Source organism: Pelodiscus sinensis, chromosome 20 (assembly GCF_049634645.1).
Source record: "Pelodiscus sinensis isolate JC-2024 chromosome 20, ASM4963464v1, whole genome shotgun sequence".
Classification (NCBI taxonomy): Eukaryota; Metazoa; Chordata; order Testudines; family Trionychidae; genus Pelodiscus; species Pelodiscus sinensis.
In genome coordinates this window covers 24,183,682-24,327,860 of record NC_134730.1, presented here as the reverse complement: position 1 = coordinate 24,327,860, position 144,179 = coordinate 24,183,682, and the positions used below count along the sequence as shown (strand labels likewise).

Below are 144,179 nucleotides of genomic sequence, written 5' to 3'. Positions count from 1 at the left end.
AAGGAAACACTATTCGTCTACGGGTAGAGATGTAGCCGTGTTAGTCTGGTGTAGCTGAAACAAAATACAGGACTATGTAGCACTTTAAAGACTAACAAGATGGTTTATTAGATGATGAGCTTTCGTGGGCCAGACCCACTTCCTCAGATCAAATAATGGAAGAAAATAGTCACAACCATATATACCAAAGGATACAATTTTAAAAAAAGAACACACGAGGCGTACAGATAGTTCGGAATAGCTTGCTAGTCCGAACTGTCTAGCCCGTGCCGCGTGTAGCTGCGCGGCACGGGGTTCGCACTAGCCGGCTTTTAAAAATGGCGGCACCGGCTTTATGCTAATGAAGCCCGGGAAATTCAAATCCCGGGCTTCATTAGCAAGTTCGGTATGCATACATTACCCCCCTAGTTCGAACTAGGGGGGTAGTGTAGACATACCCACAGATGCTGAACAAGCTCAGCTCTGGGAGGTCTCAGCTATAAATGTTCAGCACCCAGGAAAACAACTCCTAAAAGGGACCAAAACCCCAAACAAATTTGTTTTATTCTTGTGAGCTTTTTTCGTGTAAAACTTTTACATGGGATAAAAGAGAAATGCACAGTGGTTGCCTCCCAGCACCCGCAGCCCAGGAACAATTATTTACATTGGGCTTGTTACTAAGCAGAAGTGTTTTACTAAGTATAAAAAGTAAATTAGTAAACCAAAATGAACAAATCATGCCAGCTAATCCTAATCCACTAAGAAACTTTATACGTGTAAATTCTTACCCTACACCATTGTTCTAAATATCTCTTTCACAAGCTCAGTAGCCTTTTAGCTTAGGCCTAATCCTTTCCCCTGTTCAGTCTTAGCTGTTTCAAGAAAGGCATCCTAGGTGGTAAGCGGGAAGATCTCCTGGCATCTGGCAACTGCCCCTATTGTTTGGTTCCCCACACTCACCTCCTTATATCCCTTTTGCCCTAGGCAGGAATTTTTTGCACTCAATTTAAACTTTTCTCACCTCAAGTGGAAAAGTACAAGATCCAAAATGGGTTTCAGTATCAGGTGGCCTGGTCACATGTCTTTGTAGGATTAACCACAGTTTGGCTGTGTCTAGACTGGCCAGTTTTTCCGAAAAATCAGACGCTTTTCCGCAAAAACTTGCCAGCTGTCTACACTGGCCGCTTGAATTTCCGCAAAAGCACTGACTTCAGTGCTTCTTGTGGAAATACTATTCTGTTCCCATTCAGGCAAAAGTCCCTTTTGCGCAAAGCTTTTGTGCAATAGGGCCAGCGTAGACAGCTCAGATTTGTTTTCCGCAAAAAAGCCCCGATCGTGAAAATGGCGATCGGGGCTTTTTTGCGGAAAAGCGCATCTAGATTGGCACAGATGCTTTTCCTTAAAAAGTGCTTTTGTGGAAAAGCGTCCGTGCCAATCTAGATGCTCTGTTCCAAAAATGCTTTTAACGGAAAACTTTTTGGTTAAAAGCATTTCTGGAAAATCATGCCAATCTAGACGCAGCCTGTGAGTTTACAGGCTAAACAATACTATTCCCGAGGTGCTGGTTTGAGTACCGAATCATTAGGATCCTAAAGTGTCCCTAATGGCCCTTATTGGCACATTTATAATGAAAATCAGATTCACACATCAGATTTCTAATTTCACATACAAGAATGATAGATGCACAAAAATAGGATAGACAGATTCAGCAGCTTGTAACTGAAATAGATATGCTACATGATGCATTTTGCATAAAGTGTCTTTGAGTTATGCATATTCATGAGCCAATTTTCATAAAGTGAGGGAGGGGCGCCGTGAGAGGGCCCTGATCACAATTACAAGTTATGGTGAAGAAGAAGAAGAAGAAGAAGAAGAAGATGAAGACGACAGCAGCAGTGTTCAGTTCTACTCATCTACTCTAATCATGCATGACATCTGACAAGGGTGTGATTGTTACATTGTGGGATATGCTCCACTTTCATTGTCCTTAAACTGTGTCTTCTACATGGCCTGCTTTTGCACTGATTTGAATGACTGTATTGTATTGTGTCCAATACTCTATATAAATCCAGGGCCAAATGTTTTATGACCTTTTTACTCAACATGTAAAAAAGCAGAGAGAGGGTGACAGTTTGTCAAATTGCTTTCAAGCTGCCCTTGGTCTTTTACAAAGGGGCTGAAGTGTAATTAAATTATTGTCCCTTGTTCTAAGCAGTCTTCTATGAACAACGTTTGCTTTCATCTTGAAAGGTCTGCATGTCTTTTCTGGTCACATTGTTTCACTGCTTTGTAGCACATAAAGATCAGATTCAAGATTATACCCTAAAGCTACCTTTGTAGCAAGTGACTTGCTAATTAATGTATCTTTATGGCAGTCTGAGTTGGCTTGAACAGGAATAGCTAGCAAACAACAGTTATAATTCAGACAGCCACTACAGTCTGGTTCGGACTAGAGAAAGCCACTCAGTTACTAATGGGTTTTCCCTCATGAGTTCATATTTGTTGAAGGAAATATTCTTCCATGCCTCGGGTGACTTCCATTGCTATGTGGCTAATACAGAGGCAAATTCCAAAGCCTATTGAACGCTATTGTAGCAGGTATGCATTCTGAATGCATAGCCAAGATTTAGCAATGTGGCCTTTACCCTTGCTACAGAGACTAATACAAAAGAATCTTTTTTCCTCAGATGTTTTTATATAAGCATACACACATTATATAAAAGACAGGACTATGCAGCACTTTAAAGACTAAGATGGTTTATTAGGTGATGAGCTTTCGTGGGCCAGACCCACTTCCTCAGATCAAATTGTGGAATCAAATTGGCATGACCATATATACCAACGGGATACAATCAAAAAAAGTGAACACATATCTATTTTATATGTGTTCACTTTTTTTGATTGTATCCCTTTGGTGTATATGGTTGTGCCAATTTTATTCCACAATTTGATCTGAGGAAGTGGGTCTGGCCCACCAAAGCTCATCACCTAATAAACCATCTTGTTAGTCTTTAAAGTGCTGCATAGTCCTGTCTTTTGTTTCAGCAAGACCAGACTAACATGGCTACATCTCTATTACTATTACACATTATATAGGTACACATAGATTTGCTGATCGACTTCATGGAACCCTGGCCAATGCGGGGGGTGAGGGGAGGAATCATAGAATCATAGAATCATAGGACTGGAAGGGACCTCAAGAGGTCATCGAGTCCAGCCCCCCGCCCTCAAGGCAGGACCAAGCTCCACTTACACCATCCCTGACAGATGTCTATCTAACCTGTTCTTAAATATCTCCAGAGAGGGAGATTCCACCACCTCCCTTGGCAATTTATTCCAATATTTGACCACCCTGACAGTTAGGAATTTTTTCCTAATGTCCAATCTAAACCTCGCCTGCTGCACTTTAAGCCCATTACTCCTTGTCCAGTCCTCAGAAACCAAGAGGAACAAATTTTCTCCTTCCTCCTTGTGACACCCTTTTAGATATTTGAAAACCGCTATCATGTCCCCCCTTAATCTTCTTTTTTCCAAACTAAACAAGCCCAGTTCATGAAGCCTGGCTTCATAGGTCATGTTCTCTAAACCTTTAATCATTCTTGTCGCTCTTCTCTGTACCCTTTCCAATTTCTCCACATCTTTCTTGAAATGTGGCGCCCAGAACTGGACACAGTACTCCAGCTGAGGCCTAACTAGCGCAGAGTAGAGCGGCAGAATGACTTCACGAGTTTTGCTTACAACACACCTGTTGATACAACCTAGAATCATATTTGCTTTTTTTGCAACAGCATCACACTGTTGACTCATATTCAACTTGTGGTCCACTATGACCCCTAGATCCCTTTCCGCCATGCTCCTTCCTAGACAGTCGCTTCCCATCTTGTATGTATGGAACTGATTGTTCCTTCCTAAGTGGAGCACTTTGCATTTCTCTTTATTAAACCTCATCCTGGCTTGATTCTTCCTCCTCCTCCCCCCCAGAAGAGGAGTGGTATTCGGGGGAAAGGGCAGAGCAAAGAGGCAACCAGACCTCAGCACCCCCCAGATCACGCCATGTCTCCCCCCAGCCAGGCTTCAACGCGGTCCAGCCTGTACCACGTGGGGATCCAGCAGCAATTTAAAGGACCTATGGCTCCAACTGCTGCTGCCGCCATGGTAACAGCAATGGCAGCCCAGAGCACTGGGCCCCAAAGCGACTGCCCCTTTTGCCCCCCTTGCCGCCACCCCAGCTGCCTTGAGCACACACATAACAGTGTGTATATTGCAAATATAAACATGGTAATAGCCACATGTCATCTTTCCTCCAGAAAGTCAAAGGAAAATGGGTTTGGTTACAAGATAAAAAAGGCTCTTAAAAGAGTTCAGTGAGGCCCAAGTCTTCCCACACTGAGTGCTTGTAATGGAGTTACATAGAACTGGAACACATTTTCAGGCTTTTTCAAATAAGTTCACCCCTCCCTAGTTGTTTAGTTGGTCCCTAATTAACATACCATAAGAGCGTAAGAACGGCCGTACTGGGTCAGACCAAAGGTCCATCTAGCCCAGTATCCTGTCTGCCAACAGTAGCCAATGCAAGGGAATGAACAGAACAGGTAATTATCATGTGATCTCTCTCCTGTCATCCATTTTCAGCCTCTGACAAATAGAGGCTAGGGACACCATGCTCCTGCCTATTCTGGCTAATAAGTATTGATGGAGCTATCCTCCATGAATGTATCTAGGGTTATGTCTACACTACCACCCTAGTTTGAACTAGGGTGGTTAATATAGGCAACCGAAGTTGCAAATGAAGCCTGGGATTTGAATTTCCCGGGCTTCATTTGCATCTTGCCGGGCGCCGCCATTTTTCAATGTCCGCTAGTGCGGACTCCGTGCCCGCGGCTACACGCGGAACGGACTAGGTAGTTCGGATTAGGCTTCCTATTCCGAACTACCGTCAAGGTGTACCGGAGTAAATGCAACAACACGTGCAGCCTCTTTTAGCTACCTCATTCACATTTCAAACAGGAAAAAAATCAACTAAAAATAATGCTATTTCCATGGTCTCATTAGACACACATTTAGTAACAATGGTCTTTATCAAGAATGGTGCCTGGAAAACCTCTATACCAAACCAGTCTGGGAATGGCAAAAGCAAAGAAAGCTGTTGATCCCAACCATGATCTTACCTTTGTTGTAATCAGTGTGTATGACTACTGTGCTGTATTTTGTGTATGCGGTACATTTTTACATGTTATTTTGCAAAGGACCCTCACCCTTTCTCCCCTTCCCCTCTGGAAGCAGCCACTGGCTGGGGCCAAACAGCACAGCCCCCACCTCCAGGCTTCCTCCAGACACCAGCCAGACAGGGCAGGTCTGGTCAGCATGGGGGCTGTGTGGCGCATCCTGTGGCACCGAGGCCTTCCTGGACACCAGCTGAGCACCATAGCTCCAGCCAGTCTCAGGGCTGGCCTGAATCCCTGCCATCTTCCAACCTCTTTCCCTGAGCCCCCCCATATCTCCCAACCCCCTGTCTTGATTCCTACAGCCTCACCCTAGCCCCCCACATATGTCCCTACCCCCCACCCTCACTCCTACACCTGCCACTTCCTGCCCTGACTCCTGCATCCCAACCCTGTGCCCCCATATCTCCCAAACTCCTGCCCGGATTCCTTCACACACACCCCACATCACCTCCTTCTGCCTTGAACCCCACACCACCACTTCCTGCCTAGACTCCTTCACCCCCACCCCCCCCCACACACACACCCCTTCCTTTGCTTTGAGCCTCCCACCACTTCCTCATCCCCTGCCCGGACCCCTTAACCCCCCCACATCGCCTCCTTCTGCCTTGAACCCCACACCACCACTTCCTGCCTAGACTCCTTGACACCCACCCCCCCACACACACACCCCTTCCTTTGCTTTGAGCCTCCCACTATTTCCTCATCCTCTGCCCGCAGGGGCAGATGATGATTTTGCGGGGTCCCCCTTTAACACGACGCATACACGGGGCTTCTTGAAGCGCGGGACACATGGCGGCCGCCCCGCTCACCCTGCCCTATATCCACCCCTGCCTGCCCGGATTCCTTCACCCCTCCCCCCCACACATCACCTCCTTCTGCCTTGAAGCCCTCTCCCCCACCCTTTGCCCTGAGTCCCCACAAGGAACCGAGCAATGCCGGGTAACTCCTCTAATATTTAATAAAATGGATGGCATGTGAGATATGCATCTTTTCTCTCCGACAGGGAGAATTGATGAAGAAATATCAAATGAGAGAGCAGCAATTATTTTCACAAGGGAATTAATGATACACGGTATCCTGAACATCTTTCCATTAGACCTTTATTTGCTAATTCACGAGTCTTCATTTTTGTCCTAAGCTGCCAGTGGGTGTGGACAAGATATGGAAGGGAGAGATAATTGCAACTAATATTAAAATTGAAAAAAAAATATGGAATTATGATTTCTCCTCTGGGATGGACAAAAGCTTGACTATATAACAACAACCATGTTTCTTTTTAAACGCAAGATCAAACAAAATCCCCGCACTGCCTATGAATGCACATATATGCTTATATGCCCATGTGCAAACATAAGTGCTAACACACATTTGTGTGTTATAATATGTGCTCTAATATATACAGCAATAGGACATTGGCAGTGAGACACTTTCAGAAACCACTGCAAACCATGGAATATTGCCAGCCCCAAAGATCGTGACTCAGGAGACCCAAAATCACACCATTGAAACCATAATAAATGTGGGTCTCTTTTTAGCTTTGCTTTTTGTCTTTGTTCCTTCAATATTCATATTTGCAGCTTTTCTTCACAGCCAGCAAAATTGCAAACATCTTTGTTTCAGTGAAATCAATGATTCTAAGTAATTACCTGACTGCTGTAAAAATAATACCACATATCTTGAGACTTGTGATAAAATTATAAATGTTGGCAACTCAGTGATATAAGACCTAAATAGATCAATATCTTGTATCAGATACTCTTCATAGTTTTATTGGCTTCAGTGAAGAAACACCAATTTTTCACCACAGGAGTATATGGTTCTTATAACTTAAAGGAAAAGGGCAGGTCTACATTTACCAAGAGACGCACCAATCAATCCTCCAGGGGTTGATTTAGCAGGTCTAGTAAAGACCTGCTAAATCGACCACTGATCACTTTCTCATTTACTCCAGGACTCTACCTGAACAAGAAGCATAGAAGTTGATGGGAGAGTTTCTCCCATCAATCCCCATAGTGAAGACCTCACACTAAGATACATAGCCTCCAGTTACGTTATTCACAAAGCTGAAGTTGCATACCTTAGGTAGACATTGCCCCATAGAGTAGACCTGAGCTTAGAACCAAGGGGACTGTGTATAAAATTAGCTATTGAAACATATTAAAGTGCAATCACCGCCTAACAATTTATGCTCAGTTGCGTAGGGGCAAGGACTGTTCCTTCCTTTGCATACAACATGCAGACAAGTAATAAATAATAATCATAATAATAATGAATAATAAAATGGCATGTGCTTTGATCCACTTGATTTAAAATCAGCTGGAGGAATAAAGATAAAACTCAAGTAAGGCCACATTAGTGCTTTTTTCCTTTCCTTCCGAGATTACCTTTAACTTCCCAGTGACAGTATGTCCGGCAGGGACAAACCCTTCATTCTCACCTATAAAACTTGCAGCTGGTTTCCTGTTTTTATAGAAAGCAGGCAGCAGATTTACTATATGAGAGTAAATAGTCTAATGCAAAGTACTGGTCACCTTGAGAGATGACGCCAAATACTTAAATAACTTTACTGGAATAAAGGCACGACCTTAAAGACCAGTTGAGATTAATGTGCAACGGAAGTTTTTTTTAAAAAAAGCCAATGTGTTGTGCATAGTATGTTCATGCTGAAACATCAAGTTAATTTTGGTCTGGTCAGATGAGCGGTAACAGATGGAGGCAAATATTAACAAACCAAGTAAGGAACACAATAGTCCTGATAAGGTAGAATAACTTTCAAGGACTAGTGAAATCTGTGGAGGAGCTAACAGTCTACCAATCAAAATTTACAAGGGGTGGAGAGGGAAGCCTTGTGTGATGGAAATAATTGAATTATCATGATCTAGTGGATTGGAACTAAGAATTCCTGGGATCACCCAAAACAGTGATACTCAAACTGAGGCTCATGAGCCACAAATGGCTCTTTTGTGTTTTTCAGGGGACTTATTGCAGCAACTGATACTAAAACATTGTGTGATTTAATTGTTTACCCATATAAATTATTAACCCCCTGGGATGCTTTCACTATGTTACTAGCCAATTGTGGTTGGTTAAATAATAATAGTTGGTCAGTCATTTTGCTGTGAAAATTATACAGCCACACATTTACACTAAATATTGCCCCGTCAAACTGTTCAGATATGAATGCATAATACTACAGTGAAGGAAACACTGAATTCACATGACTGTGGCTTTTGGGGTAATACTGATTGCTAATTTGGCTCCTTGACCACTGAGGCTGACTATCACTAATCTAGATGATTGGAGAGGGAAGGTACCTTTGGGCTGAAACGCTAGGATTCTGACTATGCTATGGACCTACTTTGCAGCTATGGGCAAGTCACTTCATCTTTTTTTGACTCAGTTTCCCCTCCCACTCTTTTGACCAATTTGTTCATTTACACTGTAAAGCCTCAGGGCAGGGCTTGTATTTTATGATGTGTTTGTGCAGTGTCTCGTGTACGTGGGATCAATCATAGTTGGAGCCTCCAATATTTATATTATAAACACGACAATAGTGTGGTTAATATTTTTAAATGACTAACCTACCTAGAATCCTGAGTCCAGTTTTCATGAGTGACTTATGCATCTGTCTCTCATTGGAGGCTTTGCTTTAACCAGGTGTTGAAATTCGTGCGATGGCATTTCTCAGAATTAAGATCCTAGAAGACATACCTAGCATTACTTGGGTCTTTCAGGGCAGGGGGCTGGTGGTATGGGGAGTGCAGGAGTAAGAGTCTTGGGTACTTGAGGGGGCAGGGCAGAAGGCCATTGGTGTGGGGGTGCACGAGTGAGAGTTGAGGGTGAGGAGAGGTTCAGGTAGGAGGTCCCAACCAGTGGGGCTTTCTCGTCCACCCAGATGTCAGGGCCCTTTTCCCACCCTCAGCCCCTGGCCACCAGGAGCCTTCTGTCCCTCCCCCCTCCAACTTCACACCTGACGCCAAGGGTTTTCTGTCTCCCCTCTTCTCCCCCCACCCCTGGCACTGTGGCAAAGGGCCTGGGGGGATAGGGTTTGGAACAGAAGGGCTATTTACTTAGTCTGGTAACAAGCAAGATTGTATAGCCACAGCCCTGCTGGCTACTCTCTTGATAGCATGGTTGCCCGCGTGGCCACTGCATCCCTCCTCTCTGTGCCCCTCCCTTTCCATGTTATGGGAAACAGTCCCATTCTTGGCACTTCTGGTTTCCTTGGCACCATCCAACCCTGGCCTTGCTTTAAGTTAGGAGACGAGGAAGCTGCCTACCAAATGTGATGGTCCTAGCTCTTCTTACAGTTCAGGAGGAGCTCTTGAACAAGCAGACTCACAGACAGAGGGTATGTCTACACTACAACGTTAATTTGAACTAACTTAGTTCGAATTAGTTAATTCGAACTAAGCTAATTCGAACTAACGGATCCAGACTAAAAAACTAGTTTGACTTAGCATTTTGCTAATTCGAACTAGCATGTCCACATTAAGTGGACCCTGAACCGGGGTTAAGGATGGCTGGAAGCAGTGCCGGCAGGGCATCAGAGGAGGACTTAGAGCGTGGAGATGCTGTCTCAGGCTAGCCGAGGGCTGTGCTTAAAGGGTCCCGACCCCCACCCCGGACAGACAGTTCTCAGGGGTGCCCCGCTTGCAAAGCAGTCCTGGCTTGGATTGCCCGGAGTGCCCACACTGGGCACATCACAGCACTCGGCCATCAGCCCGGCTGCACTTGCCGCAGGCTGCCATCTGGGGAGAGGGAGCAATTGGGGGGCTGCAGGAGAGCTTCCACACCCAGAAGCCTGCAGAGCCAGCCCAGTCCTCCCCATCAGGGGCTCGTGCCCCATTCCTCCCTCACCTCCTTCCACTTACCCTTCCCTAGCCCCTTTTCTTGATGTACAAAATAAAGATAACGTGTCTTCCAAAATGGAATCTGTCTTTATTGAACAAAACTGGGGGAGACTAGGAAAAGGAGGTGGGAGAGGGGAAGAGAGAGGCTGGGAGAGGGGAGGGCAACTAACATGATCAGGGGTTGGGAACAGGTCCCATATGAAGAGAGGCTAAAGAGACTGGGACTTTTCAGCTTAGAAAAGAGGAGACGGAGGGGGGACAGGATAGAGGTCTCTAAAAGCAGGAGTTGGATGGAGAGGGTGCATACAGAAAAGTTCTTCATTAGTTCCCATAAAGAAGGACTAGAGGACACCAAAGGAAAGGAATGGGTAGCAGGCTTCAAACTAGTAACAGAAAGTTGTTCTTCACAAAGCAAAGAGTCAACCTGTGGAACTCCTTGCTGCAGGAGGCTGTGAAGGCTAGAACTAGAACAGAGTTTAAAGGGAAGTGAGATCAAGTCATGGAGGCTGGGTCCATGGAGTGGTATTAGCCAGGGGGTAGGAACGGTGTCCCTGCCCAAGGTTTGTGGAAGGCTGGAGAGGGATGGCACGAGACAAATGGCTTGGTCACTGTCTTCGGTCCATCCCCTCCAGGGTCCCTAGGGTTGGCTGCTGTTGGCAGACAGGCTACTGGGCTAGATGGACCTTTGGTCTGACCTAGGACGGCCATTGTAAGCTCAGGGCTCATGGTCGGGGGTTTCACTGGACCCCCTTGATTCTCTTGCACACCTGCTCCTTGGTGGCCAGGTTGGCAGCTCTCAGGCCCTAGACGGCCACTTTCCTGTGCCTAGTGCGGAGATCGTGGACAAGGTCCACGATGTCTGCACTAGCCCAGGCGGGTGCCCGCCTCTTGCGGTCCCGGGCAAGCTCCCGGGAGCCGCCAGCCTGGTCCCGGGAAGAGGGGAGGGCTGGGGGGCATCGGGTGGGTGGCTCGATCCGTGCCAGGTGCAGGGTCTGCTGGCTGGGTGCTGGCAGGCTTGCACCTGGCACGGGCACCGTAGCCAGCCCGTGCCCCTTTAAGGGGTCCGGGGCCGGGAGGGGGCAGAAGAGTTTCCCTGGTGTTGGCCAGAGTGGCCACCAGGGAAAGCTGGGGAGGGCTAGACTCCCACTAGTTCGAATTAAGGGGCTACACTAGCTATTTCGAACTAGGCTTAATCCTTGTAAAATGAGGTTTTCCTAGTTCGAACTAAGCGCGCTGTTAGTTCGAATTAAATTCGCTCCGTTAGTTCGAATTAAATTCGAACTAACGGAGCGCTAGTGTAGCGCCTATGAAAGTTAGTTCGAACTAACGTCCGTTAGTTTGAACTAACTTTGTAGTGTAGACATACCCAGACAGACAGACAGCTATTTCTAAAGTATATAACTCAATATATCTTGTTTTATATTTTAATACCTGTGCCTAGAGATTGTGTGATAGATACATTCTATAAATAGCGAAAGAAAGTGGTAAATAGGTAGTCCAAAACAAAACAAAACCAGCGACTTTCATAAGAAGATCTTCTCTCCCTTAATCAGTTAAGACTAGGGACTCTGCATGCTGAATTTCAAACACTTTAGACGGGGCCTGATTTTCTGGAAATTGGTCCCCTTTGCGCCTCACCCTGGGTACTCAAAATTATGTCACTTTTGGAAATTGTAGGTCATAACATGATCAGTATCGTCAATAACAGTCCTAATGCAGCAAGTATCACCTTTTATTACAGACTCAAGCCCCAGATCCAAACACTCTTGAATGTTGATCCATATTTGGAGCTAGGCCTGAATTTTATGACTGGTTCTTTATTTCTACTATGGGCAGAACCAAGACTATAGCTCCAAATGCCTTCACGCTTTGAAGTTCGCATCTAGTTCTAGATCAAAACTTTAAAGTCCTGGCCCCTTTCAAGGACATAGATAAAAGGTTATCGTTTCTAAGTACTATCAAAGTACTTGCCAATGAATCTTTCATTATTCTCTTGAGATGGATAGAACAGGGCATAGCTGTGTTTGAAGTTAACTGGGAAATGCAAAAGAGAGCTGATTCTCATCTCCTGCATGCATCAGTTTTACACAAGAGCAACTCCATGGATTATATGACTTACTCCTTATTTACATCAGTCTGGGAGCAGATTCATGCCAAGATGCTCCAAGGTTTTTTTGCCTTCCTCTGCAACATCACCTGCTGACCACTTACCAGCCTGATCGCGTATGGTCTAGATTAGGGCTACTCAATTTTGGAAGCTCCAGGGGCCTCAATGATCCTCACAGCACATGCCGAGGGGTATAACTTAAGTGTGGTTGCAAATGCATGCAATTATATATGCAAATATATGCAAATAGCCTCTTTCACACTGACAGACATGAATACAAAAATTAAGGCAAGACTACACAACACGCAGGCCCATTTAAGTCAGTTCTGTTGATATTAATAAAATATAATATTTACCCAATTTCCACCCATATGAGAGCACTTTTATGAGCAATGACAGTCAAGGAATTTAGCTACCAAAACACATATCAACAGAAGACAAGAATATTTGACTGCTTTTTTATTTTGGTTCCCACCCATGGGCCGCCTTTGAGCCCGGTGTTAACCCAAACTGCACAGCGGGCCACGAACACTCGCAGGTCACGTGTGGAGTAGCCCTGGTCTAGATGGTGCCTGATCCTTTCAAGAGTGCAGGAAACTGGATGCGATGACCTCTCAAGGTTCCTTCCAGCTGTGAATCTACACAGTTCTAAGATATCTTACATACTCAATTCCCTGCCTGAGCATGGGCCTCAAATATTGATTCACCTTAGCCTGTCCTGTTCTCTCCCTGTGACACACAATGGTTTAGTCTCCTGAGGACTATACTGCTTTTGGTCCAGTTCTGGTGGTTGGGCTTCATGTGTGGATAAAGGGTGTTTAGAGACTTGTGATAGATGATCAGTCACAATGGTTCCTTCCAGCCTTAAATGCCATGACTCTATGCACTGAGATTACTGCTACGTCTAAAAGATACAGGAAAGGCAAACCACTGTGTGCCTTCAGCAGAATAGCAACAATCTCAGGAAGGCAAAACTGTGTTCTTCAAACACAAACTGAGACTAATAGAGCTTTCTTGACAAGATTTGTTGTTCAATATGAGGCTTCTAAAATAATGCAGGGAAACAATTGAAAGCTCTTTCTCTTGTCCCAGCTGACTTTCACATGTAGCACATACTGTACTGTGACACTGGCAGGAGACCAGTGTTTCTATTCCTGTACCCAGCATTTCCCTCTTCTCCAATCATTGCCATTAAAAACACATTTCATGAAAGATCACAGCGTTATTTACAAACATGTGTCTGAATGCTGCAAGCAGTTGAGTCCCTGCGCTTAATTTTGCACATGTGCATTGTCCAATTCAAATCAGCAGAGGTACCACACGTGTGTCAAGTGAAGCAACTGTCTAAGTCTAGAGTACAGTGAAACGACTTTCGAAAAGGAGTTCAGGTGCTAGTTCAAAGTGAAACCTTCCTGATTAAACCTGCCAGTTAATATCAGAGTCTAAAGCATAAATGTTATCCCATAGGGAAACTTCTCTTTCAGGCAGAGAGAATGCCTACCTATAAAGAACAATGTCAACCTTGATATCATCATTTCTACTATAACTACATTTTCACGGTAAAAGTATATTGCAACATATCTTACACCTAGAACAGCAAAGCACATGCAAAACTAAACAGAACATTTGCCTAGTGTTTATATAGCTCCTTTCAACTATGGAGAACAAGTGCTTCATAAAGAAAAGCAAACTTCATAATTCCTATTTCATAGATGGGGAAACTGAGGTTCTGTGAGGTTAACGCTGACCCAATGAAAGTCGTCACCATGGAGAGTCACTAGTCATGCCTTGAAAAGAACCATGGGAAAAGAGAGCATAAGAACGGCCATACTGGGTCAGACCAAAGGTCCATCCAGCCCAGTATCCTGTCTGCCAACAGTGGCCAGCACCAGGTGCCCCAGAGGGAGTGAACTGAACAGGTAATGATAAAGCGATCTCTCTCCTGCCATCCATCTCCACCTTCTGACAAACAGAGGCTGGGGACACCATTCCTTACCCATCCTAGCTAATAGCCATGTATGGACCTAACCTCCATTAATTTATCTAGTTCTCTTTTAAACCCTGTTATAGTCCTAGCCTTCACAGCCTCCTCAGGCAAGGAGTTCCACAGGTTGACTATGCGCTGTGTGAAGAAGAACTTCCTTTTATTTGTTTTAAACCTGCTGCACATTAGTTTCATTTGGCAGCCCCTAGTTCTTATATTATGGGAACAAGTAAATAACTTTTCCTTATTCACTTTCTCCACACCACTCATGATTTTATAGACCTCTATCCTATCTCCCCTTAGTCTCCTTTTTTCCAACTTGAAAAGTCCCGGTCTCTTTAATCTCTCCTCATATTGGCCCCGTTCCAAACCCCTAATCATTTTAGTTCAAGGCATTGAAATAGGAATCAAGAGACCATGGACTGATGTCTATAAAATCATGATTGGTGTGGAAAAAGTGAATAGGGAAAAGTTATTTACTTAGGCTACGTCTAGACTGCATCCCTCTGCCAACAGAGAGATGCAAATCAAGCACTTTGAAAATGCAAATCATCCCGGGATTTAAATATCCCGGGCTTCATTTGCATACTCATGTTCAGGCGCTGTGCTGATTACGTGCCCTTTTGAAAGTGAAAGTAAAGTCTAGCCACAGCTCTGCCGCCAGCAGGCAGCTTTTTCAGCAGATCCTGTACTCCTCGTTTTTTGGGGAGTACAGGATCTGCCGAAAAAGCTCCCCACTGTTGGCAGAACCATGGCTAGACTTTACTTTCACTTTCGAAAGGGTGCGTGATCTGCACAGCGCCCGAGCATGGGTATGCAAATGAAGCCTGGGATATTTAAATCCCAGACTCATTTGCACTTTCGAAGTGCTTGATTTGCATCTTTTTGTTGGCAGAGGGATGCAGTCTAGACGTAGCCTAAGTCAATAATTTTTCCCTATTCACTTTTTCCACACCAATCATGATTTTATAGACCTCAGTCCATGGTCTCTTGATTCCTATTTCAATGCCCCGTGCAGTGAATCACTCTGTGTAAGACTGCACATGCTTATCTGCAAACAGAATTTGTTCCAGCCTTTGGTATGCCCAACAGGCTCCGTGTTGCTGGCAAAGTCTTAAACAGATGTATCCCGAACATAGTACAGTATTGTGTTTGTTTTATTTGTTAAATCAATGGGACTACTTGTGGAATAAGTTACTACTCAGAGTAAGGGTGGTAGAATTAGCTTTATAATTGGTCTGCTCTGTGCTGAAAAAATACATCCCTGCTCTGAACCAAGAAATAAAAAAGAGAAACATGTTTACTGAAGATATATACTGGAGTGCAGCTTGGATTTTTTCTGATCTAATCAAGAAATAAATTTTAAATCTATACCAGCTATAAGGAAAATGTGCTTAAAATTAGCACTGTGTGAAATATTTGTTTTGGGAAATTCAGCGAGGAAAAAAATGTCATGTTGTTTGGCTTTACACCAGCCAAAGGGTACTTTTTCAAAAATATCAGCAAAATTATTATTTTTGCATGTTGAAAAAGTAATAATGTGTTATCAGTGCAAATGGAGTGCCCAATATGTACTCCTGATTGTGCTCATATTTGCTCAAAATTTGAACCCGCTTTCATACATAAAATATGCATGTTTAGAGTTTGTTCATAAAAAATGAAATACTATTTTGGTACGTCTACACTTGCCCCCTACTTCAAAGAAGGGAGGCAAATGAAGCATACCGAAGTTGCAAATCAAGCGTGGGATTTAACTATCCCACACTTGATTAGCATATTCACGGCCGGTCACCATTTTAAAATGCCGGTTGCCCGATGTAACTTGACACATGTAGACGCGGTAGTTTGATTTAAATCCCTTCCCTCGAATTAACTGGTATTCCTCATTGCATGAGGAGTTACATCTGGCGACTGCCATTTTAAAATGGCGACCGGCCGTGAATATACTAATCAAGTGTGGGATATTGCATGAGGAGTACCAGTTAATTCAACGGAAGGGATTTAAATAGGACTACTGCGTCTACACGCAGCAAGTTACATCGGGTGACCGGCATTTTTAAATGGCAACCGGCTGCGAATATGCTAATCAAGCACGGGATATTTAAATCCCGTGCTTGATTTGCAACTTTGGTATGCTTCATTTGTCTCCCTACTTTGAAGTAGTGGGCAAGTGTTGATGTACCCTTTGTGAGTTAACATGCAAAAGGAGATACACAACTGTTGACATCTTTGAATTGGATTGTAAATATTTTGCACGTCTCTATATAAAAAGAGTCAATGTTCTCTTCAAATGTCTTGATTTCAGAACTTAGGAATTTAGGCTGTAGCAGAAATTGCCTTGAGAAAGTGAGAAAAACCTACTTGCCCCAATGGGCCTGATGTTGTCTCCAGTGGACTTGAAAATATTCCCTGTAGAAATTTCCATGCTGATTTGATTTCTTTGATTTCAAGGTGGAAGGACATCTTGACAGTTCCCATAGACACGTCTCCCTTCCTCAGCCATCCCCTTGCAGTCTTTTAAAACCAGCTGCTATTGTTAGTTTGGAGTGGCAGTATCATTTTTTCCACACAAAGACACACAGCCTCTTATTACATGTTTATCCAATTCCAGGTTAGAACAGCTCTTTGCTGGACTGACGTTCCTTTCTATTTTGTCTGGTTAAAATAATGTTTCTTCCTTAAAATTCAAAAGCTTCTAGCAAAATGTTGTGTGCTTTGCTTAGCCTAACTATACCCATGTATAGTATATGAAAATCGCTCCCAGAGCATCCCTTCTACACTTAAAGATCCTTTGTGCTCTTCCCTTCTCAGTTGACTCTACGTCCCATGTTGGGACTAACGAGCATAGGTTCTTTGTGCAAAGCCTTTTCTAACTTCTGAGAGAAACTGAGAGTTATTAATGCAATCTCCATGTAAACAGCTGCCCGAAGGAATCCATTTGTGGTACCCAACCATTTCCACAAACCCGGGAATAAAGCTGAACAAGAACACAACCGTTCCATTTTGTGACAGATTTGGAAGTTTCAAATTTCATTTTTGGTCTGCATTGGAAAGAAAACAAACCTGTGGATGGTTTTTGCCAATAAGGATTGTGTCAAAAGAGCTGTTTTCAGATCAAAATGTACAAGAACTCTTGCTCTCTGAAATGAAAGACCTCAGGGAGTTACAAAGCTCTTCTCACCAAAAACAAAACTCTGGAAAAAATGTAAAGTAATAATAAGATTTGGCATTCTCAGCCTTCTTTGACAGCGGTTCCATCAAGGTTTAGTGTAAGAGAAAGTAAAAGCAGAGTTACTCCAGGAAAAGAAAGTGCTGCATTAGAAGAACTAACTACAGTCAATTCCACTTTGACAAGAGAGGCGAAGTTTTGCTGATGTCTGCCAACTCTCTCTTGCAAAATCTAATATTTCCGTGAGTGTTTCTGAGAAACTGCTAATTTAATTCAAAGGCAAATGTCATATTTCTACCAACAAACGCAATGTTTCCTTTATTATTTTTTTCCAAGGAAAATTTGAGAAATTTCACGCAATGGGCAAACATTGGCCATTTCCACACATAAAGTTGGCATATTTCCTCATGGAAATGAAAACTTTTCATTTGTTATAATTGCTTTTTCTTTGACCAGAAAACACAAATGTCTGAGGCAGAAATGCAAATTGTCTCACTCTTTGAAAAACTGGAGAATTCCTTTCCTCTCCATCCACACTCCCCCACACCCCCATCTCCCGCCAGTTTAAGAATTTTTGAACGCTGTAAGTGAATTCTGGTCCTCATTAAAATATATTGGGTACCTTGAGTTCATTATCATTGTAATGTGCTACTATCACAGCACCCTGATGTAGGAAGACATTGCTATCAATCCCAGGTTAAAGATGCAGGGACCTGAACCCAGATCTGCTAAGTTCTTAGTGAGTTCCTGATCCCCCTGATCATAGAATCATAGAGCTGGAAGAGACCTCAGGAGGCCATCAAGTCCAGCCCCCTGCTCTAGGCAGGACCAATTCCAACTAAATCAACCCAGCCAGGGCTTTGTCAAGCCGAGACTTAAACACCTCTAGGGATGGAGACTCCACTACTTCCCTAGGTAAACCATTCCAGTGCTTCACCACCCTCCTAGTGAAATAGTTTTTCCTAATATCCAACCTGGACCTCTCCCACCACTTCTCTGGGTTTGTGGAACTCATGAATATGTCCTCTGTGATTTAATAATGTTTATCACTTGTTTAACTTAATATACATTGATACAAAAGCACTCAATCCTGGCCCCACTGAAGACTAGAGGAGTTTTGCTCTCATTAAATTCTATGAGAGCACAATCAGCCTGTGAGATTTAAGCAAAGTATCTTTTTTCCTCTCCAAAATGGAGTTTGTATCTCACATACAATAGAAAAACAAATCTTTCATGATTTGTTAAAGTAATTCAACGGCATCTCTTCTCCACTATTATTTTAAAAAAAGCAAAGCATCTGCCCAATCCTTCCTAAAGCCCTCTGATTGAGTGTTTGTGTTACCTGGAAAAATGTCTTTTCCTCCATCAGACTCACCCACCGGATGACTCGACTTTAAAAATAAAGATGAGAAAAGGTTAGGGATATGTGCTCAGAGCCAAAAAGCAAGCAACAGAAAGTGAGAGGAGAGAGCGCTTGCTCACCTAATACCTCACTTATTTGACATTTTCCAGGAAATATCAAAATATATTTCAGTTTTTAAAAGTCTTAAGTGAGTTTTATCTAAGAATATTTTAGTCCAAATCTAATGCAAAGAGAATAAAAAGTGGTAAAATAATGTAACCTGTAGTAACATTATTAACATAAGCCTACACATCACAGGCCTGGTGTGAGGCCTAAAGCCTACACCACAATGGTCAAGACTTTGCTAATATAAAGCAACATTAAGCTGTGAACAAGAAGCAGGCTGACAGAAGTTGGCAAGGACCGAGCTGATATTACAGAAACACTCACAACTAAGAGGTACTAAGCACAGGCCATAAGCACATTCCAGAGGGGTCGTAACAGAGCGCCTCGTGAAGAAACATCTTGGTACCAACACACTCCCTGCAAATAACAGACATACCGACCCATGTCCAGGATGGGTTCTAAACTGACAGCATGATGTAATGTGATCAAACCTCCATGTACAAGGTCATGGGTGGTAGCTAGGTAACATCAGAGGGAGGCAACCTGATACATCAGGAGTGATGTGTAACTTGTTTGTACCTAAGTATAAAAATGTATCCCAAGGGTACACCACACTGGTGACTTCTGGCAACCGCATAGCCTATGAGTTTGTACCAACTAACTGACCAACACACACACTCACATAATGCAGCACAGTGAAAGGTCGTTCTCAAATACATGACTTCATTTCATTTCATTCTTCCTTCTTCTGCCATTCTGAACTTTTTGTTCTCCTTGAGGTTTAAAAACTCTTGTCTTCTCTCTAAAATCTAGGCATGGACCAACCCTTCAGACACTTTGGGTGTGTCTAGACTACAGGGTTTTGTCAACAAAAGTGGACTTTTGGCGACAAAACTATACCTGCGTCCACACTGCCTTTGAGTTATGTCGACATAACGTTGACAAAACTCAGCAGTTTTGTCGACGTATGTAAACCTCATTCTACGAGGAATAACGCCTTTTATCGACAGAGTTCTGTCGATAGAAGGCATTATTGCATCTACACTGTCCTTTGCGTCCACACTGTGATGTCGACAGAACTGGATGTAGTCTAGACGCTCTTTGTCGACAGAAGCTTTGTCGACAGTATCTGTCAACAAAGCTTCTGTCGACAAAACCCTGTAATCTAGACATACCCAAAATGAATTCCTCTTCTCTCACTCAGTTATGGATCCAAACTTGCTAGAAAAGCTAAAATAACTTTAGTTTTTTATTTTTCCCCACTTAAGATTTCCAGTAGAGTTGAAACTAGTAGGGAACCTATTGTCATGAGGCTCTTCAAACCATTGTGTAGACCCAGGAAGTTTGGCTAAAGTCGTTGAAATAAACTTCTACTAAGAGTCCAATCATCTGGATATGTTTCCAAACTGAAACCAAACTCTCTTTTTTGGATGACATTCTTCTCTGTGCAGTGAGCGAAGGGAAAACCATGGCATCACACAATCCATCAAAAGAGGGTTTAAGTGGAACATAATGGTACATTGGTACTTAGGGGATGGAATTCATCCTGTATGTGCTTATCCCATTATCAGTAAAATCATGTTTTAAAACAGTGATGGGCAATCTGAGACCCACAGGCCCCATGCAGCATATGTGCAGGGGGAGAGAGGGTCTATGTGCGGCCCACAAGATATTTTGTTTGCCGTTGCCCACATGCAGGTATAACTACCACTGGGCAGATTTCAGCCTGGAACCTCTGGAGCTGAGTATAGGAGCCTCTACCCTCTGAGCTAAAAGCCAGCTGGCTCCCAGCCCATGTTGTAGAAGTCTTTTGATCTCAACTGTTGCTGTGGTCTAAGTGCCACTGCATTGGTCAGTGAACCACAGTAGGTGTGTGGGTGTGGCGGGGCAACTCCTCCCCGCCCCTGAGCCACGCCGAACAAGCACTGCTCGGCATTCCGGGGGGGGGGGCAGCACGGGATTGCGCAGCTTGTACGCAAGCCGCGCCGAGGTTTAAAGCACCGGCAGCCGCGCCGGCTCGTGGCCGCGGCGCGGCGGGAGAGGAGGGGCTAGGGCGGGAGGAGTTCCCCCGCCTTGACAGGCCCTGACGACCGCCAATTTGCGGCGAAGGCGGATGGGCACTTTCCCACCCCGACCTGGGACGTCAGGGGGGACGGCTACAGCGGGACGTTTAAAAACGCCGCCGCCATGGCCAAAATGGGGAAAGGAGAGGGCAGAGGGGCTGAGCACGGAGCCGTGGGAGGGGGAGATCGGGGCGACATCCCCGGGGCTGGCGGCAGCCCCAACCGCGGACCACTAGCACGCAGCCCCACTGAGGCGAGGGTCGCGATAGGGCCAGCAGCCTGTCGGCCAGGTCTAAGGTAAACACCCCGAGCGGGGAATGCCGGGGGTGGGGAGAGGAAGCAGCCCAGGGCAGAGCCCCTTAGGGCTGGTGGGCTGACGAGTTACGGCAGGAGCCCCATCAGCCGGACCGGAGCAAGGTAGTTCCGTGTCCTTAGGGCCCTGGGCTGGGGCCCGTGAGTGAGGGCGGGCCTGGGGCCCCTTTTCCCCCACCCCACAGTTGGGGGAGTACAACCGCACCAAAGAAAAGAAGGTGAATCGCCTAAAAGTCCGGCTGAGTTCCGGGAGTACCAGCCAGAGACCGGGGTACACCGGGGTACGCCCGGGTACACGGAGGTACCGGCCAGAGACCGGGGTACACCGGGGTACGCCCGGGTACACGGAGGTACCGGCCAGAGACCGGGGTACACCGGGATACGCCCGGGTGCAGTGGGTCACACAGGGTTGCCAGATTCCTCGTGTTTCCATCGGCATCATGTGCATTTTTCCCTATCAGTATTATAAAGTGACATGCACATAAAGCACGTGAAGTAAGGTGTGTGCGGATGGCACACAATGTTGACTGAGAGACCCATGTGCTCCCTCTGCAGCCTCTCAAAACTCTGCTGCGATTGAATTGGGCACACCCTGCAAATTCTAGGTACACCAGCACAGTTAGCACAACTCCCCAATCCTGGGAGAGTGTCTTGGTTATAACAATCTTGCGGCTCTCTGAGATTATGGAAAGCCACTTATGTGGCCCACTCATTAGGCTAGGTTGTCCATCGCTGTTTTAAACTTTACTGTCCTGCAAGTCAAGGGGTTCTGAGATCACGTCTGATTTCTATCACTAATTAATGGTAGACAACAGGCCCTTAATCCTTTCTAATACTATGCCTGAGCGTCTTTTTTTTTTTCTCATATTTGTACTCATTCATCTATTTAACATCCATCATACTGAGTGATAAGAAAGCAACCTTGATGAATCCTGTTTAGGCTTTTCAAAAATGTCTCACCTTGCGAGGCCAGAGATATGCCTATCATCAATGGACTAAATTGTTACTAACAGGCTGCTTTAATTGATTGAATCACCTATTTATTTTCCACAGGGTCAAGAGGAATAATGATTGGATGTAACTCATACACTAATTTCCCTCTTATCCTTTCTCCCATCTCTTTTTCGGGTATTCAAATCCGTGGGTGAAATGATGAGTAGTTGTTCAAATGAAGTGCTCTCCAAGTAACAAATTCATCTGGCTCAGTCTCAGGCCAGGTCTACACTAAAGGGGAAGGTTGAATTGAGATTCGCAACTCCAGCCACGTTAATTACATAGCTGGAGTCGACATAGCTGGAGCTTCATTCGATTTTCCCTACTGTCCCCACAGCAGAAGGCCAATGGGAGCAGATGCTGCCATCTGCTTCCCTTACTCCTCGCCGTACTGACCTCCAACAGGGGTGTCCTCTGAGTTTGATTTAGTGGGTCTACACTAGACCTGTTAAATCAAACTCTGGAAGATTGATTTCGGCAGCGTTGATTTTCCCTGCAGTGAAGACATACCTCAGAGTATATACTCTACTCTACTTTGCTCTACTCTACTCTACGGGGGGATGACAGGTTTGTTGGGCCCTTGGGCAAGGTGGCAGTAGGTGGCTCTGCACTCCTAGAACAGGCAGGGCGTTGGGTTGAAGGGGCGGGGTTGGGGCAGCCAGCCCTCAACAATACCCGGAGTGCACCACTCCATCCCCACCCCCAGGCAGCCCTCAGAGCCACCCGAACCATGCCTCACAGCACTCTGGCAGTGATTTAAAGGGCCAATGCAGCTCTTACTGCTGCCAATGCCACAGTAGCTGTGAGCCCTGGCCCTTTCAAATTGCTGGGCCTCAGGGCAACTGCTTCCTCTTCTCCCCCTGTCGGTGGGCCTGATTACTATGATATGCTATGCTATACTTAATTGTATAAAACCAAAGACCCAAAGAACACTTATTCCCTTAGAACTTTCTCAAAATAGGGCACCAGATCAGAAGCCTTCTGAAGACAGTGGAAAGATTTCCTATTTAATCAGGCACGGTACTGATTTTACTTCAGTTATTAGATATATTTACATATCTTTCACATAGCTCCTGGTTACAGGGATCTTCACCACTACCTGGTCTTTACTCCTGTATCTCTTTCAGTTGCTCCGTCAGCACCTACTCCTGTTGATCATGGGATTTTTTTTAAATTGTTTTTTAATGGTTTGGTTTAAGTTTTCCTAGGAACATTTTGCCTACTCAATTTTTAATGGGTTGATTTAGTTTCCCTAGGAAAATTAGTGCCTGCTGTCTCTTCCTGACTGATTAACTAGCTTGTGGCTATGTCCTTGATATTTCTTGTCTTCTAAAACCTATCCAATTCCTTGAACTGGCTAAATCTATATATTTCTATTGCTGCCATTTGGCAGCATGCTTTATTTTTGACCACCCTTCCAACAAAAGTTAATGGACATGATTAGCTTTTTCCAGGTAAAATGCCACAGGGTCAGCCAAGTGTCGGAAAGGAAGACCCCCACAACAATCCAGCAAATAGCATAAAGCATGTTCTAAGTGGAATTGTCCACCAAATCTGCATCTGCAAGGAAATTACTTGTTTAGAGGGCAATGGACTTTTATAACGCTCATTAACAGGTTGCGAGTAAAAACCAATCCCTACATTTTTTATAGCAATTTATCATGCTGGAGTTGTTACATGAAGCTCTTCCTTGCAAGTGCAGTAAATGTCAGTAATCCCAGATGCAACCATGCATATGGAGACACAATTCCTTTCCTTTGTTGTTTTACAATGCACTAGCACAAGGGTCCCCAATGCGGTGCCCGCGGGAGCCATGGCACCCGCCGGGGCATTTATGTGTGCCCGCCTAGTGACCAGGGCTGGCCCGAGCCATTCTTGTGCCCCGAACCCTAGGCACCCGGCGCATACACAGTCCCCACTCCGGTCGCCCGGCACGTGCATGGTGCCACCCCTTGGTGTGCGGCGCATGCGCGGTGCTGCCCCCGGGCATGCAGTGCATACCCGGTGCCACCCCTGTGTGCACAGCAGCCCCAAAAGTTTGGGGACCACTGCACTAGCAGTTTTGTTTTCTGAAGGGTGAATTGTATCTCAATTTCAGATACAACAATTTCTGCCTCATTGAATTATAGTGTGATCTCTACATGAATTTTGACAGAGCACATGAGTAGCCTTATGGAACTTTATAATCTAGCATCTTGATATTTATTTAGGGCCCAATTTCGCCACTGTAACTGGGCAGTACCTCACTGTTTCAGTGAGTCAGGTGGATTTATTGGTTCATGTATTAATGTTCTAACCACAACAAGGGTGTGTCTAGACTACAGGGTTTTGTCGACAAAAGTGGACTTTTGTCGACAAAACTATACCTGCGTCCACACTACCGCTGAGTTCTGTCGACATAACGTTTCTGTCGACAGAAGGGGTACGTCTAGACTACAGGGTTTTGTCGACAGAAGTTTTGTCGACAGATACTGTCGACAAAACTTCTGTTGACATAGAGCGTCCAGACACATTGAGTTCTGTCGACAAAGCAAGCTGCTTTGTCGACAGAACCCTGTAGTCTAGACGCAACCCTACAGGCAATAACACCTTCTGTTGACAGAACTCTGTCGACAGAAGGTGTTATGCCTCATAAAATGAGGTATACCAGCGTCGACAAAACTGCTGAGTTCTGTCGACGTTATGTCGACAGAACTCAGCGGTAGCGTAGATGCTGGTATAGTTTTGTCGACAAAAGTCCACTTTTGTCGACAAAACTCAGTAGTCTAGACACACCCAAGGTGTTATTGCATGTAAACTGTCCTTTGCGTCTACACTACCATGTCGACAAAGCAGCTTGCTTTGTTGACAGAACTCAATGTAGTCTAGATGCTCTTTGTCGACAGAAGTTTTGTCGACAGTATCTGTCGACAAAACTTCTGTCGACAGAAGCCTGTAGTCTAGACGTACCCCAAGTGTACAAAAAGAGAGCCCTGTTATAGCATTAGTATTATGCTTAGTTCTCCCAGCTTCTGACTAGATGGAGGAATGTTCCAGGGTGTCAAAGAAGAGATTTTGGAGCAGAAAGAAGCCACACATCCTACTGATTAAAAATAAACTAGAGTAAATCCACTTGGCTGCTGACCTGAAAATTGTTCCTTTCTCTTTGCTAGCTCCTAAGCATTCAGCTTCTACTTTTAGTACCATTTAACAAGTTAGCATGAAATGAGTTCTTTTCTTCTGGCTTTACAATGTGTTTGTAGGAGTAAATGTGGGGGTGAGGACGCTGGAGGGGTGTCATTTTCTAGAGTTTAAACACTCAACAATTTGAAGACACTACCAAAAATGGAATGTAACAGAAACGGGAGAAACACAGACCCAAATATTTCTAACCGGGAAAGAGCAAGATGGACTAAGTTGGTGAAAGGAACAGCGTCTCTTGTTCTGACACCACAGAACCCTCTGGGCTGGGCAAATGGGATTGTTGTGTAATCCCACCCTACCCTTGGTGCAAACTAGCTAAAAGTTGCAAGGCACTCTGCAAAGCTGACAGCTTTTAACCTGTGCATTTGGGCAACAGGAGAGTGCTGGGGAGAGGAATTTTGAGACAGAACAAGGATATTTCTTCATCTTTTGCTCTGTGACAAAACATTTAGCTTTGTCCTTCTTTGCATGCTGTGGCAGCCATTTTACATACAAGTTAGAATTATATTGTATGGTATTGTCCTCTAAGAACGGTGGTCCCTCAATAAAACTTTCACCACGTAAAAATTCTTGTTCCTCTAGCCTTTACTGTTCAAATTAAACCCACTTGATTACATGCCGTTTATATTCCTGTATATGTCATCTTTGTATGGAGTCCAATTTTGGCTAGTGTGGAAACAGCTGACAGGGTTAAGCCCCGGTGGCAAATTGGGTGTAGTTCTAACTAAAGCCAGCAATAGTGATGTCCAATGATATAACATTCCTGTAATGTGTGTGGTGATCTTCTCTAGTGGCCCGTTCACAAATTAGATAACAGTTTACTGTTGCTTCTAGTCAATGAAGTCGCTCCTTGAGCTCCAGGGATGGGACTTTCAGGTACCAATCACAAAACTCTTAGGTTTGTACCTTGGAGGCAACTTGTGGTGAGATTTCGTTCCTACCATGGAATGGTTGCTGGGGAAAAATACACGCAAAAGAAAAGAAAGAATGGGTTGGGTGAGTTGTATTTTAGAACTAAGCATCAAGAAGAAAAGCAAAGGAGTGAGGTTCTGTGACAGCAGATTCCTTACATGCTCTTCATCTCATTCTTGTGGTTTTTAATTGGCGAGAGATGGATGCTACTCTCGTGACAAAGCAGCTGCATGCCATAGCTCCAATTGATTGCAATTAACTACCCTACTGCACCCAGGAGAAGCAGCAAGTCCTGCCTGAACCGAGGCACTTAATGCTTTTATGGCATGTCATTCTTTTCTTTGTCCTCAAGCAACCTGCAACTGTTTCACAAGCAGAGCACAGAAATCCTCTGGTTTCAGGCCAGCTTCATCAGTGGAAGAGTGTGGAGACTAGTATTTACCCAGGCCAAATTCAGCCATTTGTCTTCATGGAATAACAGACTAGAACCACAGAATACTAGAACTGGAAGGAACCTCAAGATCATCAAGTCCAGATCCTGCCCTCACAGCAGCATCAAGCACCGTCTAGATCATCCCTGACAGGTGTCTGTCTAACCTGCTCTTAAATATCTCCAGTGATGGAGATTCCACAACCTCCCTAGGCAATTTATTCCAGTGTTTCACCGCCCTGACAGTTAGGAAGTTTTTCCTAATATCCAACCTAAACCTCCCTTGCTGCCATTTAAGGTCATTGCTTCATGTCCTATCATCAGAGATTAAGGAGAACAATTTTCCTCCCTTCTCCTTGGAACAACCTTTTAGGTATTTGAAAACTGCTATCATGTCCCCTCTCAGTCTTCTCTTTTCCAGACTAAACAAACCCAGTTCTTTCAGTCTTCCCTCATAGGTCATGATTTCTACTCTGCTAATCATTTTTGTTGCTCTTCTCTGGACCTTCTCCAATTAGACCACATCTTTCCTAAAATGTGGCACCCACAACATTTCACAACATGTCTTACTCCAGAGGTAACCTGAGTGAAATCTCAACATGGCCAACTCAGGTCTGAGGGTAGCTTGGGACTAGCAGTGAGGCTCCCAATATGGATTCGTTCACATGTGCCTTTGTATTTTTATTTGATGTGAGCATTTTAACACTGTGGGTGAACTGCTAAGAGATATGAGGCCAAATTCAAGCCCTCCATAATACCAGTGACTTCAGAGCAGCAGTAAATTTGGCTGACCCCTGGTCTTTCAGCTCCTGAATTGTGACAATTATGAGAGGGTATGTCTACACTACCCTGCTAGTTCGAACTAGCGGGGTAATGTAGGCATACCGCACTTGCAAATGAAGCCCAGGATTTGAATTTCCCGGGCTTCATTTGCATAAGCGGGGAGCCGCCATTTTTAAATCCCCGCTGGTTCGAACCCCGTGCAGCGCGGCTACACGGGGCTCGAACTAGGTAGTTCGGACTAGGGTGCCTATTCCGAACTACCGGTACACCTCATTTCACAAGGAGTAACGGTAGTTCGGAATAGGAACCTAGTCCGAACTACCTAGTTCGAGCCCCGTGTAGCCGCGCTGCACGGGGTTCGAACCAGCGGGGATTTAAAAATGGCGGCTCCCCGCTTATGCAAATGAAGCCCGGGAAATTCAAATCCTGGGCTTCATTTGCAAGTGCGGTATGCATACATTACCCCGCTAGTTCGAACTAGGAGGGTAGTGTAGACATACCCTTAGAAGACCAGATCTTGCATTGTTTTGGTCCCACAGTAAGCTGCCTGAGCCGAAGAGTACTGGGAATTAACACAAGTACTGAGGAATTTCCTTTTCTTTGCAGGCCTGCATAACCCAAATGCACACTCCTGACACTTTTTAGGGTTGCATTACTGCAGTTCCATGGAAACCTAGCACCTGACTCTGCTGTTCTTACTCACACTGAGTAGGATCTTACTCACACAAGTAAAAGAATGGACATACTCATGTGGGTTAGCCCTGCTCCGCATGAGCAGAGGGGTCAGAAAGGGGCCCACAGCTATTGAGAGGAACAGAAGCTCTGTAAGTTCAACTTGGCTCACAGTCAGTACTTCCTTATGGTTTTGTTTTGTTTAGTATCTACCAGCTTTTTTTGTTTTTTTAGCTGCCAAGAGTAAATGACAAAAAAAAATGTCCTTTTCCTTTGGAAACAGCACCCAAAATATCTATTGGATAAAAATAGTGTTGTGTTTATTTAAAGGAAAATATTTTTGAAATGTCAAAACAATTTTTAAGGGGGAGAGCAATTAACCACTGGAACAATTTGTCAAGCGCTGCAGCGGATTCTTCATCACCGATCATTTTTCAATTAAGAGCGCATATTTTCCTGAAAGACATGCTGTCCATGAGGTCAGACGAGAGGATCATAGAGGTCCTTTTTGGCCTTAACATGTAAAAGACCTCACAGATGCATAGATTCGAATTAGCGTATGTCCATGTAAAATACACTTCCAGCAAAGTGGAAGATGAATTATTTTTATTACCTTTAAACCAAGCCGATGTCCGGCTACTTTTAGGACACGTCTACACTAGGGCTACCATATTTGAACTTTCAGAAAAGAGGACACCCCCGAGAGGGAGAGTATCAGTATTATTGTATATATTATATAACACATTAATACAACGTGAGTTGGTAGATAATGATACAGATACTCTCCCTCTCAGGGATGTCTACGTCAATCGCATAGCTTACGTCAAAACAGCTTAATTCGGCTTTTGGCACTGTCTACACAGTAGGAAGTCGAAGGAAGAGCACTCTTCCTTTGACTTCCTGTACTCCTTGTAAAACGAATGTTACAGGAATCAAAGTAAGAAGTCCTCCTACTTGCCGTTATTTTGAAATAATGGCTTGCAGTGTAGAGGTGCTCTTTGTTATTTTGGAATAACGTCAGTTATTCTGGAATAATAATGCTGTGTAGACATAGCCTTAGATTCCTGAGCTAATCTCTGTGCTTCTATTTTGTTTCCCGTTCAGTACCTGTCTCATACAGGAACATAGGAATTGCCACACTGGGTCAGACTAGTTTCTCTAGTCCAGTATGCTGCCTCTGAAAATTATCCCTATCAGATTGTTGAGGAAAAGGTGCAAGATAGTTTGTTGAAGACAAATATAGTATCATCTGCCCATATGGGGTTTCTTCCAAATATTGATGTGCTGGTGGCTTGAAAACATAAATTGTTTTAACAGTCTATGAAAAGTATCTGAATTATCTAGATACTTGTCTAATCCTTCTTTAAAAGCAGCTAACCTCTTGGCCACAGTATTTCTCTTCTGTTTTTCTACAAAGATGAGAATAGTAGAGCTGAAACTGTAATTTGGGGCACATAGAGGCAATATTTATATCAATAAATTATAATAATTACATAGTGGCAATGAGTTCCACAGGTTGTATTGTTTAAAAAAAAGTTTGTTTTTATTCATTCTAAATTTGCTGCTTTCATGTTCATTGAATATTCCATTGTTGTAGTATTGTGACTAAAGAGATATAGGAGCTCCTGATTTAACTATTCTATTCAGTATCTTTCGAGCACTCTACTTAGGCCCCAAACAGCCATTGCTTCAATACATATTAATTACAAACCTCTATCAAGAACAATAAATGCGACATACTAAATGAATGCTTTGTAGCACTGGTCAGATACTGCAAAATCTGTGTTTACAAACAATTAACCATTATTAGCCTTTGGTTCCAGAATATTCATAGGACTGTAATTTATTATTTATCATTAGGATCATCATCAAAGTGTTAAGAAACCCAAGATCCCATTGTACTAACAGAACAAAAAGACAGTTGTAAATTGTAAGGCCATAGGAAATATTATCATATAATCTGAACTCCTGCATATCCTAGGCTGGAGAACCTCAACCAGTAATTTCTGCATCAAGTCCATAACTTTTGTTTGTATTCTATCATATTTTTAGAACATCTTATTCCTATCTCTTTTGATTCACTTTTCACAAATATTTGCACAAACTGCTTTTCATTTGCATAAATATTAAGGAAATGGCTATTTGCATGAGCAGCCATACTGACCTACAACCAAAGGTAGCCAATGCATTGATAACTGTATTCACTACCCTCTATCCATCATGTTCTCCTTACTATCAGTCATTACTTACTCCTTGGTTCCAAAAGTTTGCAATTATCTAGTGGCAAGGGAGAAATGCCATAAAGTGATGTGACTGAGCTAATTTCACACCCACAGTTAGAATTGGAGGAAATTTTCAATTAAACTGAATATGGAGATTCATAGAAATCAGAATTTTTCACAAGATAATGTCACAGTTCGGACAAAATTTTCAGATGCCTTCAAAGGGACTGTTCAAAACAAAAATGTGTTATTTGGAATCAACATTTTTAAATGATGATTTTTTTAAATGACTTTTCTGAATAGAAATTCTTCAGAATGCTTTTTCCCCGTCAAAAACTTTTGATGTTTCAAATTTTCAACCTATTTCAGGATTTTAAAAAATGTCAGGCCGTAGAATGGAAATTCTGGTTTTCTGAACAGATTTAGCCACGAATACCAAAGAGTGTAGGTTTAAAATGAACAATTCACAAACAATCCACATACTGAAAACTGCCTGTGTAAACAATTCAGGAAATACCGATTAGTAACAAACACATTTGCAGATGTCAGGATTGTGATTTCTTTAACCTGGCCAATTTTCCAGATTTACTTGATTTATTTCTGTTTTCCCAGTTTATTCTGTGAACTAAGCAGGGCGACATGGTGCTCTGTCTTTTTTTAAAAATGTTGTAGGATTTCTTGTTCACCTTAAGGTTTCTGGTGACTTCTGTTGTTGTGGGTTTCTTTGTGTTGTGTAGTAGCAGTGTGTGAATGAATGCAAAATCAACAATCCCTTGTGTTCAGAAGAGGAGTGGTGGAAGCATCCTAAAAGTGTGTGTGTGTGGGGGGGGGGGGGGGACAGGGGCTTGAAACATGGCTCTGTCCCCCATGCCACACCATCTCTCCTGAGGTCCTGCCCCCACACCACCTTTTCACCAAACCCTGCCCCCACTTTCTCCTATCCACCCCCTAACCTCTGTTGCTCACACTTATGGATAGGGGCCTGGCCCCCTGACCTATGTTCTGGCACTCCTGGTTCAGAAATGATGTGTCAACCCTCCCCCCCCAACACACACACTCCGCAGCAGCCTCTCCCCCTCCCATACAAAATCAGGAGATTGCCTTAACAATCATGAGATTTTAAAAGCCGTAAATGTTAAGCTCTTTGAATCTGTTTTGTGGTTTATAAACTTTCACATTATGATCATGCCACATTTTCAAAGCTTCTCTCCACAACACTGTGGCTGGAATGTCCTTTTTTATCAGTCCTTAGACAGCATCACAATATAAATAGCGATATGAAAACTAGGAGTTCTCAAATGAGACCTTGACTCAAGGAGCTGGAGCTTTAGGAAAAGCCCAAAATATTGAGCTACTGGTGATAAAATCATGAGAGCTGGTAACACTGGTTGGCTGTGTCTAGACTGGCCAGTTTTTCCAGAAAATCAGCCGCTTTTCCGGAAAAACTTGCCAGCTGTCTACACTGACTGCTTGAATTTCCGCAAAAGCACTGACTTGTTACTGTAAGAAATCAGTGCTTCTTGCGGAAATACTATGCTGCTCCCGTTCGGGCAAAAGTCCTTTTCCGCAAAAGTTTTGCGCAAAAGGGCCAGTGTAGACAGCTCTGCTTTGTTTTCCACAAAAAAGCCCCGATTGCGAAAATGGCGATTGGGGCTTTTTTGTGGAAAAACACGTCTAGATTGGCACGGACGCTTTTCCAAGCGTCCGAGCCAATCTAGACGCTCTTTTCCAAAAATGCTTTTAACGGAAAACTTTTCCATTAAAAGCATTTCCGGAAAATCATGCCAGTCTAGACGTAGCCATCGAGATTTGAATGAAGCATAGAAGGGAGTGGAGTCTTCTTGTATTTCTTCTTTCTAGGCATTGCTGATGTGTTTTTCTGTCTATATTCCTAGGATTCTTATGAACCAGCAAAGGATAAAGTGACAGGTACTAGCACTTGAGTTCAAGTTACTATGGATGACTTGTGCAAATGAGGAAAGCAGAGACAGTGGATTAGTAACTAGGAACAGAGACCACAAGAAAGGGCATTAAGAAAAAAGCAGAAATGTCAACCAAAGAGTGATGGTCTAGGGCTGGTTGTAAACCAAAATGGAAGTTGGTAACAATAATAACTTGGGTTGTCAGCTTATTGTCAGAACATAAGCATGGCCGTGCTGGGTCAGACCCAGAGCCAGTCCAAGCTACGGGCTGACCGGGTTACCGCCTGGGGCGCCCGATTGTAGGGGGCTCCACATGGGGCTGCCGGACCGGGTGGGGTCGGGGCTGCACATGCGCCACACTCCTGGGGGCAGCGCCATGCTCTCGGGGCCCAGGGCGCATGAATGGCTCAGGCCGGCCCTGGTCAGACCAAAGAGACATCTAGCCCCAAATCCCGTCTTCTGTCAGTGACCAATGTCAGCTGACCCAGAATCATGTTGACTTTCATCTTTTACCCAATGAGAGAACAGATAAATGCAGTTTCTTTGTTTTTCCAACAAATGGTGTTTCTTCACTATTTTACCAGCTGATCTAGACACTTGGACAACCTGGCAACTGTGAATACTCAAACCGTCGGCTTTGTGGCCTTGTTCAAAGTGATCAGGTAAGACACATGCTGTTGTTTCTGTTCCATGACCAGAGGAGGGTGCAAGTCCGACCAGTGTGAACACGTGACTTTGACACCCACTTTGGGCAAATATTTTTGACAGGCAAGCACCTGGCACTTGAACGTTCCTGGGAGGGGAACACAATGGGACTGATGGGAGTACTTTGAACTTGTTTAAAAATTCTAACGAGTATGTGCAGGTGCATTTAATTTTGTACCACTCACCAAGCTCTGTTTGGGTACGTCTACACAGCACCATTATTTTGGAATAAGGGACGTTATTCTGAAATAACGTTGTGCGGTCTACTCTAGAAGCCTTTATTTCGAAATAATATCGAGTTGGAGGACTTCTTACTCTGACTCATGATGACCTTCATTTCATGAGGAGTAAGGGAAGTCAATGGAAGAGTGTTCTTCCTTCGACTTCCTATTTTGTAGACAACGCCAAAATCTGAGTTAAGCTATTTTGACTTAAGCTACACAATTGACGTAGCTCAAGTTGCGTAGCTTAATTCGACTTTAGCCCTGCTGCGTAGGCGTTCCTCCAATGATGAAAAATGATATATGCTATCATGTAACCTTCAGAGTAATCCAACATCATCTAACACATTGGTAGTGAGTGTGTTTAAAGCTGACATTTCTCTTCCTTCAGAGGGGAAGCCGAGTTAGTCTGTAACTGGAAAAACTTAAAAAACAACTAATAGCCTAGCAGCACCTTAAAGACTAACAAAATGTGCACAATTTGCATCTTCTGTATCAGCGTCATGTAACATGAACACTCTAATTCACTATTTTTTCCCCTTCCTTCCCCCCACCCCATCCTCTTTTTTTTGGAACTGGACTTTTAATACTCCAGTCATCTGAAGAAGTGGGTTGCATCCATGAAAGCTCATGATACCATCTTCATGTTTTGTCAGTCTTTAAGGTGCTGCTAAACCATTCATGATTTCTCTGCCTTGTATACCAACACTGGCATTCCACCTGATGCATTCTACTTTCTGACACCTTCATACAATGCTGCAATCACATCATTAGTACAACCTTCCTTGCCCATCGGCAAACCTGATCAGAGCTTTCTTTCTTCAGACTTTCTTATAGCAAAGTAACTCTATTTGAAGTGTCATTGTAAAGGGCAATGGGGATTATCTTCTGTAAGTAATATGGGGTAATGTCCTATGCCACCTTCCTGCCCTTGATGAAAATACGTGTGCATGTTCTTCACCTTTTGCCTAAATCATGCTTTCTGAGCTTCACTCGCAAATGATGGGTCTCCGTTTATCCAGATTAATTGTAGGCTAAGCAGGATTATAAAATCAGCTTTATCCAGGGCCCATAAGCCTGTGGTTCCCAGGAACACTTTCTAGTGGGTGTGAGGTGCTTAATCGTATAGATTAACTAGAAGGTTCTGTGGCTTTAAACTGCCGGTTTGCGTCATGTCCCAAAAGCAGCTTTAGGAACTGGTTGAAATATTAAAGAGTCAAAGATTAAAACTGGTTTCAGACAGCGGATTCTGCATTGGAAGTACAGGGTGAATGCAGTCATCTCTGGCCGTTTGCTGTGATTACAGATCACCCTTGTCCCAGAAAAATCTGACTGAGCTGCACAGTTGAAAGCACACCATTTGGAGAGTGGCTAGCTATGTCCTGAGGAGACATGGAAGAAAAGGCAAGAAGGGAAGCAGAGAGCAGTTTGAGGATCATTTGCTGATGTGTGGCATTATCATGGGAATGCACCTCTTATTAAACCAAATGCCGTGTTACAAGTATTCTCCAGTAATGAGTCTGAACACCAGCACTTTACCCTACTCAGCTGCATCTTGGCAAGAAGACCCACAAAACCCAGCCTAGAATTTCACAGATAAACAAAAAAAACCCAACTCTCTCCCACATAATACTCAATATTTATACCTTAACATGTGTATGTCATTCACCCTTGTGACTGTATTACCTCATCACCCTCCCTCTCCCATCCTCCACATCTTTCTTTTCCTTTATTGCTATTGTTGGGTCACATTCTTCCTGGCCCTTCCATGAGTGCACGAAAGTGTCCCTGTCACAGCCAGGCTGTGTCTAGACTACAGGGTTATTTCAAAAAAAGTAGCCTTTTTTCGAAAAAACTTCACCTGCGTCTAGACTACAGCTGCGTTCTTTCGAAATTAAATCTAAAGAACGTGGCTTTTCTTTCGACAGCAGTACTCCTCATTTCACGAGGAAGAACACCTTTTTTCGAAAGTGTTCTTTCAAAAAAAGGCATTCTTGAATGCAATCAGGGCTTTTTCGAAAGAGAGCATCCAGACTGCCTGGGTGCTCTCTTTCGAAAAAGCGGCTCACTTTTTCGACAGAAGAGGTTGCAGTCTAGACGCTCTCTTTCAAAAGAGGCTTTTTCAAAAGATTCTTTTGAAAAAGCCTCTTTCGAAAGAGGCTTGTAGTCTAGACGTACCCCCAGAGGGAGGGGGCAGACCCAGCCTTGCTGGTGGCCGGACAGTTACCCCTCAGCTGATTTTATTTGATTGCTTGATGATAATGATGGATTCTAGCTGTGGGGGGGAACATAGGGGGGTGGGCCAGAGAGCAGATTTCTGAAATAGAACTGTGAACTCAGCCTAGGGGAGCAGACCCAGGAGAGACACATGGAAAGTAGGTCCAGAAGAGACCCATAGGGAGCAGGCGTGGGGAAGCCTTGAGATAGGCTGCCAAACATCCTGAGAAGGGAGTGTAGAGCGGGGAAACGTGCTGTGCAAAAGTCTCTTAGGAGAAGCTCTGCAGAGCCCGGGAGTAGAGACAAAATGGCAGAGAGGAGAGGCCAAGAAGGGAAGAATTATTAGATGAAATGTTTATTTTAACTTACATTTGGACCCTTTGTTACCGAGAAGGGGGTTGAACGTTTAGGTGACCTGACTGGAGGGCGAGGCCATGGAAGGCCTAGATGAAGGTCGGCCATTCCAGGGCCAGGGCATTGATCAACAGCAGACATTAGTGGCAATGGCTGCTCGGACACTGAGATCTGATAAGAGGGAAGCGGTAAGGCTTCACTTGCCTATGGGCCTCCTCTTGTGTAGTCCACAGAAAAGCCAAACAGAATTGCAGTATCGGAGCATAGGGGGGCTCTGCTGTTACTATGGTGCCCCGAACAGGGCTGAAAGGAGATGGAACCATGACTCACACTAAGGAGATGGCTGGCCACACGGAGTACCCCACAAGTACCAGTGAACATGTAGCCTCAATGTACCAAAGAGTTCCCAAAATTGGTCTACCCATGTCCTGTCAGCAGATGTAAACAACCACCTCAGTCTCCAAAAACAGCGGTTCCCTTGTCCACAAGGGGATAACAGGTTGGCATCACCAAAGGCAGACACACGCACAAGGGAAACCCGGGGGATATCTACACATACCCGTGCTTGTAGAATGTGTACATGGGGTTGCTTTTCTATATCTACAGTCAATACTAAATCCACAACCCCTCTTTCTGCCTTAAGTAAATCATTACTTACTAAGAATGATTTATCTTTGACTATAAACTGATGCCTTAGCTAGGGGTGAATTGCTTTTATTTTATTGCCTCTGTAGAAAAGTAGGTGATCTAGATCCCTTATCCTAACCCCATCCAGGTAGGACCACTCACTGCGTGTTTTTATCGTAATGGCTTTTTAATAGGAATTCACACAGAGAAAAACACTTCCATAAAGTTATTCATAGACCATGAAATGACCATGAATCATGACATAATTAATGCTGGCTATGAAATCTCAGTTTTCTTGATGGATTAGCACAGCAGAGAAGAATCTCTGGCAGTAGTCGCTTTGGGCTTGAATATTGATATATTCCCTTACCCTCCCATCCCATTCTTTGCAGTTACAAAGTTATCCATGTTTAGGACGCATGTTAGGATCATTCTAAATGGGATTCTAGCTGCAATGCATTGTCATGCAGGTTATCTGATTTAGCCTAGGCTAATGCTGAGTGAACACTATACTAAAAAGATAGAGCTAGTCAGAAAAAAATGGTGGGCGAGGTTTCCATAGAAACGTCTGTGATAGAAAAAACAGTTTATGAAAAAAAAACCCAGAATTTTCACTTTTTGGCTGAAACTCAGAAGTTTTCCATTGTTGCATTTAAAAAATAAATTAGGTTGGGGCTGGAAATATGTACATACCAGGTACCCAGTGCGGCGTGGGGCTTTATTCTAGGAAGTAGAGGTTTTGAAAAAGATTTGGCAATCCACTCAGATAATCAGCTGAACATGTGCTCCCAGTCGTCCCCTTCAAGGACTAGACTATGTGATCTCTTGAGGTCCCTTCCAGTCCCACCATTCCGTGATTCTATGATTATGAACAAAAGGGCGAATGTGATCCTGGGATGCATAAACAAGAGATGCTCAGGCCAGGTCTACACTGGACCTGGAAGGTTGGCTTAAGGTACATAATTCCAGCTACACGAACTGTATAGCTGAGCCATAGTAGCATCCACACTGTGGGAGGCTGACAGGGCAAAACACTCCCATTGGCTTCCCTAACTCCTCACAAAAGGAGGAGTACTGGATGCCGAGGGAAGCTGTTTTCAGCATTCGACTAATGGGGCTCACTAGACCCACTAAATCAAACACCAGAAGATGGATCACTAGAGTGTCAATCTTCCAGTAAGTATAGACATGCCCTCCATTAGGGCTAGAGAGGTTATTATATCTCTATATTTGGTATGGGTGCAACTGTTGCTGAATTATTGTGCCCAATTCTGGACACCACAGTTCAAGCAGGACGTTGTTATATGAGTGATTACAGGATTAAAATGCATGCCTTGTAGTGATAGACACAAGGAGCTTGATCTATTTAGTTCAACAAAGAGAAGGTTAAGAAATGACAGTCATTAAATATTTTCATGGGTAACTAATATTTAATAATAGGTTCTTTAATCTAGCAGAGAAAGGTCTATCATGGCCCAATGGCTGGAAGTGGGAACTTGACAAACTCAGGGTGAAAATAAGGAGTAAAATTTTAACAGCAGGCACAACTGACCATTGGAACACCACTCAAGAGTCATGGTGGATTTTCCATCACAGACAAATTTTTATATCAAGATGGCTATTTCTCTAAAGGGTGTGGCTACACTACAGGAGAAAGTCTAATTAAGATACACAACCTCGGCTATGTTAATTGTGTAGCTGAAGTCAAAGTAGCTTAACTCGACTTTTGGTGCGGTCCACATTGCAGGAAGTCGACGGAAGAACACTTTTCCTTCAACATCCCTTACTCTTCATGAAAGCAGGGTGACCACCGTCGACTGGAGTGCCCCTCTCACTTCAGATTAGCTGTCTTAACTAAACTGCTAATTCGAACCCTGGAAGATCTACAGTGGCAGCTTCCATCTTCCTCTGTAGTGTAGATGTATCCTCAAAGAACTGCTCTAGGAATTACGTTGTGGAAGTCTTGTGGCCTGTGGAATCCGGATTGTCAGACTAGCTTAGGGGTGGGCAAATACCGGCTTGCAGACTAGATCTAGTCCAGAAGAGTTAGACACTGGCGGGCCCCATACTACATAATTACCTGTGCCTCCACAGGGACAGAGAACACAGCTCCCATTGGCTACAGATTGCTGTTCCTATCCAATGAGAGCTGAAATTGCCCGTACCTGCGGAGGTGCAGGTAAATATAATGGCAGAAGCCCACTAGGGGCTTACCCTGGTGAACTTCTGCTGTTTTATTGCCCACCCTGGATTAGCTCATCAAAAAGGTAATTTCTGGTCTTGGAATTGATGAAAAACCATGCTGTAATCTGACTAGAATGATTGCACAAGGGAAAAAAGCATGTTAGGCCATTTGCTTGGAGACTCTCCGAAAGTGAAGTTTAAATTTGCTTCTTCCGCTGTTCACACAAGAAATCTGATTATAAACATTATTCTTGTATGATCACGGGAGCAGCAATACCACCTCACTTGTGTGGCCAATCACAACTCAGAAAACGCAACCTGAATTCTGGTTTCCGAATGGCAAGCCATGGAGTAAATTACATTCTTCAGAATACAAAAGGAATCACACTTGAGAGCAGTAACTGGCTAGTTTTAATTGCAGCTTCGCCACCGTTGCTACAGCATTATCGTGTTATTGTGATTTCCATAAATTGTGCTAAGAGCTGATGTGAAGGGCGACCCAGAGTAAGTCATTTGCAGCCTGCAGAAGCTAGCTCCTTTTTGCAGGCATTCCCATGCCTTTGCATCACGTCAGGGAGTGGAATGTTGTTCACAGCCATTGTGGAAGTGACTCAACGCACCCACTTAGCCACAACAAAGGATTAAAGCCATTACAATTGTTTTACTTCTGATGCCCAGTTAAGAGCTGATGTCACTTGCGGTCTGAGGAAGTCATTTGCCATTCACAACAACACATTTTATTGTCCCACAAAACCCAGAATATACGCTACGTATTTGTGAGCGCCATCTCCTGGCCTCTTACCTATTAACTCAGAGGCAGATGAAAGCACTCCTGGACTGTGTCTACATTGCACCCCTTTTCCGGAAAAGGGATGCAGATGAGACAAGTCGGAATTGCAAATACCCCGGGGATTTAAATTTTCCCTGCTGCATTTGCATGAACATGGCTGCCGCTTTTTTCCGGCTCGGGGGTTTGCCGGAAAAAAGCACCAGTCTAGACAGGGATCTTTCAGAAAATAAAGCCTTTTCCAAAAGGTCCCTTATTCCTGATTTTAAGAGGAAGGCTTTATTTTCTGAAAGATCCCTGTCTAGACTGGCACTTTTTTCCGGCAAAGCCCCGAGCCGGAAAAAAGTGGCAGACATGTTCATGCAAATGCAGCGGGGAAAATTTAAATCCCCGTTGCATTTGCAATTCCGACTTGTCTCATCTGCATCCCTTTTCTGGAAGAGGGGTTCAGTGTAGACACTGCCCTGTAGCACATGGGACTCTCTCCTTCCTTTGGCCAAGGAGCTGCCATTTGGTGAGGGAGAGCTGAGGCAACAACTTCTAGGGGACAGGCCATCTTCTTTACAAGGGATAGAGATGACTTGGCCATAACCAATGTCACATCTTGTTAAGGGAAGCTGTGTAGCCAATTATACCAGGCCGAACCAGGGTCAGAAATGCTAGTTGTGAGTAATATTTGCCTAAAAAAAGGTCAGTAGGGTGAGTAGCCTGAAAATAATGGAAATGTTTGGGCTGGGGACATCAAAAAACTTCTTCAGTGAATGATGCTCAATTTCCTGTTACTCGCCCCAAATACTTTGTTGAGCGTTCTCACCAAAAAAAGGAGTTTTTTAACATGAAGAAAAATACACCTAAATAGAAGGAATCTTTTAAAAACATATCTCCTCTCACCAAGCTGTTTGTGAAGGCCTGTTATAATTTTTTTCCCCCATCTGGATGATGCTTCTGAGTTAAGCTTTCATTAATGACAGGCAGTTGTGTTGGCTTCTGCAGAGCTACCTTGCGATATAGTTTTTAGCAAACGGATTATTTTTTTAAAATAAATATAATAATGAACAAGTTCACTAGGTCACTGGGACAGGATGGGATGTGACACACCAAATGCACTTACTAGTGAGCTGAATATCCCATAACCTATACCTTTTCTATACATGTAGCATACAGTGCAGGGAACTCAGCAGTGATTAATCAATAGCAATATCATTCAGGCCTGAATTAACATAATTAATGTTTGCCCAATGTCAGTCTGCTCTAGAACACTCTTTATTTCCAATCAAGATCCCTAGATAATGTTCTTATATCCAAGCTAAGTGCTTCAGAACACCCCACACTTGTATGTCTCCTACCTCCATTAAGTTATTACATATTCTTGCTTTGCAGTTCTTTTTTCCTCCTGTTGTTAAAGGGGAAGAGATTCTCTTTAGTCTTAAGAATTCTGTATTGACTGCCGAGTGAGAAGACTGGGATGGATGGACGGATGGATGGATGGATGGATGGATGGATACTGAATGTTCACACAATAATCTAGGCCTCATATTCACTCTTCTCCTTCCATGTACCAACCCAGTGTTGATTCCTCTTGTAGGTATCATTCTTTTTAAGATCTTCATGGCATGTCTTTGCTCTGTAAAGATACTGCAGGTAAATGCCTTGCTAAATAAAGACTTTAAAGGATTAAATTTAAAAGCAATGAGTAGTCCTGTCACACCTTAGAGACTAACAAAAATATATATAGTATCATGAGCTTTCAAGGGCAAAATCCACTTCATCAGGTGAGCTTGAGTGGAGGAAAAAGAGGGGCCCAGGATATATAACAGAAAAAGAAGGGAGAGAAAAAAAGTACCTGTCAATTGTAGTGTTGGTGCTAATGAGGCTCATTGAGTAGGCTGATGTGTCCTATACTTAGCTTTTGATGTCAAAGTGGTGTTAAATGTAAGGAAGGCTGGTTTTATAATGGGCTATCCAGTTAACGTCTTTGTTCAAACCCAGGGAAACAGTGACATCTTTATATATGAAGAGCAATTCTTCATTCTCTGTAATTGCCTGGTGAAATTCCTTTGTAAAAGAATGATTGAGTTCCCCGGCAGGTTAATGTCAGCAAACATCAATTTCCCTAAGCACACACAAACTGATAAAACTATTTCCATTGATAGTCATCAAAATTTGTGGATAGGCAAAGTAAGAAAAACGTTGCTTGAGAAGTTATTGTAGCTTGATTTAGGCATGTTTAGCATGTTTATTTTGAATGCATTTTCCCCCTCCCCTCCCCCCAGCAAGTTACATAGAATGGGGAAGGGGGAATCTCTTCTTTGATCAAGCTATTCTTTTTCAGGCTAGGCCTTTTTTGTCCTTGGAAAGAAAGAAAGAAAGAAAGAAAGAAAGAAAGAAAGAAAGAAAGAAAGAAAGAAAGAAAGAAAGAAAGAAAGAAAGAAAGAAAGAAAGAAAGAAAGAAAGAAAGAAAGAAAGAAAGAAAGAAAGAAAGAAAGAAAGAAAGAAAGAAAGATTAAATCTGTAGGTTTGCAACAAATTGTATTTTTCTACATGGGTTTTTCCATGGAATTTCTTTAGGGAAAACATGAAATGCCCCCAAATGAGATAATCATCGGGTTTTGTATTTATCAAAACCCTTCTTTTTCCTGTGATCAAACTGCTACCTTCCCCCGTCTACTGGAGGAGGACCTGCACATGCCAAAACAACATAGACAGAATCACATATATGCTCATTTTGCACATTGCCAAGTCTCCACAACTGTGACTGAAGCCAATGGGTTAGTCTTTCAGATGTTGTAAATCAGCAGACCTCTGCTGATGTAAATGATAGTTCTCTGATTTTCCCCAGTTGAGGAGAGGGGCCAATGGAAGTCAAAAGCAATCACAACCTTGCAGGATTGGGTCTAGATGAAGTCAGGACCAAGATAAAAACTACTTGGTAAAATAAGAAACATTGTCCCTACTGCACTGTTATTGCTCTTTGAAGTGGTTTGATGAACTGTTTTATCTTTCATTGTATTCCCAAGTTCTGCACAAGAGAGGAAAGAGATCTATCAAACAATACAATATCAGAGAACGGCAACAAAAATGATTAGAGGTTTGGAACGGGTCCCATATGAAGAGAGATTAAAAAGACTGGGACTTTTCAGCTTAGAAAAGAGGAGACTAAGGGGGAGACATGAGAGAAGCCTATAAAATCATGACTGGTATGGAAAAAGTGAATAAGGAAAATATATTTACTTATTCCTACAATACAAGAACTCGGGGTCACCAAATCAAATGAATAGGCAGCAGCTTTAAAACAAACAAAAGGAAATTTTTCTTCACTCAGCGCACAATCTGTGGAACTCCTTGCCAGAGGATGTTGTAAAGACTAGAACTTTAACAGGGTTCAAAAAAGAACTAGATAGATTCATGGAGGTTAGGTCCAATAATGGCTATTAGCCAGGATAGGTAGGAATATTGTCGCTAGTCTCTGTTTGTCTGGAGGTGGGCAACAGGGCAGGATCATGTGAGGATTACCTTTGTGGGGTTCCCTCCCTCTGGGGCATCTGGCATTGGCCACTGTCGGCAGACAGGATACTGAGCTAGATGGACCTTTGGTCTGACCCAGTATGGCCGTTCTTATGTTCTTATTTTCAGCTGGGACCAGAACTTGGAATAGTCAAAACTCTCCCCAGGAAAGCTGTTCCTTATGAGATTTCCAGCTCATCTTTGAAGAACCAGGTGGGTCAAACAACTCCGAAAAAAACATTCCCCAAATACACGCAACTTTTTAAATTAAAATGAAAAATTAATTCAAAAAATTTAAACATAAGAACGTAAGTGCACTCCCAGCTGGGATAGCGAGAGGGGCTGGTGGCAGCGGGTGCCTCCATCTGGCTGCAGCTGCCCAACCCCAGTCCCCAGCTGACTGCTGCAGTCTGTCCTCAACTGCTGTGCTCCTGGGGCAGACCCCACGGCCCAGCCCCAGTGGCCCTGCAACTGCTGAAACAGCCCCAGCCATGGCAGCCCAGCTTCGGCTCCAGCCATGCCAACCAGGCCAACAAGGCCTCAGGCGGGGCCCAACCCCCATCTGGCCGTAGCATCCTGTCCCTGGCCCCGATCCTGGTCCAGGCCCCCATCTGGCCACAAGCAGGGCTGGTGGCAGCTCCTCCCCCCTCCCCCGCTGTGGCGATCTAGCTGTGGCCACTTCTGCCCTGATGCAGCAGCCTAGCCCTGGCTAGGTGAAGTAATCTGGCCCCAAGCCCCTCCCCTCAATATGCACCACTTCCCATTGTCAGCACCTTGCCCTGCCTCCTGCACCTCCCACACACCAGTCCCCTGCCCTGAGCCTCTCCCGCACCCCAACCCTGACTCCTGTACCCCCACATCCACAAACTGATCCCAGCAGCAGCAGACGTCCCATTAAATAAAGTCTGTGAGTACAAGGTTTCATTTATAGTATTAGTAATCATCATGTCACTTACCAATAGTATTAAGTTGTATATTTTCAGTCATGCAAACAGGCCCACTTCTCCGGCTCTTTGTTGACCCCTTGTTCTGAATTTTGATGGAATTTGCCTCTTTGGTTTGAAAAGGTCGCCAACCCCTGCCCTATCATGTTATATCCATATCCTGCCTTGGGGAAGCTGAAGAGTTAGAGGTAGAAGGGATCTTGTTAGCTTGCGTCTGCCACCATTAGTACCTTTTTCAGGGTGGGTACATCTAGACTACAGGCTTTTTGTCGACAGAGGCTTTGTCGACATACACTGTTGACAAAGCTTCTGTCGACAAAGAGCATCTAAACTACATCCAGTTCTGTCGACAAAGCAAGCTGCTTTGTCGACATGAGAGTGTAGATGCAAAGGACAGTGTAGATGCAATAACGCCTTCTGTCGCCAGAACTCTGTCGACAAAAGGCGTTATGCCTCGTAGAAGAGGTTTACTGCCGTCAACAAAACTGCCGAGTTCTGTTGACGTTATGTCGACAGAACACAGCAGTAGTGTAGACGCAGGTATAGTTTTCTCAACAAAAATCCACTAATGTCGACAAAACCCTGTAGTCTAGATACATCCGGTCTAGATACACCCGGTATGTCTACACTACAGAACTTGAGTAACACCCACATTGCAGTCACGTTCTTTAGATTGTAAATTGAAAGAACAGAGGGGGTTTTCCAGCATTGGTAAACCTCTTTCTACGAGGAAGAAGCCTTTTACCAAAAGAGCATGTGTGGACGGGGAAGAGGGAGTTGTTTCACAAGAACAGGAAAGAGGAAAAAGCACGGGTTGCCTGATGGCCACTCCATGCATAGTAATCACAGCTTACACACAAGATAGCGTCCATTCAGTGCAGATCGCTTTTTCGATGTGCTTTCACAGTGTGGACACTCTCTTTCGGAAGACGTTTTTTCGGAAGATCTCTTCCGGAAAAGCTTCTCCCAAAAGAAGCCTGCAGTCTAGACATAGCCTCAGTTTAGCTAATAGTACAATCCTTACACACTATTTGGCATCTGTCAAGGTGGCATAATTAGGTGGTCTCTCCTTTTACCAGGGCTGGATTTTTTCCTGGTCGGGTGTTTTGCCCAGTCAGCTTTGAAATGACCATCTGTCTAGGCTTTTGAAAGATCATCCATCACCATTGTGCCTGGGCACTTACGCAGCTTTCCTCTTCACAGCCTGTTATATATCATAGTCAGGAAAGGTTTTTTTCTGATTCTGAGCCTTAGAAAATCTTCCAAATGTTCTATCATCCTCGCTCTATATTATGAGCCAAATTCCCTGGGGGCATAAATTGGCCTACCTCCACTGACCTCTAAAGGACTATGCTGGTTTACACCAGCTGAGGGTCTGGCCTATTGATCACTTTCACTCATTATGCAGACATTTGCCTACTTAAATATCCCTGATGCTCTCTTCTCTCATGGGCAAGGCAGGAACTCACATGCATACCTCTCAGGGTGATAATAGGGGAGCTTCTATGCTGCACACATGTAATTCCTGCTTGCCAAGGAAAGATGCTCCAGCATTTCATCTGCTTCTCAGCAGAAATTAAAAGGGGGAAAAAACTAAGTGACTGATGGGGATAAACAGCTGGTAGAGTAAGAGAAGCTGAAGTTTGCAAATTACAACACCTACAGGACACATAAATCACTATAGCAAGTTTGTTCCCTGTTTTAAATGCTCTGGAACATGTCAGGATTAAAAAATGGAGTCCATGATCTTATTTTCACTTGTCTCCTCTTGCCTCTCCCCGTGGCCACATGGGACAAAAATCAAGGAACAAAAAAGAGAGAAATAAATGTTTAATCTCCATACTACTGCTGCCTTTCAAAGCATAGTTTAATCTAGTTGGCTCAGGGTACAGCGATTAGATACAGCGATTAGATTCTGATTCACAAAAGCATCCTTATTCAGGAAAGGGAGCACGTAAGAGCATAAGAACAGCCAGACTGGGTCAGACCAAAGGTCCATCTAGCCCAGTATCCTGTCTGCCACCAATGGCCAATGTCAGGTGCCCCAGAGGGAATGAACAGAAGAGGGAATCATCAAGTGATTCCCAGTTTCTGACAAACAGAGGCTAGGGACTCCATTCCTGCTCATCCTGGCTAACCTATCCTCCATGAATATATCTAGGCTTCCTATTCCGAACTACCTGTACTCCTCGTGGAAAATCTTCATGGAACAAGGCGTACAGGTAGTTCATAATAGGAAGCCTAATCCGAACTACCTAGTCTGTGTCGCGTGTAGCCGCGGGCACGGAGTCCGAACTAGCCGGCATTTAAAAATGGCAGCGCCTGGCAAGATGCAAATGAAGCCCGGGAAATTCAAATCCCGGGCTTCATTTGCAACTTCGGTTGCCTACATTAACCACCCTAGTTCGAACTAGGGTGATAGTGTAGACATACCCTCATAGTGCAGAGAATGGGACTTAAACATATACTTAAAGTGAATCATGTGCTACAGTAGTTTCCTGAATGGGAATGGCTTTACATATGCCTGCATGGCCTTCTTGAATTAGACCATAGTGTATCAGTAGTGTGTGTGAGTGTGTGTGTGAGTGAGAGAGAAAGAGAGAGAGAGGGAGAGAGAGAGAGAGAGACAGAAGAGGCTACATCTAGACTGCAGTGTTAAGTGCCTTCCGTCCCAAGTGCAGGATTCTACACCTTGTTGAACCTCACTCTCCCTTCTCACACAGAATGCATTACCCCATCATATAGGCAAACCCTGACAATCCCAGCCAATAGATGCTTTCAAGGAAGATGCATTCTGCAGTAGGCAAGTGGAAAAAAAGACAGACCTACTGAGTAACAAGGCACCAAAGTTGGAGAAGGTGCCAATTTTCAGAAAAAAAAGTGCTCTTTCGACACCTCTCTTATCCCTCATAGAATGCGGTTTCCAGGGATGGTGAAAGAGCACATCCGCTTTTTCGAGAAAAAAAAATAAAAAGGCGGATGCATTCCTTGGACACAGCGTTGCTTTCCCAAGATACCTCCAGTATCCTGAAAAAGCAATGCAGTCTAGAAATAGCCAGAGAGACAGAGACAGAGACTTAAACTTCCATGTCTGACTAACTGAAACTTGTCTGCTGTTTTCTCGCTATTCAATGACAATTACATTTGTTGCCTTTCAAAGGATAAAAAGAAACGGTGTCCATGTTACAGTGTGTCATTAACCTTTGCAACCGATTGGCGCAAGGTATAATTGATGCCATGAGCTCAACTGAATTCCAGTGGAGATGTAGAAATATCAATTCAGGCTGTCTGAAAGTTTTCCATTGAAACAGTTCTCATGTGGCAAATCGGGTTGGTCAGTGGAAGGCAAAGCCAGTTCTCCATGGGAAGTGCCCGCTTTCCATGGGAAAATGTCATGTGGGCATTGTTGTTCGGTCACCTCAGATCCCCGTTTTCCTCTATGGGATGGGCTCTCTAGGCAAACAACATCTCCTGTGACACACTATGGCTATGTCTAGACTGCAGGCTTCTTTCGAAAGAAGCTCTTTCGAAAGCATCTTTCGAAAGAGCCTCTTTCGAAAGATCGCGTCTAGACTGCAGGCGGATCTTTCGAAAGAGAAATCCGCTTTTTCGAAAGAGAGCACCCAGCGAGTCTGGATGCTCTCTTTCGAAGACGGCCTCTTTACATTGAAGAACGCCTTCTTTCGAAAGAGGAACTTTCGAAAGAAGGCGTTCTTCCTCGTAAATTGAGGTTTACCGCCATCGAAAGAAAAGCCGCGTTCTTTCGAAATAATTTAGAAAGAACGCGGCTTGAGTCTGGACGCAGGGGAAGTTTTTTCGGGAAAAGGCTACTTTTCCCGAAAAAAACCCTGAGTCTGGACACGGCCTATGACCAGAGATTCCCAAAAATGCAGGGCTTCCTCCCTCCGAGGCAACCTGTGCTCTGTGGGGGAAGGGAGCAGGGAGCAGGGAAGGGAGGGGGAAGAGTGCAGGCACCAAGCTTCAGCAATTAAAACCCCTCACCAAATGCATCACCTATGCGAGACTGCCATGCATCATGAGAGAGATAGCACATGCGTTGAGCCCAGAACCCATGAAGAATAGTGGACCCTGGCCTACAGCTCCGGTGAGGTAGTGTGGCAGCATTTCAGAACTTAAATTTCAGATGCTTGGTGAATTTTTTTTTATTGTTGTTCAATTTTTCAGCCTTTTAATTTCTGACAAACCTTTCAGTTTTCTATGAAAACCCCTCCCCCTTCCTCCAGGTTTCAATTATAAATGAATAAGAAGAACTTCTACCTTAGAACAATTAAAACCAGATTATATAGAACGGACAGAAAACTTTTCTCCCCCCTGGGGCATACAAAAACCACCTGGGGTGTTTGTGTGTGTTAGGAATAAAGTTACTCGGTAGGTCTGTCTTTTTTTCCACATTCTATTGCAGAATGCATTTTCTTTTAAAAGATCTATTTGCTGGGATTATCAGGGTTTGCCTATATGATGGGGTAATTCATTCTGTGAGAGGAGGAAGAGTGAGGTTCAACAAGGACAAGTGTGGAGTCCTGCACTTGGGGTGGAAGAACCCCACGCATTGTTACAGGCTGGGGACCGACTGACTAAGTAGCAGTTCTGCAAAAAAGGACCTGGGGATTACAGTAGATGAGAAGCTGGATAGGAATCAACAGTGTGCCCTTGTAGCCAAGAAGACTAATAGCATATTAGGGTGTCTAAGGAGGAGCATTGCCAGCAAATTGAGAGAAGTGATTATTCCCCTTTATTTGGCTCTGATGAGGCCACATCTGGAGTATTGTGTCCCGTTCTAGAGCCAGCAGAGGGCAACCAAAATGATTAGGGGGCTGGAGCACATGACCTATGAGGAGAGGCTGAGGGATTTGGGTTTGTTTAGTCTGCAGAAGAGAAGAGTGAGGGGAGATTTGATAGCAACCTTCAACTTCCTGAAGGGAGGTTCCAAAGAGGATGGAGAGAGGCTGTTCTCAGTAGTGACGGATGGCAGAACAAGGAGCAATGGTCTCAAGTTACAGTGGGGGAGGTCTAGGTTGGATATTAGGAAAAACTATTTCCCTAGGAGGGTGGTGAAGCACTGGGATGGGTTCCCTAGGGAAATGGTGGAATCTCCATCCCTAGAGGTTTTTAAGTCTCAGCTTGACCAAGCCCTGGCTGGGTTGATTTAGTTGGGATTGGTCCTGCTTTGGGCAGGGGTCTGGACTCGATGACTCCTGAAGTCTCTTCCAGCTCTATGATTCTATGATTCTAAAGATCACTAACATGTTGCACGCTGATTGGTCTGTGTATTAATCCAATTGCAGACTCACCCACAACAGAATACTGAACTAGATAGCCCATTGACCCAATAGAACGTACCATTTCTTCCATCTCTGTGCTTCTGCTTCTGCTTCAGCATCAGCTTCAGTCATGCGCTGATCTTGGCACAAGCAAGTGGAAAAAAGAAAGCAATTATTCAAAAGCAATCCCATTCCAAAACAAGCTCTTTCAGTATTGACGATGATTACTATTGGACCTCAGCTATGTACATGCAGATAAGACACACTCATTGCCCTTAGGGGCTTTCCACATGAATGAGATATTAGCAGTAGAAATGAGAGAAATACAACTGTTTGAGGACTGCTGGAAATGTGAAACCGTGGGGTTATTCAGGAGACAGCGCTGCTGGGAAGTCTTAAGGAGGAAGTGTTTCAAAGAGGGACTTGAAGGAAGTCAGAGAAACCATTTGGCACATCAGAAGAGGGAAATAGTTACAAGTCTCGGGCACATTGGTTACCAACTTCCAAATGTATCCATCCCATCCAAGGTATTTTGTTTCTCTAATGTCAAAATCAATAATAGTCCCCAAAGCAGACAGTCTGCAGAACTCTGGCAGCTGTTTGCTCCCCTTTAGAGATTATTATAACTCACATTTGTGTTACGGAAAAAAAATGTTTAATATTTTTTCGGCAACATCTCCCAGCTCATAAACCATCAGATTCAAGCAAACATCAGCATCAGAATGTCATTCTTGGTACATCATCTCAAAAATCAGAGCAGTCGATAAACCCTTACGGTATCCCAGAAACACACCTGGGAAAAGCCTTATAATTAAACTAAGCATTTGAGTCTAATCCTGCAGCTCATATACATGCAGCTCTCCCAATGGCATCAACAGACGTGTGTACGCAGGAATTCTGCAGTATTATAAAGGGTCTGATCTATCAAGGAGCTAGACAAATTCCTTTGGACAAATTGGAGAAGGTCCAGAGAAGAGCAACAAAAATGATTAAAAGTCTGGAAACCATGAGCTATGAGGGAAGATTGTAAGACTTGGGTTTGTTTAGTCTTGGAAAGAGAAGACTCACTTGCATCTACACTGCACAGCTATTTTGGAATACCGAAGGTACACCAAAATTGCTATCCCGTGTCTACACAAGCTGCCTGTTATTTCAAAATATGTTTCAAAATAATGGGCATGCTATTTCGCCATCCTGGTAAATTTCGTTGCACGAGGGGTAGGGGATGGCTCCAAATAGTGGGTTATTTCAAAATTTGGCACTGTGTAGATGCGCCAAATTTCAAATTAGATGCAAAATAAAGTACGCAGTTTTCATAGTGCAAATTGCATATCTTATTTTGAGTTTGAGGTGCTGTGTAGACCCACCCTAAGAGAGCAGATGCTAGCAGCTTTCAAATACCTACAAGGAGGAGGGAGAAAAATTATTTTCCTTAACCTACGAGGATAGGACGAATAGCAATGGACTTAGATTACAGCAGGGGATGTTTAGGTTGGACATTAAGAAAAACTTCTCAGCTTTCAGGGTGGTTAAGCACTGGAGTAAATTGTCTAGGGGGGTTATGAAATCTCCATCAGTGGAGATTTTTAAGAGCAGGTTAGACAAACACCTCTCAGGGATGATTTAGATTGGTTGGGCAAATTCTGGCTCATGGGCCACATCCAATCTGCAGAGTTAGTCCCTGGTGGAACACTGCCTCTGTATTTATGATAGTGATAGAAATGTAGCCATGTTAGTCTGGTGTAGCTGAAACAAAATACAGGACTATGTAGCACTTTAAAGACTAACAAGATGGTTTATTAGATGAAAGCTCATCATCTAATAAACCATCTTGTTAGTCTTTAAAGTGCTACATAGTCCTGTATTTTGTTTCTGTATTTACCTGCACCTCCCTAGATATTGGGAGATCACAGCTGTCATTGGCCACAGATCACCATCCGTGGCCAATGGGAGTGGAGGGCAGAACATGGCCAACGAGAGCTGTGATCGCCCAGCACCCAACAGGTGCAGGTAAATATAGCAGCAGCATCCCACCAGTGACTAACCCTAGAAGACTACCCTTTTTTATATACAGCCCCGATCTAGATGGTGCTTGGTCCTGCCATGAGGGCAGGGGACTGGACTTGATGACCTCTCAAGGTTTCTTCCAGTTCTAGTGTTCTATGATTCCGTGATCTAAAATTCCTATTTAAGCCAATAAGAACATAAGAACGGCTGTACTGGGTCAGACCAAAGGTCCATCTAGCCCAGTAGCCTGTTTGCCGACAGTGGCCAGCGCCAGGTGCCCCGGAGGAGAATTAGAGTTATGTTTCTAGAGATGTATGGACCCACTGAGGTTTGACTTTCAGACCTAGTCAAAAATGTATTATTATTAATTATTTCATTGCATTATAGTAATGCTGAAAGATCATGTATGACTCTGGAGCCTCATTGTGCTAAGTGATGTATAAGCCCATAGTAAAAAGCAGTTTCTGCCTTGAGAAGCTTTTTGTCAAAATAAACTAATGTCAGGAGACAGCAGGTATCAGTTACAGATGGAGAACTGAGCCACAGGGAGCTCATGTGATTCATCCAAGAGGATGATTAAATCAAGGTCTCCTTACTCCCAGTTCAGTCCTGTACCCATAAGTCCACCCCACGGATGTATTGAGAATACAGACCTTATACAACAGCCTTTTCACCACCATCCTTGTAGCTTTCACCCATCACTCTAAACCTGTGCAGTGTAAATGGCATAAAGTCAGGTAAAAGAGAAAATGCAGGTGAAGTAAAAATCTGAGGTAATATCTTGTATTGGATCAACTTCTGTTGGAGAGAGAGATGCACTCTTGAGCTTAAACTGGGGTCTTCTAGTCAGGAACTCTCTGGAAGCTTGGAAGCTTGTCTCTCTCACCAACAAGACTGGGTCCAAAAAAAGATATTACTTCACCCACCTTGTCTCAATAATATCCAGGGACCAACATGACTACAAACATTTTATCACGTAAGCAGGGAAGTACGGGTCTCGGTAGGGAAACTCAAAGAGCATACGGCTGCCTACTTCCCCGATGCTTAAAACATTTTCACTCCTTCTGCCCCATCAATGACTTTCACTCATGTATGCACCTCCCCAACACTCACCCTGTTCAAGACCGCAGAGCTGGAACCTCCATCTATGGGTACGTCTACACAGCAAAGTTATTTCAGGATACCAGAGGTATCCCCACATCTTTTGACCGTGTCCGCTTTTTCAAAATATAGCAGATGCACTATTTTGCCATCCTCATTCTACGAGGAGGAAGGGATGGCTGGAAATAGCACTTTATTTCAAAATTCGGAAAAATAAGCTATTTCAAAATAGACCTGAAATTAGCTACGCAATTTGCGTAGTGCCAATTGCATAGCTTATTTCAAGTTTCAGGTGCTGTGTAGACACACTATGAGACTGAATAGATGGATCGCAACAAGTTAGGTCAGATGGTCTTATTTTATTGTGTTCTGAACTCTCTGTGCAGCCATAAGCATTAGACAGTGTCATGACAAGTAAGCTGTCCATGTTACTGTGGGATTTGAAGGCAAGAAATAAATCCCGGGGAAGGGTAGAAAGACTGAAAGAGCAAATTCCCTACAATTCAGATTTTAAAAGTCAATCGCATGTTTTTCGAGACTTGAGAGCCACGCACACAGTTTTCACATATTGTAAAGTGTATGGGCAATAGTCAGAACATCTGAACACAATTACCCTTCTTACCAGTTCCCTTGGATTTGGTTCCCCCACCCCTAAACCCTCACAGCCAAGGCCGTTATTAAATTGCATTATGGAAAATTGCAATTAGTTCCAGGTAGAGCATCATTGAGCTTCAGTCTTTAATTGAAGGAGGGAAAGTGGATGATAAATTGGGTATGAGAGCTCACATTTGAGTGATATATGATCAAAAAGGAGGATAAAGACAGAGCTAAACAGCAACATGCACATGTGGGTGAGTCGTCCACCCATCCAGCTGATGGGTCTGCTTTTCCACAGGATCCACTCTTGAGTTTGTGGCATATGTGAAGCAAGCTGAGGCCAGGCTGATTACTGTGTAAGTCAGACTGAGCAAAAACAACTGTAGAGGAGAAGGAACATAATGCACTTGTCTCCTCCCTCTCTTCCCCTTCCCAGCTTGAAAGCAATGGCAGTCTCTTTGCACCCTTTCTTCTCCAGGTTATCTGCACAGATGCCACAGCAGCATAAGCATAGAACCCATGGTGGTTTCCACTGAGCATCAAAGCATTATGACAATCATATTAACCATGGTGAGCCTTCTGCTGGAGAATAGCCGGAGCATGTTCAGGGTCTGCAGGAATGAGGAAGGATCTAGAGAGGCCATGAATATACTCTTCTGCAAAGCACTTGAATTGAGCGACTGGCAAACGCTGCCAGCATTCAATCCCCTGAACACAGCAGAATTCTGATTCTGGTGCCATCAGACAAGCACAGTCTGGTGGGACTGCATAGTTACGCAGGTAGGACACAATCAACAGCGGCTGCAAAACATTCCCATATATAAGGCCGCTTTCATGGGAGTTGGTGATTTACTTTCCCCACATTGAACTGCAAGAAGACCAGAACAAGACCAGCTGAGAGGGCGGGGAGCAAGTGGCAATTGTCCTGTGGAAACTTGCAATGCCAGACAGCTACCAGTCAATTGGGAATCAATTTGGAGTGGGGAAATCTACAGCGTGGGCTATTATGAACATAGAAGCAGAGTGGAGGGCTTTGCCACGATGGGGTTGCCTAACTGTGCTGGGGCGATAGATGGAACATTCATCTCTATCTGGGCTCCCAACCACCTTGGAAAGGAGGATGTAAACCACAAGGGGTAATTCTTGGTGGTGCTGCAGGTGTTGGTGGCCATTCAACAAGGGCCATTCAACAAGGACAAGTGTAGAGTCCTGCACTTGGGACGGAAGAACCCCAAGCTTTGTTACAGGCTGGGGACCGACTGGCTAAGTAGCAGTTCTGCAGAAAAAGACCTGGGGATTACAGTAGATGAGAAGCTGGATAGGAATCAACAGTGTGCCCTTGTAGCCAAGAAGGCTAATGGCGTATTCGCTTGTATTTGGTGGAGCATTGCCAGCTGATCTAGAGAAGTGATTATTCCCCTTTATTTGACTCCGGTGAGGCCACATCTGGAGTATTGTGTCCAGTTCTGGAGCCCCCACTATAGAAAGGATGTGGACGCATTGGAGAGGGTCCAGTGGAGGGTGACCAAAATGATTAGGGAGCTGGAGCACATGACTTGTGAGGAGAGGCTGAGGCATTTGGGTGTGTTTATTCTGCAGAATTGAAGAGTGAGGGGGGATTTGATAGCATCCTCCTGCTTCCTGAAGGGAGATTCCAAAGAAGATGGAGAAAGGCTGTTCTCAGTATTGACAGATGGCAGAACAAGGAGAAATGGTCTCAAGTTATAGTGTGGGAGGTGTAGGTTAGATATTACGGAAAAGTATTTCCCTAGGAGAGTGGGGAAGCACTGGAATGGGTTACCTAGGGAGGAGGTGGAATCTCCATCCCTAGAGGTTTTTAAGTCTTGGCTTGACAAATTCCTAGCTGGATTGATTTAGTTGGGATTGGTCCTACCTTGGGCAGGGGTCTGGATTTGACCTTGTGAGGTATTTTCCAGCTTTATGATTCTATGAACATCACCATGGGATGTTTGAGAAAGGTGTATGTCGTGGGCCTCTTTAGGAACTCCTGCCTCTTCAGAAAGCTGCAAGCGGAAACTTGTTTCCCAGACTGGAAAATTACCATGGGAGGCCTTGAAATGCCAGTAGTGATACTTGGTGAGCCATCCTACTTGCTATCATGGCTCATACATGAGCAGCCTGGACTGCCATAAAGAGCAGTTCGACCAGAGGCTGAGAAAATGCAGATGAGTGGTAGAATGTGCTTTTGGGTGTTTAAAGGGAAGGTTCTGCAATATACTGATTAGCTGGACCTCAGCAAATGCAACTTTCCCACTGTGATGGGAGCCTGCTGTGTGTTCCATAATATTTTTAGAGTAAGGGGAAAAGTTACATGGCGGGGGGAAGGCCTAGGCAAAGCTCCTGGCCAGTGATCATGAGCATCCAGACACCAGAGCAATAAGCAGAGCACAGCGAGGGGCACTGCAAATCAAAGAAGCTTTGAAGACAAGGGGCAGATGGAACCAATTTAAAATATATTTATGGTGTAGGTGAATGAATTCAATCCTATTGAAAAGAAATGACTAGTTAAGACACACACACACACACACACACACACACACACACACACACACACATTGAAAATCCAAATTTATTACAACAATTTAAAAAACGTACAGTAAAACCCTCAAACTTTGGAGACCAAGACATAGATTTCAAAATGCATTTATCAGTTAAAAGCCTGAAATGTACCCATTTCAATGCCCTCTCCCCCCCTCCTCCTTATGGACACACCTGTTGATTACAACCCGAGATGTACCTGGTATTTCCCTTCAAGGAACAGTGGTCATACAATAATCACAGGCTCTCAGTCCTTACTGCCCTATTCAGCCAAAATGTGCAGGCTGTGGAAATTTACTGACTTATTGTGAAGATAGTGGAGTCATTGGTTATAATTAATGGTATTAGTGAATTACCATGAGACAAAGAATTACCTCCGGCAATGTATCTTTTCTTTGGTGCTCAGTATGAGTCCACTGACGAGAACAGCTCCTCCTTATGTATGTCTGCAAAAGGGGAAAATACTGTACATATATGTAGTCAATCATTTTTAAAAGGTTTTTATAACTTTCTCTCTGTTCCAGATAGAAGTAAATTGGATGCTTTACATAAGCCTTCTTCCTAAAAGGCTAAGCTATTTTAACAGTGCATTCCACCAAAATGAATAATGTTTGGCTTTTGGTGGCAGATTTTTCTGTGGTTACAACCTCTGTTGCACATCATAAAATTCCAACCCCATCCTCTTGCTTTTCCTTCATTAAAAAAAAAAAAGAAAGAAAACAACCACCTTTAAAATACCACATTTGTCAGATTTGTGCCTGGGTTTTAAATTGTGTGATTTATGTGTTGATTTTCTTCTGATAGAGGAAAAGACCCATAAAAATTAAAGAGACCAAGAGTTGTCTGAGTATGGGTCATAGCACACTACTGTTTATGAACTAGTGACTTAAGAGACAGCCATTCCCAGGTTAGGCTGTATAGAGGTAGCATGTGAAACCAAATCCTGAATTGAAAAACTTCCACATCTTGAGAAATGTGAAATATGGACTTGTATTTGGACTGGAATATCAGAGTTAGAATCTGTTTGTGGGGCAGCTTGTCCATGCAACAATTCAACCCCTTCTCTGCAGCCTAGCATGGGGCATTTGACAGTTTGCTGTGAAGCCAGCAGCCTTTAAGGAACACAGTACTGCCACCACTTTCTGTATGGGGGCCTCCCCAGTCCCAGCTGAAGACCACCATGTGGTCTAGATAAGTAGCCCCATCATCATGATGTGGCTGCAGAATCTTGTCCATTAGATGCTAGAAAGTGGCTGCTCTCCTATGCAAGCCAAAAAGACACAGTTCTGAACTGAAGGAGTCTCCCCCGCGTGAAGGAAACATTCTTTTCCCAGGATGTTCTTGTCAGGGGGTATCAGCCAATACCCCTGGGTGAGATCTAAGGTTGTTATATACTGTACTTATCCTAGTCACTTCAGGAGGTTGTGTACTTGAGACATTGTGTAGGCATCAAATTTTGAGATCTTGTAAATATCTATACAAACCCTGATCAAGCCATGTGGTTTAGAAACCAGTACTATTGGATTGTGCCATACGCTTGAGATTTCATAATGATCCCCAGCTTCCTCGTTCTCTCTGATCATTACTTGCTTCTCTTTTGGTATGGGCTCTATGGGCTCTCTCATTACGTCCCCTGGTTGAGTTTCAGTATGGTCGACCATCATGGCCATTTGGCTTGGAACTACCAAAAAACACGTCTGAGCTAGTGAACAAGGAAGGACTTCTGCCTGTCTCCTCTGTCCAGAATCCAGGTGCTCCACCAATTGCACCCTCATCAGCTTGTCCAGATGCTTCTGGGTATGTCTACACTACAAAGTTAATTCGAACTAACGGACGTTAGTTCGAATTAACTTTGATAGGCGCTACACTAGCGCTCCGCTAGTTCAAACTTAATTCAAACTAGCAGAGCGCTTAGTTCGAACTAGGTAAACCTCATTCTACGACGACTAAGGCTAGTTCGAACTTACTAGTTCAAATTAAGGGGTGTGTAGCCCCTTAATTCGAACTAGTGGGAGGCTAGCCCTCCCCAGTTTTCCCTGGTGGCCACTCTGGCCAACACCAGGGAAACTCTACTGCCCCCCTCCCGGCCCCAGACCCCTTAAAGGGGCACGGGCTGGCTACGATGCCCGTGCCAGGTGCAAGCCTGCCAGCACCCAGCCAGCAGACCCTGCACCTGGCACGCCATAAGCCAGCCACCCGATGCTCCCCAGCCCTCCCCCTCTTCCCGGGACCAGGCTGGCGGCTCCTGGGAGCTTGCCTGGGACCACAAGAGGCGGGCGCCCGCCTGGTCTAGTGCGGACATTGTGGACCTCGTCCACGACCTCCACACTAGGCACAGGAAAGTGGCCGTCTAGGGCAGGAGAGCTGCTAGCCTGGCCACCAAGGAGCAGGAGTGCATGAAAATCAAGGTGGTCCACTGAGACCCCCGACCCTGAGCCCTGAGCTTACAATGGCCGTCCTGGGTCAGACCAAAGGTCCATCTAGTCCAGTAGCCTGTCTGCCGACAGCGGCCAACCCTAGGGACCCTGGAGGGGATGGACCAAAGACAGTGACCAAGCCATTTGTCTCGTGCCATCCCTCTCCAGCCTTCCACAAACTTTGGGCAGGGACACCACTCCTACCCCCTGGCTAATACCACTCCATGGACCCAACCTCCATCACTTTATCTCACTTCTCTTTAAACTCTGTTCTAGTTCTAGCCTTCACAGCCTCCTGCAGCAAGGAGTTCCACGGGTTGACTCTTTGCTTTGTGAAGAACAACTTTCTGTTAATAGTGTGAAGCCTGCTACCCATTCCTTTCCTTTGGTGTCCTCTAGTCCTTCTATTATGGGAACTAATGAAGAACTTTTCTTGATGCACCCTCTCCACCCCACTCATGCTTTTATAGACCTCTATCCTATCCCCCCTCAGTCTCCTCTTTTCTAAACTGAAAAGTCCCAGTCTCTTTAGCCTCTCTTCATATGGGACCTGTTCCAAACCTCTGATCATTGTAGTTGCCCTCCCCTCTCCCACCCTCTCTCTTCCCCTCTCCCACCTCCTTTTCCCAGTCTCCCCGAGTTTTGTTCAATAAAGACAGATTCTATTTTTGACCACACGTTTTCTTTATTTTTTACATCAGGAAGGGGGGCTAGGGAAGGGTAAGTGGAAGGAGGTGAGGGAGGAATGGAATACGAGCCCCTGATGGGGAGGATTGGGCTGGTTCTGCGGACTTCTGGGTGTGGAAGCTCTCCTGCAGCCCCCCAATTACCCACTCTCCTCAGATGGCAGCCTGCAGCAAGTGCAGCCGGTCTGATGGCCGAGTGCTGTGATGTGCCCAGTGTGGGCACTCAGGGCACTCCAAGCCAGGGCTACTTTGCAAGCGGGGCACCCCTGAGAACTGTCTGTCCGGAGTGGGGGTCGGGTCCCTTTAAGCACAGCCCTCGGCTAGCCTGAGACAGCATCTCCACGCTCTAAGTCCTCATCTGATGCCCTGCCGGCACTGCTTCCGGCCATCCTTAACCTCTGTTCAGGGTCCACTCAATGTGGACATGCTAGTTCGAATTAGCAAAACGCTAATTCGAACTAGTTTTTAAGTCTAGCTGCGCTAATTCGAATTAGCTTAGTTTGAATTAACTAATTCGAACTAAGTTAGTTCGAATTAGCGCTGTAGTGTAGACGTACCCTCTGATAGATGGCATCATGTCTAGCATCTGCTGGCTTCATTGTTAAGTTTGCAGCCAGGCCTCCTCCTGTTGTTCCTTGGTGGCCGCTTGCAGCTTCTTCTGTCACCACTGAGCCTGCCTCAGCAGTAGTTGTCCGGGCCTGCATGGGCTGCGGCCACTTTTGTGACATGGTTTCCTGGTCTAAGGCAGTGGCCTGCTGCTGGACTAGTAGTCGTAGTGTGTCCTCCATGCTGGGCCTTCTGAGGCTTCTCTATCTGCATTGTGGGTCTGTGGAGGAGAGGCTCCGACAGCCTCCTTCTGGTACTAAGGGTGAAGTGTTGCTATGGCAATGCCCCCCCCACCACCATCTGGCCATACGTGGCATGGCCCCTGAGCTCACACAGCCCCATAGGTCTGTCAGGAGTTTCCTGGTCCCATGAGTTTGACAACCCTTCCTCCACACCCAAATCTGTCAAAGGCTGGGTAGGGGGACCCAGGTCCACCCATTCCACCAGGTCCCAACTCTGGACCCTCAAGCTAGGTAAGGAGGGTCAGGGTTCTCCAACTCTGACAGTGCCCTAAGCTCCCTCCTACCTTCCCCTAGATCTCTGCAGGCTCTCCAACCTATTGGCTAGTTTATCCCACTTGGGGCTGTTACCTCTGGGCTGCTCTTTAGAGTAGCTTGTTGGCAGGAGTTCCTCTCTCCAGCCTTCTTGCTTCCCTGGTAGCTACCCTACCTCTCTGCTTCCTAGTCCTTGTATTCTCCCAGATGCTGTGAGGCTTCCAATAGGCAGTGCCTGTATTCGTCCTTTTTTTGCTGGGTCAATGTGGTGTACCTACACCCCATGAGATGGTCTCTGTAACACTCTGTGTTGGAATGATGGACACAGCTCTCCAAAAGCAGTGTGTGACTCTCATGGATAGGGTCTATTTCTATGATGGGTAAAACTGGGCTCCCAGATCTCAGCACTACCACCCTTTAAAATCTAGTCAGCATTTTGTAGCTTGGGCCTAGCCAGTTATGGACTGGCTGGTCATTATCACTTTCAATCACTTGAGCAGATTGCGTTCTTAGGTGTTGGTTCAGAGTCACTCCTCTGAAGTCAAAAGAGCAGCTCCATGCCAATGCAGATCAACGTAATTGGTCCAGTGTGAACATATGTTCCCGCTCCAGATTCTCAGCTGGTGTAAATCAGTGTCGCTTTCTTGAAGTCAGTAGAGATACAACTATGTACACCAGCTAAAGTTCTGGCCTAGATGTCCAAGGTTCCTGCTGGGAAATGGAAACCGGTTGAGATGGGAATGAACGGCCAGGTGACCATGCCAAGTCTTAAATCTTAGGTGCCAAAGCCACAGGAGAAAGCTGCTAATAAAAAGATTTTATGTGTAAGCCATTTCAAACTTCTCTGCAAGAAAATAAGGAAGCAGCTAACACAATGGCAAAAAGGAGGAAAAAAAACCATGAAAAGATCCCACATAGGAGAGAAGGCTCCAATAAAAATATGATTTTCATCTAAAATACCAAGCCCTGGAAATGTTATTTGTGCTCATTTAAATGTTTGTTGGTCATGGAAGTCAGCAAAGTTGCTATGGGTTTGTTTTGAGAGAGGAAGAGAGAAACACCAGAAGATGAAGCAAAGATGCTGACTCTTTCTACCTCATTTCCGAAAAAGCTCCAACAATGCTTGCAAACTCTACCATTCTTCCACTACAAAAGATCCATTTGCATAGATCATTTGTGAGGTAAATGAAAAGACTAAAGTGGCAAATTACGTAGTGACAATTTCCAGAAGACTTTGGAGCTGTGACGTTATTTCACTCATCTGAAGAAATCAGCAAACATTTGCAGGGAAAAAAAATAGTTCCTCCTTTGGCAAAAAATAATGACTCCAAATGAATTAGCTTTAAAAAAATGAAATGTAAGGATATTTTATTGGTCTGTTGGATGTCTCTCCAAGCCTTTCTGGAGTCATTGTGTTGAAAAGCTGTAGACTCAGTTATAATAATAAAAAAAGACAGTATTTTAATTGTTTCCTCTCGGCATTATCATGTATAGGTACAGACAAATGGAAAAGTAGTTTTCAATGCTCCAATCCATTTTCCTCATATCGTTTAGTTCTTATTCTGAAGTGGTCATGACAAGCTGAAAAGGGAGGAATTTGAGTAATGTTAAGAGCACATGTGAAATGGAAATCTAACAACACTTGTTCCTCAAACCCTGTGCCCCTTGAATTATAGAGGAGAGTAGCACTGTGTCCACTTATAGTTAAAGATAATTCTTCAGCAATATATAATCATGGCACCCTGCAGTGACAGAACACAAATCCTTACTCTCCAATGTTGCCACTGAGGCTACATCTACACTACAGCCAGGATCAATGCTCCAAGATTGAGGCTCTGGTGATCAATTTAGCGGGTCTAGTAAAGACCAGCCAAATTGAGTGCAGATCACTCTCCAGTCAACCCCAGTGTTTATCCCCAGTGAGAACAGTAAGGTAAGTCAATGGGAGATTTTCTCCTGTTGACCCTTGTGGTGTAGATCCCACGGTAACTCGACCTAAGCTACATCGACTCTAGATACATTATTCATGAAGCTGGAATTGCATTTCTTAGGTCAATTTACAGTGATCATGTAGACCTATCCTAATTATTTTAATTTTAAAGGTGGGGAAAATGTCATCTATGAGGGTGTATCTACACTTGCAACCTAATTCGAACTAGGGCTGCAAATGTAGGCATTCGGAATTGCAAATCGAGACTGGGATTTAAATATCCCGCGCTTGATTTGCATCTTCCTGTCCGGGCGCCATTTTTTGAAATTTACAAGCCCGGATTAACTGCCCACGTCTACATGTGGCAGGGAAACGGGTGTTTGAAATAAAGCCCTATTTCAAACTACCTGTTAAACCTCATTGCAGGAGGAATAACAGGTAGTTTGAAATAGGTCAGTTTACATGGAAGAAGGAAAACAAAGATGAACTAGCTGTAATGAGCTAATATATCAGTAAAGCTAGCTAGAAAATGGTAGACAATTTCTGTGCAAATTATTTAATTTAAAAACAATGGGCATAACTTCCCAGTTTTGCAACCAAAAAAATTACAACATTTTGGAAAAAAATCATTGGTTTGTTTAAAAAAAATTGCAAATGATATAGAAATTTCCCACCAAAATTTCAGTTTTTTAAAGAAGCCCATTTGTTTCTTGGACAAAAGATCAGATAATTTGTTCTGAGAATTTCAGGTGTCAGTTCAATACTGATCTTCCAATCTGGGAATTTCTTCATAACCATGTGTACTAATTCTGCTCTCATTTACACCATTGCAAATCAAGAATAATTCCCATGATTTCAGAGAAATGATTCTGTATTTACACCAGCATAATCATCCTCAGAATGTAACAATATAGATACACAGTAGCTACAAGTTTTATGGTAATGCATTCTCGTCTATCCACTGCACATGGATTAGAGATTCGGTGAATGATGTAGTATGCACACTGCTTCTCCTCTGTGAGGTAAAGCAATGCCATTTCTGACAGTATGTGGCAAGCTTTTTCAATGCTTGGGTTAGTTTCATTCAGGCTACAAACCAGAGAACCAAAACAAAAGAAAACAAAAACAAAAAGTAACCCCAAAACACCAAAAAATGTTCAGAATTTCAACATCAAGTTTGGATTACCATGTAAGAACAATAAAAATTCTCTCTTTACCAATAACAGGAAGAGAGAAAAAAGCAACTTCACATTATAATTTTTCCATAACAAAAAAGGTCTTTGCTGATCATGTTTGGATTTTATTTTTCATAGAATCATGTCTGTTTAGGAAAAAAAAAATCTTGGTTGGAATAAAAACAAAAACCATACATGAAAAAGAGCATACCACTCATTAAAGGGTTTGACATCATATCCAATCTATTAAATAGCAGTGTTCTCAAAGGAAAGACATTTACAAATAAAAGAAAGGAAATGGAGGTTTGTGTGTGTTTCCAAGCCCATTGTTGAACTAGTAAAAGCATAGAAAGCTTCCACTATCCATGGTAACTGAAGTCATGTCTATGCAAGAACCAGAGCTCAAGTTTCCCAGAACAGTAACGAGAAAGATACCAGTTCAAAAACATCTGTGACTTAGCATGTGTCTACACAGCACCCTAAACTCAGAATAAGATATGTAATCTGCTCTATGTAAATTGCATATCTTATTTCAATTCTATTTCAAAATAGCTTATTTTGAAATTTGGCGTATCTACACAGCACCAAATTTTGACATAATGCACTATTTCTAGACATCCCTTAACCCTCATGGAATGAGGATTATAGGGATGCAAAAATAGCAAGTCCGTTATTTTGAAAAATATTTCAAAATAACGGGCAGCTTGTTAAGACATAGGGTAGCTATTTCGGGATGCCGTTGGTATCCCGAAATAGCCGTGGTGCGTAGATGTATCCTTACTTTTTATTTGTGTACCTCCATCCTATAACTTTTCTGTAAATAAAATTTGGTGCTGGTGAGAAAATGCCAAATAAAGTAACAGTGTGGGGCTGGGGAGAAGATGAAATTGTTTATCCACCAAATATTTGTGGAATAAGGTGCCACACAGTACAAGTGTCAGAATATAACGAGATAATATGGACTTTGATGTGAGTAGGTACAGGCTCATAACTTCAGTTGAGGACTAAACTGTATGCCCTTGTCTACACTAGGACTTTATTTCAAAATAAACCCCCTGAAGTCGAATTAATAAGCAGAGCATCCACACGACCAAACCTGTTATTTTGAAATAATGGGTCGCTAGTTCAAAATCTGCACTCCTACTTTCCTTGAGGAATAACACTAAGTTCAAAATAGTTATTTCAAAATAGCAGTAGCGTGGATGCTCCGGTGCTGCTATTTTGAAATAACGACTCCCCAGAGTAATTCTAACTAATTACTCCCCAGTGCTTCCTGGGGCTCTGACGAGGTAGCACGTCCACATTAACAGAGCCTGCCTAGTGAGGACAGGCTATTTCGATTTTTATATTTTGCGAGTTATTAAATCAATCTTAGTTATTTTGAAATAGTTTCCTAGTGTAGACATGCCCTATGGGAATAAGTGTCTATGAATTTTTAGGAAATACAGACTCTAAAGTCAAGTTAAGAGCTTCTGTTTAAAATGCTTGCTTGTAGATTTGTTTTCTTCCCGTAAAGGAGGGAGAAAGCACTCTCTACTCCTATATAACTTAGCAGGTTTTTCCCCTCATATCCTATCTGCTGCTTGTGGCGGTCCACAGCAACACTCCTTCAGAGTGACTGATTACAACTGATAATGTGTGGCATTGAGTTATTACCATGTCCAACAGTAAAGGAAAAATGGGCAGATGTGATGTAAAACAGAGTTACCGAAATGACCACTTTTTGGTTCTTATCTAGACTCTGCTTTTGATAAAGAGGGCAGCTTTGTAGCAAAAGTTTCTGTTCCCCATTAAACCCTATCATAGAAGAAGCCAAGGCCATTTGCCATGCAAGTAGAGAACCTGCCCCGCTTTGATCCTTTGCCATGAAAAGACCAGAAAAACTCTAATAAAAAAGAGAGCGGAAAGGCCCGTCCTCGAATGTCATAGAGTGTGGTCCCACCCTGGAATATTGGATAGCACATGTCTTGTCCCATAGAGATAACCAGAATGCGAAGAAAATAGAAACTTAATTCTCATCATTTTCAATGGAATTGAACAAGGGCCAAACAGGGGTTTCTTCGCACAAATGATTGATGTCAAGGGCCAAGTGTCCAGCTGATCCTGCAACAGATGTATCCCTCTAATCATACAATGATAATTATTAAAGGATCTCCGTTTATTGTCACGTAGCTGCTCTTATCACTGATCCCCTTGTCCTCCAGCAGTCCTCCCCATGATTGTTACACTCCCTCGTTGCAGAATGTCTTAACTGAGGCATCAGCCTGCAAAGACTTAGGAATATGCTTAACTTAATGTACCATGAGTAGGCCAACGGGATGTAGAGCCGGCAGGGTTCCTTCTTTGAAAATTGAATAGGGGCTGCATGCAGTGCAAAAAGTTAAACCATACCCTTGGTCATTTACCCAGGGCCCGGCAATTCGAAAATGCCTGGGGCTTCCGGCCACCACAGCTGTGGCAGCAGCAGCACCACTGTGGATGTAAGGGCTGAGGAAGATGCAGTGTGGTGCACTCCCAGCAGTGCTGAGGGCTGACTGTCCCCAGCCCCGACCTTTCCACTTGAGGCTCCACCCCTTTTGGGAACAGGGAGCTGCCTTCCCCACTCCTGCCCAGGGACCTGGTTCAGCTGCCGGCTCCCCTGAGTTAAGCCCAATCTAAGTCTTTGTGGGTCAGGACTTCGGATTCTCATCTCTTCAGAGCATGAAGAGTCTTAGAAAGTATGCGCTTCATAGAATCATAGAACTGGAAGAGACCTCAGAAGGTCATCAAGTCCAGCCACCTGCTCTAGACAGGACCAATTCCAAACTAAATCAACCCGGCTAGGGCTTTGTCAAGCCGAGACTTAAACACCTCTAGGGATGGAAACTCCACTACTTCCCTAGGTAACCCATTCCAGTGCTTCACCAACCTCATAGTGAAATAGTTTTTCCTAATATCCAACCTCGACCCTCCCACCACAACTTGAGACCATTGCTCCTTTGTTCTGCCATCTGTCACTACTGAGAACAGCCTCTCTCCATCCTCTTTGGAACCTCCCTTCAGGAAGTTGAAGGCTGCTATCAAATCCCCCCTCACTCTTCGCTTCTGCAGACTAAACAGACCCAAGTCCCTCAGCCTCTCCTCATAAGTCATATGCTCCAGCCCCCTAATCATTTTGGTTGCCCTCCGCTGGACCCTCTCCAATGTGTCCACATCCTTTTTGTAGTGGGGGGCCCAGAACTGGACACAATACTCCAGATGCGGCCTCACCAAAGCCGAATAAAGGGGAATGATGACATCTCTGGATCTGCTGGCAATGCTCCTCTTAATGCAACCTAATATGCCATTAGCCTTCTTGGCTACAAGGGCACACTGTTGACTCATATCTAGCTTCTCATCCACTGTAACCCCCAGGTCCTTTTCTGCAGAACTACTACTTAACCGGTTGGTCCCCAGCTTGTACCAATGCTTGGGATTCTTCCGTCCCAAGTGCAGGACTCTACACTTGTCCTTGTTGAACCTCATCAGATTTCTTGTGGCCCAATCCTCCAATTTGTCTAAGTCATTCTGTACCCTATCTCTGCCCTTAAGCATATCTACCTCTCCCCCCAGCTTAGAAGGGGGCTGTGAGTCTCACTAAAGTGTCTGGAGGGCCCTGCAAGACAATAACGACCACGAGAAAAACTCTCTTCATTTGAGTGGTGCCCTCAACAATCGAGGATTCTCATTCAGTTCTGTGTCAAGGCCTACCAGATTTGCCGTGCCTCGAGCCCCGCTACTGAATCAGTGCATAGAAACCGATTACTCAGTTTTCCTCGGTCATGTTTCCAGATGTAAATGATTCCAATGCAAATTGCTGCACTGTACATTGTGACAGAAGAGGGGTTTTTAATTAACTGATTCATTGGTTTGGTGCCCATGCTAATAAAGGAATAATAACAATGACGAGAGCCAGCTTTCAAATGCTGAAGATATTTCCCCTGGTAGTGAGGCAGAATGGCTGCCCACTGACCCAGAGCCCCTCACTGAACCCTAGTGGGCAGAGCTTTGCCCCATTCCACCATCTTGCTGGAAGTCTAGAGGAGGGGCCAGGCATATAAAAGGCAGGACTAGGAACCCAATGAGGCTCCTGCTGCCGGAGGAGCCAGATGCCTGCCCTGTTTTCCCAAGCTGGGAGGCTGCTGTGGACCTAAAGGAAACTGAGGATTGCCAGGACCACAGACAGACTTTGACCCTGAGGAATTATCTATCCTGACAGAAGTTCCATCCCCCACCAGCCCAGAGGACCTGTTATTGAGTCAGATACACCTGCAGAGGGAGGTTGGAAGGAGTCCAGGGAAAGATGACCTTAGTCTGACTGACTCAGATCTTGTTGCAGCCAGGATCCCCACTGACCCAGTGGGCAGGTCCATCTGCCACTGTTAGGGCGCTGGGCTGGGATGCAGTGGAGCAGGTGGGTCTCCGTGGCAAACTGCCTATGATTGTCTGCTCTCCGCCTGAGCTAGAGGATCTGACCATTGGGTGTCCTGTCCTGGTTCAGGACAGGAGCCCCAACCGACCATTGCTCGGCCTGAGCACTGGAACTGGTTGTTACCATTTGTTGCCCCACCCGGAGCTAGGGCCTGGGCTTTGTGATTGTTTATTTAAAAGGCTCAGCCTGATGGACTCTGGACTATTGTTGCCTGCCCTGAGTGAGGGCCAGGACGGACGGACAATGTGTGCAACCTGACCACAGGTCTGAGCCACGGTGCCAGTGCTGAAGTGATTCCCTGTGCGTGACTGAACAACTGTGTAATGAGATGACCCTCACTAAGCCCTGACCCCAACAAAGCTCTGTCTTTTTAGCTAACACCTGCCTTTCAAACCCCATCTTTGAATATTCCCATCCAAGATTTTCCTGCATTTGTTGGGCTATTTAATACTCCTTGGAGTAAATTCTGCCCTGGGTTCTACCCATGCCAACATCTTAAAGTTGATGGTTGGAAAAGAGCATTGCTGAAGTATTGGCAGATGGTCTCTACCCCCTTAGCATCAGGAGAGTGTGTGGGGTTACTCCCCAAGACCTATCAAGAAAAGCAAGCCCAGAAGAAGAATCGGGTATTAAAAAAAAATCAGTACCCACTTTTTCTCTACCATAGGTGGTGAGAGCATGGGAGCTTCTCCACCATTCTCAACAGCATCTCCTAAGGGTGTTGAGCCCATTTGACGAGTAGGCAGGAGCTGATTTTGGTGCTTAAAGAGGAGCTGCTGTGTGCTGAGCTCTTGTCAAAAGCTGGCCCCAAGAACCCACGCAGGACAAGCTAACATGCAAGAGGGCTCCTTCACACCCTTTGCAGCCTAGAAAGACAAGAGGAGGGGGAGGTCTTAAATTCTCTGAACCCCGTAAAAATCATCCCCACGCTCCAGCTAACACAGCGGTGTATTGCCATAGGTCATATGTTCAATTAGTTTGGAGCTTGAAGTCCATTTTTAACAGTGCCTGGAAAACTCCCCCACAGAATGTCATGGTTTTCATGAGAGGCCATCTGGCCCAGTGGTGGGGTACTAGATATGGGTCCTAATCCTGATTCTTATACTGACCTGCTGTATGACCTTTGGTGAATCATTAGGCCCTCTCTTTACCTCAGTTTCCCCATCTAAAAAATGAGCATAATGGCATTTTGCTACCTTTATATACAGCTCTGAAACCTACAATCCTAAGTATTATATAAAAATGTGATAATATTATTAACTCCCTTTCCTCATTTTCAAATACGTTTTATTTATTTCCAGGCAAGCACTTGCACAAGACAAAGGATATTTACCTTCACCCCAGGCCTTCCCCACCACAGAATGCATGTTGTCCATCCTCGGGTACAGGAAGTACAATATAAAGTCATTGTGAAAGAAAGACATCAGCTCTGAATCATTCTTTCCCAAAGACCCTTTTCTTATGACAACAATGGAAAGTGCCTTTCTCTTTCCATTGCCATAATTGAATTCCCTGTTTCAACCAACTTGCAACGCTCTTTCTCCTTGATAACTCACGAGTTCAAATGTAAAAAATGTATTATGACAAGAGACAATTATGGGGTTCAAAGCATTCTGACAGCATTCCGTGCTTCCAGCTTCTGGTACTGATATAAGGAGAGGAATACTTGTGGTTTCCTACTTGCATGAAGTCAAAAGGTTCCAAGAGTCGGTGGTAAATGGCCTAATGAATGTCTGCCTTCATCAGACACAACAATCCTAGGAGGTTAACTGTTTATATGGTTGTGGGGCCCCAGTGCCATAGGAGAGCTCTCTTTAACAAACAACCTCATGACTATGTAAGCTTACCCATTCCTTGGATCAGTTAAAAATAACAACAGCCACAACCAGAAAAGGACTGGGTTTTGGTTGGCTTTGTTTGAAAAAAAATAATAACACTATGGAGTTCAAGGTATTAAGCTTTCTGTTCTTAAAACTTTGTTTCGACTACAGCATTTACAGCACTATCTCGCACCTTTTCTGTTTCGATTAGCGAATATATTTTGATATGTACAGGCTATATCAATGACATATAATATAGAGGTACATACAGTTGTTGCACAAACATTGCCGTGCTATTGTACAGAGATTCTTTTCTACTGAACCTTCTGTTTGTCATTTATTTTTCCATGTTATAAATACTGATTGGAAACTTCTTGGAAGGAAGAAGGAAATCTTGTGGATTGTAAACACCAAAGAGGGAGAGGAATTGTTTAGGGCAGTGAAAAGAGTAAAAGGAGCGAAGGGATAAAGTTAAGTAGAGGAAAGTTTAGACTGGATATCAGAATTGACTTCCAAATGCTGAAATCTTTTTAGATGGTGGAAAATGCTTCCAAGAGAAGTGGCAGAAGCCCTATCAACTGAGCAATTTATGATTAGCCTGGGAAAAGAACTAAAACTATGTTTTAAATCCTGCACTGAAGGCTGTGGTGGTGAATGAACTAGATGACCGAGTATGTTTTCATTTCTAACACTTGTGATTTCATTAATCAATGTATTCCCATAGATCACCGAAAAATAAAGATAGGGCATATCTTTTTAAGTAGCTTTTCATGTTTGTTTGGCTTGGCTAGATTTTTAGACTGAAGTCCTTGGATTTCAAAGAACAAATCTAGTAATGGGATAATAATAGTAATTACTGTTAATAATAATACCCATATCGTATATGGTGATTTTGATCAGTAGATCTTAAAGTGCAAAGAGAGGAAATGATTTGCCCAAGGCAGCTACCAGGCTAGTAGGAAAACCAGTATAAAAATGTGGGATTTTTTTATATTTCAATACAGGGGTCTACCCACTAACAACATTCTCTTAATAATTATAATAATTATCATTATTATTTTCTTGTTTAAATTAGAGTAACACTTAGAGGCCATGTCAGAAATCAGGGCCCCATAAGATAAGGAACTATACACATACAAATTAACCCGGCACCTAAATTATTTTCCAGAAATTTAATGTAATGGCTTTGCAGTTTTTTATAGGGTGTTCTTTCTGTGTGTAAGAAGTAGCATGGAAGAAGACTTGAAGAAATTTGATGCCAAACTGGATGGATGGATAGATGGATGGATGGATGCTAAAGTCTGTCATCATTAGTGAAGAAGAGTAAATGGATGATGGCTGATGTGTAGTAGAGCCAGACTAAACTATGAAGTGCCTTAAAAGCGAAGACCATGAGTTTGTGTTTGATATGGTAGAAAAGTAGAAGCTGGCAGAGGGAAACAAAATGGCAGTGAGGTGTTGAAAAAGACAAACTAGGGAAGGGATTTTTTCAGCAACATTTTCCATGGATATATATGGTTGAAGATGTCATTTGTCAAGGCCATACAATAGTCAGGATCTCAGATGATGAGGGCCTGGCTGAGGATTTTAGCTGTGTGGACAGAGAGAGAAGGCCATATCTTAGAGAAGTTTACAGGAAGAAGCAACAAGGTTGAGATGTGAGAGTCGAGGAAGACAGCCAGGTCTTGGCATAAGATCATCATCAGGCCACGTCAAAGATGATGTCCTAGTTATGGGCCTGAGAGACAAGAAAGATGGTGTAGTTATCAACAGTATAGGATTTATTATTCTGTCAAAGGACTGGAAATAAAGAGCTCAGTTCAGGTCTTTTTTATTTAAGAAACAGTTTGAGATTTCTGTGTGAAAGGAAGGAGACAGTTTTGAAAAGGAGAAGTAGCTTTCTGAGTCATTGATTTACAGATAATCAAATGAGATGACCAGTGAGACAGCATTTTTGTCTACCCTTAGGAAACAGAACTGAATGGAATGAGATTAAGGGACATAACAGCACCACCACCACAGGAAATGTAAGGGTGTTCAGATAAATTGTGCAATGGGGGGAAACTGAATAGGTAGCAGTGCCTTTGCACTGTAGAATGCTTATTTTAAAGATCTAGCAAGGTGGATGTTTGTATAATACTATAGTTTGATTTACTAATAGGCTACGGTGGCAAGATAGAAATGTTTTCGTCCAGACTTCTATTTATATTGAAAAAAGTAACATTTTTTTTCTTCAGGGTTTGTGGGGGCGGTGGGCGGGGTTTATGACTGAACCTGCTCCTATTAGAGACATAGAAGCTAATGAGAACCAAATTGACATGAGAATAATTAAAGCAATATATGTTCAAAGGACATTGCCAGTTCAGCCCACTGGATACTATCTAGATTTTGTACAAAATTCCCTACAATTTGAAATTCTCCCTGCAATTAAGCCTTGTAACTCAGTTGGCGAACCATGTTCATTGGCAGACCTTTCAGAGAGCCCAACTGCATGGTACATAATCAGACTCAACTACCCATTCATCCAGGGGTGGGCAATAATTTTCTTGGGGGGGGGGGGCACTTCATGAAGTTTGGTATGTGGTCACAGACTGACACTTCTCATCCATGCTTCAGACTAGAACCGCTCCATTGTGTGTCTCCCTCTTTCTGAACCCTGCTCTGCAGAGATGGGACTCAGGGGACACCCAGACTTCAGCAATCTCCTCTCCCTTCCACCTCTAAGCCACCCTCACACTCCCCACACAGCTAGCAGGACAAAGTAAGGTGGGAGAGGAGCAAATGAACCCATGCTGCCAGCTCTAAGTAGGCAGGCTCTGCTAATCATCTGGGAAGGCCAGAGATAAATGCGTGGCAGGCTGAATCCAGCCCCTAGGCCTGATTTTGCCCATCCCTGCAATATTCCTTAGAAATCATCTCTAAAATTCAAGGTCAAGGCACATTAGTTAGTCAGCATAGGGAAGCATACACTGCATAGAATCGATACTGTTCTTTTTTTCCCCCCTTCAGACTAGTATTAAATCAGGGGTCTAATTCTGATTTTTCACATACCAGTTTAACAACTGTGTAAGTTTGGTGGTTTAAACACAAAGGCTACGTCTACACTGGCATGATTTTCCGGACATGCTTTTAACGGAAAACTTCTCCGTTAAAAGCATTTTTGGAAAATCGCGGCGAGATTGGCAGGACGCTTTTCCGCAAAAGCACTTTTTGCAGAAAAGCATCCGTGGCCAGTCTAGACGCGGTTTTGCGCAAAAAAGCCCCTATCGCCATTTTAGCCATCGGGGCTTTTTTGCGCAAAACAGTACTGTGCTGTTTACACTGGCCCTCTTGCGCAAATGATTTGCGCAAGAGGGCTTTTGCCCAAACGGGAGCAGCACAGTATTTCCGCAAGAACACTGATGATCTTACATGTGGAAATTCAAGCTGGCAAGTTTTTCCGCAAAATCAGATGATTTTGTGGAAAAACTTGCCAGTCTAGACACAGCCAAAGACTATATATCAGCTGGCATTTCTGGTTCTTCACTTGCATTGTGTGCAGCTGGGTTTGCAGGAAAGTATGTAAGCTAGAAATCAGGTGATAAGATTTTCTTTCATTTCCCATCCTGGAGTATAAAGCCTTCAGCTGCATATTTTCAAAATTTTCAAAAGTGCATAAGTGATTTAGGAGCTTAGAGTCCAATTGACTTTCCATCCCACTGGTTTTGTAGTTGTTATGAGGAAAAACCATGTACAAGGAGATCATTTTGTTGTAGCTGAGACCAAATAAGAAAATTAAGGGCCAGATCTTACAACTTATAATCACTGGACAAGCTCGAAGTCAATTCTACCAGTTGACATTGGTAAGTGTTTTTTAGCAGCTGGCACTAATAAAGTATACAGTATGCTTACAGTTGTTAGCTAGGTCTTAGGCCAGGTCTACACTAAAGGAGATGGTTGAATCAAAATATGCATACTCCGCTACTTTAATAACATATCTGGAGTGAATGTACCTTCTTTCAAGTTTCCTCACCGTCCCCACAGTGGGAGGCTGAGCAAACACTCCCATCAACTTCCCTTTCTGCTCGCAGAAGCAGGAGTACCAGCCACCAATGGGGACATCTTCTGAGTTCAATTTAGCAGGTCTTAACTAGACTCACTATATCAAATTCCGGAAGATTGATCACAGCAGCATCCATCTTCAGTTTAGTGAAGACATGACCTTATGAACTATTCAATGTGAACCCATTTAAAAAATAATGGTAAAAAAGCAAGTTTAGTGGCATGATGGACTGGAATAATATGTCAATAATGACAAAAATATTAAAAAGTTGAGAATGTCTATACTCTGAGGAAAATGTTGATTTTCCAAACAAGAGAATAAATCTAACTAGTAATAATTTTTTAAAAATGGAAATTATCCAGAAAAACCAGCCCTTTGTCAGCAGATGTATTGATTTAGATGAAGTATTATCTGTTGCAGTATAATTTTGAATTTGAAAATAATTACTGCAAAAGAATCCAAGTTGCCTAGTAGCAGATGCTTCTATGTAGAAGTAAGGATTCAGAGCTTATGTTACAGACTTCTAAAGCAGCAAATAAACCTGAGTAACTTCTTATGTATATTTCTATCTAAATTGATAATTCTGTGAGGGAGTTTTGGGGATAACATGATGCGGAAACAAAACTGCTGCATGTATAACTATCATAAGTCACTGCCATTAAGGTTAGAAATATTTAGAAGTGGTTATCTAATCTATTCAGCCTCTTGTTCTTCTTGTGAATGATCTACATGAGGATTTGAAATTCCTGAGATAATCCTTCATGGGCCTTATCCAGAACTCACTGAAGTGAATAAAAATCTGTTCTCTGACTTTGATGGACTTTGGATCAGGCCCCCTTTCAATTTGTTAGACAAACGTCTTTATGAAATATTTAGTCTGGTGATTTATAGTAACTATTTAAAATGTGTGTCATCTGATTGGCTGAACAAGTCACATTGTATTGTTTCTATTCCTGAATGGATGTGTGTAAGCGCCCAGCTGGTGCATATATTTGTCTGTGAAAACTGAAATGTTGGTTTCTCTAAATACTCGTGTGTGTGTGTAACGTTACCATTTTTCCATTATCGTTTTGGCCGATAAAAATTGATCACTCAAATGTTCTTAGAAAGCAAAGACAACTCAGGTGTGTATGTCCTCAAAGTGGATTTGTTACGCAATTTGAGTGAATATTTACACATTTAGTAGCAGTGAGACGATGAGATAGTTTTAAAGTACACACTAAAATTAAAAGTAATTATTTTTAAAAATCCTATGAAGATACACGATAATTAGTACTATGGCAACCTTAAGAGTAGGTGGTTGCTAAGCAGATGAGCTAATTTTTAACAAGTGGTTGCTAAGAAGTTAACATTTTGTGCTGTGAAATAATTACAAGTTTTCTGAACTCTGGCCCTCCACAAAAACCCTTTGATGGAGAAGCCAGTACGACCCAGTACTTTTAAAATTGTACATTTTCAAAACATATAAAACTACAAAGAAGCATTTAAATCTAAAGCAAACCCTGCCCTGCCAAAATGACCACTCTTTGTTAATCTGCTAAGAGTCATTCTTCTTTCCTTATTCAGATAAATGTCAATACGACACTGCTGAACAACTCCTGGGAATGCAATCATTTCCCACTGAACAATATCAAATATTCTTCATGTTGCAACACCAGGACAGTTAGCTCAAATTCACCCTTAGTAACAGAGGGACTGCTTGCTTCAAAATTACTAAAGCCCTGTTGTGCTGTGTAGAGCTACAGTATATGCCATTAGTGTACATTCATAGATCTTCTCATAGAATAGTAGGACTGGAAGGGACCTTGAGAGACCAAGTCCATTCCCCTGCCCTTTGGGATGAACTTCACCTAAAGACATATTATAGAAAACTCACTGCAGATTTGTTGTCTTGTAAGCCTTTGGCTAGAATATTCCATGCATTCTTGCCTTTACTATATGTTTTAGAAATCTGTGTCTGTCTGCCTATCTGTGAATCTATTTGTTCAAGAACTCTTTCTAAATGATAAGTGCTAGGACCATCAACTTTGGCAGGCAGCTTCCTTTTATCGTAACTTAAAGCAAGGCCAGAACTTGGTTGTGCCAGGATAATGGGCTGCGTGTGGCAGGCAGTTGTTCCGTATCAAACAGGCAGGGAGGGGTGTGATAGCAGGGACAGTTATACTCATACGTGACCACAGGGGGCAGCAAGCAAGCCCAGGGGAGAGTTATATTCATGAATGACCATAGGGGGCCTCAGTGAGCAGCTGCTGGCTGCTACAGAGCCCTCCCTGCTGCCACGCTGGCTCTGGGATGCTCCGACGGATGGCCTACACAGCCCTCCCCACCCTCAGGCCAGGAGGGAAGTGTGAAGGACCCAAGAAACACCACATAAGTCTTCTAGCAACTAAGTATCGAATTTTTCAAGTAAGCCAAGCCTCAGCAATAGGTAAAGGCAGATCATTTTGTTGTTGATGATGGATACATTTGATATTTTGCTCTGGGAAGGAAGGATGGCCCAGTGGGTAGGGCACAAACCTAGAGCGTGGCAAACCCAGATTCAGTTCCCTGCCCCATACTCCCTGTGTGACCTCAGGCAAGTCATTTAGCCTCACTGTGCCTAAGTTCTTCTTCTGTAAAATGAGAATTTGCCTCCTAAGTGAATTGCAAAGATAGATGCAAGACTGTGTGGCTCTCGTGTAGTGCGGGGGGCCATAAATGTACTTCAGATCAATACTGAAAAAGGGGGGGGAACCATTGATGTTCAGTGCCCTCTTGTGACAGCACCCCTGTATTTACATCCTGAGCACTACGTTAATGATTAAGTTATGAACATAAGCTGGAGGTCTGACTGAGGTGTGGTTACTGGCTAAGTCTGGGGAGGAACCAGATTCTCAAAGACAAAAGACAAGCTGATGCCCCTAGACAGGGGTCATCAAAGTTGATTGGCGATCCCTGGCCAAGCGGCCATTCTTTGGCAGAGGAGAAGGGCAGGAACCGATCAATTTTAATTTTAACAAGCAACAATATATGTGGTGGGTGATCCCATGAGGCAGATTCCCCCAATCCCACCCCTTCCACTCCCACTGGAGCCCAGCCCCCAGCACTGTGGCCATTGCTGGCTGTAGCCCAGCCCCCTCCCCCCCCATATGACTACTGACCCTTGCCCCTTCCTTGCCGTAGGGTAGCATCTTCAACCTCCCCCAACCCTGAAGCTCCAGAGAGCTGGCAGGTGATGAAGCCCCAGACTCCCCCAGCCCCAGAGCTCCAAAGTGACAGCAGGTGGTGCAACCCAGCTTCCTCCAGCCCTGGAGCGATGGAGACTTGCAGGCAGCACAGCCTTAGCCTCCCCTGGGCCGGGAGCTCCAGAGAGCCAGCGAATGCCACAGCTGCAGCCTGCCCTGACCCTGAAGCTCTGGAGAGCTGGCCAGCAGGCATGGTATAGAGAGTCTGGGGCTACGCCGCCTGCATTCTGACCAGCAAGGGGTCCCTCCCCTGCAGCTGAGCCACCAGCCCTAGCGCTGAAAACCAGAGTGGTTCCACCACCGGGAGGACAGGCAGAGATGTCTCCAGCCTGCCTGCCTGCCCCAGCCTCTGGCATTACAACAGCAGGCTGGGGGAGGAGTCGGGGGGGGGGGAGCCTCTGGTCAAGAATGGGCAGAGCTAGGTAAGGTAGTTTGGGAAGGCAATGCCTTTCCCAGCCTGTGATATCTGTCACCCACGAACATAGAACTTATTCGCTGTGAGACTCTACATCTCCATCCTAGCAGTTGGAAGGAGTATTAGCTAGGGGTGACCCTCAGGACAATGAACATAAGCTGAAGGTCTGACTGAGGTGTGGTTACTGGCTAAGTCTGGGGAGGAACCAGATTCTCAAAGACGAAAGACAAGCTGATGCCCCTAGACAAGCTGATTGCCCCCCCCCCCCGACTCCTCCCCCAGCCTGCTGTTGTAATGCCAGAGGCTGGGGCAGGCAGGCAGGCTGGAGGGCAGACCCTCAGGACAATGAAATGGGAGCATAAATGGGAAGGGTAAAACGTACCATGTATTCATTCTATCTATCTCTATCTCTCCCTCTTTCACCTGAGGAGACAAAGAAACCAGCCTTTGGACTTTGGGAGGGGTTCTAACTTGAGAATTTGGCCATCCCTACTGCTGGGAACATTTGATAAGAATTTAACCTTGAACCAAGTTTAGGTTGATTAAGTTTAGGTTCTAGAAAGTGTTTTAACTTTATTTTTCTTGTAATATTTTCAGATTTGAATACCTTGTACTTGTATTTGCTTCAAAGCTATCTCTTTGCAGTTAAAAAAACCTTCTTTAATCAAAATGAAGCCAGTGTTGTGTTTAAATTGAATTGTTCGTTAACTCCAATTAAGGTAGGAAAGTGTTACACACTGACCGCTAACTGGGACAACAAATCTAAAATATCTGAACTGTCCAGAAGAAGACTAGACAATACAGAATGCGTGTTTTTATGTCGGGATTAGGAGGGTGGGATTCAGGACTGGGAGTGTAACGGGGTATGTCTACACTATGGGACAAAGTCGAATTAAGATATGCAACTTCAGCTACGTTAATTGCGTAACTGAAGTCAACGTAGCTTATCTTGGCTTTGGCGCTGTCTACACAGCAGGAAGTCAAAGGAAAAACACTCTCCATTCGACTTCCTTTACTTCTCGTGAAAGCAGAACTACTTGCCTTGACGGGAGGTCCCCCTCAGTTCGGATTAGCTGTCTTAACCAGACCTGCTCATTCGAGCCCTGGAAGATCGACAGTGGCAGCTTTGATCTTCCTCTGTAGTGCAGAAGTACCCCCTGGGAGTAGTAATCAAGATTGGTGGAAACTAGAGTTTGACTGGAGGATGGCTGGCAGGTCTCAGCTCTATACAGACACTCGGTATAAGATGCATGCTGAAGGGGTGTTGACGAGTGGCCACAGTTGCAGGGCAGGTGGTGACAACACTTCACTGGTCTGGATTGCAATCCAGAATGTAGCACCTATTTAAAAATGTGTTAATGAACAAAATCGTTTCCAGTGGACAGCTGTAAATGTCATAAACACAGTCGCTTGGGGTTGTTCTAATTGGTAGTCACAATGGTTCTCTCAACTGAGATTCCATGGATACAGTAGACTATGGAAACTAAGTTGTTCTCACAGAGCTGAAGCATACTGATGGGATATTGCTAGGGAACCTTGCCTGACATACCAGTTATATATGTGACCCAGAAGCACTGAGATCACCAAGAAGGGAGAATGAAGTCTCCTCTATAGCCTTAGCTAAGCCAATTGGCTTTCCGCTCATAAAGGGGAGGCTCATGGATTTAGCCCGTTATCCAAAGCTCACCTGCTGACGACTTAGGTTCGTCAGCTTTACATATCGAACAAAGGACTTCAGCACTGTCAATATGATGCCTTTTGCCAGCGCTAAACTCCCACCAACACATTACAAAAAATAACGAATATGCTGATAAGACCTCTTATTTTAGCCCTACAACTGTCTCAGGTGTCACTGCTTTTACAGAGGTACAACTACACAGCAGCGTTATTTTGGATAAACTGATGTTATTTCAAAATAACAAAGTGCATGTCTACACAGCAAGCCATTATTTCGAAATAATGTCGAGATGGAGGATTTCTTACTTTGACTCCTGTAACCCTCATTTCACGAAAAGGACGGGAAGTCGAAGGCAGAGTGTTCTTCCTTTGACTTCCTGCTGTCTACACAGCTCCAAAAGCTGAATGAAGCTATTTCGACTTCAGCTACGCAACTGACATAGCGAAAGTTGTGTAGCTTAATTCGACTTTTGCCCTATTGAATAGATGTACCCTGTAGCCAGGTCTCCCAGGCAGTGGGATACCCAGGTGGTTAGGTCCCGGTGTAAGCTGGGGGCCCAGAGTGTAGGACTTCCGGCCACTTAGCAAAGTCTGCTCCTTCAGTTTGAGGCATGGCCCCAAGAATCCAAATTCCCCTTCCTTGGGGAGGAGGGTTTCCCTCTGGTTCTCCCCCGGGCTGTTGGAGACTTCTGGCCTCCTGTGGCCGACTCAGCCAACAGTTCTGGCTCAGGTCCTGCGGACGGCAGAACCAGCTCCTACCTCTTTGCTGGTCAGCCCTGAACTGAGCCAGGTTCCCTTCTTTTGTTCTCCCTCCAGGCCTGGCATTGGCTGCAGGTAAAACGGGGCAGGGCTAATTGGGCAAAAAGGCCTTGTTAAGTTCCTGCACTGCCAGGCCCTCCTCTCACTCCCTCACATACCCCTCGTATTTTAGAATCAAGCAGCTATTTGAGGGAAAATAGCATCTCAGAATTCCCTGATGCCAAAGATGATGTAGGAACCTTCTGGAAGGTTATCAGCCCGATCTCGGGAGTAGTTTCGGTGGGATGGTGAACACTCTCCACTGACCTAAGTGACAAAGATCCTGTTGATTTCAGCGGTGTGGGTCCAGAACACTTTTGCATATGCTTCGCTTTTGTAAACTGAATAGGACTACGTTACGTACGTGCTTTGCTCTCCCTTTTCTTCCTGCTCCCCAATTGTGTTTTCACCAACTTTGTTTCAGTCCATTCTTGAGTTCCGTCCTGGCTCTAGCCTCTCCTTTTCTTCCATTTTATCCCAGATACCTTCCCTTCTACCACTAGCATGAACCCTCAAGGGCCACAAGAATTTTCCATTATCCTGCCCTAAAAAGTCTTAGTACATTTTCCCCCACCTCACTACCATAATGCAATTCTTCCATTTCACCGCCACTTTGGTTAGCTCTGACCACCCCCCTCCATATTTCCCCCTGGTTTAAGACTGACCAGCATTGCCTGCATTAAAAAAGCCACAGGAATATCTTTTTTCCATTGAAAATACCACAAGTACCATATTTCCAATGGAAATATTTTTTTCCACTAAACACACCACAAGGACAGTACTGCTGGGGTATCAAAATGCTAAGATGAACTCACAATGTTCATGTTGGATTCATTAAAGCTAAAGCCCCTTCTTTTTCAAAAGCAGACTTGGGGATGGAATTTGTATTTACAGTTTTAAAAAAAGAAAAAGGAAAAAAAAAACAAGACTTGGATAGCGCCAAGACAATTTTGCACTTGCTTTGTGAGTAAAATATAAATAGGTTTAGCAAGTTAAAAAAAATTCCATTGAAGAAATGTTCAGAGTGGCTCAACAGCTGGAAAAGCAACTTTTTTCCCCCCTTTTCTTTCTTTTTTTATAACATTTAAAGCTGCTGAGCAGCTGGGAAATAAATGACTGTAAAAACACTTAACATTTACAGCCACTCAGTGGCTGGAAACACAACTTGTTATAAACTTGATTTAACATTTCAGTGGCTGGAAAAGACATATATACATAAACCTTTAATGTTCTAGATCTCTATTTCTAGATATATAAATACAGATAATATTCTAGAGAAACACAACTCTCCAAGGCATATCCAGAGATGTCACTACAAAAGGGAGTCAGTTATATTCCTATGAAGAACATTCAAAACCTTGTTTAAATTTCTAGAGATTTAAAACTAAGCCATTTAAATGCCCATCAGTCTGATTTCGTGGGCAAAGACCCACTTCGTCAGATGCATCTGACGAAGTGGGTCTTTGCCCACGAAAGCTTATGCTCCTACACTTCAGTTAGTCTATAAGGTGCCACAGGACTCCTCGTCGCTTTTGCAGATTCAGACTAACACGGCTAACCCTCTGATACTTGATCAGTCTGATGTTTAGCACACTAGGCTGTCCACTTCCATGCTCCCCCCATCACCACTGTTATGTACCATAATGGTTAAAGTAATTAACCGCTGGAACAATTTACCAAAGGTAAATTTTTAAATCAAGATTAGATTTTTTTCTAAAAGATCTGGTCTAGGGATTATTCTGGGGAAGTTCCATAGCCTGGATTATACTGGAGGTCAAACCAGATTAACACAATATTCTTTTGTGACCTGAAATTCTATTGATCTATGTGTATCTTAAACCTTTTTAGATATTAGGCATTAGAAAACATTTTGGGAATGATTTTGTGATCTGTTCAAATAAACGCTTTACTTAAACTGATGTGCATTGCTTTCTGACATGAAAATATTATTAAGAATAAACATTACCCAAAAATTACCTCCAAACTTCTCATGAGACACATGGCAGGCCAAATTTTTCTCCTGAAACTGATAGAATTGCACTATTGTAAGTGGCAGTGGACTTTCACCCAACACAGTAACAAATATATATAAAATTTTCTGATAAAAGGTGCTATTTAAGTGCACTGCACTTTACAGATATTAATTAAGCTTAACAGCACCCTTCAGAGGTAAATAAATTACTGTTTTTAAAGAAGGGACAATTGATTTATTGATTCTGAGGCAAGAAGGTAAAATAAACTAATATGACCTCCTGCATAATCCGGGCCAAAGAACCTCATCCAATAATTTCTGCATCACTCTGTTTGAGCGATGGCATATTTTTTGGAAAGATAAAATCCAACATACTGTGCAGAGAGTTTACAGACCCTGCCAAAAATCAAACTAGCAGAACTGAGAGCTATACTAACACTAAAGCTAATTATTTTTAGCTCTTGTAGTTCTTGAACCATTAAATATTTCTATACAAAAGACACTTTCTGCATATGAGAGCAGTAGGAATATCCTATGCATATAATTCTGTGCACAAGTGTTTGCAAGATTGGGACTTAATAGTGATTTTAATGAACAGAATCAAGCAATGCTCTAACAACTAGACAATATTCCATCCCTATAATGGGCTCTCATGCTCTTTATTCATGTTATCTTTCTACGTCATCATACCAAGCTCAGCAATAACATACAACCATCTGTAAGCCAAGCATGATGTAATTAATCATACACAATGGTCTAAGTGGTCATATCTGAGATATATTGTGTAATTATGAGGGCAGGTCTTGCACTTATAACAATTATTCTACAAATGAGTTAAATATAGTTGTTAGCTACAGGAATACAATCCTGGCTCACACCCAGCTGAAAAAAAGTCATGTGATGAGTCATTATGTTCTAATATATTCCCTTTAGGAAGTTAATAGTACTTGGTCTGGAACAGTGCGGGCCAGTCAGATCACATGTGCAAATAAATGCAACTTGAGTGGCTGCCGCTGAACTATTATTCACCAGCCAAGAGAGGAATAGTCATTTTCCACCTCTCATTTCATTTTCCTATTTGAATGTTAGTTTATAAAAATGGTTACAATGCAGACGTGTGTTGCAATAGTGGATAGATCTCTGGCTATTTTTGATTATAGCATTCAGAACGTGCATGTTATAATGTGAAAATGAATATGTTAACTTTGCTAGGAACATTGCAAATACTCCAATAATCTTCTCTAGCTATGGAAGGGATAATCAAAGATCTTGTAAACTCAGTTACTGTTGGCTAAATGTTCACAAAAGTGGGAATATTACCAATATGGATTTGGAAGCATATATTGCAAGGATGGAGAGAAATTGTTTAGGGTAACTGAAGGGGATGGTGAGGACAGCTGAAGAAAAGAGGGAGAATTTAAGACAAAATTTCCAAACAGTAAGATGCATTGGACAGTGTAAGAGTTTCCTCTGTGAAAGCAGTGGCCGTTTATTCCATCAGTCATTAAATAATAGATTGTTCAAAGAAATAGCAAACAGAAAGAAGAATGGACTCTTGGATCTAATAGGTCTTTAATGTCTATTCTCTTATGACAATTTAAAGTCAGAGGCAATAGCAATTTCATGTATGGACAATTCCTTGTCTATCACACTGCACCTAAAGATGCAGTCACGTAGCACAGCTTGATTACAAGAATTAAGCAAAACTATTGAGAGCACTAGGGCTACAGGGAGCAAGAGAGAGAAGATTCTATGGGCATGCATAAGATACACAATCAAGTTAGCGGCCGGCTACAAAAGCCAATGGGAGGGGGAAGGGATATAGGAGCCAAATTTAGATGTGGAAAATAAGAAACTAAAAGCAAAGACGAAGAACCAAGGGAGGAGAGGGGATCAGAGGAGAGGGTCCTGGAAAGGATTCTTGCTTGGCAAGATCCATGGAAAATAAAAGTACGACATAAAAAACTGTTTTAAGAACAATCCATGTTCTACTGCCAGCATGAGCTGATTTGTACATCAGGGACTACAAGAAATTATGTTAACTGTAGTAAGCTACCTTGCAACACATTTTGTGTTTCTGGATGCACAACCAGTTTTAAATCATGAGCAAACAGCTTACATTTTACTTGCGCTATCAAAACTAAGATCAGAGCGAGTTGCTAAGTCTGCAAAAAGGCAGACACCTCTGAATACTGTGATGTTGGGAAGATGACGAGTACAGATGAGTCGGCCTTTTGTTGTCATTGTGTTTGTTTGCTGATTTCTTTTGGAGGGGTCTTTTCTTTTTTCCTTTTGATCTTTTCTGAATAATTTATTTTTTTTATAAAATGTAACATCGCATAACTGCAGAATTCACTAAATGTTTAAGCAAGTTTTATATGTTAGTAGGTATGGTATCATGCCATCTGGAGTGCTGGGGGAGTGGGAAGAAAACAATCTGTAGAATTATATCAGATATTATATTCTTATATTAAGATCATTTAAGTAACGGCCACACTGGGTCAGACCAAAGGTCCATCTAGCCCAGTGTCCTCTCTGCTGCAGTGGCCAATGCCAGATGCCCCAGAGGGAGTGAATAGAACAGGGAATCATCAAGTGATCTCTCTCTTATCATCCTTTTCCAGCCCCTGACAAACAGAGGCTAGTGACACCGTTCCTGTCCATTCAGGCTAATAAATATTGATGGACCTAACCTCCATGAATGTATCTAGTTATTTTTTGAACCCTGTTAAAGTCCTGATCTTCATAACATCTTCTAGCAAGGAGTTCCACAGATTGATTGTGAACTGCATGAAGCAAAACTTGCTTTTGTTTGTTTTAAATCTGCTACCTATTAATTTTATTTGGTGACTAAATAACTTCTCCTTATTCACTGTCTCCGTACTTGACACTTTCTCCAGACCTCTATCATATTGCTCCTTAGTCTCTTCTTTTCTAAAGCTGAAAAGTCCCAGTCTTTTTAATGTCTCTTCATATGGTACCCGTTCCAAACCCCAGTTATCTTTGTTGCTCTTTTCTGAACCTTTTCCGATGCCAAGGTATCTTTTTTGAGATAAGGCGACCACATCTGTATGCAGTATTCAAGCTGTGGACGTACCATGGATTTAGAGAGGCGATAAAATATTCTCTGTCTTATTCTCAATCCCTTTTTTAATTATTTCTAACATTGTTTGCTTTTGTGACTGCCACTACACACTGGGTGGATGTTTTCAGAGAGCTATCCACAATGACTCCATCATCTTGTATGTGTAGTTGGCATTATTCTTTCCAGTGTGCATTACTTTGCATTTATCAGCATTAAAATTCATTTGCTTTTTGCTGCCCAATCACCTACTCTTCAAAGTTCACAGAATGTTATCTGGAATGCTTATGAACAGAACCAGCTCTCTGGGTCCGATTCTGTACTAATGAAAGAGCTCTTTAACCAATGTGTGACGTGATCTATCCTCTGTTTGAGGTAGGACATTAATGGTATGTCTAGACTACATGCTTCTGGCAACAGAGGCATGTAGATTAGGCTACCCGGCATAGGGAAATGAAGCCGCGATTTAAATAATCGCGGCTTCATTTAAATTTAAATGGCTGCCGCGCTCTGCAAACCAGCTGATGATCAGCTGTTTATCGGCAGATCGGAGCAGTCTAAACGCACTGCAGTCAACAAGGAAGCCTTTGTCGACTGGCGCAGGTGTAGTCTAGACATACCCTAATATTCCAGAGACAAAATAAGAATTTTAAAAGAAGAAATAGAAAATCCCTGACTAAGTTCCCAACTACAGCATGAATTTTATCAGCAGCTCATTGTTAGATACATTTTCAGTCAGTCTTTGCTTTTTTTTTTTTTAATCAACACTGTGGCATCTCTAGGCCTGATTCAGAAATCCTTATACATTACAAATCATAGATGATTGGGGTTGGAAGAGACCTCAGGAGGTCGTCTAGTCCAACTATCTTCTCAAAGCAGGATCAATCCCAACTAAATCATTACATTGAGGACTTTGTCAAGCCTGGCCTTAAAAATGTCTAAGTTTGGAGATTCCACCATCTTCTTAGGGAACCCATTCCAGTGCTTCACCGCCCTCCTTGTGAAGTGTTTTTTTCTAAGATCCAACCAAGACATCCCTCACTGCTACTTGAAACCATTGTTCCTTGTTCTGTGACCTGCCACCATTGAGAATAGCTTGGCTCCATCTTCTTTGAATGGCATTTACTTATGTTTATTATCACATTGTGGACTTAATGCTACACAGTGTGAATAAAGTATTAGCAATAAAGTGCCAAGATTTTGACATTCTTACCCTGAGTAGTGCTTTACTACTAGAATAGCCCTATTTGTATCAATGGGCTAATCATAGAAGACTACATACTAGTACTCTTACTCTGGTTTAATAGCTGTGGATTCCACCAATAGTCCTATTGACTTATATTGGTATTATTCAGTGCAAGTTAATGGTATCAAAATCTAGCCTTGTAACTCCATAATTATTTCATATTCTACATAGAGCAAAGACACAACAAAGGAAATAAAACTAATGATTAGATCTCCTGTAAATCTCTACATTTTTACGGTGATGCCTAGGACTTTGAAGACTTTTTCGAAGTCTCCAGGTTTGAATTGTGCTGTAATAAACAATGCTGCTGAAGGACAACACCAATCAGAAATGTTAATGCTTTGGTTTACACTTCATCATTTTCCTATAATCTAATCTGTAGGCCGTCGATTGTTGATGTCGCCATCATATTTGAAATGTAGCTAAAGGAACATCCATCAGCAATTTGAACTAAAAACATATTTGATCAAGATTAAAAGTGGCCTGAGAAACAGACCGATTTTAGATGCCAAAAAAAACAAAAAGCAAGACCAAGTACAATGCTTTTTGGACCTCCACAAAAGTTGGGAACCCTTACTGGCAGCCATAAAGTTAGACTATTTGTTCTTCACTGTTTGACGTCAAGAATGGCTTTTAAACATCTTAGTATTTGGCTGGTTCCCTGTTTAACATTTAAGGCACTTATAGATATCATAGTTAACAATGCTGATCAAACATACAAGTCAATAATTGTAGGAAAAACACGCATCTTACTGTAGAAGTCATATACCAGTTGTTCATGGGTTTTTCTCTCCCCTTGATCCTTGAAATCAGGTGGGGTTTACATTATGAAGTAGCCAAAAATATAAATTTTCAGATAAATGATGCTGCTGTATTCATCTTTGTGTAAAGGCACTAGGGTTTTACTGACCTTGTTGAAAATGGATTGGGAAGCAATTTTGGGGAAAGAAAAACTAAAATAAAGATTAGGGGATTTTTTTTCAGGAAAAAAATAAAAAAATATTTCAGTTTACTGAAAAATGACAAATGTTGTTTTTTCAGCTTCTGAGGTTATTTTATGTTTCTAGCTCAGATATTTTCCTCCTGTTCTTGCCCCTTTCTCTCCTTTTTTAAATGGAAAAATAGAAAAAGAAGACTGGAAAAGGGGAAAGGAAACAAATATGAATACAATACAGTTTTGTGCAAAAATCTGAAACATTTAGAAAAAAAACAAAAAATTTCTCTGTACATTTTTATTTAAAAAGCCATTTTCTTTACATAAAAAAAGATTGAAAAAAAATTGTGACTAGATATCGTGTTTTCTATGTATAGATCAGAGCTCTCTGTTCCAGCACTCTCAGGACCTGACTAGTCCTGAACAAGGGAGTTTGCTAGACATGGGGAAGTCAATGTATTTGAAGATCTTATTTTTAAAAAATGAAGGAGGCATTGTGTTTGCACTTGAAACATTTGTGGCTTTTTTGGTAGATCAAAGAGTTTTCTATTAAATTTCCCTGAGTAGCTATTTGCAGGTTATAATCCAGTCACCTCTAACTTCTCTTTGATTAACTAAATAGATTGAGCATGTTAAGTCTTTCACTATAAGGCATGCTTTCCCAGTCTTCAGATATTTTCCTCGCTCTTCTCTGCACCCTCTACAATTTTTCACCATTTGAACAGCCCTAAGCTTCGTCCCATATTAAGATGGTATTTTTTGCACAGTTCTGTGTTACCTGAGAGCTTTCATATCCAGTGTAGATTCTCCCTTCCTCAGGTCTTGTGTACGCTTATGGGAGATCAACGCTATGGGGATCGATCTCCTGGGGGTCAATTTAGCAGGTCTAGTAAAGAGCCATTAAATCAACTGATAATTGCACTCCCATTGATTCTGGTACTCCATCAGAGTGAGAAGAATAAGGGGAGTCGATGGGTGAAACTCTCCTGTCGACTCCCCCCAGTGGCAACACCAGAGTAACTTGAACTAAGGAACAGCTACACTGTTCACGTAAGTGGAGATGTGCCCCTTAGTTCAACAGTGCCCTCTACTGTAGCCCTAGCCTCAGTGGGTCTATAAGCATTGCCCAAACTGCTCTCTCTCTGCGCTTTGCCTACTACCTCCCCTTGATCTGATTTTACATCTGTGAGCTTGCTGGCAAATGCTACCATGCCATTTATAAGCAGCGTGCTATGTGCGGATATTTAGAGCACTGACACTGGGTTGGATGACAAAAAAAAAAAAAAAGGGGACAACTTTTATTCCTCAAGCTCACAGCCAACCATATGGTCCCAAGATGGAAGCCTCCAGTTTAGACAGACAACTGGAACAATGTAACATTCTGAGTCCTGCAAAACTATTTATTATTATTATTGTTGTTGTTGAGACTATTGTATAAAATACGTAATGATCATTTCCTTTGTGAGACCTTACTGTCACTCTTTCACTTACCTTTGAGAGTATCAACACAAGGCTTTTCGTTCCATTGGCAGATATGCGTCAGTTCAAATGCATTGTAGTCTGATTCATTCATTAGATTCTGACAACAGAATGGGGTTTATTAAAAGAGCCGCTTCATTTTATGCAATACATTTGAGAGATTATTTCATACCATCTTTGCTCTGTCGTTCTGGTGTAAGACATTTTGGCAGGCCACATGAAAACACAATGAGGTTTATTTTTATTTAGTTAGCCTTAAAATAATAAAGATGCCTATCCAAGGCTGAAGGTGCCCTTACATAATTAGTTGTGTCATAAATGCTATTAAATTAATCCTCAGCAGCTTTAAAATCATCAGTTCCACAGGCACGCAGCCAGCCCTGCATGTAGCATAGTAACAGTTAAGTTTATGGCTAGCGTATAACGAGAGTAAATGCAATGCATCTAGGACTGAGAGCCAAACAATGCTGGGTTATGTGGCCTACAGGAGGTTGTTGATTACAGGTAGTCCCCGAGTTACGCGGATCCGACTTACGTCGGATCCGCAGTTACGAACGGTAATTTTCTCATCCCGGAGGACTCGAGCAGCGGGACGCCTGGTCCCGCCGCCCGCCTCCTCCGGGGCGAGAAAAGCTGCTCCCCGTCTCCCTGGTCTGCTGCGGGAGCCAGCAGACCAGGGAGACGGGGAGCAAAGCGGCGGAGGACCCGGAGCCCGACCCGCGGCGCTTCCAGCTGATCTGGAAGCGGCCGCGAGTCCGGCCCCAGGTCCTGCGCCGCTTTGCTCCGCATCTCCCTGGTCTGCTGGGGGGGGACGCAGCTAGTGCCCCCCCCCCCCCAGCAGACCAGGGAGATGTGGAGCAAAGCCCGGGGCCTGTGGTAGAGCAGGTGGGGCGCTGCCGGTTGGTCCCGCAGCACCACACCTTGGCGCTACTGGACCAACCCAGCAGCACCCCAGCTGCTCAGCCCCAGGAGTCCTGATTCAGCCGCTGCTGATCAGTTTCAGCAGTGGCTGAATCAGGACGCCTGGGGCAGAGCAGCTGGGGTGCTGCTGGGTTGGTCCAGTAGCGCCGAGGAGCGGCTGCGCTACTGGACCAGCCCGGCAGCACCCGAGCTGCTCTACCCCAGGCGTCCCCAAGTTAGCCGCTGCTGAAACTGACCAGCGCTGACTACAGGAAGCCCGAGGCAGAGTTGCTCTGCCCCAGGCTTCCTGGAATCAGCTGCTGATCAGTTTCAGCAACAGCTGACTTGGGGACGCCTGGGGTTCTTAAGTTGAATCTGTATGTAAGTCAGAACTGGTGTCCAGATTCAGCAGCTGAATCTGGATGCCAGTTCCGACTTACATACAGATTCAACTTAACAACAAACCTACAGTCCCTATCTTGTACGTAACCCGGGGACTGCCTGTATTTTTGCTTCAGTTTCCCTGTAGGTAAAATGGGGATTTGTAATATCTGATCAGAGGAGGGGTGTAAGTAGTAGCAGCAGTAGTTTATGTGGGTGTAACAAACAATCGGAAGGAACGGGGCAGAGAGAGCGAGAGGAACAGTTAGAGGAAGTACATGGTTACATAGCCTAGCAGTGAGAATAAATTCCCATGAGAGAACAAGGCAACACTGGCCTGGGGGTGGAGTAGATGACCTAAGTTTTTTGCCTCTCTGATTCTATTCCATACTCTCTGCAGGGTATTTACGGGGGTAACGACAGATCCTTGTTAAATGAAGCCAGAAATCCACTTTAGTTTTTTTTTCCTCTGACTTCATTCTGGTGAATTGATGCAGCCAAGCATTTCCCACAGGGCAGAACACAGCAGGGCTACCGCTATCAACAAGCAAAGCACGCAGCTGCACAGGGCATCGTGAAACTTGGGCACCAAGTTGCCACAAATTTCATAGACTCATAGAATAGAATCAATTGCAGCAAGGGAGGTTTAAGTTGGACCTTAGGGGAAACTTCCTGTCCAGGTGGTTAAACACTGGAATAAATTGCCTAGGGAGGTTGTGGAATCTCCATCACTGGAGATATTTAAGAACAGGTTGGACAGACATCAGGGATGGTCTAGAAGGTACTTGGGCCTGCTGTGAGTGCAAGGGACTGGCCTCGATGACCTCTCGAGGTCCCTGCCAGTTCTAAGATTCTATTCTCTGATTCTGTGAAATTTGGGGACACTTGGTGCCCAAATTTCATGGTGCTCCATGCAGCTGCATGTAGGGTTGCCAGGTGTCCGGTTTTGAGCTTTCTGTTCGGGAAACAAATTGAGAAAATAGAAATGTCTGGTATTTTCTAACTAAGATGTAATGTAGATTGTGAGGTAATGTCAAGTGTGTCCGGTATTTTTGTTGAAACAATCCGGCAATCCTAGCCACATGTTACCTATAGGCTCTGGTCATTTCCAGTGCCATCTGCTGGCCAATGGCCCCCAGCTCAGCACCAGTCCAGCCCCCCCTTCCTACTCCTCCCCGGCTGCCCCCCCACCTTGGGACTCAGCGCCCAGCCTCCACTCACAAGGCGAAGGCAAGCAGCCCTCAAGGGCTGGAGGACTGAGCAGGGGGTGGCTGTACAGCAGGCGGCTAAGGAGAAGTTCCTCTTTCAGGTTGGGGAAGCTTTTCTGGGTGAGGGGCCCCTGACCCACAATCAGTCAGGGGCTGCAAGTGAGAAGCAAAAAAGCCCCTCCACGCCTCTCTGACATGGCACCAACAGAGAAGCAGAAAGACCCTCCCCCATATTCCCCTCACACACCGGAGCCTAGTGGGGCCCGGCCTAGTAGATTTTGTGAGGGAAAAGCCCCCAGGCAGCACTTCACTGCACCAGCAAGGGAGAAGGGGAGCAGCATGTGGAGCCCGTGGGTCAGATCCAATTCTGGCTTGCCTGACTCTGGCCTCCAAGACACAGGGTTCCTCCCCTTACAGCGGGGAGCCTGTGCTGGTGCTCCAGCCCCACAGGGAGAGCTGCAGGGGGAGTATGGGGCGGGAGTGCCACTGTGGGCTTGCCAATGCTGGGGGGCAGGAGCCCCAAGCTTCAGTAGCCAGATCCAGGCAAGCGGCCCCCAGGCCTTAGGTTCCCCACCCCAGCTTTTAAAGCACCGCTTCTCTCCGGCCGGTGGCATGTGCTTCCCTCCTGGCCCTCCTCCAGATTACCAGCTCTCCTGCACTGAATGGAGTAAATAGCATCCGATCCAGGAGAACTGGCAACCCCTTTCCCCCTCAGCTTCAGCCCTCCACCAGGGAGGGTACCGTGCCGGGCTGCGTAGGCACCCGCACCGGTCGGGCCAGCCCTGGAACATGGATTACATCAAGATGAGAGTTCTCTTTTATAGGGGCTCATTCCTAGTCACTTTCTCTCAAAGTGCTTTGTAGTAATGAGTCAGGCAGCAGGAACACAGGGACTGCAGTAGGCTGAAGCAATGGCCATGATGTGATCCAATAGCTTTGGACATGTGAGTCAATTGCACTGAGCGGCGACCAAGGCACATGGTTTTCCCTTAGCCTTCTAATTCTGCCGTGGGACAGTTAACCAGAGACAAGCCAGGGGACATGCTGTTCCTAAAAGTAAAGGATGCCGTGGAAATCATAGCAAGGGATAGGAACTGACTATAAGACTATCAGGTGCATCTTCAGTTGGTGCAGATTGTCACGGTTGCATTGCATAAGAACATAAGAATGGCCGAACTGGGTCAGACCAAAGGTCCAGCTAGCCCAGTAGCCTGTCTGCCGACAGGAGCCAGCACCGGGTGCCCTGGAGAGGGTGGACTGATCAAGCGATTTTTGTCTTGTGCCATCCATCTCCAGCCTCTGACAAACAGAGGCCAGGGACACCATTCCTACCCCCTGGCCAATAGCCTTTTATGGACCTAACCTCCATGAATTTATCTAGCTTCTCTTTAAACTCTGTTATAGTTCTAGCCTTCACAGCCTCCTCTGGCAAGGAGTTCCACAGGTTGACTATGTGCCGTGTGAAGAACTTTCGCTTTTTAGTTTTAAACCTGGTACCCGTTAATTTCATTTGGTGTCCTCTAGTCCTTCTATTATGGGAACTAATGAATGACTTTTCTTTATTCACCCTCTCCACACCACTCATGATTTTATAAACCTCTATCATATCCCCCCTCAGTCTCCTCTTTTCCAAACTGAAAAGTCCCAGTCGCTTTAGCCTCTCCTCATATGGGACCCATTCCAAACCCCTAATCATTTTAGTTGCCCTTTTCTGAACCCTTTCCAAGGCCAAAGTATCTTTTTTGAGGTGAGGAGACCCCATCTGTACACAGTATTCAAGATGTGGGCGTACCATAGTTTTATACAGGGGCACTAGCTGAGGTTTGCTGTTCTCACCCCTCCCCCCCTCCTCCACATACACGTTTGTGGTTTGTCCACTAGATCTGTCAGTGCCTACATTTTCATTCTGTGATCTAGGACTGGGCACATGGCCAGGTCCCTTCTGGGAAAATGTTGCTCTCCTTTGAATAATCCTGCAGCAAAGATGCCGAGAGCAGCGGAGACAAAAGCATACCGCGTATATAACCTTCCTCAGTTGCCGGACAGGCACCCGTGTAGCTGTAGTGCATCTCAGTTTTCAGTGTGCACCCTCTTCTTTCTCTGCTATGTCCATGTTTCCTAGAGCAGCACTTTTCAAACTTGTTTTCTCATGACCCAGCTGAAGAAAACCAGTGATGCCTGCAACCCACCGTAATTTGACTAGAGTGTGGGCTCCAGGGTGGGTCTGACGAGGAGAGCTTTGGGATGTAAGAGGGGGCTCCAGCTTTGGGGCTGGGGCAAGAGGGGATTACCTTGAGCAGCTCCTGGTCAGTGGTGCAGCAGGGGGGCTAAGGCAGCTTCCTGCCTTCCCTGGCACCGCAGATCTTGCTGCCCACAGAAGGAGCCAGCAGCAGATTCCCAGCCAATGGGCAGGGGCAGTGTATGGAGCCCTGTGCGCGCTCCACCCTAGACCCACCTAGGAGCTGGGCCTGCAACTGGCAGCTTCTGAGGTGCAGTGCAGACTGCAGTGCCAGGACGGGCAGGGAGCTGCCTTAGCCCCCCACTGGTCACCTGATCCCCCTGCAGCAACAAGACCCAGGGCCTGACATTCCACCAGTCAGTCCTGGGTTGTGACCTGTACTTTGAAAACCACTGTCTTAGGGTTATACCTAAATTGCCTAGGAGTTAGAATGAATTTGGGGGGAGAGGTAGTGAGTAATGGCAGGGTGGGGGCACTGAAAGGGTATGTCTACACTGGGGGGGTTACCGGGATATCAGAGGTATCTCAGAAAAACTCTGCTGTGTCCAGGGAATGCATCTGCCGCTTTTTTTGTGGAGGTGCAAATGCGCTCTTTTGGAAGCCCTGTCTTCCTCATTCCAAGAGGAAGAAGGGATCTTCTGAAAGAGGGGGATTTTCCAAAATTTGGCCCAGTGTAGAGGGGCCAAATTTCAGGAAAGTCTCATCCAAAAAAAAAAAAAAAAATCGGAAAAAGCTGTAGTGTCGATCTAGCCAAAAGGTATGATGTGATCAGGGGAAAAGATTGCAACCAGAGGCTGGAGGGAGAGAGAGAGGAGATTAAGCTCTAAAGCATAAATGAAAAGTGAGTCATAAAGGGAGAGTTAAAAGAGGAGAACATCTGAGCCCATGGAAGCAAAGTGGAATGAAGGAGATGGCAGTTTGGAACACAATGCCAGAGAACGTATTATAAGCAAAGATTCTGCCAGTCAACGCAGCTGTAAGTCAGAAATTGGGTTGAATTTGTTTATTTACTCCTACCATAGCAATCTAGTTAATTTTCCTTGGGGAGGGAGGGGGTGGAGGGCAACTAACAACTTTTTTTAAAAGTTTTTAAAAATGTTTAAAAAGTCTAATGTTCTTTTCCCCTCTCCCCCTTCCCTTTCTAAAACTTTAAAAGCTCTCAGAGGGCAGATTTATGTCTTCTACCTGAAGGGCTAAACTCATCTGTGTTCAGCATTATGTTGTCAAGTCTGTTCTAGAGTCAAGTCTGTTCTAGAAAGAGGTCAAGAGTTTCCAAAGAGGCTAGTGATTTGAAATGCCTTGTCTCACATAAAGCAACTTAAAAGGGGGCTTGGGTTTCAGAAATTGCTGATTGCCTGCCTTTTAAAATTCAGGCCCCTTAATGAAGGCTTAGGTTGGATACACAACAGTGAAAGCGCCCAGACCCACGAGCCGTTTTTGAAAATCAGACCCAGGGCATCTAGAAATTCACAAGCTAGTAGACCTGAGTGATGCTGGGAATAAGTTCACCCTGGCTATGTCTACTGTGGCAAAGTCTGAGCTAAGCCCTGTGGGTCCTGTGCTTCCTGGCGGGTTTTTGTAGGCCTCAGAGGCTCACAGTGTTTCTAGTATTACCCCACTACCAGAGCCTTTCATCATTAACCAGTCCAGTTTCCTTCTTTTTCCACTCCTCATTGGCCCTTCCAGCCAGAGTAGAGGGTTGGGAGGAACCCGCTCCCACCCACTTGCTCCGGGTTCTGGCCAGGGTGCTATGGGTGGGGTCAGCCCCAAGCAGGCCGTGTAGCTTGGCCCTTGCTCCCTGAGCAGCAGCCCCTCCCTGAGCCACTTCCCCAACACTTCCTGCGGTCAGTACCTCCTCTCTGATGCTGTGGAGCAAACCTTGATATCAGCTGTCTCAGGTGTGTTCCCCTGTGCTGGGCTGCTCTCTTCTCCTTCACTTCTCCTCTAGTCCGTCCCTTTTCTCCTTCCCCTTTAGCCTGCCCTGGCGGAGTGTTTTTATAGTGCGCCTATCCACCTTAAGTGGCTGCAGGTGTTCCAATTAGCCTTCCCTTCAGGCTGATGCTAGAGAAGCTTTAGGTGTGGCTGACTGGGCCAGTCTTTAACAGCCTACTCAGGGAACATAAAACCACATACCCAGCTCCCCGCGTATCTGCCTTCCATGAGGCCTTGGTAGCTCCCTGCTCTCAGGCGGCCACGCTACATTAAAGAGGTTTTTTTTTTCAGAAAAACGGTCATTTTTCTGAAAAAAACTTCACTTACGTCCACACTGCAGTCGCGTCCTTTTGAAAAAAATTGAAAAAACAGAGGGGTTTTTCCGACATTGGTAAACCTCTTTTTACGAGGGAGAAGCCTTTTTCCGAAAGAACTCTTTCGGGAAAAGGCGTGTGTGGATGGGGAAGAGGGAGTTCCTTCGAAAAAAGAGGAAAGAGGAAAAAGCACAGATGCCCTGGGGGACACTCTGTCCGTAGTAGTCACAGCTTATGTGCAAGATAGCGTCCATTCAGTGTGGATGCTATCTTTCGAAAAAGCAGGTCACCCTTTTGATGCACTTTGGCAGTGTGGACGCTCTCTTTCGGGACAAGTTTTTTTGGAAGATCTCTTCGGGAACAGCTTCTTCCAAAAGAAGCCTGCAGTCCCCTAGGTAAAGAATAGGCTTACATGCGACTTTAGGTCTACTTTGAGGACCTACCTAGATTTTTGAATGAGGTCTGTGCTGGACCTCAACACGTGTAAATTTCACCCATTATCTCAACGTTGCAAATCAGATCAGGTCTTTTTCTTTAACCATGTTTTGATGTCCCACCCCCACTGTCAGCCTGTCAGGGATGCAGGTTTTACATGGCCAAGAGAAAGGCAAAATTAAAATAGAACCATGAATCAATCAGCCGATGAATCCCAGCTTCCAGCAACTGCTCACTCTGGGTGTTTTTTCCTTCAGCATTTGCATATGTAATAAACCACAATTCAAGTTGTTCAAACATCCTGTTGCTGAAAAACAAAGGTTCATATGATTGTAAGAGATAACCACAGAGTCACCCTGAGCATTCCTTTGACTTAGCATGCCCAAGCATAAAATCAAATCAAATCCGTTGATCAACCTGAATCCTGATTGCATTTTCAGACAACCCTCTTGCTGTGGCTGGAGACTGGAAAGCAACCTCCCATTTCATAGCTTAGATATTTCCTCCACTGCTTTTCTGCTTTCAGGCCTAAATCATTTCCACCAGGAAAGAGTTGCCAAGTGGATGAAATTGGAACCAGAGTGGATGTTATAAAATCCAGGGAGCTCAGTCCACTGTGCATGAGGTCACCTCATCGTTTTTCATTTTCGTGTCCCGGTATGCCAGCAGTCTCTTTGAAATCTGCAGCGTGACACAACCCACTCTTTTCATTACTATTTTCATGGCTCAAATAAGTTTTGTTTTTCTTAATTGATATCATTGCTTTGGGATGGGGCTGGAGGGGAGGGAGTGGTTCAGGATGCAGACTGCCCTGGGGAGAAAGGACAACCCTAGCCCTCTCTCACCACAGCAGCTGGGGGCCAGGAGAGAAGCCACTCTCCATGGCCACTGCAGAGGTAGTGGGCACAGCTGGGGGAAGGGTGCATGGCTCCCAGTGGGGGGACAGACAGACAGACACAAACAGAAAAACTCTGAAATGTATAGTAGAGAGCAGTCTCTTTCGCCACTCCTGCCCTCTGCTGGCCCAATGGGGTATAGCTGTCCTAGTCCCGATTTCTGGCCCCTTGCTGCCCCCTGTGGCCATTCTGCAGTATAACTATCTCTCCCATCAAACCGCTTCCTTTCCATTTTATGGGAAACAACCGGTTTCCATGAACATCCCGTTATCCCCGCACAACCCAACCCCGACCTTGCTTTAACTTATAATAAGAGGAAGCTGCATACCAAATTTGGTGGTCCTAGCTTTGTGAGCAAATGGACTCACAGATGGATGGACAGGCACACATTTCTAGAATATATTCTAAGAAGATTACCTGCCCGATGAAAAATTGAGTAATCTGTAATAAACTCAAGCATGTCCATTTTTAATTTAGACATGATCCTAAAATAAAGGTGCTTCATTTAAATACAGTGAGCTATGATTAGATGATTAACTGGAGCTGTGTCTCTCCCAGACAAGACATTTTACTGTGTGAGACTTAGCATTTTAACGATCCTGAGAATGATCATTCACTGCCAGCGCTCAAAGCTTGGAGCAGGTTTCTCTAGGAAGTAACTCAGCTAAAACATCCTCTGTAGCATGTAAACATTTTTTCCCTCTTCAGTATAGTCAAAAATAAAAAAGAGAACTGTATAAACATCTCGAAGCTGCTTTGCTTGTCCTTCACTCCTGAACCGCAAAGTAGAATGCTCAGTTCAGGAGCCAGTACATACTGTAACTTCCTTCTGATCTGTGATCCAGGAAAAATACAGAAATCAAGTCATATTTCCAGCAAGTCAATCCAGGTTCTCAAAGAGGAAAAGAGTCCTTAGGAGCTGACCCAGAGCTGGCCTTGAATTATAATAGGCCTCACGAAACAGGTGTGCCAAGGAACTCACAAAACAATGTGTGAGAAGTAGGGAAATACCAACACCACAAAAGCATTTGCATTGTCACCGATCCTTGGAGGAAGTATTCGTTATTCCAGAATCTAAAATGCATCCATTAAAAGAATCTGTGCTCACTTTAACATTGTGTATCTATGTCTACATGAGTACACGTACATAAAGAATTAATGCATGCATGTCCTTTTAATCTTTAAAAGATACTTCCATGCCATCAAACTGAATATTGCTATCTCTTGGGACTAACTAAGCTATCAAATTCTCTGCAACTCTGAGTTACTTGCTGCAGACATGCAATAATGATTTAACAGAAATGTAGGTCCTTCCGAAAGGATGTGAAATTCTTATGCTAAATCACTATAGGTTGAACATCTCTAGTCCAGCACTCTCTGGTCCAGCAACATCCAGGGTCCGACATGATGTTAGTTGGCTGATGCCCACTTATCAAGGGTGTGGCCAAGTTTCTAGTAGTCCCCTAAAGTTTGTTCACAGCCATGAGACCTGGCTCTCAGTGTTCGGTGTGTTTTTTAGCTCTAATTTACCCCTAAATGTCTTCTAAGAGCCCAGTAAGTGTTGGACGTGTTGATAATGATGCTGGACAATATTAACCTCTTGTAGTTTGGCAAATTTTCTGGTTTGGCGCCGGTCAGGTCATGAGGGGGAATTGGATAGCAGCCTTCAACTACCTGAAGGGAGCTTTCAAAAAGGATGGAGAGAGGCTGTTCTCAGTGGTGACAGATGACAGAATGAGGCGCAATGGTCTCAAGTTGCAGTAGGAGATATTTAGTTTTGATATTAGGAAAAACTATATCACTCGGCGGGTGGGGGAGCACTGGAATGGGTTACCTAGGGAGGTGGTGGAATCTCCATCCATAGCAGTTTTTAAATCCTGGCTTGACAAAGCCCTGGCTGGGATGATTTAGTTGGGATTGGTTCTGCTTTTTGCAGGGGGCTGGACTCAGTGACTCTGAGATCTCTTCCAATGCTAGGATTCTATGATGTCCACCATTTAAAAAGTGTGATAGCAAATGACTCAGATTCAGATACACAGATGACTGGTGGGCCTAAGGAATATAAGATAAAGGAAAAATCTGGTTTTGGGGACAGCAAATGGAAAATCACTGTACACAGTGTAATGATGGGAATTCTGGATCCTGTAGTCATGTTTCTATCCTGCCAATGGACATTATTTGAGGAGGAGGATAGGACAGATGGACAAATTTAAGAATGAACATCATTGAAGGAAGTTTCTGTTTATATTCCTTAGTTCATCCTAGTGTACGTTTTTCCTTCAAAATATTTATTTTCTGGCACAAAGTAGCTATTCATTATGAACATTAATATTTTTTAGGAAAATTTTGCTATTCCAAAAATTCTCATTTTTACCAGTGTCAATAAACTTTCATTTTTTTAATATAAAAATACTTAATTTTGAAATTTTCACCAACAAAAAATAACGAAAACAATAATATTGCTTGTGATACAGTTTTCCACCAGCTCTAGTCGAGTCAAGTTATATAGTAGAAGAGTGATTTGTAAGTACTCCACAGAAGCCGTAGCAATGAAATTCTACTCTTGAATTATGCCCATATACCTGTAACATTTTGATATTCAAAAACACATATGTTTCAATTTTTCATGTGCCTTATTAAATATACAGCAACCATACTAATACTTTCAGTGGCGGGAATTCAGAGGAGGGATTTGAACATACACGCCAGGCTTTCTTACATGAGCTTTCCTGTTGTTACGAAGCAGTCCTGATCCAAATCAAGAACTTTGTTCTTCTGTATAGGTGGCCACACATCTACCACTAAGTATTCACTAAGCTAAGGGCATGTCTAGACTACACAGAAGATCGATGCTGTGCAGTTAATCTTCCAGGGTTCGATTTAGAGGGTGTAGTACAGGCTTGCTAGATCAAAGTCAAAGGGCATCCTTGTTGGTGCCAATACTCCTACTCACAAGTAGGAAGCATTTGCTCCTGTCAACCTCTCTCTGTGTGGATGCGGATTTAAGATAAGTCAACTCCAGCTATGTAATTTACGTAGCTGGAGTTGTGTATCTTACCTTAACCTTCCCATGTAGTGTAGACCAGGCCCAAGTGTGGGCTTTTCGAAAGTAAGTTTACTTAGGAGCGCAAGCCCCATTAAAAGATAATAGGACTTGTGCTCCCGTGTTATGTAGGCAATTTTGAAATTCTGAGTACACTGGTATGTGGGGAAGAACATACAGTAATTCCTCATTTAACACTATAGATGAGTTTCTGAAAATGTTTGTGCTGAGCAAAAACGTGCTATGTGGGGTCTATTTTCCGATTAAAAATAATGGAAAAGGTGGGGGTTGCATTTATGGTGGTGGCAAAGTCAATTTTTTGTTGGTGCTGGGTGGTCAACGTCAACATTCGATATCAAGCAACACAAGATAACTAGCAACACAAGTCGCCACGGTTTGTTAAAACACAAAGATAAACACGTGAGTGAGCGGAGAAGCACTGTGTCTACGTTTATTCATTTGCTCGTGCATATTACCACTGTTTTCACCAAATTATACCGCCATGCAAAGTAGTCTGCCACTTGATTATTTTTGTGTTATTTCAGGGACGGTCATGTTATTTGAAAAACGTTCCCAAAAAAATGGTGCTAGTGCAAAAACGTGTTAAGCAGGCATGCGTTGAACGAGTAATTACTGTATTATATGTGAAATTATCAGAAGCACTCAGGTCTGGCCTAACACTGTGCCAGCTTCAGTCATCAGCCTTAGTAACTGGGACTTTTACCATAGACTTCTGTGAGAGCAGTTACACTCTTTCCATGTCTAAAACCTGTATTCCTATGAGCCTTGTAAGTCAGCCTGGCTAATTTAAGAAAGCAGAGAGAGCTTTGTGCTGTATACCATCTACAATTTCTAGCAGAGCTTCTAATAAAACAAAATAATGTGGTCCTTATTGAAAGCCTAAAAATAAATGTGTAAAGAAACATCACCCATGATTGAAGACAGAAGTTACATTATTTATCTTTGCTTAGCCATTAAAATGCCAGTGTCTGAAAAAAATAATGGAAAGTTAAACAAAATAGACACACCCACGGCATTTAATCAAAGGCAGGTCAAGAAAGCCACACCCGGTACATTTTATCAAGAGTATGATAGGCATGTTGGACTAGTAAAATGCTAATTACCTACAGACATTTGTTTTAAACTTGCATAACTCAAGAAGAGACTTTTAAGGGAAAGTCTGGAGAATTTAGGGGAATGATTACCTTTCTGTGGGTTTCTTTAACTATTTTATGAAATGAAATTTAGTGGATTAATGCTACAAAATTCTATAGGACTATTCAAAAACACATATAAAAGACTTAGTACAGGGCTACTCAAACTTTGGAAGCCCCGGGGGCCACAATGATACTCACAGCACATGGCGAGGGCCGCAACTTAAGTTGCAAATACATGCAAATATATATGGAAATATATGCAAATAGCTTTGTTGACACTGATGGGCATGAATACAAAGATTAAAGCAAGACTACACAGATACACAGGCCCCTTTTAAGTCAATTCTGCTAATATTAATGCAATGCAATATTTGCCCACTTTCCACCCATATGACAGCACTTTTAATAAGAACAGAAGAACGGCCATGCTGGGTCAGACCAAAGGCCCATCTAGCCTAGTATCCTGTCTGCTGACAGTGGCCAACACCAGATACCCCAGAGGGAGGGATCACAACAGGTAATCCTCATGTGATCCCTCCCCTGTCACCCACCACCAGAGAAACAGAGGCTAGGGATACCATTCCTATCCATGCTAATGAGCAATGGCAGTTGAGGAATTTTACTACAAAAACGCATATCAACAGACCATTATATTGAATTGCTGTTGTGGTGCGTGTTCCCGGTGGAGGCCTTGTTCAAAGGAACCCACCCATGGCCTGTGTGTAGAGTAGCCCTGCCTTAGTATATTCCAGAGGTGGTTAGAATATTAATCCATTTCTATAAATACCTCATAGACTCATAGACTTTAAGGTCAGAAGGGACCATTATGATCATCTAGTCTGACCCCCTGCACAATGCAAGCCACAGAATCTCACCCACTCCCTCCTAGAATAATCCTCTCACCTATATCTCAGATATTGAATCCTTCAATTAGTTTGAAGACCCCAAGATGCAGAGAATCCTCCAGCTGTGATCTGTACCCCATGCTACAGAGGAAGGTGAAAAATCTCCAGGGCCTCTGCCAATCTACCCTGGAGGAAAATTCCTTCCCGACCCCAAACATGGCGATCAGCTAAACCCTGAGCATGTGGGCAAGACTCACCAGCCAGACACCCAGAAAGTTCTCTATAGTATCTCCTATCATCCCTCCATTGACCTATTTACCACTGATAACGAATGGTCAATTAGTTACCAAGATTATGTTATCTCATCAAACCATCCCCTTCATAAACCCATCTAGTTTAATCTTGAAGCCAGATAGATCTTTTGCCCCCACTACTTCCCTTGGAAGGCTGTTCCAGAACCTCACTCCTCTAATGGTTAGAAACCTAACCAATCCCATCATATCCCATATGATTTTTTTATAAGAGCAGCAAGAGAGCACCTCAAAGAAAGGGTGAAAGCTGAAGCCATGGAATGGAAGCCATATAATGACTTTATCCTGCAAGATGAGAGATACTGCTCACCCCTTAACAGACCGGTTAGCTATTTCCAACAGTTATCCCACAATGATGAGAAGGAGTTTTGCCTGCAATGGCGTTCATTGAAGTGTCAGGGCCTTAGAGCCAGAAATCTACTCTTGCTGACGTTAAAAGTCCCATCCGAAAATTGTATGAAATAAAAATCACAAATTGTGAGTGGGCTCGCAGGCTGGTAGCTGTTATTATAGGATCTAAAGGTTGCTTGCCTTTGGCAGCTTTAAATTACCTTCATTTTTACATTAGAAATGAGGGGAAATGTCCTTTCAGTGCCCGAACCATTATTACAGTGGAACGATAGCTCTGTTTTAAAGGTCTGTTCAAAAGTCATCCTTCCTAAATCCTGCTAAATTGTCACTCTGTTTCCATGGGTGTCCATAATGGATGTGGTGCTTCCCAACATGAAGGAAGACCTGTCCCCTACTCCCAAGATTTTGTACACTAGTTGACACCATCACGCCCAGTCCCCTTTCCTGCAATCTCAGGCAGTGAATTACCATGATGAGCTAGAGGCCTTAAGATCTGTGACTATGACCATCCAGTCTTTCCGGGTTAGCTCCAAGGCAATGGTAAGTGATAGGCTTTCCCATCCTTCCCCACCCGTGTCACGTGGAAATGGAAGAGGTATTTAATGACTACTTTGTTCCGGTTTTCACCAAGAAGGTTGATAGTGATTGGACATCCACCATAGTGAGCACTAGTGAAAATATATCAAAAGCTAAAATAGGAAAAAAACAAGTTAAAAGTTACTTAGACAAATTAGATTTCTTCAAGTTGCCAAGGCTGGATGAAATGCATCCTTGAGTACTCAATGAGCTGCTTGAGGTGATATCTGAGCTATTAGCAATTATCTTTGAAACGCCATCTAAGATGGGAGCACAAGTGACTGCAGGGGAGGAGGTGCAGGGAGGCCCTGCGAGGGAACATGTGGGGTTGCCCCATTTAAATTGTTGGCAGGGACAAAGGGAAGGTGCATCTCCCAAGTGCTACCATGAGTTACCCATGGATGGGAGAGATGCCAGAAGATCGGAAAAGGGCAGACGTAGTGCTAATCTATAAAAAGGGAAATAAGGACAACCCAAGGAACTACAGACCAGCCAGCTCACCCAGAAAAATAATAGAGCAAATAATTAAGCAATCGGTTTGCAAACATCTAGAAGATAAAAGGTGATAAGTAGCCGTGAACAGATCATGTCAAACCAACCTGATAACGTTCTTTGAAAGGGTAACCGTGAGGATAGGGGGCAGTAGACATGGCTTATCTTGACTTTAGTAAAGCTTTTGATATTGTCTCACATAAACTTCTCATAAATACACTAGGGAAATGCAACCTAGATGAAACTACTATTAGATGGATGTAAAACTAATTGGAAAACCATTCCCAGACTGTAGTTACCAATGGTTCACAGTCATGCTAGAAAGGCATAAAGAGTCAAATCCTGTGGGGATCAATTCTGGGTCTAGTTCTATTCAATATCTTCATCAGTTATTTAGATAATGGCATAGAGAGTAGATTTATTAAGTTTGTGGATGATGCCGAAGGGGAAGGAGTTGCAAGTGCTTTGGAGGATAGGATTAAAATTCAAAATGATCTGGATAAACTGCAGAAATGGTCTGAGGTAAATAGGTTGAGGTTCAATACGGACAAATGCAAAGTACCCCTGTTAGGAAGGAACAATCAGTTGCACACATACAAAAAGGGAAGTGACTGTCTAGGAAGGAGCACTGCAGAAAGAGGCCATAGTGGACCACAAGCTAAATTTGAGGCAACAATGTGACACTGTTGCAAAACAACCAGTTCTGGGTGTCACATTTCAGGAAAGATGTGGAGAAATTAGAGAAGGTCCAGAAAAGAGCAACAAAAATGATGAAAGGTTTAGAAAACATGAGCTATGAGGGAAGTTTGAAAGAACTGAGTTTATTTTGTCTGGAGGCGAGAAGACTGGGACAGGACATGGCAACAGCTTTCAAGTATGCAAAAAGTTGTTACAGAGAGGAGGGACAAGAATTGTTCTTCTTAAGCTCTGAGGGTATTACAAGATGCAATGGGCTTAAATTGCAGCAAGGGAGGTTTAGGTTGGACATTAGGGGAAAAAATCCTGTCAGGGTAGTTACGCACTGGAATAAATTGCACAAGGAGGCTGTGGAATCCCCATCATAAGAGGAGGTTAGACAAACACCTCTCAGGAAAGGTCTAGATCATACTTAGTCCCGCTATGAGTCCAGGGGACTGGACTAGATGACCTCTCGAGGTCTCTTCCACTCCTATGAGTCTATGATTATATGAAATGTCACATCTTTTTGCTGGATAACCAGGGCCTTCAGTCTGCATGGATAAATATGGAGCCTTCCACTCACTCTACGTTCCTCTTCTTTTGTGGAAGGATGTTTCTCATGGGATATTAATGTCACTTTCAGCTATTCAGGAATATTGCTCATAATCAAAAGTTCCCAGGATCAGGGGAAAGAATTTTCCTCTTCCCTCCCCATCGACACCCAACATCTTATGGTCCACCCAAAGTTGTCCCTATGCTCAACAAAGAACAGAGACGTACTTCCCCTTTTCCCTTGAAGATACCTCCATGGAAAATTTCAAAGTCTCTAAGTCACTTAGGCAATGACGGCTCCGTATGATAAACCGAGGTAAGTCGAACTTGGTCTTTAGGAGTTCAAATTTCCAAGCCTACACTAGAAAATCCACACCACATTGTAGTCCTAGGTGTACAGCCATGCTAATGCATCCGCACTGCACTGTGAAGACCGTCTGACTCAAGTCTGTAACTTGACCTGTGTCCACACTGCAAAACGACAGGACATGGCGAGAAGTCTCAGCGGGACTCAGGCTCGGGTCTACCCCCATAGCAGGATCCTGAGACACAGCCCCTGAGAGCTTGCTGACCAAAGTCAGACTTATTTGTGTGTGGACGGAAGTGGGGCTTGGGCCCAAACCTGCAGCAGGACCCGAGCTTAATTTGCAGCGTAGACATACCCTGTAGGAGCCTAGGTCTCATGAGAAAAGTGACTTAAGGAAGCTAAGTGTTACTGAAAGTCATGGGCTCCAAAGGTCAGATTTCAAAGGTGCTTAATGATGTACATAGGCACCTACTGGGATTTTCAGAGAAAAGTTAGCTTTCTAACTCTTATTAATTTCAATGGGACTTTGGCAACAAAACTGCACGGGCAATTTTGACAATACCTTTCTGTGTAGGCACCTATCTGCATCTTTAAAGGACTAAATTCCTCTTGAAAATTGGTCCGTAAGATCTTTATCCCTAAGCTGCTGATTCACATCTGGCTCCAGCCATGGTCAAGGAAAGTAATTACAATATGATTCCTGTTGGATGGCCTAGATGAACTGAGCTTCTAATGGGAGTGGATCACATAGATAGCACACACCTCTTCTGGTTTAGCCCCTCCAGAGATCAGCATGAAGGGCTTTGGAAAGGTTCACTTGCATTAAATGCCATTAAAGCAAATGCAGGAGCAAATGCTGCTCTAGATTACACACACACACACACAGCAGTTCCACTGAAGACAATGGGCTGCATCAGTACAGTATATAGAAAGGCCAATTTTTCCCTGTGTTCTGTATAGGTTGAACCTCTCTTCATTTTGCTGCATACAACAAATACTCACTTGATTTCTGTAGAAAAGCAACAGCAAGAATCACTGGGCATGTCTACACAGCGCTGTTATTTCGAGATAACTAGCGTTATTTTGAAATAACAATGCAAGCGTCTACACAGCCATTCTGTTATTTCAAAATAATTTCGAAATAGCAGACAGCTTATTCCGAAATCTGCAAACCTCATTCTATGCAGAATAATGCCTATTCCAAAATAGCTATTTTGAAATAAGGCGTGTGTAGATGCTCCACTTCTGATATTTTGAAATAGCCTCTCAGCAGGGCAATACTAAGTTATTCCTCCCCAGTGCCTTCTGGGGCTCTAAATCGAGATAGTATGTCCACATTACGGAAGCCTGCCTTGGACTAATTTTGAGGCTTCCCTGCAGTGTAGATATGCTATTTCGAAATAAGCTATTTCGGAATAACTATTCCGGAATAGCTTGTTTTGAAATAAGCATGCAGTGTAGACATACCCACTGTGATGATAATCTTGCTGGATACAGTGACTCTTGTATCCAGAAGGATCCCAAAGTGTTTAAAGGAAATCAACTGATAAGCCACTTGAAGAGCACAGCTGAAAGGCAACCGATGCTTGAGCGAAATGTGGCAACTGGTTAGCAGCACACAGCAACGTTGCACAACACACTAGGGAAGGGAGTTAGGGGTTTTTTTTCCATTTAAAATTGCAGGTGAAATCTTAGGCGCTTGTCCAGAACACTGTTACAGATTGAACCTCTCTAGTCTGGCACCCTTGTAACCTGACCAGTTCTGAACCAGAGAATTTTCCAGACCATGGGAGGTCAATATTGTCTATCAGCATTGCCAACACTTCCACTGCTGACTGGGCTCTTAGAAGGCATTTAGGGGTAAATTAGAGCTAAAGAACAGCACAGAGCACTGAGAGCCAGGACTTATGGCTGTGAACAAACTTTATGGGATTGAGGGAAACTTGGCCACACCCATGAAAAGTGGACACCCAGCTAACTAAAATCATTCCGAACCACGGATGTTGCCAGACCAGAGAGTTCTGAACTAGAGAGGTTCAACCTGTAGTAGATTTAGTATCACCTGTAGTTTTTGTTGGTTTATTTGAAAGGACACTGTCACTGCTCTGTACTGAACATATATTTTATCTGTTTAAAAAAAACAGCCGTGTTTTAGAATACTTGTTCCCCCCCCCCCCCCCCCACACACACACACTTTCTCTCCCTCATGCTAGGAAAGGCGAAATAAATCATATTTCCATTAGCTAAAGTCAGCAGCCCGAGAACTGAAGCTTATCAGCTCTGTCTCATGAGTCCCACAGATATCGCGTCAATCAGTGGGTGTGTACAAAACTGGCTTCCCTGGAACACAGGCCTTGCAGTAGCTTCCAAAAAAAGCAACAGCCCTTTTTGGTCAGCACAGCCTTGCGCTCACTCACGTGAATGAAACATAAATATTGCACAATGAGGTATTTAAAATAAAGCTGATTTATTTTTTTTTCTTTTTGCATGATGAGTGGCTAAGTGGAAGCAGCAACTTTTTTGGTTGTGTTTGTTTTCAAACCACCAAAAGTTAATGTTTACAGCAGCCAGGGAGTTGGAAAAGCAACTTAAGAAACTCTTAAAATTTAGATCTACTTAGTGGTTGGAAAAAACAACTTCTTTAATACGCCAGCAAGTGGAAACAGCAACTCTTTGTAAACAAACCTTTAGCATTAAGATATTTCTCAGCAGTGGAAAACCGTAACTGCATGGAGACATATTTCTCAGACATTTCAGAGACTGCATATCAGAGGCTGCAGGAACAAGCACATTCCATCAGCAGATACAGAAATGATCAACACACAAGAAAGAAGAAATAGTTTCCATACGAAATGCTCGTTTGCCAATAATTTACTGGAGTCACATTGCTGTCAACTAAATGCTTAATATAAAGGACAAACAATCTGATTCAGCCATGCATTGCTCCAGTTTTACTCTTTGATGTCAGAGGGGCTATACCAATATAACACATTGATGAATAAGGTACCAAAATAAAGCACACTGATTGGTTGTATAATTCCCTGATCTTAGTGACATTCTTCCAGTAATAAAACCTGTGCTTGTACAGGTCTCTTTCCTACAAAACCCAGTTCTCAACACCAAATAAACTCCGTGCTTTGTATTCCTTTACTCTGCTAATCATGAAAAGCTTCCAGGAGGAGAAATATATTTAATACAAAGAATAGTTTTCCAAGAATGTGGTGGAAATCCCATCGTTTGAGATATTTGGATAAAGTAATGTGTCAAATAATCCTACTCTGGTAGGGGAATGGTAGAGAGGAACACATATTTCTTTCTGTTTTTCACTTCTTTACTTATTGAAGCCTTGCATTTGGGCCAACACCCTTTCTTACGTTCCTTCAGAACACACAAACACATGATAACAGATACTGAGACAGCTGTTGAATTGCATCACATTTCCTTTCGTGCCTATGCACCTCTCTTCTCCATAGTTCCGTCACTCAACAATCCATTTGTGCGAGCTGCTTATGGGAGGCAGATGTCTGTCCATGGAAAAGTGGACGGCAACTCACCAGCTCCTTGCATTCAGGACCTTGCACAGCTTTGTGGGTCGTGACCTATAGGGAGTGGAGGGCTCCACATTCCCTGAGTCACACGTCCACCCTCACAGTCAGCAACGTCTGACCCAGGAGGGTTATTTTGTTAACATCTTAGATAGCACCATGAGCCAAATGACATCATGAGTCTGTTCCCGCCTGCTGATGTAGTAATAGATCAGCTGAGAATTAAGAAAATGTCAGTAAGATTTGGAACTCTTTTTAGTGCCAAACCCAACAGGAAGCTGGGCAGGGAGGAATACTAACAACAGGGCTTAGGAAGTGCCCCACGCACAATGAAGGGTGAGTTCTGTTTAATACTCTCAGAACAGGTGCTATGCATTCTAAGTCAGACCGGTCAACGGAACGTGAGTAAGAACTTGTGAATGGCCCTTTTCTTCTCATTCTGATATTTTGGAGACCCTCCTTTTCTTCCCACTTTCTCCTATTCTTTCAGAGGAGGTTTGCCTTTCCTTCTTCTCTGCTAGAAACAAGAGCTAATGCGCTAGGCACTGCACTGTGTCATTTCCTTTTCTTGAAACAATTGAGGGTTTGATCCAGTTATGTGAGAGAAAATCTGCAGCTGTTCTCACTGTTATTTAGGAAAGCTTTCAGTATAACTAACTATCTATATCGATATCTATATCTGTCTACATATCTATATCTATATTTATTTTCCTATCTATATCAATATCTATATCTGTCTACATATTTATATCTAGCTCTCCTGTTCTCTCTCTCTCTCTCTCTCTCTCTCTCTCTCTCTCTCTCTCTCTCATTGGCTGCATTTCATCCATAAATGCCTAAACTTCCAGAATGGCTAAACCATCACTATACTCTTTCCCTGTTTTTAAGCTTCCATTTGGCCAGTTTTCAAATTAAACAATACTTCCCCAGAGATAGAGAGAGAGAATGCAAATAACAACGGTTGCTGCTGCAGAGTCGCATCATTAATTCCTGTCTCTGACTAAGGGTGCGTCTACACAGCACCCTAAACTCGAAATAATATACACAATTTGGACTATGCATACTGCGTATCTTATTTCAAATCTATTTTGAAAAAGCGTATTTTGAAATTTGGCGCATCTACACAGTGCCAAATTTTGAAATAACACGCTATTTCGAACCATCCCTTATCCCTCGTGCAATGAGTTTTACCAGATGGCGAAATAGAGCGCTCATTATCCCAAAAAATATTTCAAAATAATGAGCGGCTTGTGTAGGCGGGGAGGGGATGCTATTTTGGGATACATCCAGAATCCCAAAATAGCCTTGCAGTGTAGACGTACCCTAAGTTTCTCTCCTAAGGTTAGGCAATTTCCTACCATAAATATCTACTTTCAAAAGTGATTTTAAACAGATCTTACTGGTGCCAGACTCCACTTGGATGGATATGATTCTAAGGAAATACCTGATAATAACTGAATGCCTGAATTGGTATCCTCAACCTTGTCAGAGCTGACAGTTGACCAGAAATATATTTTTCTCCCTTTTCTCACTTTCTCCTATTTTGGCTAAAAAAATCCCACCCCTTCCAAGTAAAGAGTGGAACCTGCAGGGCTAGAAATGCATTTCATTTCCATCACAATATCGCAAGCATAGCAGACATAGGTGGGTCGCATTTGATCCGCAAGTGCCTAAACTTGCAGAACCCCTAAACCATCGCTACTCTGTTTGCTTTTTTTTAAGCTTCCATTTGGCCCAGTTTTCAAATTGCAGGGGAACCAGAATACCAACACCCATTGATGCATCAGCAATGCAGTTTATGCATAAGCAGGAAAGACCAACTGCCTGGAATCCAAAAAACCAAAGGATGGGGGCTAGTTGGGTGTCATTTTTCCCTAAAGATTAGCATTTTGCCTCAATTGATTTCCAAAGAAACTAGTGGGAAAACTTCAGCGGAAGCAAAGTTTGACTCGTGTTTTTCTGAAAATCCAATGGTGAGTGTTTGGAATCCAAATCACCTTTTTTTGGAAATGGCTGTATGGGGACATACCCAAAGACTTTTGCTGCCATTGGAAACATTCCTGATGGAGGCAGAGTCTAGAAATGAGAGGAGACTTGAAAAAAATTACATTTCAATCGTTCAAAGGGTGCATTCCCAGCGCTCTCTGAATGAAGTGGTAGGTGACTTCCTCAGACAGAAAGCTCAGCCATGGGAAGCACAAAGCCAAGCAACTCTGTCCAAGTTATTCAACCGACAAGATGCCCTTTAGTCAGATTTCAAGGACTGCAGAAACATGGTGAGCCAGCTGCCACTGATTTTGAAAGGAATCACTCACTTACTTACCCGAGACAGAAACAAGCTGTTTCCTCTGCCTAATCCTCTGAGGCCAAGTCCATATATAAGGGGAGGTCGAATCAAGATACGCAACTCCAGCTACATTAATTCCGAAGCTATAGTCGGCATACCTTGATTCTAGTTTCCCTGTAATCCCCATAGCGGGACGTTGATGGGAGCAAATGCTCATCAGCTTCCCTTACACCTCACAGGAGCAGGAATTCCGGCCACTGATGGGGGCACACTCTAAGTTTGATTTAGTGAGTCTTAACTAGACCCCCTAAATCGAACTCCAGAAGATTGATTGCAGCAGTGTCAATTTTCCCTGGAGTGAATGAATACATGGCCATAGGTGTGCTGAAACAGCAAGTGGGAGTTTCAAAAGCACTTAGTGTTGGCTCATTTAGGCTAGTGGTAAAACTCCCACTAACTGCAGTGGCATCAGAGACAGGCCAAATCTGAGTGCTTTTGAAAAATCTCATCTTTCATGTAGACGTTTTTCAGAATTTTCCCAGAATGGATCTGCAGAAAAGAACGATGCAGCTCACTATGGGGAAATCTATTGTCCAGTACTCTCAGGACTTGACTGGTCCTGAACCTGGTAATCTGCTGAACCCTGGGAGGTCAATGCCAGTTGTTGCCAGCCTGTGGAGTTCCACTCCACTGGTAGCAGAGGCCTGGCATTGACTTAGAAGATACTGTGTTTTTGAATGTGCTGTCTTTCAGATCTATATGCAACTGAGATTCTACCAGCTTGAGGTCATGAACGTTCCTACCAAACTTCGATAAACAGTAAGGCTACCTCTAGACTGGCATGATTTTCCGCAAATGCTTTTAATGGAAAAGTTTTTCCGTTAAAAGCATTTGAGGAAAAGAGCATCTAGATTGGCACGGACGCTTTTCCACAAAAGCACTTTTTGCAGAAAAGTGTCCGTGCCAATCTAGACGCGCTTTTGCACAAAATAACCCTGATTGCCATTTTCGTGATTGGTGCTTTTTTGCGCAAAACAAATCTGAACTGTCTACACTGGCCCTTTTACGCAAAAGCTTTTGTGCAAAGGGATTTTTGCCCGAACGGGAGCAGCATAGTATTTCTGCAAGAAGCACTGATTTCTTACATGAGATCGTCAGTGTTCTTGCAGAAATTCAAGTGGTCAGTGTAGACAGCTGGCAAGTTTTTCTGCAAAAGCAGCTGCTTTTGAGGAAAAACTTGCCAGTCTAGATGCAGCCTAACAGTATTACAGGTTCAACCTCTCTAGTCCAGAACTCCCTGGTTCAGAAACATCCATCATCTCTGGAATGATTTTACTTAGCCAAACATCCACTTTTCATGGGTGTGGCCAAGTGTCCCGCGATCACATAAAGTTTGTTCACAGCCACCAGTCCTAGCTTTCAGTGTTCTCTAATCTACCCCTAAATGCCCTCTAATAGCTCAGTAATCAGTCGTAGTGTTGGTAATGTTGTTAGACAATATTGACCTCCCATGATCCGGAAAATTCTCTCGTTCGGAACTGGTCAGGCCCCAAGGGTGCCAGACTAGAGAGGTTCAATCTGTAACAGTGTTCTGGAGAAGCTTCTAAATGAGTAATTATAAGATTCCCCCTGCAATTTTAAATGGAAAGAAACCTTAACTCCCTTCCCTAGTGTGTTGTGCAACAATGCTGTGTGCTGCTAATAAGTTGCCACATTTTGCTTAAGCATTGGCTGTGTTTCGGCTACGCTTTGCAAGGAGGTTGTAAATTGGTTTCCTTTAAACACTTTGGGATCCTTCTGGATACAAGAGTCACTGTAAAAATGCAAGATTATCGTCACAATGACTCTTGCTAGTGCTTTTCTACAGAACTCAAGGGAATATTCGATGCGCTCAGCAAAATAAAACCAGCACCCATGGGAGGAGGCGACGACACTGAATACAATTACAAAGAGTTTGATTTTCATTTCCTCTGAGGTCCCTTTGAACCATTTTGGTGGTTTAACATGGAATAAAAGGATCAAAATAACATGAATAAAACCAAGTCCAAATTTTCTCTCATTTTCTCTTTCTCTCAAAGCTGTTTTCATTTTCTCTTTTTAATTGTCTCATCTCCCTCTTTGTTGCTTTCTCTCCCATCAGTGCACAGACTCAAAATTTCAGTGAATACCATATTTGGTATAAGAAACAGAATCTCATATTATTCCTGAGTAGGGGTAATGAATTCACCTGGCTTTCCCTGTAACTTTAGGCGAAACTGTTAGAATTCATCAGCTTAGCTGAGCCTACAGCTGTTATATACAGGGAGCTTAAAGTCTCAAGGTTACCACTGTCTTTTGGAGCATACTCGCATCCCATGATTTTGGGGATGTAATGGGCAGAGGTTTTCACATTTCCCAGAATCCAGACATTTTCTCGGTGGTGAATTTTTCAATGCTTTTTCGGTATTAATGAAAACCGCACTCAGAATAGTGGCATTCTCCCTCTCTTCGTCTGGAAAAGCAGGAAGCGCACACTAAAGCCTCGGCCAGCAATAAGCAGATTCTGTTTTAATTGGAAGCATCAATCCATTCCAGGACTTACCTGAAACGTTTTAGCTAATAGCAACTTCAGTAGTGTCAGTTAGTTAGATGATCTTTGCCCACTTAAAATTAAATCAAGCTATATTTTTAAATCAACAGAGGAAAATGTCCAGTTAGGTTACTGTCCAGAGAGAGCCTTTGGACCTGAGTTTGAATTCAGATTCCTATCCCAGGGAGGATGACAGAAGTGCCGTGCCCCTGAGCAAGATGGAGGCTGGTTCACCACTCCTGGAAGGGGTGTGGCCTCCAAAAGAAGGGGCGGGGATAGCCTCCCCACTGCTGCCAGCCCTCAGTGCCACCTGGAGCGTGCTGCCTGGAACTCCGGCGGCAGTTTAAAGGGCCAGGGGCTGTAGCCACCACTGCTGCTGCAGTAGTGGCTGGGAGCCCCAGGTCCTCTTAAATCACCGGGCCCTCAGTCAGTTGCCTACTTTGTGTCCCCCTCCCCTCCCCCACCGTGTCAGTGGGCCTATTCTGTCCCCAGATCTGTGGTTTTGTCTCAGGGCCATCTGTACTTCGAGCGGCAGGTTATAGTTCTGTGAAGCAAGCCGCAGATAGATTCTTATTTTCTTGTAGCTGTTGACAAAGGGTTTCAGAGCATGAGGATCATATTTACTGAAGGGCATCTGGGAACAATTTGAGGGGATTTTAGAACAGCGTTATCACTGATTTAGCTGGGCCCGGGTATAAATTTAATTAAGATAATTTTAAAAAGCTGAAAACCAACAGAACCATGTCTACACCGTGGGTTACATCATTTAATCCAGCTGAACTGTTGCTTGCACTGATAAGAAATGTTCCCTAAAGTTCCCCACTATGGATGAAGTGTTTGGGCATTATTCCAATACTACAGGTATGGGTTAAGTTTAAAGGAGCAAACAACAGCATTGATGTTGTGGTTGGTGTTTGCTACAGGCCATCGAATCAGGTGGATGAGGTAGATGAGGCTTTCTTCAGACAACTGAGTGAAGCTTCCAGATCGCAGGCCCTGGTTCTCGTGGGGGACTTTAATCACCCTGACATCTGCTGGGAAACCTATACGGCAGTACACAGGCAATCCAGGAAGTTTTTGGAGAATGTTGGGGATAACTTCTTGACACAGGTGCTGAAGGATCCGACCAGGGGCCGTGCGCAGCTTGACCTTTTGCTCACAAACAGGGAGGAACTAATAGGGGAAGTGGAGGTGGGTGACAACCTGGGAAGCAGAGATCATGAGATGGTAGATTTCAGGATCCTGACCAAAGGAAGGAAAGAGAATAGTAAAATACACACCTTGGACTTCAAAAAAGCAGATTTTGACTCCCTCCGAGATCTGATGGGCAGAATCCCCTGGGATGTTAACATGAAGGGGAAAGGAGTCCAGAACAGCTGGCAGTATTTTAAAGAAGCCTTATTGAAGGCACAGAAAGAAACCATCCCGACGCGTAGCAAGAGAGGCAAACATGGTAGGAGACCGGACTGGCTTACAGGGGAAATCCTTGGTGAACTTAAGCACAAAAAGGAAGCTTACAAAGAGTGGAAACTTGGACAAATGACCAAGGAGGAGTTTAAAGGTATAGCTCAAGAATGCCGGGGGGTTATCAGGAAGGCGAAAGCACAAATGGAATTGCGACTGGCTAAGGATGTGAAGGATAACAAGAAAGGTTTCTACAGGCATGTTAACAAGAAGAAGGTGATCAGAGAGGGTGTGCGGCCCCTAATGGATGAAGGAGGTAACCTAGTGACAGATGATGTGGAGAAAGCTGAAATACTCAATGCTTTCTTTGCCTCTGTGTTCACAGACAAGGTCAGCTCCTGGACTTCTGCGCCAAGTGACGCAAGATGGGATGAAGATGGTCAGCCCGTGGTGGGTAAAGAACAGGTTAGGAACTATTTAGAAAAGCTAAACGTACATAAATCCATGGGTCCGGACTTAGTGCATCCGAGGGTACTGAGGGAGTTGGCAAATGTCATTGTGGAGCCTTTGGCTATTATCTTTGAAAAGTCGTGGAGATCGGGAGAAATCTCGGATGACTGGAAAAAGGCAAATGTAGTGCCCATCTTCAAAAAAGGGAAGAAGGATGATCCAGGGAACTATAGGCCAGTCAGTCATACCTCGGTTCCTGGAAAAATCATGGAAAGGATCCTTAAGGAATCCATATTGAGGCACTTGGATGAGAGGAAAGTGATTAGGAATAGTCAGCATGGATTCACAAAGGGCAAGTCGTGCCTGACCAATCTGATTAGCTTCTATGATGAGGTTACTGGCTCGGTGGACATGGGGAAGTCAGTGGATGTTATATACCTTGACTTTAGCAAGGCTTTTGATATGGTCTCCCACAATATTCTTGCCAGCAAGTTAAGGGATTATGGATTGGATAAATGGATGGTAAGATGGATAGAAAGATGGCTAGAAGGCCGGGCCCAGCGGGTAGTGATCAATGGCTCGATGTCAGGATGGCGGTCGGTTTCTAGCGGAGTGCCCCAAGGTTCGGTTCTAGGACCGGTTTTGTTCAATATCTTTATTAATGATCTGGATGAGGGGATGGATTGCACCCTCAGCAAGTTTGCGGATGACACTAAGCTGGGGGGAGAGGTAGATACGCTTAAGGGCAGAGATAGGGTACAGAATGACTTAGACAAATTGGAGGATTGGGTTGGAGGATTGGGCCACAAGAAATCTGATGAGGTTCAACAAGGACAAGTGTAGAGTCCTGCACTTGGGACGGAAGAATCCCAAACATAGTTACAAGCTGGGGACCAACTGGTTAAGTAGTAGTTCTGCAGAAAAGGACCTGGGGTTACAGTGGATGAGAAGCTAGATATGAGTCAACAGTGTGCCCTTGTAGCCAAGAAGGCTAATTGCATATTAGGTTGCATTAAGAGGAGCATTGCCAGCAGATCCAGAGATGTCATCATTCACCTTTATTCGGCTTTGGTGAGGCCGCATCTGGAGTATTGTGTCCAGTTCTGGGCCCCCCACTACAAAAAGGATGTGGACGCATTGGAGAGGGTCCAGCGGAGGGCAACCAAAATGATTAGGGGGCTGGAGCATATGACTTATGAAGAGAGGCTGAGGAACTTGGGTCTGTTTAGTCTGCAGAAGCGAAGAGTGAGGGGGGATTTGATAGCAGCCTTCAACTTCCTGAGGGGAGGTTCCAAAGAGGATGGAGAGGGGCTGTTCTTAGTAGTGACAGATGGCAGAACAAGGAGCAATGGTCTCAAGTGGTGGTGGGAGAGGTCCAGGTTAGATATTAGGAAAAACTATTTCACTAGGAGGGTGGTGAAGCACTGGAATGGGTTACCTAGGGAAGTAGTGGAGTCTCCATCCCCAGAGGTGTTTAAGTCTCAACTTGACAAAGCCCTGGCCGGGTTGATTTAGTTGGAATTGGTCCTGCCTAGAGCAGGGGGCTGGACTTGATGACCTTCTGAGGTCTCTTCCAGTTCTATGATACAGCTCCTTTATACCACTGTGCCAGTGTAACAGGGTCTTAATCTGCCTTAAATTCAATTTATACTCACTTCGAGGCCCTTTTGGAAATGAGAGAGGAATGAAGCACCCTTGGTATAAATGAGAATCAGTTAGTTGCTTATTAACTTTTTTTTTTCTTTGCCACATGAAACTATCATCATTTGACTCGTCTTGGTACAAAAAAAATGTACAAATTCTCTCTTAAAAGCATTATTTAGGACGGTTTCACTACATTATGTATAATAAAACAATGAAGGATCGTTTAGAAAAAGCAATGGTCATGCAACCCATCATTTGGGATTACATCTCAAATTACATCTATTTGATTTTGACTTTGTGCCCAGGTTTCAGTGGAAACTTTTTCCCTTTTTTTTTCCCCCATTTAACAAGCAAATCTCATTCATTGAAAATAACTCAGACTAAAAAGGGCACTTTCTTTGTTTCACTCACATTCTTTCTTTTCATCCAGCCATGGTTTTTTATCATTTAATTATTTTCCCTTTTGGAAAGCAGTGACTACAACTAATGGTTTAAAAAAAAACTAGCAGTGAATCTTTTGGTGAAAGCACAATCATTCATACATAACAAAACTTGGGCAGTATTTTTCACTTCGTCCTTGTTGTTAGTCGTCAATGGAAGCATATTACCTGTCAGCTATTTTTTTGGGAAGCTGGAAATTTTAAGGAAATCCAAAGCAGCTGTAAGAAGTTCAGCACACACTGTATTTACATTACAGTCTATCCAATACTATAAATGCCATCATCATAAAATAGGGCATTTCCATTGGAAGCAGGCCTGGTATATGTGCCTCACTGAAGAAATAAAGCCATTCTATTTCAGTTTAAGAACACGCTACATATTTTAATTGGCCATGGCAGGTTTCAGCTGTGCGCTTTTGTCTGTCTTTTACACAGACCCAAACATGGGATTTTAGGCATTCAAAGGGGCCTCAGGTGCCCCAAATCCCACCGAAACTCAGCAAGAGTCACATGCATAACTTTAGACTGCTTTTATAACCCCAGCCGGTGAGTACAATTTTTAAAAGCACTGAAGTGATCTAGGAGCCTAAATCCCGCTTTCCAAAGTGACTCAGGGGTTTAGGAGCCACAGTCTCATTGAGAGTCAGTGAGATTAGCCTCCTTAGTACCTCATGGACCAATTTTTAAAGGTATTGAGGTGTCTGATAATGCAGGTAGGTACCTAGTAAGATTTTCAAAAGTGCCTAAATATCTTTTAAAAACTGGCCCTAACTCACTTTTGAAAAAGGAACTTAGTCCAGGTTGAACTTCTCTAGTTCAGCACTCTTTGGTCCGGAAACCTCTGTGGTCAGGCATGATTTTAATTAGCTGAATTTCCGCTTTTCATGGGTGTGGCCAAGTTTTCCACAGTCTCATAAAGTTTATTTACAGCCCCCAGTCCTGGCTCTCAGTGTTCTGTGCTGTTCTTTAGCTCTAATTTACCCCTAAAAGTCTTCTAGGAGCCCAGTAAGCAGTAGAGGTGTATCTACACAGCAGGGCTTAACTCAAAATAAGCTATGCAAATTGAGCTCCATCAATTGAGTACCTGATTTTGAAATAGCTCATTTCAGAATTGGGAGCATCTGCAAAGCGCTTATGTCAAAATAGAGCACTCTTCCTCCAACTTCTCTTACTCCTTGTACAATGAAGGTTACAGGACTTGGAATAAGAAGTCCTCCAGCTTGACAGTATTTCGACATTATTTTGAAATAACTGCCTGCTGTGTAAACGCGGACTGAGTTATTTCGAAATAATGCTAATTATTTTGAAATAATGTTGCTGTGTAAATGTACCTTGGAAGTGTTGGTAATGCTGCTAGACAATATTGACCTCCCATGGTTCAGCAGATTCTCTGGTTCAGGTACAGAGGGTGCTGGACCAGAGAGGTTCAACCTGTATTACAGGTAATTAACTTTTTAAAAGGTTATCTTACATCTTCTACGTGACACAATACATGTGTTTAGGCATGAACTGCGGTCAAAGGGTACGTCTACACAACAGCATTATTTCGAAATATCTTATTTCTATAAATAGTTAATTTGAAGTAAGATATTTTGAAATAACACATGTACACACAAAATGCATGTCAAAATAGCATTTTTCTATTTCAAAATAGCACGTCCACACTGATTGGATGCTGAATAGCATTTAAGGCCAGCTGAAACCGGTTCCAGGAGGGCATCAGGTCAGTAGTTACTTTGTGTGGCTGCTGCCTGAGGCTATCTGAGGCTTGTGCTTAAAGGGACCCCCTGGACAGCCGGTTCTCAGCTTTCCCTGCTTGCTTGCCTATCTTGATGAAGGACAGCAAAGCATTTTTTTTCTCTGTCTACTTTGGTTGCCCTGACTCGGGACACCATAGCACGTGGCACCATGGAGCCAGAGCTGTCCCTGGGCACTCTGTTGCTCATTTTGGATGTCTTGCTGCAAGCCTGGCAGCAATTTCTGGAGGCTGCCTCACAGCATGTCCTGCAGCCCGACCTCCAGGCCCTCTTCTGGACTCTCCTGGGGGAAAAGGAGGAGCAGCAGCGCTTGGACGCCAGCATACCCCGCCGCATCTGGCATCTGGATACCAACAGCGACTGGTGGAACCACATCATTCTGGAGTGCTGGGGAGACCAACTATTGACCCAGAACTTCAGAATGAAGAAGGACACCTTTCTTGAGCTCTGTGAGTGGCTCGCCCCTGCTCTGCGGCGACAGGACATGCACATGAGACCCGCCATTCCCCTCCAGAAGCGTGCTGCCATCGCCCTCTGGAAGCTCTCCATGCCGGATAGCTACCGATCTATGGGGAACCAGTTCAGTGAGGGGAGATCCACTCTCAGAGCAGTGCTCATGCAGGTATGGCAGTCTCCACCCACTGTGCCTGGGGGCGGGGGCAAGGAGGGGGTGGGCTGCCCCAGGAGAAAGGGGGGGAGGTGGTGCAAATCCCCTCCCTGGGAGAGTTTGTTCAGTCCCAGCCACACTATGGACTGCCTGTGGTGGCCAGGATTGTAGAAGGAATACCAGCTAATTCGAGTTAGGGCTTTAAATCGGACTCCCGTTTCACTGACGCATGTAGACGCGGGCTAGTTACTCCGGGCTAGTTAATATCTAAATGGAGACCAGCCAGGAACATGCAAATCAAGCGCGAGATATTTAAATCCCGGGCTTGATTTGCAACATCGGTATGCTTCATTTGCCTCCCTACTTCGAAGTAGGGGGCAAGTGTAGACAAACCCTACGTGTTTAAAATTAAACGTGCTAACATGCCTGCTAAGTAAGGCCTACATATGTAAATAGGGCATACAATTTAAAAACAAATATATATTTTTCCTCTCTTAACTGCTTAAAAAATAAAAGATATTGCTAGAAAGAAGCTCAGTTCCACCCTGCCATACATATCCAACAAAAATAATGAAGGCAATATATTTCTTTCCTCTTGCTTTTCTTTCTGTGCTTTGAAAATGCATTATGCTGCGACTTCCTGCAATTACATGGCTACCCATGCAATAGCCAAAGGAGAGGAAAATGGGAATGCAAACATCATAGCATGATGAATACATTTAAATCCATTATTGAGGCTTTTAAAAGGCCAAGGTGTAAATTGATCCTCAGATAAACAAACTCTGTTTGCCTAACTCAAATGAAAACTCCCTAAGAATAGAGACCCGGCAGTACTTTTTTTTTTCTTCCTGCTTGCACATGAAGTTCTATTCAAGACATCTATAGCTTGAAAATCTGACAGTGTGGCATTGCACCAATTTCAAGTGTACAAAACAAGCCCCCCAGGCTGTGGGAGTGCCTAAAATAGCACCAGCGCTATTACATTTCCAGGTGGGGGAGGAGGGAATTTTCTTTTTGTTCTCTCACCTGTAGTGGGATTGGATTTTTTTAGCACCCTGGGGACCAATCCAAAAAATAATAGTTGCTGCCCTGGTAAAACGAATCCACAGCACTGTTTCCTTTCCTTCACTGGACAAATAATAAACCACCTTTACCCTGAAATTAGTCTACTGGGATTAATGGATTAAATTGTTCTGCAACCAGTGGACTTTGTGCTTTGAAATGACCATCGGCCAATGGAAAGAGAATCTGAGGTGGAGGGAAGCGAAATAGCTGAATGGCATTCATCCAAAAGTCACCATAGGCTCGGAAACCAAGGTTAATAGTAGGTAGCATCAGAGCTGTAGCATCATTGAGGGTGGTTCAGAGTCTTCAGTGAGACTATAAGATCCAGAGTCGCCCCGTCACATCCTCCAGTACCATCTACTTCTCTGTGAGCATGACACAAGAAGTCATTCTTCCGCCCTACTCTGTGCTGGTTAGGCCTCAGTTGGAATATTGTGTCCAGTTCTGGGCACCACATTTCAAGAAAGATGTGGAGAAATTGGAGAGGGTCCAGAGAAGAGCAACAGGAACGATTAAAGGTCTAGAGAACATGACCTATGAAGGAAGGCTGAAAGAATTGGGTTTGTTTAGTTTAGAAAATAGAAGACTGAGGGGGGACATGAGAGCCGTTTTCAGGTATCTAAAAAGGTGTCATAAGGAGGAGGGAGAAAACTTGTTCATCTTGGCCTCTGAGGATAGAACAAGAAGCAATGGGCTTAAAATGCAGCAAGAGAAGTTTAGGTTGGACATTAGGAAAAAGTTCCTAACTGTCAGGGTAGCCAAACACCGGAATAAATTGCCCAGGGAGGTTGTGGAATCCCCATCTCTGGAGATATTTAAGAGTAGGTTAGATAAATGTCTATCAGGGATGGTCTAGACAGTATTTGGTCCTGCCATGGGGACAGGGGACTGGACTCGATGACCTCTCGAGGTCCCTTCCAGTCCTAGTATTCTATGATTCTACTACAGTGGAAGAGTAGGCAACACAGTATGGGAAGGAGGTGGGCAGCCGTTAGTGGAGAAAGAACAGGTTAAGAACTATTTAGAAACGTTAGACATGCACAAGTCCATAGAACCAGATTTAGTGCACCCAAGGGTGCTGAGGGAGCTGGCAGATGTCATTGCAGGGCCTTTGGCCATTATCCATGAAAACATGCGGAGATCAGGGGAAGTCCCGGATGATTGGAAAAAGGCAAATGTAGTACCCATCTTTAAAAAAGGGAAGAAGGACAATCCATGGAGATACAGAATGGTCAGCCTCACTTCAGTCCCTGGAAAAATCATGGAGGAGATCCTCAAGGAATCCATTTTGAAGCACTTGGAAGAAGGGAAAGTGATCAGGAATAGTCAACATGGATTCACCAAGGACAAGTCATGCCTGACCAACTTCATTAGCTTCTATGATGAGGTAACTGGCTCTGTGGACATGGGGAAGTTGGTGGTTGTGATTTACCTTGACTTTAGAAAAGCTTTTGATAGGATCTCCCACAGTATTCTTGCCAGCAGGTTAAGGAAGTATGGATTGGATAAATGGATTGCAAGGTAGGTAGAAAGCTGGCTAGATTGCTGTGCTCAACAGGTAGTGATCAATGGCTCCATGTCTGGTTGTCAGTCAGTTTCAAGTGGAGTGTATCTGGGGTCGGCTCTATGGCCTGTTTTGTTCAACATCTTTATTAAGATGAAGGGATGGATTGCACCCTCAGCTATTTTGCAGATGACACTAAGCTAGTGGAAGAGGTAAATACTTTGGAGAGTAGTGATAGGGTCTAGAGTGACCTAGACAAATTGAAGGTTTGGAGGTTAGACAAAAGAAATCTGATGAGATTCAACAATGACAAGTGCAGAGTCCTGCATTTGGGGTGGAAGAATCGCAAGCATTGTTACAGGCTGGAGACCAACTTGCTAAGCATCAGTTCGGCAGAAAAGGATCTGGGGATTACAGCGGATGAGAAGCTGAATATGAGTCAACTGTGTGTCCTTGGCATATTAGGGTGCATTAGGAGGAGCATTGCCTGCAGATCTAGAGAAGTGATTATTCCCCTGTATTCAGCACTGGTGAGGCCACATCTGGAATATTGCATCCAATTCTGGACTCCCCCTTACAGAAATGTGGACACATTGGAGAAAGTCCAGTAGAGGGCAACGAAAATGATGAGGGGGCTGGAGCACATGACCTATGAGAAGAGGCTGAGGGATTTGGGCTTGTTTAGTCTGCAGAGGAGGGGGGAATTGATAAGAGACTTCAACTACCTGACGGGGGGTTCCAAAGAGGATGGAGAGAGGCTGTTCACAGTAGTGACGGATGGCAGAACAAGGAACAAAGGTCTCAAGCTACAGTGGGGGAAGTCTAGATTGGAGATCAGGAAAAACTATTTCCCTAGGAGGGTTCCCTAGGGAGGTGGTGGAATCTCCATCCCTAGAGGTTTTTAAGTCTCAGCTTGGGGTTGGTCCTGCTTTGGGCAGGGGGCTGGACTCGATGGCTCCTGAGGGCTCTTCCAGCCCTATGAGTCTATGATTCTAAGAGAAGGAAGTGGAGCAACACTGTCCCAGGTGTTTCCAGTGTGCATGTGTGGGAGGAGCAAGTATTGATGTCCCTCATGTTAGACATCAGGCCACTATCCAAGGGCCCCCTGAAGACAATGGTAGTCTTTCTATTCATTTCCTTGGGCTTTAGAGGAGTCCCTAAAGCAGGAGACAGCAAGAATTTTTGCAGGGTGGGCCACTCCATAAACGTTGGTTTGTGGTCACGGGCCAGCTCTGGCCTGCCCCCCTTGAAGACATTGGTCCTCGGGTGGAAGGAGCAGTTCCCTCTAGGTGCTGCATGCCCCTGGCAGGGAGAGGGAACACGAAACACTTTGAATGACTTCATGCACTCCCCAGCCCCCAGGTCTTGATTGGCCTGTGGGTGTGGGAGCAGTAGGGCAGGGCGCGGGTTGGATAAAATAGCATGGCAGGCCAGATCTGGCATGCAGGCCGGATCTTGCCCACTCCTGCCCTAAAGCTTCTGCTCAGGAAAGCACTCATGCACAGACTCTCTTTCGGGAGAAGTGTTTTCGGAAGAGCTCTTCCGGAAAAGCTTCTTCCAAAAGAAAGCCTGAAATCTAGACATAGCCTAAAAAAGGTTAACACAGAAAAAGAGGGTTTGGATCAAGATGAAGTGATCTACCACATGTAGAAGCATAAAATGGAATTTTCACTGCATTGGAAGGAGAGTGCCTTTTCGCTCGCTAACTGTGCTGTTTCCTGTCAAGATCTCAAAAATCATTATCAGCTGTGTAGGTATTGGAGGTGCAAGAGATGACGTTGCCTTTGTTGTTCTTAGCCCATGGAAAATATTGCTAATGTCCTGTGTCATGAGAGACGCAACTGACCGTCCTGGCCCAGCTTGTCTGGCGGTGTTTTAGCAAGCTCGAGCCATTAAATCCTCCCTTTATTTCACAACAAATCCGTTTTAAAAAATGAGACATCTGACTCAGTTCAGGCAAAGGAGAAATTCCATGACATCATCTGCAGGTGGGATGGGGAGAGGTATCTTCACTGTCAAGTTTTCACGTGACTAGCAAAAATAAGTTCAAAAATAGACCACTGGCCCCCTGCCCAACAGCAGTAGCAGTTCAGATTTCTCCTCAAGCAGAGGAGAGGCCTTGAGAGAAGGAAGCTAAAGAAACTTTTTTTTCTTTAAAGAGAACATGTGTTAAAAAAATCTTTAAATCTCAGATTATTTTCAATCCCAGAACAACATTGAAAGCACAAGGTGGCTTTTCTTTTCTTTTTTTAACCTCATCAAACAGAGATTAGTTCTGGGCAAAGCTCAAAGCCAGCCGTTGGTTCAGATTAGCAGAGACAGGTTGGCATCTCTTCCTGCTAAATTAAGCTCGTGAGATCCGTTTGACCATTAAGAACCCACTGGCTTTGGTGGAGTTGCACAGATGTAGATGGGAGAATCTGGCCCCTCACTTGAATAGACTTTCCGTTCGGACTTCTGACGCTTCCATGTCCCGCTACAATGGCCAGTCTTGCAATATTTTGGCATATGCATTGCCAGCCAGACCTTGCAGAGTGGTTGCACTTCTACAAAAGGGGTAAATAGAGCAGTATTTACTTTTCCCAAACAAGTTTGCTCAACCTATGACAAGTAGGACTCTCTGGCACCCCCGTTCTCGACCTTTGGTTTTCAAACTTTTTTTTTTCCTCAGACCCAGTTGAAGAAAATTAATGCCCGTGAACCAACATAATTTGACCAGTGTAGGGCTAAGGATGAGAGCTCTGGGGTGCAGGGAGGGGGACTCCGGCTTTGGGGGGGCAGAGCTGGGGCAGGAGGGGCTTAACTGGAGTAGCTCCCGGTCAGCGGTGCAGCAAGGGGGCTAAGGCAGCTTCCTGCCTCTCCCTGCACTACAGACTATGCTGCCTCCAGAAGGAGCCAGCAGCAGGTTTCCAGCCAATGGGAGCATGAAGCTAGTGCTCAGAGCAGGGGCAGTACATGGAGCCCTGTGCACTCTCCCCCTTTCCCACCTAGGAGCTAGGCCTGCTCTCGGCCGCTTCTGGGGTGCAACAGAGTCTGAAGTGCAGGACAGGCAGGGAGCTGCCTTAGAACTCCCGCCAATCACCTGATCCCCCGCAGCAATAAAACCCAGCGCCCGACATTCTACAACCATTTGAAAACCACTGGTCTAGAGTAGATTTCAGAACATTCATCAGCTGGTAACAAATAATGAGAAACTACTTAATATAAGGCCTGGTTCTGCCCTTTGCCATTGACTTCCAAAATTCATTAGGGCTCATACTTCAAAGAGGCTGTACATATCTCAGTTCACTCACGAGACCTTTTGCTTCCTTTTTGAACTGGGTGATTGCATCCCAAGCAAAGGCTGAGGCAACATTTTAGAAGATCAAAAGTTCATTTCACCCAGCAAAGTACTGGGGGGAAAATATGGGGATCTATTTTTTGGTAAGATGAACGATATTGTCGGAAACGCATCTGGTTTATAATGCTAAATTCATGTATGTCGAGGTTATAGGGTACACGGTTCAAAGTAAGATTAAAATTGTTATTAGAGGTTGAAAATATTGGAGGAAAAAAATTAGTGACTCCTGAGTCTTTCAAAAGATTTTCAAAAGGTGGAGGAGAGAGAGGAATTGATTTAAAGCCTTGGAAAAAAACCACTTTTAATTCCACAAGTTATAGATCCATAAATCATTCAGCTAATATCACACTGGCCACAAAGCTAATATATCTTATAACACCAGGACCGAAAAGGGGCTTCTCTTGTTCAGCCACCTCCATAATTCATTATAATTGGGAGCTGAAGTAGGTGCTTAGGCAGTTTTAATTTATCCACATTTGGCAATGGTATTCCTCGAGATGCAAAAAATTAGAATGATATGGAAACCATCTGGTAACAAGATTTCTTTACTGGTTTGGTGACAACTTGATGTAAATGGATATGGGTCTGAAAGCTGGAAGGCTGAGAGGTCTTCGTGAGGTAGTGCTTCAAATGGTTGACCACATGTCTGCAGATCTGATATAGACCATGTATGGGAGTCTATGCTGGCTAATGTCACGTAGGGGTGGATTTTCCCCGATGGTTAATCCAAACAGCACCAAAATGCTGTCTGTCCCCATCTACACACTCTGCCATTTCATCTTATTCCTGAGCCACAACAATCCGGCCAGCTCATCCAAGGATGTGCTGAATACACTACAAGAAACCTGGGACTAAGCTAGAGTTTGGGTCAGGCCCCCAGGTTTACAATGAACTAACAAAACCAGTATTATTACAGCTTATGCAGACTCCTTATTGAAGAAGGGGTCATCTGTTTGTTCAGTCTTGCACAGTTGAGTCCTGACCCCTGACTGGGGCTCCCAGATGCTATCACAATATAATGCAAATTGTTCTGTTTAGCTCAGTCCTGCAATCCAGTTCAGGGTCCCATTGTAGTAGGTGCGGTAAAAACACATAGGCTGTGTCTAGACTGCATCCTTTTTCCGTAAAAGGGATGCAAATTAGACACATCGCAATTGCAAATGAAGCGGGGATTTAACCCCACCCCACCCCCCGCTTCATTAGCATAAAAATGGCTGCCGCTTTTTTCCAGCTCGGAGCTTTGCCGGAAAAAAGCGCCAGTCTAGACACGGACCTTTCGGAAAATGAAGCCTTTTCTGAAAGATCCCTTATTCCTTATTTTAAGAGGAATAAGGGATCTTTTGGAAAAGGCTTTATTTTACGGAAAAGGGATGCAGTCTAGACACAGCCCCTGTGGAGAACTTACTATTTAAAGAGACAGGATAGCCCAATTTAGGGAGAGAAGTAGTACTGTGACCTCCCTTTTACAGAGCAGGACCTGAGAAACTCCTGCATCTGACTTCCACTCAGCACCTGAGGGAAAATAGAGCAAAGCCTGATCTGAATATTGTGACGTGGGCCCAGTTCCAATGTGAAGCGGTGACAGGGTGGTTGCCCCGGAGTGGAATGGAAAGGGTTAAAATAGCTTAGGGGAAGGCTGAGGCTAGGATCCAATCAGGAAAGTGCTGGAGGAAGCCAATCAGAGCCCAGCAGGGCTGTATAAAAAGATGGCTGGCCAGGAGACGCTCACTCTTGCTCCAGCTCTGGAGGGAGAAGCTGCCTGGTAGCTGGGGTACCTTGGACAGAGCAGTGCTGGAGGAGAGTTGGGTGAGCCTGGGGAGCTCAGGCCTGAGTAAACCCCAGGCTGAGGCCCAGGCACAGGGACCCAGGAAGGTACTAGGGCTGCAGAAGAGCAGCCAAGCCAGGAGAAGGCAGTAGGTCTCCCCCCGCCTCCGGCCAATGAGTGGTCATTTCAAAGTACAGTTTGCCCCTGAGGCAGGGGCTACATGATGACTGGCAATGGGTCACTGAGGCAAGGTGGATGTAGGCGGTTGGTTTTCCCTGGGAGGGGAGGAGGCACCATCGCAGGGCAGTACTGCAAGAGAAGGTGTCAGGAGCACGCCGATGCCTGAAGTGGTGGGTAACTGGGGGGGAGAGGGGTGAAACGCCGGCCATCGGGGCTGGCAGAGCTAATTCCCAGGCAGACCAGAAGGAGGTACGGCAGCGGTGAGTGCTCAAACTGTTACAGAGTCGTTATCCTTTCTGTACTAATTACCATGCAAAGCTTGGCCAGAGGCGCTGTGGAGGAGGTCTTCACCTTTTAAAAAGACCCATCGGTTAATTCCCAGAGAATGGAAACTGAGAAACCCTCCCTGTTTGCCAGGTGTCCAATTTTCAACCAAACATCTGGTCAAAAAGGAACCCTCTCTCGCCTGCTGAAAAGGAGCGAGTGAATGGGATTGGGGGAGAGTAAGGGATGGAGGGAGGAAGGATGGAGGGAAGGGATCAATGCCTCAGAGAAGGGGTGGGATATGGGTGTTGGGTTATACTCTGTCAGAAATTTGACAACCCAATCCCCCCACTTCCTTCCTTCCTTCCTTCCTTCTTCAGGTCTCCATTCCCATTTTGATACTTTTTTGTTCTTTTGTCCTTTTCAGTGCTCCTCTTATTATTCTTTTTGTAAACAAATGAAAGAAAACGAATGAAATCTAATTTACAAAGAAAACAAAAGAGAAGAAAAAAATGTAGCCCCTCACGTGGCCATCAAAAACCTGTGGCACCGAGTCGAGAGCCCGGGTCAATCAACTAAGGCTTGTAGGACTGAGGTTGCAGGATTAAATATTGTAGACCAGGCCCGTCGATGTAGGTAGGGAGTAAAAAGGACAATTGCTCCGGGGCCTGATGATTCAAAGGGGATTTGCATTAAATCACTGCTGAAGCACTGCGCCAGAATGCCATGGTGGAGCACCATGCCACATGCTCCCAGCAGTGCTGAGATCTGGCTGCCCTCAGAACTGCCCCTTATGCCCTCAGCCCTGCTCCTTCTGGGGCCTGCGGAGGTTGTCAGCTCTGTTGGTGTAGAAATTTGGGGTTGCATTCGGGCTGGAGCCCAGCTGTCAAAACCCACTTCCCTCAAGGGATTTCACAGCTCATACTACAGCCTGAGCCCAAATATCTGTCAGTTTTAGCCACAGAGACTGCACGTTGTAAATCCATCAGCTAACCTTGGCCTGCCTGGGTCTCTTATTACAGTGTAGACCAGTGTTTCTTCTGGTGTGCCACGAGGCAGTCGGAAGTGAGCCACGGAGAACAACAGAATTCAAAATGGCCGTCCTTAAAGAGGCAGATGACCTTTTTCTTCTCAACTACTTTCCCCCTCCCCCACCCTGACTTTTTTTTTTTTTGCTCAGCAAAAAATCTTTGGTGTTCTCCATAAAATTAATTATTGTTGGGTGTTCCTCAGTCTTAAAAAGTTTACAAAAAACTGGTGTAGACACACATTCAACAAATGCTGTTGTTTGTACTTTTTGTTTTGTTTTTGCACAGCTCACACTTCCAGTCTCTGGCCAGAACTGGAGCCGGAAATGCAAAAGCACTGCAAACAGAGCTGTTCTTAGCATATTTCTGGCTATAGCTGAAAGAAGAGGTGAGAGAAATCTCCAGCGAGTGATTACTCTGAGTTTTCCCAGCCCAGTTTTGCAAACTCAGGCAATTCAGAAAGCGTGACTGCTCTTTGGAGAAGCCTGTGACCTGGGGAGTGTTTGTGTGAAACTAAACCCTGAGTCGGAGCCTTTCTGAGGACTTTCTGTCTGTCAATAATTCTGACATCAAATCTGCATCCCCACATCAAAGCACAGGCCAGCTGCTGACTTCCTGCTAAGCAAAACAAGGGAAAACAGATTTTCGGCATGTACTGTTTATTTTAACATGTTTTTTTAGCGTTTGATCGATCGTTTAAAACAAACCCGAAGAGGGTGGTATGTTCTGTCAGGAAACGAGAATAAATATACCTGAGCAAATTAAGACTAAGCAGGCATACCGTGCAACAGTGAATTATTCTGGGCTAGCACCTGAGGGCTGAATTTGATGAAGGGCATTTTTGGAAGTGCCTGTTGATTTTGGTGCCTCCTTTGAGAGGCCAACTGGAGAACCTTGAATGGACCTGATTTTCCTGAGGACAGCTGGCCAGCAGTTCCTGGGAATTTGGCCCTAGAGGTCATTTACAAGCATTCAAAAATGGTCACACAAAATCCCTCACCAGTCCTGGGAATCTTGGACTACACCAGGGCTACTCAACTTTGGAAGCTCTGGGGGCCATAATGATACTCAAAGGACATGCTGAGGGCCACATCTTAAGTATGGTTGCATATACATACATATATATGCAAATAACTTCTTTCACACTGATGGGCACAAATACAATGATTAAGGCAAGACTACACAACATGCAAGCCCCTTTTAAGACAGTTCTGCTGATATTAATAAAATGCAATATGAACCCGATTTCCACTCATATTACAGCACTTTTAATGAGCAATGACAGTCCAAGAATTTAACTACTAAAACGCATATCATCAGAAGACCGTTATATTGACTACTTTTGTGTTTTGGCTCCCACCCATGGGCCGTGTGTTTAGCCCCTCATAAACCCAAACTGTACCGTGGGCTGTGGACCATGAGCCACATGTTGAGTAGCCCTGGACTATACTCTTCTCACTGCAGAGAGTCACGATGGATTTACTTGTGCAGTATGTTTAAAACTTTATAGTCAGCCTTTGTTGGACTGCTTCTATTAGGCCAACAATTCAATGGTTTTAAGCTTCATCTTTTTCCCTAACTCTGAGCCTTCCCCCTTTGCCACAGATTGGGTTTTCAGCTGGTTTCTGGGGTAGGGAGCCCAGCTACTCCTTCTGGGACTTCCCCCCCGCTGTCTCTAGCTCTGTAACTGTTGGTACTTCGTACATCTCCAACTCTTGCTCTTTCTCTGACTCTCCTCACCTCTGCTTCTCTCCTCTCCTCCTAACTGGGAAGGCTTTTGAAGGCCTCTGGCACATCCAAAGTGAAGTCAGTTGGTCCCAATCGGCCTGGTCCAGCTTCCTGCTGGCTGTTCCTAATTGTCCTGCAGCCCTCCGCCTCTAATTAGCAGGCCTTTTACCCTTTTGGGGTTGCCTTTCCCCACTCTGTAGTAGGCCTCTGGCCTGAGCTTGTCAGATATATATGATATATATGGATATGTATCTTGAGCCACGATTCATTCCGAATTGTTTGAAACCCTGAAAGAGACAATGACTGTTAAAGTAACCGCATCTCTTCAAGGAACTGCATAGGGATGCACACTTTGTAGAAATCCGAGTAAGAGGACTGAAACCAATGAGTTCATTTAGGGTACTTCCAGACTACAAGCCTTTTTCAGAAGTGATCGTCTAGACAGCCACAAGGGTTTAGAAAAAGCGAGCTGCTTTTTTGAAAGAGAGCACCCAGGCAATCTGGATGCTCTCTTTCGAAAAAGCCCTGTTTGCGGTCAAGAATGCCTTTTTTTTAAAGAGCTCTTTCAAAAAAAAGGCATTCTTCCCGGTAAAAGAAGGTTTACCAATTTCGAAAAAACTGCCGAGTTCTTTCGATTTAATTTCGAAAGAACGTGACCGCAGTCTAGATACAGGAGAAGGTTTTTTTTTTAAAGGCCACTTTTTTCAAAAAAAATCAGTAGTCTAGACACAGCTCTCGTGAATGGGAAGTTTTGTATCGGCCCCATTTAAATGAGCGGGAGAAATATTGCTTTCTGGTTTTGCCAAACTGACCAGGTCCTCCCACGTCTTTAGTCGATGCTCTCAATAATAATACCGTGTTTTGTGCTTAAATGTGTGACTCCTCCATTTCTCAGATCTCTCTGAGGTTCAGCAGCATGGGCAACAAACTGCTCTAAATTCGTCATATTAAGTGAAACGGCATCTGAGCTGAATAAATTTGGTCTGAAGGAACATCTCACAGGAGAGGTAATATCTAGAGGAAGAGCAGAAGAAAACACAGCTGATGTAGACTTTGAAGGAAGCCAATAACCAGCTGCTCTGGAAGGAAGTAGAGAATGCTGTATGCTTAGAGAACTGCAATGAGAAGGAATGTTTCTTTAGCATATTTTGGGCCTGCAGTGCCTTTGCGATGTACCTGAGATCATTATGTACACCAGTGCAGAGGGAATACAAAGTGAGTGTAAAATGCCACCATGCTGATGAAAGAATCACACCCTTTACGTTCTGTGATAATACTGGAGTTATAGACTCTAGGGTCTGTCTATACTATACAGGCTCTGCCGGTACAACTATACCAGTGTAGCAATAATAGGAGAGCCCCCTAGAGTAAACACATTTCTCTGGGACCCTATGGCAACTCTTATATCCAGGGAGAAAGGAAAATGTTGAGAAATATTAAAATTCCACCTCTGGGCAGTGCTGGGCTCACCCCAAGAAACCACCCAAGCATTATACCTGGAATTAATAAATGGCAGGGTATCTTTGAGCTGTTCTCCTGTGCAGTGCCCATGGAATCTCAACTAAAAAGAAATAGGAGGAGCAGGATACCTTGAGATCCAGGGTTTCAAACAATGTCCTTGCATTCTCAATGGCTCAAAAATGTTGCTAGGCACTATCTTCCCCCCAAGAATGCTGTTTCTCAGGATAGATGAGTTCATTTTGTACGCATCTCATTCCTTGGTGGCTTTGTTTCCAGGGGTCCGTCTCCACAGCAACATTATTTCGAAATAACTTAGTCCATGTCTACACAGCAGGTAGTTCTTTTGACGTAATATCGAAATACCGTCAAGCTGGAAGACTTCTTACTCCGACTCCTGTAACCCTCTTTGTATGAGGAGTAAGGGAAATCGAAGGAAGAGGGCTCTATTTCGAAATAAGTGCTGTGTAGACACTCCCAATTTTTAAATAAGCTATTTCGAAATAAGCTACGCAATTAATGTAGTTCAATTTGTGTAGCAAATTTCAAGATAAGCCCTACTGTGTAGACGCACCCGAGTACCTTGCATGTTGTTCATTAGTTAAGAAAACTTTTGAAAATACCCATTAACTTTTGGCTCTTTTCATTGAACAATTCTCAGACATGCCAGCCTAAAATATTGCAGCATGTTGCCTGGATCTTTTGTTTGGTAGGCTCACAGAAATAAACAGTGCACAAACTCAGAGGGTGGCAGGGTTATTTCTTAGTGGGGGAGTCCCATGTACCCTACCAGCAGAAACACTCAAAATCTCACTACAGTTCTTTCACTTCCTGACACAACAGACGCACGTAGAGATAGTTTCCCTTAAAGATCCAGAAAGAGGATGAAAAAACAAACCAAACCAAAGATGGAACCAACTGCTAAATGGGAGGAAGGGGCCTTTTCTCAGGCCCTGTCTGGCTATTCAGAGAATGGTGCAGATTTGGCACTGAACACTCGCTCCTAAAATTTAAGGCTCAGTCACAAAATATTCTCCCATATGCTGCCCCGTGCCACAAGCTTGGCATGTGGAATTGTTACAGTTTGAAGTCACTTAGGAAACCGAGAGTTCCAATCGACTGCATTCCCATGCCTGCTGTTCCCGTGTCATGCCAAGTCTTACAATAAACCGTTGTCCCAGTCATTGTGTGAAAAATGAATAACAATTCCTGTGCTGTCTGGGAGGAGGGAATTTGCTCAGCCTCTGAAGTCACTGGCAGCAGGCTGACCTGGCAGCCACTCAGAGGGCTTGGCTGGGTCCATGAGTCAGTCCTTTCACTGTTTTGCAAGGGAGTCATTGTAATTTTCCCTGCAAGTGTAACCCACACACCTCCTAGGTGTGGTGCCCTGCCCCATCTAGTAGCACTGAGATCACTTACTAAGACCATATCTTCACTGAACGGAAGAGTGACACTGCCACAATCCATCTTCCGGAGTTTGATTTAGTGAGTCTTAACTAGACTCACTGAATCAAACTCAGAGGGAGCCCCTGTTGGTGGCTGGTACTCCAGCTTCTGTGAGGGTGGTGGAGAAACTCAAAACAAGGTACTTTAAAAACAACAACTAGTCCTGCAGCACCTTAGAGGCTAACAAAAAGAAGTGGGTTGCGCCCATGAAAGTTCATGATACCATCTACATTTTTTGTTAATCTTAAAGTGTATGTCTACACTGCCACCCTAGCTCGAACTAAGGTGGCTAATGTAGGCATTCAAACTTGTAAATGAAGCCTGGGATTTAAATATCCCGGGCTTCATTTGCATGTTCCCTGCCAGTCGCCATTTTGAAATTTACAAGTCCGAACTAACTGCCTGCGTCTACACGCGGCAGGGACCCGGTAGTTCAAATTAAAGCCCTAGTTCGAACTACCTGTTAAACCTCATTCTGGGAAGAATAACAGGTAGTTCAAACTAGGGCTTTAATTCAACATGGGCAGTTAGTCTGGACTTGTAAATTTAAAAAATGGTAATAGGCCGGGAAGATGCAAATCAAGCACGGGATATTTAAATCCCGGGCTTGATTTGCAAATTCGAATGCCTACATTAGCCTCCCTAGTTCGAACTAAGGGGGCTAGTGTAGACATACCTTTACAGACTAACACAGCAACCCCTCTAAAACAAGGTAAGTTGATTCCAGCTAAGTAAGACATAGCCAGAGTTGTGTATCTTGATCTGATGTTCCCTGTTAGTGTAAACCTGGCCTGAGAGAATGAGTCTGCTCTACGGCCTTAGTTACTAGCCAGCTGGCTTTTACCTCACATGGGCGAGGTTCATGCACTACACTTCCAAGATTTCAGGTTCAACTCTGTCCACAGATGACAGGGGTCTGTCAGCATTATCAGAGTCTATTCCACAACCAGAGAGAGAGAGATTTTAAGCCACGCATAAAGATTGAGTGGGCACTTGGAGTCGGGTTCAAATTAGGCTGACTTAGGGTTAGGGTTCGTCCATGGGAAACATATGCAGCAGGGAAGCAGTCCAATGATTAAGTCTCTAGTATGGGGTGCATGTTTAGTTCTCTGTTCTGTCACAGATTGACCTCAGGAGTGTTAGGTTACCTCCCGTTGCCTCAGTTTCCCATCTGTAAAATGGTGTGAATAGCTCTGCCTGCCCTCACAGAGGGGCAGTGAGGATAAATATACTGAAGACGGCGAGCCACTCAGGAACAAGGACTTACAGAAAGGTAGCTACACAGATGGTTCTGTCATAGTTTTCAGCCTCACCTCTGGGCTGTTGTTCTTTTTACAAGAGCTTCTCTTTGGCAGTTTAGTTATTTGTGTTGAAATATCACACCTCACTGCCTGCTAGCATCTGTCCTCCCCCTGCTACTCAGAGGACACCTCCCAATATGGAGGATGCCCTGGACAGCCACACCCCACAAGACTAGCACCCCACTTGGGCTCCTGTGGGGTGCACTGCCAAGCAGTGCACACCTGCGCAGGACACCGCTGGCAGGGCACACTGCGAACTCCGGGCCATTCGCGCTAATAGGGAGAGAGGAAAGACCACGGTGCTGCTTCTCCCTTGCCTCCTCCCCCCGCCCAACACATACACTTGCTTTTGGAGTGACTCGCGAGCCAGGGAGGTACTCAGGGAGAGCACGCTGAGGAGTGTAAGACGCCAGTCTCTGTATGGGAGGCAGAAGAGGCACGTACCCCCACAGAAGCCAAAAGTTTCTCTGGCCTAAGGAGTGGCTGTAATTTTGGGGGTGGACAGGTCCATTTGGGGGCATGAAGCTAGTGGCGATTTCTTTCTTCCCACCTTTAGAGACGGGCCTTGAAATCCAGGCATCTGACGCGGGCAAAGGCAGCTTTAGGATTCCGTAGCCCCCTCCCCTACAGCACAATTCTGCGTGTTGTGGGGTTTCCCCTCTCCTCCCACATCGCTTGTCAGCTTTGTCTCCCCCCAGCACCCACCCTATTATCCCCTGTTGTAAAGCTGTGGGTGGCTGGAGTCAGGGGAGCATGATCTTCCCTCAAGGTTTGGTATCTTGGGGCTATCCCCAGCTCGTACCGCTACACAACGAACCCATCCTCCCTTCCGAGTTGCCCTTTCCTCCGCCCCATCTTCCCAGGAGCTTTTCATGGCGTGGCCTTCCATGGTGAAAGCTTGCAAGGGTCAGCTAAGTGCTGTTTGAATGTGCTGCCCTTGTACCAGTTTGCACGAGGGGTATGAACGTTTAAACGCCAGAGGCCCCTGTCTGTGGTGGGCCTTGGGGCAGGAGGCATTCCAGCCCGGGCGGGTGGCAGTGGCCCTCCTGCTCTAAGCCTTTTCATACTGTTAACCCGTTAAACATCAGCTTAGCCAGCTAACCAGGAGTTTGCATCCCTCCTTTGAGTGAGGGTGTGCTGGCCTCCCAACTTGAGCTGTGTGAAAAGCTGGGAAACAGCAGGGAAGTGATTTCTGAACATGGGAAGCAAGCACTATTTGATGCACCCGTATCCGGGCCCTTTTTTGGTCCACTTTGTGTGGCCGGATTTGCTTTGCCACGACCTTTATTTACTGCGTCGCTGGGTATTTGTGCACCAAATCAGGGCTTCGTGATGGAAGCTGCATCTATGCAGCGAACCTGGTGGGCATCTCAAGTGAGAAAAATGAGTTCAAAATCCTTTACTAAACCCCCACACCTGCTCTACCGCTCGCTCTGCTCTGCAGGTGAAAACCCGGGATTTCTGCTTTCAAGTCAGGCGCCTCAACACCATACAAAATGGCATTGCTTATGCAAAGCAATCCCTTGCGCTCTCTGCGATCCAGCGACCTCAGGACAGGAGCACAAAGCCAGAGTATCCCCGGGGTTACGTAAGGCTAACGTCAGGGCAAATTGGATCCAGGATGCTTGGGGAGCAAATATCAGAGTGTGCATTTCTTTAATGGCATGCCCACTGAGAGGAGACTGATTGGCTGAAATACATTTGCCAGCCATGAAGACAACAGAGATTTGCACTGCAGCCTTTGGCTCTCCAAAGCAAGCTTCACTTGGAAGTGAGATGGGGTAAAAGTTCCCTAAAACAAAGAAGCCCCTTCAGAAGCAGTCAGAATTGCCAGGCGGGCAGCGGGGGAGTGGGGAAGATGAGGGGAGGGAGGACGATCTGACAAAAGCCCCACCTCCTCCAAGAGGGAATAGTTAAGCACAGGGATGGCAGCAGAACACATGATGATTAAGGGACAGGACATTCCTTGTTTGTTCATATCCTGTTTATAGATTAACTGAACTTCCCGAGTGTGTGAACCCCACCCAAGGCATGCAATGCCTTTGGCCTAACAGCCACTGGACGTGGCATGAGAATTAAACGTGTTTCCTCTGAACAAGGAACTTGATTTAAACAAGCTGCTGGCCATGCCCTGCATCCAGGCCCTGTGTCCAAATACTGCCTCAGACCTTTCTGCAAGGGCTACCCCGAGGCACCTGCCTGAGGGAAAGAAAATGGAGGAGCACACACATGCACGCTTAGGGATGGATTTACCGGAGTGGGGAACCTTTTTGGGGGTCTGGTCCATCAGGGGCAGGATCCAGGCAAGACAGGGGCCACAGAAAAATCTGTTGGGGGCCACCCACAAGTAAGCCCCCAGCTGAGAAGTGGAAAGACACTCCCCATATTCTCCTCACACACCAAAGCCGTGGTAGGCCCAAGTAAGTAGACCTGGTGTACTGAGGGGGGAGACAGGGCAGCTGCACCACCAGTGCGGGCTCCCCCATACTGGGGGGAGCCTCAAGCCTCAGGGGCCAGATCCAGGCAAGCCAGGGGACACATCCGACCCCTGACCTTAGGTTCCCCATCCCTGATGCTAGAAAAATAATCCCTCGCTCTTACACAGAACTGTTTCTCAGTAGCTCTCCCAGCACTTTGCAAAGGAGATATGAAAGGAGCCAGGGTCCCCCTTTTGCAGATGGAGAAACAGATGTGGCAAAGCGTCCTGCCCACAGCAGGGTAAGAAACAGAATTCAGGTCTCCGAGGTGCTATCCATTAGGCCACACTGTCCCCATTCACAAGTCTGATCTGCTACTAAGGCAGCCAAATAAGTAGCCAGCGGGTCCGATTCTGGATGCTGAATGTGACTGAAAATCCAGCCTCAGGGACATTGAGCTCTTCCGAAAACCGGTCCCTTTCTGCCTGCCCTTCCAGAAAAGGAGGTGGCTGCTGTTGTGTTTGTCCTTGCTGCTTGCAATTACAGTGCTGTGATCGCCAAACTAGATTTTTTTTTCTATCAGACACGAAATGTTTATTTTGCTGGTCAAAAATTAATCAGCTGCCTTTGATATGTCTGGCATCTTAACATATTTCTCTCTCGACTCATTCTCCAGTGACTTGATATTCCAACAGATACTTCTACACACGTGGGAAGTCAGATGGCCTGGAAGCTAATTAATCAATCAGTTCGCTAGATTAGCAACCTGAAAGGAATTCTGACGTGGGCCCAATTCTTCAATCTGCTGGGACATCTGCAGCCAATCAGGCTTACATTACCCCTTAACAAACAGCATGTGTGCTAAGCGACACACTGAGGAGTTGCAAGCTCCTCCGCTTTTCCTGAAGTCCGTGGACAGCGGGCATTGTAGGCAGGAGAAGCCTTTCCCTCCCCACACGGACTCACCTGGCCCTGCCCGAGCCCCACTGGAGTCCAGACCCCCTGCTGCCTGCTGTTCCCGTGCCAAAGGCTGGGTTTGCATGGTGCCACTGTCCTCCTGGTGCTGGGACCATCCTGGCTTCCCACTGCTAGGGGCAGTGAGGTGCTCTGGCCATGCTGTCTGCCCAGTGCTGGGGCTGGTGGCTTAGCTGCCGAAGGGGGACTTCATGACCAAGGGGTCAGGCTGACAGGCTTATCCTGTGGAGGCTGTAGTTGCGTGAGCCAGCTCTCCTCCCTGGCACGCTGGGGCTGGAGGTGGCTGGGGTTACACCACTCTGCTCTTCTCCCCAGGAGAGGCTGAGGCTACTCTATGTAGGGCTGGGGGTGTTACACTGGCCAGGGGCCAGCAGGAACAGCGGGTGGGCTGGGCACACTAGGCAGGGGCCAGCAGCAGCCACAGTGGGAGGAGCTGAGTTCCAGTGGGCACAGAAGGGGTGGAGCCTCTTGTGGAAGGGGTGGGGTTGGGCGGTTAGTCTCCTCAAGCCAGGATTTCACTCACCACCCATGAAAGGTTACCTATGTCATTAGGGGCTTAAAAGACACCAAAGCAAGGCCAACATCTTTCTGATAGACCATCTTTGCTCTCATACTGAATCTTTGTACAAGTTGAACCTCTCTAGTCCGGCACTCTCTGGTCCAGCAACATCCGTGGTCCAGCATGATGTTAGTTAGCCAGATGTCCACTTATCATGGGTGTGGCCAACTGTCTCACAGTCCCATAAAGTTTGTTTCCAGCTGCCAGTCCTGGCGCTCAGAGTTCTGTGCTCTTATCTAGCTCTAATTGACCCTTAAATGTCTTCCAAGAGCCCAGTAAGAAGTGGAAGGGTTGGCAACGCTGCAAGATAATCTTGACCTCCTGTGGTTTGGCAAATCTCTGGTTTGGCACCAGTCAGGTTCCAAGGCTGCCAGACTAGGGAGGTTCAACTTGCACTCAAGTTTATTCTAGTGTCCATGTTTAGTTCTTAAGATACATTCATGCCTTAAGACCAAGGCTAAATAAAGAAGGTTAACCGTGGGGCTGTAGAATCATAGTCTGTGTCTACACTGGCACAATCTCACACAAAAGCGGCCGCTCTTGCGTAAAAACTTGCTGCCTGTCTACACTGGCCGCGTGTTCTTGTGCAAGTAAACTGACGTTCTAAAGTATAAAATCAGGGCTTCTTATGCGAGAACTCTGCCGCTCAGGAAGAAGACCGTTTGCGCAAGAGCTCTTCCAGAAGAGGCCAGTGTAGATAGGCAACATGAATTTCTTGAACAAGAAAGCCTTATAGTTAAAATGGCCATCAGAGCTTTCATGCGCAAGAGAGCGTCTACACTGGCATGGATGCTCTTACACAAAAGCACGTGCCAGTGTAGACACTCTCTTCTGGAAGAGTTTTTGCAGAAGAACTCTTCCGCAAAAGAGTTTTTGCGTGAGAACGCGCCAGTGTAAACGTAGCCAATATAGAGAACTAGAACTGGAAGGGATTTTGAGAGGTCATCAAGTCCAGTCCCCTGCCCTCATGGCAGGACCCAGTCCCATCTAGACCACAGATGGGGGCTAATTTGGCTACAACAAATCAGGAAAGAGATCTTGGAGTGATCATGGATAGTTCTCTGAAAACATCCACAGTGTGCTGCGACAGTCAAAAAGGTACATAGAATATTAGGAATTATTAAGAAAGGGATAGAAAATAAAACACAGAATATCTTACTGCCTCTGTATAAAACTATGGTACACCCACATCGTGAGTACTGTGTACAGATGTGGTCTCCTCACCTCAAAAAAGATATTTTGGCCTTGGAAAGGGTTCAGAAAAGGGCAACTAAAATGATTAGGGGTTTGGAACAGGTCCCATATGAAGAGAGGCTAAAGAGAATGGGACTTTTCAGTTTGGGAAAGAGGACACTGAGGGGGGATATAATAAAGGTCTATAAAATCATGAGTGGTGTGGAGAGGGTGAATAAAGAAAAGTTCTTCATTAGTTCCCATAATATAAGGACTAGAGGACACCAAATGAAATTAATGGGTAGCAGGTTTAAAACTAATAAGCGAAAGTTCTTCTTCACATAGCGCATAGTCAACCTGTGGAACTCTTTGCCAGAGGAGGCTGTGAAGGCTAGAACTATAACAAAGTTTAAAGAGAAGCTAGATAAATTCATGGAGGTTAGGTCCATAAAAGACTAGTAGCCAGGGGGTAGGAATGGTGTCAGAGGCTGGAGATGGATGGTACAAGACAAATCGCTTGATCATTGTCTTTGGTCCACCCCCTCTAGGGCACTTGGCACTGGCTACTGTTGGCAGACAGGTTACTAGGCTAGATGGACCTTTGGTCTGACCCAGTATGGCCATTCTTGGCTATGTCTAGACTGGCATGATTTTGCGGAAATACTTTTAACAGAAAAAATTTTCCATTAAAAGTATTTCCGCAAAAGAGCATCTAGATTGGCAAGGATGCTTTTGCGCAAAAAGTGCTTTTGCACAAAAGCATCCATGGCCAGCCTAGACACGATTTTGCGCAAGAAAGCCCCGATCGCCATTTTAGCCATCGGGGCTTTTTTGCGCAAAACAATTCTTCCCTGTCTACACTGGCCCTCTTGAGCAAGTATTCTTGCACACGAGGACTTTTTCCTGAGTGAGAGCATGAAAGAATTTGCACAAGAAGCACTGATTTCATACATTATAAAGTCAGTGCTCTTGCGCAAATTCAAGCGGCCAGTGTAGACAGCTGGCAAGTTTTTGTGCTTTTGCGCAAAATCTGGCCAGTCTAGACGCACCCCTTATGTTCTTATGGTCTTATAGATAGTAGAGACGTAACAGCTTCTAGATGTTGTGATAATTGGTCTTACTATATTGCAGAATGGCCTCAATTATTCTACTGTCACGGAACGTTCTTTGGTCCTTACTTAAACTAATAGACTAGTGCTTGGTGAAAGGCCGGGGTATGGACTATAGAGTTTAGTATCGAGGATTTGATTGTTCCAATAATGCCTGCTGTACTTTGTTCCCCCAGTGTAGTCAGTAGCAGCATAAACCGCAGGCCAAGTCAGTAAAGAAATGCCTGTCTAAAGGACTTTTTTTTTTTTTTACAGGAATGGTAGAAAAAGCCACTTCTTCCTGTGAACTTTCACATTGCACTTTCTACAGAGCCACTAGGATCACAGGAGGCAGTACGGTGATGTCCCTCCACACGCTCAAGAGCTCCACACGCTCAAGAGCACAGCCTCCTCCACTGTAGCACTAATCACTGGGCTACCGGATCATTCTACCTCTTTGATCCAGTCCCTCTGAATACACGTATCAGACTAGCCCTTTGCCTTGTCCCGTGTCAGCAGGGAGCACTCGGCTCTCAAGGCCTTAAACAGGTGGAACGAGGAAGGATAACTGGGATGCAGGCGTGGGACTATCCTCAGCAGGAAGGGCTCAGACTGCATGATGCCCCTATGCGAAGCAGAACTGTGATATGCCCATTGCAAGTGAGCGCGCTTTACTTTCTCATCCACTCCGGAAATGGCTGGTATCGAAAATTAGAAATTCCCTTCCTGGGTGCCTCCTGGCTTTTGTCTGCCTAGACCGGGGCGGGCAAATACCAACCCACTGGCTGGATCTGGTACACCCAGGATAGCCCCTAGCAGGACCCCACTCCACCATATTTATCTGCACCTCCACAGATATGGGGGCTCACAGCTCCCGTGGGGTGTGGATCGCCATTCCTGGCCAATGGGAGCTGCGATCGCCCATACCTGCGGAGGTGCAGGTAAATATAGCAGCAGCGGCTCACCAGGGGCTAACCACCACTATTTTATTGCCCACCTCTGGCCTAGACTGTTAGCTCATTGGTCCTGGAGCTGTTTCTTACCCTTGCAGGGGGCATAAGGGATCTGTCAAAAAAGGCTTTCTTTCTCGACAGATCCCCCTCTAGACTGCCACTTTTTGCCGACAAAGTGCTGAGTCGGCAAAACACGACCGCCATTTTATGCAAATTAAGCACAGGATATTTAAATCCGTCTCATTTGCAATGCCGACCTGCCTAATCTGCATCTCTCTGCCGACAAAGGGATGCACTCTAGACATACCCTCTGTGTCTTGAGCATTCTTGCATCGTCTTGTAACGTCAACACATTTGGCTCAGCTGCATTAGCTGACACAGCTTTGGGGCCGACAGGGAAAGGGGCCAGATGCACAAAGGTATTTAGGCACCTAATTCCCATTGATTTCCATGGGAGTGAGGTGCCTAAATAATGTTAAAGATCTAGGCCAAGATCTTCGCTGCCTACCTTTCATAGACTGTGTGAAGTGACAAGGTTTTTCATTTTGGCCCTGAGAGAGTTAATCTGTTGTAGGTGGTGCTAGATCCCAGCATGTCTCTTCTGCGTGTTGTGAATGAATCTCAGAGGCTTTGTCGACACTGGGAAATTATTTCAGGAGTTATTAGTTCGAAATAAGTTAGCGTGTCCACACAACAGGGAAACCTCGAAATTAGTCCGAGGCAGGTTCCCTTAATGTGGCCTAGCACCCCAGGAAGCACTGCGGAGTAATTATGCTGACTGACTCTGGAGAGTAGTTATTTCGAAATAACAGCAGAGGCGTGTCCACACTACCGCTGTTCGAAATAACAGTTTCGAAACAAGCATTATTCCTCATCACAAGCAGAAGTTATTTTGAAATGACAAGCCCATTATTTTGAAATAATTTTGAAATAACGGGTTTGCTGTGTGGACGCTCACTTTGTTATTTCGAAATAACTCCCCTGGTGTCGATATGCCCAGAGCTCCCTATAGCGACAACAAAGCCAGGCGCTAATGAATGGGTTGAATTTCCCATACTTGTGGGATTGATAAGCAGCTACGTTTTCACAGGAATTCCTACTAGATAGAAGGAGCAACTCCCCCATTGCTTTGCTTGTCCCTAAGACTTTAGGCTGCCATGAAGTCTGTGTATTCTCTGAAGTAAAAAATAGTCAGTCAGGGCATGTCTACGCAGCAGGGCTAAACTCGAAATAAGCTACACAACTTGAGCTACATTAATTGTGTCGCTTAAGTTGAAATAGCTTATTTCAATTTTGGGCATATCTACCCAGCCGTTATTTCAAAATGGAGCACTCTTCCCCCGACTTCCCTTACTCCTCATACAATGAGGCTTACAGAAGTCAGAGTCAGAAGTCTGTTACTTCGGAATAACAGGCTTGCTGCGTAGACGCACAATACGTTGTGTCAGGATCACTGGCGTTGTGTCAACACGCCCCCAGACATTTGCAAGATCTACTCCACAGGCCAAGTGCTAGTCCTCACAGTAGTGGCCCTGTGGGAGATGAGGTGCATTAGAACCTTACTCTGAACCATCAGCTGCATTGGCCATGGTCTCAAGGGAGATTTAGGATTTGGTTGTTCAGTCAAGGGGTCTTGGCAGATGTAGGATGGCATCTCTTGGGTCAGCCTGGGCTTCTGCTGGGGTCCCATGTTCTTGTAGAAAATAGGAAGGCAAGGAGGAATTACTTTTAGTGCGCACAGGAGCTGTCCAAAATGTAGGTGGGTGTGATTCATACAGGCCTGCTGATAGAGGGGGGCAAAAGGGGCAGATGTCCTGGGGTCCAGCAATTCAAAGAGGCCCAGGGCTCCTAGATGCCATTCCAGGCCCTTTAAATCTTCATGAGGCTCTGAGGGCTAGCAGGGGAGAGGGGAAGTCCATACTCTGGGCAGTGGGGAGGAGCCCTGACCTGCCCCTTCCACCTAAGACACTGCCTCTTCCAGGACAACGGACCCGCCTCCCTTCCATCTTGCTCAGGGGCCAACAGATGCTGTTGGGTTCCCTGGGATTCATGGAGACGTGTTATATCAGCCTTAGAAATGACAGTACTTCAAGCAAGGGTACAAAGACACACTGAAACCAGACTCTACATCAAATTCTGATCAGGTGTTTACCAAAAGCATTCACCCGTCTCCTTTTAAGACAGAACAGGAGTCTGTCATAAACTTGTGCTAGAGTTCAAAGTCGACCAAAAGGAAATTTCAACCAGGTTGCTCTGCAATTCTGCAGAATTCCTGGGGAAAATGTTAGTCACCAGGAAATGCTTACCAAGCTCTTTCTATGCCAAATGCACAGGAAAATCAGTTTTGTCAGATGTAATATGAAAAGACTGCTTCCTAGCACATAGGAAGAGACTCTTAGAACATAATGGCCACACTAGGTCAGACCAAAGGTCCATCTAGTCCAGGAATCTGTCTGCTGACAGTAGCCAATGCCAGGTGCCAATATATCTTGAGATGAGGCGACCACATCTGTACACAGTATTCAAGATGTGGGTGTACCATGGTTTTTATATAGAGGCAATAAGATATTCTGTCTTATTCTCTATCCCTTTTAAAATTATTCCTAACATTCTAGTAATGATTCCTAACATTCTGTTAATGATTCCTTACATTCTTACCTTTTTTAAAAGGAGTAAACTCTAAGGAAAACAAAATCAGTTTTTCTCAGCAACATTCTGCTTTGATCTTAGCATCAATTGATAACACGTACTGTTCAGTTAATCACGCACATCACACTGTTTACTAAAAGAACAGTGGGCAAC

At 44.3% G+C, this 144,179-nt stretch overlaps 1 long non-coding RNA gene across 1 annotated transcript; it reads right to left on the bottom strand.

Moving 5' to 3' along the window:
- Positions 1 to 39,844: 39,844 nt before the first annotated feature.
- Positions 39,845 to 94,493, bottom strand: LOC142819172 (uncharacterized). Its single transcript, XR_012896972.1, has 4 exons — positions 94,394 to 94,493; positions 55,741 to 55,812; positions 49,182 to 49,242; positions 39,845 to 40,996 (listed from the first exon to the last, which is right to left on the bottom strand). It is a non-coding gene; the product is annotated as an uncharacterized LOC142819172 (long non-coding RNA).
- Between the last annotated feature and the right edge of the window lie 49,686 nt (positions 94,494 to 144,179).